The sequence below is a fragment of the Xenopus tropicalis genome, chromosome 3 (genome assembly GCF_000004195.4).
Source record: "Xenopus tropicalis strain Nigerian chromosome 3, UCB_Xtro_10.0, whole genome shotgun sequence".
Classification (NCBI taxonomy): Eukaryota; Metazoa; Chordata; class Amphibia; order Anura; family Pipidae; genus Xenopus; species Xenopus tropicalis.
This window is the reverse complement of record NC_030679.2, coordinates 121,016,998-121,138,893: the sequence shown is the minus strand read 5'-3', so window position 1 is coordinate 121,138,893 and position 121,896 is coordinate 121,016,998. Positions and strand designations below refer to the sequence as shown.

Genomic DNA, 121,896 nt, shown 5'->3' with positions numbered 1-121,896 from the left:
ATTACTGGCCAGTAAATATCAGGGGACGGACTTACAAATACTTCCTAATTCAAACTTGACTCTGAAAAAACCATATCATATGGTTAGCGACACATACCTAATGGGATGTCATACCCCACCAAGCAGATCTTGGTCATTGTTTATGGCTGTGCCCTCAAATTCAAGATTTCTGTAAAGATGTCAGTAACTATGGTAGAAACATAATAGGGAACCAATACAACCTACACGTAGCTGGGCCACATTGGGCATACCATCACAACATGACAAACTAACATACTCAGAAAGAAATTTGGCGGATAAATTAGCAGCAGCAGCTAGGTGAACAACCTTACATCACTGGCTTTCCATAACACCACCACCAACCACACTGTTAAAGAAAAAATTCCAATATCTCTTTCATATGAACTGGCTGGAATCAACCATAAACAAGGAACAAGGTGTAGATACATTTTTCAACTTTTGGCATCAGTATGTCATCACTTCTACAAGATACACCTTCAGACATACTACTTGGTATGATACAGAATCATTATTGAACAAGCCTTTAGTCCTTGCAACAAATTCAATACAGCAATGAACCCAAGGAGATTGGCGACTGCAGAGATCACCCCCCAGGAGCCATCAAACCAACCTTTTGTTGCACTCGATCCAAGCGACTTACCTTGAATGTAAGGTACTGAGTAACTCATTCACAATACTAACTGTATCTCAGAGTATTTAAATAATGCTGCACAACATACCCAAAGTGTAATATTGTCACCCACAAGTTTACTTTCTTTGTTATAATTTGTTTAGACTGTTAAACAACAAGTATTACAGCTTCCATGCATATCTATTTTGTTATTAGAAAATAAAAACACCCTTTTTTTTTAAAGTACATAAAAAAATTGTAAAAATAATAAAGAATAGAAAGAAATATAAAATTGTGTTTTTGTGGTGTATGATGACAATAACAGGCCGATTTATCAGTTGGATGCAGCTATGAAACGACAAAAATCGTGCAAAGCCACAAATCACGATTGTGATTCTGCTGTTTTGTGTGATTTAAAAACACATCATCATTAACCTCCCAAGATGCATTACAAGTCAGTGTATCTTCAGAATGCTGGCTTTACACAATCATGAATAACCCATTTATGATTTTTTAGTAAGTTTGCTGAAAATTGTGATTCCGTTTGGGTTACAAACCTCCCTGATCAGGAAAAAAAAGCAATTGAGAGAACTCATTTGTGTTTTTTTTCCTTTCCCCCCAACCACAATCCTCGAGGGATCATAATTATGCCCCTAATTCTCTTCCCATAAAGTTAAACTGAAAATGGGAGATTGTAGAATGAACTGTAAATCTAAAGTTTAATAAACAACAAGGGTGCAGACAAATTCTTTTGAGATGTTGCTACTATAACATTTCTAACAAGGTCTTGAAACAAAATATAAATATATTAGGGCTGCTGGAAGGAGACCTGAATGGGCAGCTGTTAATTCATCGGTAGGCTGGTTAGCCATTATTTCAGCCATGCTTACCAGACAGCATATTAATAGATGGATTGAAAACACTCAATAAGCAAAGTCTGATAAAGAATAATTATGAAAACAGGCAGCCTTGGGCATCTTGCTGCACTGGTATCTACAAAACAAAAGAGAGAATATTAGTACAAAGTGTGTTGGGGTGTGTATAGCATAACAAAAGAAGAAGGAAACATTTCGAAACACTCCACCCTAACTCCATCACCCAAACTCCTTAAAGGTGAAGGAAAGGCATTTTATTGCTAATAGATTTACCACATTAGTGTAAGCTAGAACGCTATATTTATTCTGCAGAAAGCTTTACCATACCTGAGTAAACAGCCCTAGAAGCTCCCTGTGTTTGTTAAAGATAGCAGCTGCCATTTTAGCTCGGTCTCAGTACTTTCTGTGCTGTAGCTCTAGCTGCTGGTAGCTTAGATTACACAGCACAGTAGGAAAGGGGAGGAGGAGAATGAAGGGAAAAGAGAGGAGCAAACTGAGCAGACTCATGCCATGCCCTGGATTTTTCTGAGAGCAGGAAGTCTGACACAGAAGATCATGTATGTGAAATAGAGGAAAAGACGTGGTGCTTCTTTTCGCTGAGGGCTCAGAGCAGCAGTTCTGTATGTGACTCTATTTACCTAGACCTTTTTGATCAAGCTTAGCTTTTACCTTTCCTTCTCCTTTAAAGGAAACAGGAGCCTCCCCTGCAACTCAGGGCCCAATGCAGAGGTGGTTAGTAGGTGGGTGGCTGCTGTACCACATTTATAGTTACCATACAAGCGCAGCATTCCTCCTTCTGGCATGAATACAAGAGATGAATCTTTGGTTACAGGCCCACTATCCACACTTCCCCCATATCCACTCTCGGTGCAATTAGGGGGGGCCCACTGTGAATAACAATGGCAGTTCTTTCTATTGTTGCAAACCTTGGAAAGAAGTATCATGTTGTTAATTTAGAACAAAACAAACAGAACATATCAGCCTGTATCTGTAGCAGGCTAGCCTAATCCAATACTCACTGTACTTATTTGTACCATAAATCATTACTAAAGAATCCATAAGGGCTCTGGTACACGGGGAGATTAGTCGCCCGCGGCAAAACTCCCTGCTCGCGGGCGACTAATCTCCCCGAGTTGCCTTCCCCCTGCCATCCCACCGGCGAACATGTAAGTCGCCGGCGGGATGGCAGACGCGGCGGCGCGATTTCGCGCAAATCGCCGAAAAAGACTCGCGAGGCTTTTTCGGCGATTTCCCAAAATCGCCCTGCCGCGTCTGCCATCCCGCCGGCGACTTACATGTTCGCCGGTGGGATGGCAGGGGGAAGGCAACTCGGGGAGATTAGTCGCCCGCGAGCAGGGAGTTTTGCCGCGGGCGACTAATCTCCCCGTGTACCAGAGCCCTTAAGAGAAGTGAATATATGTGTGTGTGTATACAGATAATTACATTTCAGGCAGGGAAGGAAATGGGAATAAGAGTTCTGTTTCTCCCAGCGTATAGCCAAGTGAGGTCATGGAAAAAAGAAGAGAGAGCAAGGTAACATGATATGAGAGTGCACAATACTGTACGCAAAGCTCAAAGAATAAGCTGACAATGTAGTCCCAAAGCCAGACCATAGAAGCCCAGGAGACCTAGGGGGGCATGGAGCGTGAGTAAGCTTTATGGCCACGCGCTGCATAAGAACTCACAAATGACATTTAACCCTTACCAGAGATGTTTTGGTGCCATGCTGCCAAGAACTGCAAAGAGTTATTGTGTGGGACCCCACACTCCTATCCCCACCCCAGCTTTCTCCCTCACAACTGTGTTTGGAATCATATTATGCCAAAGCGGCTCTACCAGAGGAAAAACCCCTCACATACCCCGTCCAAAGACAGAATATTACAATATCCCTGATACATAGGTTATGCCTTCATTTCCAACAGAAATCAGTCTACATCTGCTTTTAAAAATGCTCCATTTTTTTGGTGTACAGACTTGGATTATGGGAAATGTAAAATCAAAAAATATGCTGAAACTGTTATGCCTATGCCATCTTCCAGTACCCCTCACTCACCCCAAGAGCCCCAGCACAGGTTTTGGTCATGAGCAGCAAACTCATGGAGGATGGGTTAGTGGCAAGGAAAAAACCTTTAAAAAAATTCTAACTTTACATCATAAAATGCATCACTTTATAGCACATCCCAGGGTAGCAGGTGGCCAGATCCACAAAATTGACAAGCATTTATTATCAATTTGTTGCATTCTCTCCAGGTCATAACATACCGTATGTGCCATTCAAAATTCCAGTCTCTACTTATTAACGCAGAGTCAGAGTTTTAAAATATAACATAAATGGAAAGAGCTCCCTCTAGTGGAACCAATAAAAATATGTATAAAAATCCACACAATGTAATAACAGGCAAATAGTTCTCTCCCTTCTGACATTACAGATCAATATATATATGTATAAAAATTAGGTCTATATCACATGGACATTACTAAATATACTGTGGAAAAAGCAGGAGCTCCCTTAGTGTCCAATAACATCTATACCACCAAACCAGAACAAACCATAATACAGAAATAGCCAATAAACTTCCTAAAAACAGTCGGAATCAATCAATCAATATGAATAAAAAATGAGTGCTAAGATCCATGGCAATGCAACAATTGAATGATACATTGATGGATGAAAGTGAAGTTGATAAATAATGGATGAAGCACTGAAGGAATTGATAATGCAGAGCTGATTATGTGACTTACCCCATTTCCGCCACACTTGCGCTTCACGTCACAATCATATGACAGCACTGAGGAGCTTAAGCATCTTTTGTTCAAACATATCTACACCAAGAAATGTCAAATAAAGTGAAAATGTAGGTTTGATATAATAACAGAATAGTTTTTCAGAAAAAGTAATGGGGGGGAAAACAACATGAAAGATTATAATATATGTCCAACAACTCACCAGAAGAAGAAAGAGGCTCCAGAGCCAGGGGAGCGGGTATCACCCGTTTATATGAAGAGCTGGCACTCACTGAGCAAATCCTGAGGCAGAATTCTAACTTTATTGGAGTACCGCCTATAAAGTACTCAAATAAATTTACTTTTTAATCAAGAATTCTACCTGAAGATTTGCTCAGGGAATGCCTGCTCTTCAAACAAACAATGGGGGAAAGCCCCTCCAATCTCTCACCATGCCCCCTTAAGCTCCTACTTACAGTATCCCCAGGTGCTATAGCAGCAGCAGTCCAATCTTACTTTACTCTTCATTTCTTCTAACAAAATGCCCCATTTCTGCCTATACCTTAAGGTTGGCTGATTTGTCTGTAGGCAGTACAGCTCGGGGGCAGAATCTAACACATTCATGCTAAGAAGACTGGGTGGTGCCCTTTAACGGGGCTCCTTTATCAACACTGGGTAAGTTTGCAACTGGGCAGTAAAACATAGCAGAGGGTGGAATGGGATTACATCCCACTGAAGAGCTTTATTTGAATACAATTGAACTATATATATTATTTAGAAATAAACAAACCTTTCACGGTCTCTTCAGTTACTTCTCTGAAAATATATGCTGGTGTAAATTTATTTTCACCAATATTTACTGATCGCCCCCCCCCATTCGATTAAAGTGACAAGTTATGTATATGTTGTTATATAAATAACACTTATAGGAGTTATGTAACAAAAGGCACTAAGTTTGCCCAGGAGCAGTAACCCATGTACCCCCTGCTGTAAAACAGGAGGATATTAGAAGTCACCTCAGAGTTCTATATATAAGACGTAGGATGGAGTGCCTCCACTAGTATAAAAATACCCGTAAGTGTCAGGTACTTTCTAGTATAGGGGACCCAAACAACCAGAGGCCCAGAAAAATCAATCATTTGAGAAACAAAAACACTGTAGGCACAACTGATGCTGTGATGCTGTGAAAGGCGTTTTATTCGCTCACAAAAGTAGCAACATTTCAGGCCTATACCGGGCCCTTTATCAAGCCTTGGTAATGGGCCGCAGAGTTCTATGACCTGTAAAAAAAAAGCACTCAGCCTTTGTCCCAGTACTTTTATATGGTCATAAGACGCCTCTGAGACTTATACTATCCTTATATTTTACAAGAGTTGGTACATAGTTCACTATATTAGAAGTCACCAAGGAGTTCCATGACAATGTGAAGGCCAAATGCTTTTATACAGATCATGAAACTCTTTTACTCAGAGGATTCATTACTTTTATAATATACAAGTTTCAGTCATGTGACAGAAGTGACATCACTAACACTGATTAAAAATGATGACATCACTAAGCACCATTTATAAAGATACAATTTACAGGGTATATGTGACCCCTGTATATTATATAGATACATGCTTCATTTCAGATTTCCTATGATTCCTAAACATTTCATTATAATGGCAGCCCCTGCCAGAGAAAATATTTGTCCTCTGTCTGGACTCCTATTCTTCCCATTTTACTGCAGGGGAATTTTCTATACATATCAGGGCTAAGATACATGGGGAGATTAGTTGCCTTGACTTTCAGAAAAGTTGCTTGCAGCGACCTTGCCGCCATAAGTTATTACAAAAGCCGGTGCGAGTAATCGTGTGCCATTCTCGCTGCATGGATTAGTTGGGGCTACTAATCGCCACGTGTCTTCACCCTTAACCTTTTCCACTGATAGGCTTGCTGCTTTCCCAGGTTTGAGTGTTTGGATAAGGGGCTAGGGAAAGCACCACTGGCAGCTAGTAATTGGGGTTAGTGCCATTGAATCTCATGTCTCGCTTCCAGGCTGCCAAGCAAAAGGCACTGTCAATCTGTTATAAAATGGATGTGTGTGCAGATACATTAGTTATTTCAATAAATATTCTGGGGACGTCTGCAGATGTTACAGTAATAATCACCCACAAATAGCTCTTCTTCAGGGTAGAATTTGTGTGGGATTCAGGTAGGATTTGGCCTTGACCTGGGCCTGTCTAGGGTTGTAATATTGGTGTGTAGGCGCCATCTCAGTGCATTGTGCCTGAGTCTGAGCTTTCAGAGGAGCCAGCGCTACACATTAGAACTGCTTTCAGGTAACCTATTGTTTCTCCTACTCCCATGTAACTGGAGGAGTCCCAAGCCGGACTTTGATTTCTTACTACTGAGTGCTATTCTGATACCTACTGGGAGCTGCTATCTTGCTCCCTTCCCATTGTTCTACTGATCAGCTGCTGGGAGGGGGGTGATATCCCTCCAACTTGCAGTGCAGCAATTAAGTGTGACAGAAGTTTGTCAGCACAGGTCACATGGCTGTGGCACCCTGGGAAATGAAGAATATGGCTAGCCCCATGTGAAATTTTAAAATTAAATATAAAAAAATCTGTTTGTGTTTTGGAAAAATGGATTTCAATGCAGGATTCTGCTGGAGAAGCTCAATTAACTGATGGGTTTTGAAAAAAAACATGTTTTCCCATGACAGTATTCCTTTAAATCATAATGTATTTTTGTAGGACTATAAGATGTTTATGAATAACTGAGCAGAAACAACAGTATGAGGTAGGAAAGCTTGATGATGTTTATTTAGCTTGTGTTTGGGGATGGGGGGAAGATGTTCTTGCTCCCAGTAAGCAAAAGCAAGTGCAAGCGGCTATGGAAAAATGCATAAAGAATAAATTAATAGTAATTAGGACAAAAGAAGTTACCTTTCCTGTATCACAAGGTGCCCCATCTGGAACAGTTCCAAGGTCAAAAGAATGTTGGTTGGAATGAAAGTCTATTCCCCAGCACCAGGAGTTTCCATTTGGCGTCAGAATTATGGCAGTTTTGTTATCAATGGGCTTCATTTGAGAACTCACATTTTGGCACTGAAGTCGGCCACACATTACATTCCTAGACATATAAATACATACTGGGATGTCTTAATCATTTATAGAGAGTGTTATGAAAGGAAAATTAAGTGAACAGGAAGGAATTACTGCCTAGATATACAGATGCACCCATAGTACTTTGTACAAAACATACCAATCACCTATCAAGTTTACCCTCCTTTCAATTAGTGTTCCAAAGTAAGGCAAAGAAGAGATCAGAACCTACTATCTGTCCCAGAAAAGGAAAAAATAATCTTTAACATGGAAGGTCACATTAGTATTTTAATATTTTATTGAAGTTATCTACTGTATCTACTAACACAACCACTTCAGGCAGAGAATTCCACAACTTTATCGTTCCAGATGTAAAACAAAATATTATCTAATAATCCTCCTTTCTTATTATCTGATAAGATGGGCATATGACCTTTTCCTCACAACTCTAATTTAATGTCTGGCTGCTTGGGTGCTTGCCCCTAGCTCTCTGACGGCTAAGTGATGAGCAGATGAAGCCTACCACGTATATATTAGAACATCCACTGACAATTACATTGGCCCACATGCACCATTTGCTGTGTCAGGCCTGAGTTATCGGAAAATCTTTACTTTGGATCAGTTGTCCTATTTCTGTGGTTATACCATCTTGTATCTGCTATCAACTGTACTTTAACTGGCTTTGTAGACCAATATTCATGTCCCAAAAACCCATAAGGAAGCAATGATTTTAAAAAGCTAGGCGAGAAGTTGAGGGCGAGGACTTCCAAGGTAATTTTCTCAGAGATATTACCTGTGCCACGAGCAACATTAAGAAGGCAGCGGGAGCTCAGGGAGATTAATGCGTGGCTGAGAGATTGGTGCAGGGAGGAGGGCTTTGGGTTTCTCCAGAACTGGGCTGATTTCTCAATCGGCTACAAGCTCTTTGCCAGGGATGGGCTGCACCTCAATGATGATGGGGCAGCTGCTTTGGGGGAAAAGATGGCTAGAGGGTTGGAGGAGATTTTAAACTAGGAGTGGGGGGGAGGGTGCAGCAGGTAACTCTGTGGGAGACAGGATAGATGAGGTAGTGGGCATAGTAAGGGAAAATGGGGGAGGAGACTTGCTTCGGGATACTGATAATGGCAGGGAGGCCCATAAGTTGTTTACACGTCATTCTCACGCTGGTACCAGTATTAAATTTATGTTTACCAATGCAAGGAGTCTGACTGGTAAAATGGGAGAGCTGGAGGTACTGGCGTTGGAGCGGAAATGTGATTGGTGTTGCTGATACTTGGTTAAATGAGTCTCATGACTGGGCTGTTAATATTGGGGGTTATACATTGTTTCGGAGGGACAGGGGCAATAGAAAAGGAGAAGGAGTGTGTCTGTTCCTTAAGCAGGAATTAAAAGCAAATATTAAGGAGGAAGTGATGGGGTTAACAGAGGGAGCTGAATCCTTATGGGTTCAGCTTCTCACAGATAGTAAAGAATCTACCAAACTAATTGTAGGGGTATGCTATAGACCCCCTAATGTAAGTGAGGAGGAGGAGGAGGCCCAGCTCCTGTTGCAAATAGAAAAGGCTGCTAGTTTGGGGCAAGTGATAATAATGGGGGATTTTAATTACCCTGATATTGACTGGGGCAATAGTACTGCCAGGACAGTAAATGGGAACAAGTTTATAAACTTGCTGCATGACAACTTTATGTCACAGGTTGTTGAGGAGCCAACCAGGAGCCATGCTATACTGGATCTAGTGACCTCTAATGGCCCAGAACGTATAGCAAATGTGCAAGTGGTTGAACCCGTGGGTAATAGTGACCATAATGTTATTTCATTTAATGTTTGGTGCAGGAAACAAATTTACACGGGGGCAACAAAGACAATGAATTTTAGGAAGGCAAATTTTAGTTCCTTAAGGGCAGGGCTTCAGGGCATAGATTGGGGCATTATGTTTTCTGATAAAAACACAGAGCAGAAATGGTTGTCATTTAAAATGATATTAACCCTTTTAGTGCCATGGGACGTAGATTCTACGTCCTGGGTAGCAAAGGACCAAAGTGCCACAGGACGTAGAATCTACGTCCTACAGCACTATCAGGTTTACAAGCGCTGCGCTCGCTTTTAAAGCAGCGCAGCGCTTGTAAACCCTTCACAACCCCCTAGGCAACGAGCAGAGCGGATCATACTCACCGATCCGGTCCCACGATCGCGTCGCCAGCCAATGACAGCAGTGGACACGCGATGATGACGTGTCCACTGCTGTCCCTTTAAATAGCGCCGCCTACTGTCGGCTCCTCATTCCTGCTGCGCACTTCGGACCTGATGGAGCTCCCCTGCTGCCTTCCTGCCAGATTGGTCGCCCCTGATCGCCTGCCTGCCTTGGGTAAGCTGAACTACAACTCTCTACCACTGTTTATTTTGCTTATTTCTATCTCAACTGTCTAAAATTTTTTTTTTTTTTTCAATTTTTTCTTCTATCTTTGTCATTATTACACTTTTGCACACATACACACTTATTTACAACTTTCCCAAGCACACACAGACACTCACACACACACTTACACTTTTTTTTTTTTTTTTCTATCTTTCTTTTCTTTTCTTTCTTTCTTTGCTTTCTTTGGCAGTCTTTTTTTTACTAAAACTTTATTTCTGATCTTGCTCTATAATTATCTGATTTATTTGGTTGCATTTTAGTGTTTTTTTGGCATTTTCATAATTGATTTCTGTTTTTTATTATTGTATTGTATTGTAACTTTTTTTATTGCTATTGGGTGCTGAATTTGCAGTGACGTTGGTGGATCCAGGGCTCTGACCACCAATTTCATTGCAATTATTGTTCTTCTGTTGGTTTAGGTGGTTTTATTGGATTTTACTGATTTTATGGTGTTTTATCTTTGCATTGTTCTTTATTGTGTGTTTAGTGCCCCCAAAAAGGTTGCTTTTGCAGTGACATTGGTGGATCCAGGGCTCTGACCACCGATTTCATTGCAATTATTGTTCTTTGATTGCTTTTAGTGGTTTTATTCCATTTTAACTTCATTTGATTTCAGTTGTTCTAGAAAGGCTAAGATTGTTCTGGTAGTTTCTATTGCCAAGGGTTAGGCTGATGCCACACATGGCGTAGGGCTGATTTTTTTCAGCAAGTGGAAAAACGCTTGCCGAAAATTCAGCCCTACGCCTGCTACTTGTGCCTGCACCCGAATGAATGGAATACGCTCGGGTGCAGGCACATGTAGCCGATATACGCATGAAAACGCGAGACTTTGCATTCTCACGCGTTTTCATGCGTATATCGGCTACATGTGCCTGCACCCGAGCGTATTCCATTCATTCGGGTGCAGGCAAAAAAAAAGGGGTGCATAGAGTGCAGCCCCAATATTATGCATTTTCAGGTTTGGCGGCCATGTACTTATGTGCAACCAGACATAGGTATCGTTTTATTCAGGGGAACTTGCAGATTGATGTTTAGTAAGTTTTTGGTAGTTGCCATGGAAATTTTGGAGAGAAATCTAGGTTTGTATCTGGTTTTTCCTTGATTTCTGACCAAAGCGCTGACTTCTGCAAGGGACTGCGGCCACAATTTTCCATGTAGAAAGAGAAGAGTGGTGTCTCTGAATAGCTGAAGGTGTGCACTTTTCGTAAATATATTGATTGTGGGGGTTATTTCACAGGTATGGGGGTGTTTAGACTAAATAACTGCAGGTAGAGCACATAGAGCACAGACCCCCCTTATGCATTGCCCCTGTTTGGGGGCATTTGGTGGCCACGTCTTTATGTGCACCCATACATATGGGGTATCGTTTTATTCAGGGGAACTTGCAAATTGAGGTTTAGTAAGTTTTTGGTAGTTGCCATGGAGATTTTGGGGAGAAATCTAGGTTTTTATCTGGTTCTTCCTTGATTTCTGACCAAAATCTAGGTTTGTATCTGGTTTTTCCTTGATTTCTGACCAAAGCGCTGACTTCTGCAATGGACTGCAGCCACAATTTTCCATGTAGAAAGAGAAGAGTGGCGTCTCTGAATAGCTGAAGGTGTGCACTTTTCGTAAATATGTTGATTGTGGGGGTTATCTCACAGGTAGGGGGGGTTAACACTGAAAAGCTGCAGGTAGTGCACATAGAGCGCAGCCCCCAAAATTTCAACTGAAATTGCCCTTATACATTGCCCCTGTTTTGGGGCATTTGGTGGCCACGTCTTTATGTGCACCCATACATATGGGGTATCGTTTTATTCAGGGGAACTTGCAGATTGATGGTTAGTAAGTTTTTGTTAGTTGCCATGGAGATTTTGGGGAGAAATCTAGGTTTGTATCTGGTTTTTCCTTGATTTCTGACCAAAGCGCTGACTTCTGCAAGGGACTGCGGCCACAATTTTCCATGTAGAAAGAGAAGAGTGGTGTCTCTGAATAGCTGAAGGTGTGCACTTTTTGTAAATATATAGATTGTGGGGGTTATCTCACAGGTAGGGGGGGTTAACACTGAAAAACTGCAGGTAGTGCACATAGAGCGCAGCCCCCAAAATTTCAACTGAAATTGCCCTTATGCATTGCCCCTGTTTTGGGGCATTTGGTGGCCATGTCTTTATGTGCACCCATACATATGGGGTATCGTTTTATTCAGGGGAACTTGCAAATTGAGGTTTAGTAAGTTTTTGGTAGTTGCCATGGAGATTTTGGGGAGAAATCTAGGTTTTTTATCTGGTTTTTCCTTGATTTCTGACCAAAATCTAGGTTTGTATCTGGTTTTTCCTTGATTTCTGACCAAAGCGCTGACTTCTGCAAGGGACTGCAGCCACAATTTTCCATGTAGAAAGAGAAGAGTGGTGTCTCTGAATAGCTGAAGGTGTGCACTTTTTGTAAATATATAGATTTTGGGGGTTATCTCACAGGTAGGGGGGGTTAACACTGAAAAACTGCAGGTAGTGCACATAGAGCGCAACCCCCAAAATTTCAACTGAAATTGCCCTTATGCATTGCCCCTGTTTTGGGGCATTTGGTGGCCACGTCTTTATGTGCACCCATACATATGGGGTATCGTTTTATTCAGGGGAACTTGCAGATTGATGGTTAGTAAGATTTCGGTAGTTGCCATGGGGATTTTGGGGAGAAATCTAGGTTTGTATCTGGTTTTTCCTTGATTTCTGACCAAAGCGCTGACTTCTGCAAGGGACTGCGGCCACAATTTTCCATGTAGAAAGAGAAGAGTGGTGTCTCTGAATAGCTGAAGGTGTGCACTTTTCGTAAATATATTGATTGTGGGGGTTATCTCACAGGTAGGGGGGGTTAACACTGAAAAGCTGCAGGTAGTGCACATAGAGCGCAGCCCCCAAAATTTCAACTGAAATTGCCCTTATACATTGCCCCTGTTTTGGGGCATTTGGTGGCCACGTCTTTATGTGCACCCATACATATGGGGTATCGTTTTATTCAGGGGAACTTGCAGATTGATGGTTAGTAAGATTTTGGTAGTTGCCATGGAGATTTTGGGGAGAAATCTAGGTTTGTATCTGGTTTTTCCTTGATTTCTGACCAAAGCGCTGACTTCTGCAAGGGACTGCGGCCACAATTTTCCATGTAGAAAGAGAAGAGTGGCGTCTCTGAATAGCTGAAGGTGTGCACTTTTCGTAAATATATTGATTGTGGGGGTTATCTCACAGGTAGGGGGGGTTAACACTGAAAAGCTGCAGGTAGTGCACATAGAGCGCAGCCCCCAAAATTTCAACTGAAATTGCCCTTATACATTGCCCCTGTTTTGGGGCATTTGGTGGCCACGTCTTTATGTGCACCCATACATATGGGGTATCGTTTTATTCAGGGGAACTTGCAGATTGATGGTTAGTAAGATTTTGGTAGTTGCCATGGAGATTTTGGGGAGAAATCTAGGTTTGTATCTGGTTTTTCCTTGATTTCTGACCAAAGCGCTGACTTCTGCAAGGGACTGCGGCCACAATTTTCCATGTAGAAAGAGAAGAGTGGCGTCTCTGAATAGCTGAAGGTGTGCACTTTTCGTAAATATATTGATTGTGGGGGTTATCTCACAGGTAGGGGGGGTTAACACTGAAAAGCTGCAGGTAGTGCACATAGAGCGCAGCCCCCAAAATTTCAACTGAAATTGCCCTTATACATTGCCCCTGTTTTGGGGCATTTGGTGGCCACGTCTTTATGTGCACCCATACATATGGGGTATCGTTTTATTCAGGGGAACTTGCAGATTGATGGTTAGTAAGATTTTGGTAGTTGCCATGGAGATTTTGGGGAGAAATCTAGGTTTGTATCTGGTTTTTCCTTGATTTCTGACCAAAGCGCTGACTTCTGCAAGGGACTGCGGCCACAATTTTCCATGTAGAAAGAGAAGAGTGGTGTCTCTGAATAGCTGAAGGTGTGCACTTTTTGTAAATATATAGATTGTGGGGGTTATCTCACAGGTAGGGGGGGTTAACACTGAAAAACTGCAGGTAGTGCACATAGAGCGCAGCCCCCAAAATTTCAACTGAAATTGCCCTTATGCATTGCCCCTGTTTTGGGGCATTTGGTGGCCATGTCTTTATGTGCACCCATACATATGGGGTATCGTTTTATTCAGGGGAACTTGCAAATTGAGGTTTAGTAAGTTTTTGGTAGTTGCCATGGAGATTTTGGGGAGAAATCTAGGTTTTTTATCTGGTTTTTCCTTGATTTCTGACCAAAATCTAGGTTTGTATCTGGTTTTTCCTTGATTTCTGACCAAAGCGCTGACTTCTGCAAGGGACTGCGGCCACAATTTTCCATGTAGAAAGAGAAGAGTGGCGTCTCTGAATAGCTGAAGGTGTGCACTTTTCGTAAATATATTGATTGTGGGGGTTATCTCACAGGTAGGGGGGGTTAACACTGAAAAGCTGCAGGTAGTGCACATAGAGCGCAGCCCCCAAAATTTCAACTGAAATTGCCCTTATACATTGCCCCTGTTTTGGGGCATTTGGTGGCCACGTCTTTATGTGCACCCATACATATGGGGCATCATTTTATTCAGGAGAAGTTTGTCTTTCAAATTTGCCTTTGTTAGAAAATTTTTATGAGATTTTTTTTTGTCAAATCCACATTTGATCATGCGTCCAAGTTTACGTTTTAGAAAAAAAAAAAGTCAAAAAAAGCTCCAAATTGCACAATGCACTGACAAAAAGTATTTGGCTTTTGAGAGAAAACTACATTGCATCTAGAAACCTGAAGGTCTGTAGTTTCTAAAGATACCGAACATGAGGGGATATTTTAGATTTACATATAAGTTATGCTGCATCAACTGTTACAAGCGCTTTTCCGCTTTGTTCTGGTGTGATATTGTACTAAGTATTGCTTTAGTTTGGGGGTTACTTCTGGACAGGAACTGTGGGGTACCACCACATATTTGGTATCGTTGGACTTGGGAGTATCAGGGCTTTTACAAACGACAAAAAAAAGTGTGTAAAATTAACTTTTCTATGGAAAAAACCTCAAAATATACAGAAATTTTTCATAATTTTTTTTTTTTTTTTACATATTTCACCCAAAATACACATCATATCTCCAGAAAAGTTATAAAATTTGATATGTATGTCGAAGCCCAATTAGTGACGAAAAAAACGATATATAATTTCCCTAGTTTCATGGAGGTTTTCCTACCAAAAAACATTGTTAAAGTGAATGAGTACAAAATGCTTAAAAAAACGTCTGGCACTGGGGGGAACCGAAATGACGAATTCGGCTGGCACTTAAAGGGTTAAATCATTACTGTTCTCAATTTATTCCATTAATAAGAAAAAGTAGAAGTGTTAAGAATCACCCTATGTGGCTTAACTCTGAGGTAAAGAAGTTAATAGGGAGAAAAAGGAAAGCTTTTAAGGAATATAAGTCAGAGGGGACAGTAGCTGCGTTTAATGATTATAAACACTATAACAAGTGTTGTAAAACAGCAATCCGGAAGGCAAAGATAGAAAATGAGGAGCGCATCGCGGCCGAGGCCAAGACTAACCCCAAAAAGTTTTTTAAGTATATTAATAGTAAAAAGATGCAGGTTGAGGGTGTGGCCCCATTGAGTTATAGTAACAATATGGTTACAGCGGATACAGAAAAGGCAGATGTGCTTAACCAGTTCTTTTCTTCTGTGTATACAGTAGAGGAGCCAGTGGGCCAAGTCCCACCCAATAGCTGCACTGTTGCCTCAGCTCCAACTACACAGTTGTTGGCACAGGATATGGTGCTTGAAGGGTTACACACGACAAATGTAAACAAGGCACCTGGGCCAGATGGAATACACCCTCGGGTACTGAGAGAGCTAGGGGCAGAATTGCAGCGGCCCTTGTTTCTGATATTCTCAGACTCTCTTTCATCAGGTATGGTACCTAGGGATTGGAAGAAGGCGAATGTCATTCCTATATTTAAAAAGGGAGTAAGATCTCAGCCTGGCAATTATAGGCCTGTAAGTTTGACATCCGTGGTGGGCAAGTTTTTTGAAGGCTTGTTAAGGGATCACATTCAAAATTATGTAGTGGAGAATGCCATTATGAGCAGTAATCAGCATGGCTTTATGAAGGACAGGCCATGTCAGACCAATTGAATTGCTTTTTATGATGAGGTAAGTAAGAAGCTGGACAGTGGGGATGCAGTAGATATAATCTATTTGGATTTTGCCAAAGCATTTGATACCGTTCCCCACAAACCACTGCTTTCTAAACTAAGGTCTATTGGTCTTAGTGAAGTCGTTTGCACATGGATAGAAAACTGGCTACAGGATTGGGTACAGAGGGTGGTTGTTAATGGTACATTCTCTACTTGGAATAAGGTTCTCAGTGGGGTCCCTCAGGGTTCTGTACTGGGTCCACTTTTGTTTAACTTGTTCATAAATTACTTGGGGGAGGGTATTATAAGTAATGTATCAGTGTTTGCAGAGGACACAAAACTCTGCAGACCAGTCAATTCTATCCAGGATGTGACATCCCTGCAGCAGGATCTTGACCAACTGGCAATCTGGGCAGCTAAGTGGCAGATGAGATTTAATGTGGATAAATGTAAGGTCATGCACCTGGGATGTAAAAATATGCAAGCCCCGTATACCCTTAATGGGACTGCACTAGGCAAATCCATAATGGAGAAGGACCTTGGAGTCCTTGTAGATAATAAACTTGGCTGTAGCAAGCAATGCCAGGCAGCAGCTGCAAGGGCAAACAAGGTTTTGAGCTGCATTAAAAGGGGTATAGATTCACGGGAGGAGGGGGTTATTCTTCCCCTTTACAGAGTGCTGGTAAGGCCCCATCTAGAATATGTGTCCAGTTCTGGTCTCCAGGGCTCAAACGGGACATTATTGAGTTAGAGAGGGTCCAGAGAAGGGCAACTAAGCTGGTAAAGGGTATGGAAAGTCTCAGTTATGAAGAAAGACTGGCCAAGTTGGGTCTGTTTACACTGGAGAAGTGTCAGGCCTGGCCTCTGGCGAGAGACCAGCAGGTAGGAGCCTATATGTAATAACCCCCAGAACTCCCTTTAAGGGCCAGACAGCCAAGTATGATAACCAAAGAAGTTTAATGAAGACCAAACAGAATAAAAATAATGTACAAGCCTGTGATGAAGAAAACACAGAGTCCGGCAATAGGCAAATCCGTAAGCGGGCAGAGGTCAGTCCAGGCAGAGTTCAAGCAGATCCGTTTATCAGGCAGGGTTCGGTCCAGGCAGGGTTCAAGCAGATCCGTAAATCAGGCAGAGGTCAGTCCAGGCAGGGTTCAAGCAAATCGGAAGTCAGGCAGAAGTCAAATCAGGGAAACCAAACAGGGACCAGGCAGGGAACACAGAAACAGAAGTGGCAAGACCAGGCTCAGCGGGAACGATGATCGAGCAACTGGGTGTTGCCCGGAGAGGGTTTATATAGGCAGGTAATTAGAAAAGTAGCCACACATGTGATTAACAATATATGTTGCGACAGAAGGAAAACTGGTGGAAATGCAGAAGGGCAACTGATCCCAAAGAGCTCAAGGAGCCTCCTGTGGCTCACTAAGCAAGTGCACTTGCAGTCTAGCACCAAGTCCAATGTTCGAATCCCCATAGTTCCTGACATTACCTCCCCTTAAAGATCACCCTCTGGGTGATCTCCCAGTCAGATGCTGCAAGGACTAGATATGCAAGTAAGTATACTGCAAGGCTCAAAACCTTCAGCCGAGGGTGAGCCATCAGAGACAGGACCATCAACAGGGAGTGAGTCGCCAGGGTCTGGAACCAAAGCCAGAGGGATGTCAGGATCAGAAGCCGGAACAGGGGTGTTGCCAGAGTCAGGAGCCAGGACAAAAGTACTGCCAGAGTCAGGAGCCAAAGCCAGGACAGGAGTGCCGCCAGAGTCAGGAGCCAAAGCCAGGACAGGAGTGCCGCCAGAGTCAGGAGCCAAAGCCAGGACAGGAGTGCCACCAGAGTCAGGAGCCAAAGCCAGGACAGGAGTGCCGCCAGAGTCAGGAGCCAAAGCCAGGACAGGAGTGCCGCCAGAGTCAGGAGCCAAAGCCAGGACAGGGGTGCCGCCAAAGTCAGGAGCCAAAGCCAGGACAGGAGTGCCGCCAGAGTCAGGAGCCAAAGCCAGGACAGGAGTGCCGCCAGAGTCAGGAGCCAAAGCCAGGACAGGAGTGCCGCCAGAGTCAGGAGCCAAAGCCAGGACAGGAGTGCCGCCAGAGTCAGGAGCCAAAGCCAGGACAGGAGTGCCGCCAGAGTCAGGAGCCAAAGCCAGGACAGGGGTGCCGCCAGAGTCAGGAGCCAAAGCCAGGACAGGAGTGCCGCCAGAGTCAGGAGCCAGAGTCAGGAGCCAAAGCCAGGACAGGGGTGCCGCCAAAGTCAGGAGTGCCGCCAGAGTCAGGAGCCACAGCGGATGAGAAACCAGGGTCACAAGCCACAGCAGATGAATTACCACACAAAACACCCATTACAGGTGGGGAACCATCATAGACACCCATTACAGGTGGAGGACCATTATAGCCACCCACTACAGGTGGAAGAGAAACGCCCAGGGAAGCAACAAGACCACCAAACACTGCAACAGAACTGGCAGAGTCTGGGACACCAGAACTACCAGATCCAGTAGCAGGGATGGCAGGTCCGGAAGCAGTTTTGTCCTCAGAGGTTGGTGGAAAAAGTATTGGCACCGAGGCAGGAGCAGGCACAACCGCTGGCACCAAGGCAGGAGCAGGCACAGAAGCTGAGGGATGCAGTTCAGGCACAGAAGCTGAGGGATGCAGTTCAGGCACAGAAGCTGAAGCACGGGCACAGAGGCTGGAGCAGGTGACTGAAGCACGGGCACAGAGGCTGGAGCAGGTGACTGAAGCACGGGCACAGAGGCTGGAGCAGGTGACTGAAGCACGGGCACAGAGGCTGGAGCAGGTGACTGAAGCACAGAGGCAGGAACCGATGGCTGGAGAACTGGCACAGAGGCAGGAACCGATGCAGACATGACTGCTGGCACAGGAGGAGGCAGCCGTCGGGGTGCAGGTACGGGAGCAGGCACTGGCTGGGTAGCAGACACCGGAGACTGGACTGCGGGTACAGGAACCGGAGACTGGACTGCGGGTACAGGAACCGGAGACTGGACTGCGGGTACAGGAACCGGAGACTGGACTGCGGGTACAGGAACCGGAGACTGGACTGCGGGTACAGGAACCGGAGACTGGACTGCGGGTACAGGAACCGGAGACTGGACTGCGGGTACAGGAACCGGTAGGCTAATGGCAGGTGCTAGAGCAGGCAGCAGCGGCTTTCGGGGAGCCGGCACAGGAGCAGACAAAGGCAGCTTTCGGAGAGCTGGCACAGGAGCGGAGTCTGGCACAGGAGCGGAGTCTGGCACAGGAGCGGAGTCTGGCACAGGAGCGGATGAAGGTTCAGAGCTGGACTGCTGGAGGGCTGGTATAGGCCCAATCCGTGGGAAAGCTGGCAAAGGACCAAGCCGCCTGAGGGCAGGTACCAGAAAAATAGGCAGATGAGCAGGAACTGGATCAGGTGACTGAACTGCAGGCAGAGATAAAGGTGACTGATCTGTGGGTATAGATATATATGGCGGAACTACAGGCACAGTTGGCAACTGGGAAGTTGACCAGCCATTGAACTTTGTAGTATATGCGGTGGGTATTTCATCCTCCGAATCCATATCTTCCCACTCATCATCAAATATATTTACACAGTCAGTCTCATCTTCACAACAGAATTGCTCTTCCTTATTCAGAATACTTGAAGGAACAGCAGGCTGGACGGTGCTTTGGGGCCCCACACATTGAGAATCACTTTTAACTGAAGGGGTACATTGAAAGTTAGTAACGGGTTTAACTGCAGAGGAGGAAAAAATGTCCGAAGGGATTGGCCATAAATCCCCTGTGAAGTTTGCTTTCAAAATATAAAGAAAAGTACAGGGATCCTCCAAAAAGTGAGCCATTAATGCAAAGTTCTGCCCATTCTTGAGCTTTGCCCGCCAAAAGAAACAAAATGATAAGACGGCTTTTCATATAATTAGGGGCTTGCTGGACAAAAGAAACAGTAGCAAACTCTTTGCATGTAAGCAGGAAATCTGAAAAAGTCCCTTCTTCCCCTTCATACTTCTTAACAGAAGAGAGCCACTGGGCAGAGAGTTGCAGTTCATCATGAGACACTGAGGGGTTACTAGCAGGCTCTTTGCTGTATGGCTCGATCATACTGTCAGGCCTGGCCTCTGGCGAGAGACCAGCAGGTAGGAGCCTATATGTAATAACCCCCAGAACTCCCTTTAAGGGCCAGACAGCCAAGTATGATAACCAAAGAAGTTTAACGAAGACCAAACAGAATAAAAATAATGTACAAGCCTGTGATGAAGAAAACACAGAGTCCGGCAATAGGCAAATCCGTAAGCGGGCAGAGGTCAGTCCAGGCAGAGTTCAAGCACATCCGTTTATCAGGCAGGGTTCGGTCCAGGCAGGGTTCAAGCAGATCCGTAAATCAGGCAGAGGTCAGTCCAGGCAGGGTTCAAGCAAATCGGAAGTCAGGCAGAAGTCAAATCAGGGAAACCAAACAGGGACCAGGCAGGGAACACAGAAACAGAAGTGGCAAGACCAGGCTCAGCAGGAACGATGATCGAGCAACTGGGTGTTGCCCGGAGAGGGTTTATATAGGCAGGTAATTAGAAAAGTAGCCACACATGTGATTAACAATATATGTTGCGACAGAAGGAAAACTGGTGGAAATGCAGAAGGGCAACTGATCCCAAAGAGCTCAAGGAGCCTTCTGTGGCTCACTAAGCAAGGGCACTTGCAGTCTAGCACCAAGTCCAATGTTCGAATCCCCATAGTTCCTGACAAGAAGAGGCGCTTAAGAGGTGACATGATAACTATGTATAAATATATAAGGGGATCATATAATAACCTTTCTAATGTTTTATTTACCAGTAGGTCCTTCCAACGGAAATGAGGGCACCCACTCCGTTTAGAAGAAGGGCGGTTCCACTTAAATATTCGGAAAGGATTTTTTACTGTGAGAGCTGTGAAGTTGTGGAATTCCCTCCCCGAATCAGTTGTACTGGCTGATACATTATATAGCTTTAAGAAGGGGCTGGATGGATTCTTAGCAAGTGAGGGAATACAGGGTTATGGGAGATAGCTCTCAGTACAAGTGAGGGAATACAGGGGTATGGGAGATAGCTCTCAGTACAAGTGAGGGAATACAGGGGTATGGGAGATAGCTCTCTGTACAAGTGAGGGAATACAGGGGTATGGGGGATAGCTCTTAGTACAAGTGAGGGAATACAGGGGTAGGGGAGATAGCTCTCAGTACAAGTGAGGGAATACAGGGGTAGGGGAGATAGCTCTCAGTACAAGTGAGGGAATACAGGGGTATGGGAGATAGCTCTCAGTACAAGTGAGGGAATACAGGGGTATGGGAGATAGCTCTCAGTACAAGTGAGGGAATACAGGGGTATGGGAGATAGCTCTCAGAACAAGTGAGGGAATACAGGGTTATGGGAGATAGCTCTTAGTACAAGTTGATCCAGGGACTGGTCCGATTGCCATCTTGGAGTCAGGAAGGAATTTTTTCCCCTCTGCGGCAAATTAGAGAGGCTTCAGATGGGGTTTTTTGCCTTCCTCTGGATCAACTAGTAGTTAGGCAGGTTATATATAGGCATTAAGGTTGAACGTGATGGACGTATGTCTTTTTTCAACCCAACTTACTATGTTACTATGTAATATAGCTGTAATTATTAACAAATAACTAATAAACATAAAAAAGTAAAAGAAAACTAAAAATGTCTCCACCCATGTGAGAAGAGATAGCGAGGTTAGGAATAGCTAACTTTTTTTTTTCAAATATAGCTTTGAGTGTGAATAAATTCTTACCCTGGACTTTTTCTTTGATACAGCATATATAGCAAGATTAAAATAGCAATAGATCTTTGTTTTACCCTCTTTTTGCTATCTCTTGCTGTTTTTGCTAGGTTTTACCTTCACACAGGACACAATGTTCCTTAGCTGATATCCAAAACCTTCCCTGCCTCCCACAATAGCTTCCCTATAGAGTGACAACCCCCTGGGAGAAACCAACAAAAGCTTTACACAAGACAATAGCATCATGTCCTTATGGCACTGGGCAAGTAATGCATTACTCTTCCGGTGCAACGGGAGGGATTGTGGGTACATTTTTTTCAACCCCACTGACTGCTCTGTTTCTTTGTTTGTGCTTATAGAATTAAGCATTTTAAAGTGGAAGGATGTAAACAGCCTGAAAACAGCCCACTATTACAAATAACTTACATGATATTACATTCAACCATCTCTCTTTCTGTGTTGCAGTTCCCAAATCGATCTCCTATTGTATTCACCGATTGGAAACAAGACAGAGGAGCGACAGTTGCACCTGGGAAAAAGAAATTTGCACTTCAGTAAGAATGGCAAAAGAGTATCTGAATATTCAGGCAAAATAAAGCAGCCAAAGACAGTATGTGTCTCCCCTCCCCTTATGACGTTTATGTGCTCTATAGGTCAGGGGCCCCCAACCTTTCCTACTCGTGAGTCACAGTCAAATGTAAAAAGACTTGGAGAGCAACACAAGCATCATAAAAGTTCTTATGATTAAAAGCTTGTGCGCACACTATCAGTTTACAGGGGGCTTTAGAGATCGACATCCAATGAGTTGGTGAGCAACATGTTGCCCCCGTGCCACTGGTTGGGGATCACTGCTATAGGTTCAGTATCTGCAGGGGCCAGCCATTCTATGTAATACTTATTAAAAAAAAAATGATATCTAGAGGCAAATTTAATAAAACGTTAACATTTCTGATACTTTATAAAAATTTGACAACTGAATTTTTTTATCGCACAAAAACCAGCGTAAAAATCCAAAACCTCTAAAGTTCTGAGGTAAAAGAAGGATCTTTTAAGGAGAGGGACATCTGCCCTTGACTTCTACATGATCTGAGCAACTTTTAGCTGGCATATTGTTGGATTTTTAGCTGTTAAGATGCTTAGTAAATCACAAAAAAGTGACTTTTCTTTCTGTAATGCAGAACTAGGACTTTCTCTATTTTTTCCGCATTCAGAGGCTGTCTCCATCCATGTGGGTACAAGCCTGCAGGAATGGTTGGCACCAATTATCATATGGTGCTGTTCAGTACTCACTGCAAATTAGCTCACAGTAATCACAGGTTAAAGTGCTTAGGACAATGGTTCTTAATCTTATAGAAAAAGAGAATAGGTGTAAAAATATTTACACCTCCAACATTAACCGGCTTTCTGTACTTCCTGATAGGAATGCAACAAATCTTATCAGTCTTATCAGCAGCATTCAGCTGTGTCATGTGACTTTGAAGCCCTAATTAGCTGTTAGTGATTTTTTTTAATTGATGCAATGTTTTGGGATTTTACTGAAATGTGCATATGTGCACATTAGGATATAGATTTGGTTCTTTAATTGGCCCAACTTTTTGTGGCAGGTTCAGTATTTGGCCAAATCCAAAAATGAATGTATGTATTTATATCTAGCGCTGTGTACTCTAACCATGTTACCCTTGAAAGGCTTACCTTCTCCAAATACTGTTTCACAATGTTTATTGTAGTCATAACATGTATTTTCATAACACAAAGATGTGCCATTGTTACACGGGGACCCATTCTGTTGGTACATGTCTAAAGGGCAGTGACTGGATGCTCCATCACAGTATTCAGCAAGGTCACACTCAGTTTTGGGTATTCTGCAGAGTGTTCCTTTGGGTAAAAGCTGTAAAAGAGAGATATGTGTATTGATGTGATGATGTGACTATTGTTTTACACCAACATCCAGGAAAACAACTGCTGGAGATGCTTGCGTGTAAAGTTTCCTCTTTTTTTGCACTTTATCCTCCTAATGGGTTTCACTCAGAGGTGGAACTCTATTGGGGCAGTAACCCATAGTAATTAATCAGCAGGCAGCATTTATTAGTCACCTGTTTATTAGCAAACATATTATTGGTTGCTATGAGTTACTGCTCCTAGGCAAACTAAGTGCCTTCTGTTACATATGGGGATTTGTGTTCCAAAAGTTGTACCTCACATTATATGTAGCACTGCATTTAGAGTGGGTGGGAGGTGGGCAACCCCTGCAATGCCCCCTTAAATGCTTATGAAACTTTCCCAGCAGAAACCCCTGATGGCAAAAATTGCATTGGTATTTTTTATTAATGTTTAAATTATTTTAATTATATTTTAGACAAGGTTTCTATTATTACAGAAAGATAACTTATCCAGTATACAATAGGTCCCAAAGTGTGAATACCCAATTAGCAATGACCCATCAATTGCAGAATATCTGCTACTGCCACGGGAACTTCTTGCCTAACAAAAGTCATCTATCCCTTTCCACCTGTGTGGGGCACACAGTCAGATGCTTCCCATGGGTGATGGGATGCTACAGGATAGCACTTATTTATTATCAGGATCTGGATGGCAACAGTCACACTTCCTTCTACTGCATAGAGTGCAAGTCAAGTAAAAGACGTGGATGAGAGGTATTGCTACAATCAATGTTTTTATCGAACAGTGAAAAAGACAACAAAGTTGCAAGTATATACTTCGCTAACCCTACAATCCTTGCAGCAAAGTCCAGATAAACATTCCGCATTCTCCCTTAATTTGCAAATTGTTGGGTCGCAGCATTTAATAATTGCACATTCCTGAAAAGGAAAGCATAACAGAACACAATGTCGGTTAGAAAATGATTATGTTATATGAAATCATGTCACACTTGATGAGTTACATATAATAAAAAGTCAATTGTTCATTACATTCAATCCTTTCCCCAATTCAATGACCACCATTAGGTGAGAAAAAAAATATCAATCCTGCCAAATGTGTCTCCCTTGTATGTATAATGTTTATTAATATATATATTATGACTATGTTTCCTTTACTTAATAATTAAGTAAAAATTATTATTAATAATTATTATTAATACTTAGCTTAATAATTAATAATAATTAAGCTAAGTAGCAAAAGAAAGCTACATAGCCAACTACACTGATGGTAGTAGATACTTCCAAGGACTAAAAAAATGGATGTTGGATCAGATAGCTAATTCTCTTGGCCATAAATAAACGACCATGCTGGTGCTGAATAGAGCAACACACTGATGGAGGCTGATGGCTAAGGACAGGTACATTTGTGACTTAATAGATAGGGGCTTGTAGAAGAAGAATCATCCAGGAAATATTTTTTGAACATTTTTAGCCAAATGCTTCTCCAGCCAGTAGAACATTCTTCTGCTAGTGATATCTGAGGCTTTGTCTGCCAATTGGCCACGTGTTGGGACACAAATTGAATCCCTTCGTTGACTTGAGCTGCAAATAGGTAAAACTCTTTCTAGATATTAGCATGCTACATTTCCCCCCCCCTTTGGTTTATATTCTTAAGATTGATAATTTCACTACTGCAAGTCAGAGTTGTTTTGGGTTGCTGCATGTGAGACATAGTATATGGGCCACACAAGCCATTACAAAAATAATTGGCATTTTTTCAGGGACTATGAGCAAACAATGTAAAGTTTATACGTTTCAGAGCCATAAGACGTTACCAACCTGTACAGAACCACAGTCACACTCCTCCCCTTGTTCTAGAATGTTGTTACCACATTGGGATAGTTCTTTCCACAGACAACTGGCTTCACTGCTAGCAAAAAACATCTCCATGTCCTTCTCATTACAGTTACTGAAGCCAAGAGACAATCTAGACAAATGGATTATATATAAATTGTAACTGAGGTGCAAAGATTCTTGCCAGTTAGTACACTGCATCAAAATGGCCACAACTTGTGACTTTGAAGTAATAGGAAGCAATTGCAGGCTTCCCCGTATTTAATGCCAGATGAACAAAAGGCTTCTTTATGCCAATCACCAATTCTTTACTGCGTTAAGTTCTGACTTTGAGTGGCGCAAATGCTGCCTCATGGTGTACACATTAATGCTTTGTTTCAATTTAAGCCGGCCCTAGATGGGCAGATTTATGCTGCCAATTTGGGCCCTTCAGACATAAGTTATCTGCTCATATATGGCCATCCCCAGCAGCCAACCCAATAGATATCTTGTTGAAAATTAGCCAAATATCTATTGGGCAGTTTTAAAAATGCCCTCATATAGGGTCCAGTTTGGCATATTGATACAGTGCTAACCTGAAAGGATCTGCATTGTCGCCTGTTATGATCTGATTGTTGGTCTGGGGGCCAAACAATTGGATCAGCCTGATTTGGGCAAGAGTGTAGGTGGACAAATCAGGTAAAGATCCACTTGTTTTGCGACCTTGCCGAACAATCAGATGTTTATGTGCCAGTTTAAACGCTAGTAAAGTTGTCCCGCACCCCACCCTAACTAACCCTCTCCCAACCTGACCCGGTAACACGTAGTTCCTTATACACAAGTTCTCTTACAAGCCACTGTTAGCCATTACACAAGCTGCTTTTCCAGACTTGCATGTGCATCCACTTGTGTCATGCTTCATTCCCAGAATGTGGCCCAGCTCATGAGTAAACAGATTCAAACTGAGCACTGGTTTCTCAAGGTTCATCTGATGAAACATAAAACAAATAAAAAACTTGGTGACAATACATGTATTGTCTAAATATGCAATGACATATACTTTTATCACAAACACAAGCACTGCCCTCTGTCTATTCTTACTGGTTCTTGTATAGAAATTTAACAAAATGGCATACCTTGATTATGAAGGCAGAATTATCAGGACTGCAGGCTCCTCTCAAATGTGACAGACTTGATGTGGAGACGGTCTCATCTCTCCTATTATTGTAAAAGGCCGTATCAGTGCTTCAGCATTATTGTGTTTGCCTCAAGCCTTTTAAATAAATGACTTTAAATAATTACAAAATGGAACTACTGCTAAAATTATTTTTTAAATTATCCAGGTTTATGATTTGTAATTATAATATATTAAAAATAATGACTTATTTTATAGACGACTCCTAAAAATGAATATGGCTAGAAATGCTGTTTGTTATAGACTGACCTTACTGCACCAGTACAGGGGTTTGACAGCCCTTTACCAGTTATGACCCAGATTATTCATACTTGTCCAAAGGAGCTTGCCATCACGGATCTTTCTGGGCCATCTGTGCTGGCATTTAATCTGAATTACATGTGATTTATATATATTGTATATTGTAAATTGGCCCCTAAGCAGCAGTAGAAAAGAAGATGGGGAGCTTTTAGGGGGCATAGACTGTCTGATGGCCTTGAGCTGGCACAGAAAACAAAACGTGCAACATTTCTAGCTCACATGGTAAGTGTTTTTTCTCCTTTAAAACCTTGTACAAAACAAATTAGACTAGGATTCTTACCAAGATAAAACTGCAACAGCACATTTAATGTTCTCATCCAGGTATTCTCTCTTCCAGGCAAGGAAATCTGACAGAATAGCATGCACATTCTTTCCCGCTGTGTTAATAAGATTTTCATTAGACCAGATCTCTATTCCAACCAAAACAATGTGAGAATTTAAAGCCTGGTACACCTAGACAGATAACAAATTATAACCAATCAGTACACAAATAACGGCACAAGGCCTGCTATTAGAAATGCTCCTTTTCCTACTCCCAGACTCCCGAATAAATAGATCTCACACTATTATTTTATTCTTCCTCATCATGAAGGGGGCCGAGAGCAGAAGGAGCCACACTGTTTTCAAGTTTCACACTAGCTTGGGGGCTGTGCGATCCTTCCATAGGCTAATCAGAAATGGAAACAGTACTCCACCCTATGGCAGGATCACACCACACCCAACCCAGCGTGATGATCACAAGTGCAAAAGATCCCTTTGCTGGTTGGCGTGTCGCTCTGGAACAGCTCGGCTGGGGATGCGTTTGGTGGGCTTTTCGCTTGTTAGATTTTTATGCTGCAACTGTTTAGTAATACTGACACATTCTTATATATTTTTATAGGAACATATCAGTGTCCCTTTAAAATATTTAGCTATACTTTAGAAGCCTGTCTTAAAGTATTACAATTAACCAGTTCACTCACTGGTCGGACTGCCAACAGGACGTGTGATGCATTGTCAGGGTGACCAACAGATGTCTTAGAGTACAGATACCAACATCTAACCTTTCAATGACTCCTACTCAGAGAGTGAGCAAAGCCACTGTTAAACCATTGTCCTCCTTCCCTAGCTCTGCAGAACCTCTCATACTGCTATGCTATGTTTGTTTCAATATTACAATTACCTGTACTGTGCCAGAGTACACTGTAAGAACTTACCAAGCAAGTGGATCTTTTCCAAATTTGGCTGGGCCAAATAAATCTAAATGTATTATTTGTTCCTTGGGCCAACAACCGGATCATAAATAGGGTCTATCGTGACCTGATGGAAAAGGACTGCATCAACTTGTCAGATAGATATCTGGCTAATTTCCTGTCAGGCCATCAGCAGGACCCCACAAACGTCCCAATAACCCACTAGCCCCGTCAGAAACGTTTATTGGCCCCTGTATGGCCAAGTTCTGTTCTATACAGATTGTGTGTGCGTGTGCCAGAATGTGTATTAATGAAATTAAAAAGGTACTTACTGCATTTACACCATTTATTAAATCAAGCATGCTCTCTAATAGAAGTGTTTGGTTTTCATGATGGAATTCAAACTGCAAATACAGAAGCAAAATATCTGAGTTAGTGAATTCATAGTGCACCAAACCCTAAACTGCAAGGGAAGGAAGGGGAATTAGTGCATTATAGCAAGCAAGGCAGCCATTATAGGCTCACTAAGTATGCTGGGATACCATAAACTTAAATGACCTGCCCAGGGCAAATCATTGCCCAGGGCCACAGCGAATGAAACTAAGGACCCACACCCAAAGGCTAACCAGCTCTAGGCCAACTCCTCTTCCTACAGATGAGAATCTATAAAGAAAGAAAACTGCTATATTTATTTCAAGGGGGCTTAATATTGAAGTGTGTAGGTAAAACAAAACACCATAGGGTTAATTTACTAAAGTGCGTTAAAACGTGCGCTATTTATAGCATGTGTTAAAAATGTTATGGCGTCTAATTTTTCGCGTCTTAATGCATGATTCACTAAAAGGATACTTGCGTTAATTTAGACGCGATACTGCTTGCGTTATTTAGGTCGCGAAGACTATTTTTGTGCGGTATTTGACGGAACGCACGCTAATGAACGCATCGCGCACATATAGTCACTGCGTGCGAAAAAATGCACGCCATATTAGCAATACATGCCATTACTTTCGTAAAACTACTTTTAAGAAAACGACCATTTCCCTGCAAACTGGAGGCTGCATCACTCTTGGGCCAACACAGACTTGAATAACTCCCACTGCAAAGTCCTTATTTTATTGCCAAAAGCTCATTAACTGTACTTTTCTATAATTACCGCCTGCCTCAAGTAGGTGTTATTTTTCACACAGACAAATGTGATATTTAGCGCGTCCAAGTGTTTGTGAATCATGCGTTAGTATTATTTCTGCGCACAAATTAATGCAAAGCGTTAACGCAAAATTGAACGCATTCGATATGCGAATTAACGCATGCAATAATACTTTAGCAAATCGCGCGTTTTTTTTTGTGTCAATTTTAACGCAACAAAAGCATGCAATATGCCTTATCGCACTAAATTGTTTCTAATTAAACCTAACAGTAATGCTATGAATATAAAAGAATATTTGTGTCTAGCTGATTTTAAATATACAGGTATGGGATCCATTATGCAGAAACCCATTATCTATAAAACCACAAAAGACTCCATTTTAATCAAATAATTCAGATAGTTACATAGTTACATAGGGTTGAAAAAAGACCAGTGTCCATCAAGTTCAACCCATCCAAGTAAACCCAGCACACTTAACCCACACCTACCAATCTATACACTCACATACATACACTATATATACAACCACTAGTACTAACTGTAGATATTAGTATCACAATAGCCTTGGATATTCTGATTGATCAAGAACTCATCCAGGCCCCTCTTAAAGGCATTAACAGAATCTGCCATTACCACATCACTAGGAAGGGCATTCCATAACCTCACTGCCCTCACCGTGAAAAACCACCTACGCTGCTTCAAATGGAAGCTCCTTTCCTCTAATCTAAAGGGGTGACCTCTGGTGCGCTGATTGTTTTTATGGGAAAAAAGAACATCCCCCAACTGCCTATAATCCCCTCTAATGTACTTGTACAGAGTAATCATGTCCCCTCGCAAGCACCTCTTTTCCAGAGAGAACAACCCCAACCTCGACAGTCTCACCTCATAGTTTAAATCTTCCATCCCCTTAACCAGTTTAGTTGCACGTCTCTGCACTTTCTCCAGCTCATTAATATCCTTCTTAAGGACTGGAGCCCAAAACTGCACTGCATACTCAAGGTGAGGCCTTACCAGGGACCTATAAAGGGGCAAAATTATGTTCTCATCCCTTGAGTCAATGCCCTTTTTTATACAAGACAGCACTTTATTTGCTTTAGTAGCCACAGAATGACACTGCCTGGCATTAGACAACTTGTTATCAACAAAAACCCCTAGATCCTTCTCCATTAAGGAAACCCCCAACACACTGCCATTCAGTAGATAGTTTGCGTTTATATTATTTCTACCAAAGTGCATAACTTTGCACTTATCAACATTGAACCTCATTTTCCAGTTTGCTGCCCAGTTATCTAATTTTGTCAAATCGCTCTGCAAAGTGGCAGCATCCTGCATGGAACTTATAGTTTTGCACAATTTAGTGTCATCAGCAAAAATAGAAACAGTACTGTCTATGCCCACCTCCAGGTCATTAATAAACAAGTTAAAAAGCAAAGGCCCAAGGACTGACCCCTGCGGTACTCCACTAACCACACTGGTCCAATTAGAAAATGTTCCATTTACAACCACTCTTTGTACTCTATCCTTCAGCCAGTTCTCTATCCAATTACAAATATTATGTTCTAGGCCAATATTCCTTAATTTGATCATTAACCTTCTGTGAGGTACTGTATCAAACGCTTTAGCAAAGTCCAAGTAGATGACATCAACTGCCATTCCAGCATCAAGGTTCCTGCTCACCTCCTCATAAAAGGCGACTAAATTAGTCTGGCAAGATCTGTTACGCATAAAACCAAGCTGGCACAAACTAATAGTATTGTGAACTGCAATGTATTCAAGTACCCTATCCCTTATTACCCCTTCCAAAAGTTTTCCTACTACTGATGTCAGACTAACAGGCCTATAGTTTTCAGGCTGAGAACGGGATCCCTTTTTAAATAACGGCACCACATTAGCAATCCGCCAGTCTCTTGGCACCATGCCAGACCTCAATGAATCCTGAAAAATTAAGTGAAGAGGTTTGGCAATCACAGCGCTCAGCTCATTTAATACTCTGGGATGAATCCCATCCGGCCCTGGACCTTTGTTTACCTTTACATGTTCAAGTCTCTTTTGAATTTCCTCCCGAGTGACCCATGCGCCAGTAGCTAAATTACTAGAACTGGGCATATTACAAGGGAAGCCTTCATTATCTGGCTCCTCAGATGTATAGACAGATGAAAAATAAGAGTTCAAAATTTCAGCTTTTTCCCCGTTCTCATCAACCAACTTACCCCCCCGTGATAATAAAGTTCCCACCCCTTCTTGCTTCATTTTTTTACTATTCACATAATTAAAAAATAATTTAGGATTCTTTTTACTCCTAGCTGCAATATCCCTTTCCATTTCTATTTTAGCTTGCTTGATAGCTTTTTAAAAATGATTTCCTTTTTCTTTTTAATAATAAAACAGTGCCTTGTCTTTGCTCCTAACTATGATATAATTAATCCTTATTGGTGGCAAAACAATCCTATTGGGTTTATTTAATGTTTAAATTATTTTTAGCAGACTTAAAGTGATCCAAGTAACGGAAAGACCCTCTATCTAGAAAACCCCAGGTTCCATACCATACAGTACTGCTGAATATTATTGACCCTTTATCCAAAATCACCTGTTGTTGAGTTACAACCATAAATACCTCCACATATGCTGTTTTATTGCGACCACCTAATCCCTGCAAATAAAAAATGAGTGAAAAGTGAAAAGCATTCAGGATAAATACAAACATTTTTGTAAGTATATAATCAACAGACAACACTTCTTATTAAACAGTTTATGAAGTGCTCTTCTTAAATACAATACAGGAAGCAGCAAATATTTGGGATGATGCTAAGATTGAAGAAATGAAAAAGTGAGGTCAGGTAAGTAAACTGGATACAGAAACGATAGTCAATAAATAAGGGCCAAAGTATAAAAACAGCATAACTGAAGTTTTTCTAGCATCCACATCTACCAATTAAATGTTATGGAATGGTTACTGGTACCTGCTCTATGGGTGAGCTTTTTGTAGGAGGATGGTAAATGGATGTGTTCAGTAAACAGTGTATAGTTGTTTTAAACTGTTCCATACTATAAGCAACGTGCTTAAAATTGTCTAATTGTTGACTTGGTTCAATTGCATATATAAATTCATCTGTATGCATGATGCCCCTAATTGGACAGATAGAAATAATATTAACAACAACAGAGGACAGCAGGATTTGATGAATAGCCTGCAACAAGGTTTCTCAGCATGGTTTATAAAAATCAGAAAAGATATCCGCCATGAAATGCACAAGAAAACAAACAAATACCTGTACAATTATGCAAAAAAGACAAATGTAAAGACAAACCTAAGTCCAGAGCATGTGTTCATAGCCACTACTGAGTTTGGGTATCCTTGTATATATCCTTGGTAGTAGCATTGTGTCTTAAGGGGAAAACACACAGATATTATTACAATGTTCCTAATAGAAGATATATTCTCAGATATGGTTTAATAATAACTGCTTTGTTTGAAACCCTTCATTGTAGGGGTAAAGGTATTATCATTGTGACCTGGGGTTTTGCACAATGGTCTTTCTATAATGTGGCAAAACATGTCTTAAGTCTAATGTCACACTTGCAAAACCAAACAAGGGTAAAGGATGGAGCAAACTTTTTTAAGTGGAAAACTGTGTGTGCCAGATGTGTCAGTTACACCCTACTGCATCTAGAACTCAAATTATTGTATTAGGCCATAGCTGCTTCCTGTAGGATACCCTCCCTGCCCGCCAGATGCTAGTTATAATCAAATGGGATCTTAAGAATAATACAGCTTTTGGATCTATTATCCAAATAGCTCTGGACCTAAGGTTTTATGGGATGAGGGATCGTTCCATTATTTGGATAACCATACCTTAAGTCTGCTAAAAATATTTAAATATTAAATAAACCCAATAGGATTGTTTTGCAACCAATACGGGATATTGTTACCAAAGTAATAAAAGTGACTAAGAATTATTTTATTCATGTGAAAAAAAGTGGGCAGGGTTTCAGGTAAATCAGGGATGTCTCTGGGTGTGATTTTGCACAATAGAGTGGATCTGCCGGGCTTACTCTACTTACTCCAGCCCAGCCTGGGGGGGGGGTGCATAATATTTTGGCACGCCCCCAGTGAAATGCACTTTACTTTGCTCAAACATCTGAGGTTGTATAAAATAACACTACTATCTTACATACTTATCCATCTGTCATAGATTCTCCCTGCAGACTTCAGAAATAGTGGCGGACACAGCTTTATAACTACAACTATAAGATGTAGGATTAAAATTTTTAAAAATAATTTCCTTTTTCTCTGTAATAATAAAACAGTACCTTGTACTTGATCCCAACTAAGATATAATTAATCCTTACTGGAGCCAAAACAATCCTATTAGGTTTATTTAATGTTTAAATGATGTTTTAGTAAACAAAGTATGGTGACTCCTTAACCAGAAAACAACCAGTCCCAAGCATTCTGAATAACCAGTCCCATACCCGAACCACTTTTATTTGACACCTTTTTTATGCAAATCATTGTACTTGCCCTTGCTGGAATTTGGCTTCCTTCCATGTGAATACACTAATTTATTTTATTATTAATGGCATGTATTTATAATTTACAAACATTGCCATCAAAATTTAAGCAGTCAGCTTGGCAAATAAATACACGTAATATGATAGAAAGTGAATAAAAATGTGGCTTATAATTAAGAAATGGTACAACAGTGACCTCCTGTGGAAAGAGAGAAAACTGTAGGAAAAACTTGAAAATAAAAAGGCATTTCTCCCCTCTCTCTCTCTCTCTGGCTTTAGTTGGTTTTCGAAATTCTATTTTATTATTATGTTACATTAAAACACGGTTTAGCAAAATTAACGGCTGTAAAATTGGCTGGGTGGTGACACCGCAGTCACAGTTGGTGAGATCAGAGGGGTCACAATACCCCAAACAAAAGCACATTTGGGCTGGCATTATGACCAAGTCTATCACACACATTTTTGAGACGTGGGGATGGGGGTGGAGAAGCTTAATGTGAACATCCATATAATGAAGATAGCTTCATGCTGTACAGAAAAAACAGAATGTAGAAGAGCTTGCATTCTAGTAGATAATTATTTTATAGCAACTGCAGCAATAGTGTTAGTACTTACAAGAATGTGGGGCTCGTCAAAATACAAGGAGTATGCTTTGTTGTAGGAAAAAACTTTAAAGTCTGTAGGAACAAGCATCCTAAAGAGAAAAAAGTAGCCAATGTAAATGGGGAACCACCAAGATACCCCCTTGCCTTTTCATTTTCTTAGTCTTCCCTGTCCTCAGCTTTATCTCACCCTGCTCCAATCCCCCACACTTTTACCCATCATTCTGCTGAAGCTCTCTTCTCTTCCTTTTAATGTTTCCAGATTTAAGGCACATACTGATTTTGTGTGGCTTTACTAGCTGTATGGCTTCTTTCCTGTATGATGTGGAGTTGGTTTACACAAAGTCAGATAATTGCGGAAAAACCAAGGAACTATGCTGAGGGTAGTGATAAACCTTACAGCAAAGCACATATTGGGAAGCATGATGCAAAGGGTCCAATAACCCCAGCGTCCCCCCGCTTTAGCATGTTGACACTGAGCAAGCAGCACTAATGTGGTTGATAATGCGATGCTTCCATGAGACAAGCAAATGTTCTGTAGATGGTTTGCACTTCTGCTTTGTCAGATGTGACATGCGAGCCAAAAGGAGTAAAGATGCGGGGGAATACCAAGGGCTAAAGGAAACAGGAAAAAGCCCAACTAACCCACAAATGAATCAAAGAAAGGGCTTTCATCTGTATATTAATTTTTTAGAATGCAGTCTTTTATCTTCTGCATATTTAACCTTTTCTGAATTATGCCAGGCATTTCCAGGGCTGTGTCGGCTTCTTGATTGTCCACGTTCTTTCAGCCAATCACTGCCTACAATAATGTTCACCCCATTCCTAGCATGTATAGCACTGCATGCACTGTAAATGATGTGGAAGGACCCTGCTTTGGAGCACACTAGTTGTACTGCCAAATTGAGTACCAAAGAAAGATTAAATGTGGAATCCATCCAAACACAACTTAAGCATTTTAAAAAGTAAACATAATTTCAAGCGACTTTGCAATATTCATTGATTAAAAAATATGCAGCCTTTTCATGATTTTAAATGTAATAATTTACATAATTTTCCTGCTGATCTGGCTGACTACTTTGAGACTCAAATAAAATATAACAGAAGTTGTTAAAATTTGTGACATCAGTGTTTTAGTCCCTTTTTCCCTGCTGGATTTCAAATGATGCAGAAAGGGAAAAACTGTTTTGCAGCTGGATTTCAGCATATAAAAATTGTATGTATTCCTAATTTTTGAAGCAATGGATTACAGCGATAGCTATATTAGGGGTTTCTGTTGTGTGGGACTCTTTAACAAGTTTTGGTTTGGAAGCCAAAGTTCCCCTTTAATGCACTCTCTCCTACATGTACAAATTCTTTCTAGAGCAGGGATCCCTAACCTTTCTTACTCGTGAGCCAAAGTCAAATGTAAAAAGATTTGGAGAGAGACTCTCCCCTCTATGAAGCTTACCTACCTGGCTTGACGGTGCCCAGAAAAATTTGATAAAATATGGAGCCCACGGCTTGATATTAACCTACTTGAGTTTTCGGTCCCCTGAACATTTACTTGATAAATAAACTCTATACCAGGCTGGGATAGCACTTGTATCATTGTACAAATGTAAGTTAATATGATTACGCTGTGTATTTCACTGATGCATATTTGCTTCCCCTTCTTTCTCCTTTTGCGCTGTATCATGGAGACACCACATATTCATGACTGTCAATAATTGTGAACCATGTTTACTGTATGTTCTTTCAATATCTTCATTAAAATAAAGACTTTAAAAATAAAAAAAAAGACTTGGAGAGCAACACAAGCACCATAAAAGTTCATGGAGGTGCCAAATAAGGGCTAAGATTGGCTATTAGGCAGCCTCTATGCACACTATCAGCTTACAGGGGGCTTTATTTGGTAGTAAATCTTGTTTTTATTCACCAAAACTTGCCCCCAAGTCAGCAATTCAAAAATAATTACCTGCTTTAGGGGCACTGAGAGCAACATCAAAGGGGTTGGTGATAGTGATGTGCACTACACATCAACTGTGGGTTGTGGGCGGGTTCAGGTTGAGCACTTCCTCTCCGCCCGCAACCTTACACTGCCGGCTTTCTCTTCCGGCTCTCTAATTTATAGGCGTGCGCGCTGTCCCGCTCCAACCCACCCCTTTTGTGACATCACTGCAGGGTGGGTCTATACATAGAGGGAGGAAGCCAGGTCGGGTAGGGTTCGGGTTAGGGTCGGCTGCGGGTTGAGTATTTCCCGACCCACACATCACTAGTTGTTGAGCAATATGTTGCTCATCAGCCACCGGTTGGGTATCACTGTCCTAGAGAATTTGCTGCAACTAGACTTTGGCATAATGCAGCTTTGTGCAGTTAGAATTTTTTGGCAAATAGAGACCACACTACGGTTGGCGTAAACAATGCTAATTGGGCCCTAATATGCTCTTGCTTCAGGTGCATGCATGTGATGTACGATTAGGGGAGGAATCCCCTGATGCTTAATGAATGAGCTGGGAGACTCGCTCAATATGCGATGTGTCTGACAAAACATGGCCACCTCCTGGTACCTCTCCGCACCTCCAATGGGGAAAACAATTGCCCTTTAAGTAGTAGATGACATAAAGGCTAATTAGATAGTGTGTGCCTAATTTATCTATGTAGGGAAAAGTAGAACACATGAAACACCCCAATGCAACCAACACACAATAAAAAAAGAAATTGTGGCTTTACTTACCCTTTCAGGAGCTGTAAATAAACAAATGCTAAACAGTGCAACTGCTAGACATAGCCTTGTGTTCAACAGTCTCACATGTCTAAAATCTATCATTATTACTGACAGAAGATGAGCGAAGTGTTACACGTATGTGAAAAGCTTGTGGTAGGACCTACTCATTCATACTTACGGATTACGAATTAAGTGAATAACGTAGTCTGTTCTGTCAATCATAATTACATAGGTAAGCTCCTAAACATCAGAATGAAAAAAATGTGTAGTTACAGCAGAAATTAAAAGTACAACAAATTAGTTACCCTTAAAGTCTATTTCCAGGTGCCACCCCACACTATGATACTTTAATTGCTATACAATTATTTGTGATTTGCTGCTCTGAACAATAGAGAGCAGCTAATTGAAAGCAGTTTCAGTTGCTGGTGGGCACTAAATCATTTAACCTTTCCCAGTAAAATAAATTTGACACACAAGAAACGGGGGAAGTAAAAGACTTTATACAAAGCATCTTCTCAAAGGATAAGAGAACAAGTTAGTAAGTATAAAAACATAGTAGTGATCATTAGAACTTTAAATAGCCATATTTAAGACAAAGGCAGTAGTGATGTGAAGGTCGAGAAAAACTCAACCCATGCCTAACCAGACTTCTTCCCTGTATTTACAGACCCGCGCCTTGAAATGACATCGCAAATAGGGCGGATCGTAGCAGGTGCGCGCCTATAAATTCAGAAGCGGGGAGAGACAGCCAGCAGTGTAAGGTTGTGGGTTCGTTTCCCCCACTGACGTTCAGGGCTGAATCGTCAGATGTGGAGGTAGAAACAATAGGAAATCTACCTTTAATGGCGCCTAATCAAAATCTTTTAACCTGCCCTATCGACGAGACGACCGATATCCGCAGCCTTTGCTATATATCGGTCGTCTCGTTGATCCGCTGTACACGCATAGCCCGCCCACCCCCCATATTTGAGAGCGGTTTGTCGTCCATAATAGCAGTCATCTATCACAGGCGACTCAACCACTCCAAGGGTTCTTATCCTAGGCTTGAGTCCCCTCCAGTGATGACAGAGATAGGTGGATTGAGTTGCAAGTATATACATGATGGGGGCATTACAAAAGAAATGCATAAGGGACTCTGCTTAAACATATATTTTTTAAGGCAAACTCACTCTTGTTTTATTCACAATCCTCTCCTCTACCAGCAATGGTGTTACAATTTCATATGAGCCCAGCCAGTCGGTCAAATTCAGATCTAGAAGTAAATATATTAGAATGTCGGTGTGTAGTTACATGCAAATACGACATCTCTTCCTTATACAGTTTCAGAGTGATATCCATCCCATACAATACACGACAGTAGAAAACATAATCTCTGCCCCAGACAAGCTTAAAACCCTCTCCAAAACATACACAGCAATCACAACTCACAAATATGACCCCAGAGTCAAACTCAAATGGGAATCAAGCGATCTCCACCTAGAACCAGATGACTGGGAAGAGGCGGAAGACAATCTCTACTCCCCATTACAAGTACAAGAGACAAACTAATTCAATTCAAAATTATACACCAAACCTACCTAAAACCTAGGAAACGACACCAGATGGGTCGCTTGGAACACTCCCGATGCCTTCGCTGCAATGAACCTGATGCTGATTTCTTTCACTTACTTTGGAACTGCCCAGACATCCAGAGATTTTGGCAACAAGTCATGCGCTTCCTAGCAGACAAACTCTCCCTACCTCAAGTTCTAAACCCAATCACATGCCTGTTGGGCCTGGTGGACTTCCTACTACCAAAGACAGCCTCCAGATCACTTATGAGGGCTCTGCTATTTTATGCAAAAAAACTGTGGCCCTACACTGGATAAATAAATAAATGGATAAAACTGATCAACTCACAACTGGAACTCTACAGGTTAACATATCTAGCCAGACGATGCCCACTAAAGTTCAAGAAGATTTGGAACCCATGGCTGGAGTCTCCAGCAACAACTGTCTAAAGCACCATAATATGCTCTCCATTCCCTACTCCCCCCCTTTTTCCTCCCTCCATCTCACTTTCTTCCTTCTATCATTCCCTTGTTTATAAGAAAATTAATAAAAGTTGACTATTAAAAAATATATATATATATTAGAATGGCTCAGTGTCTAGCTTTAATAAAATCCTTAAAAGGAGAAGGAAAAGCTAATTAAGAGTTAATCTCAAGCTGCAGGCATACCTTCAGTTCTCTCAATAGTGCCCTTAAGTCTCCCCATATTTTTCCTGTTCAGATGCTTAGAAGCCTCATAGGAAAAAAAACCGCTGAGCTGTGTAAAGAAAATTCCCATAATGCCTCGCTCCTGCACCGAGACCAGTGTACATGCTCAATTTGTTAGACTATGACTGATTGCTGATTGGCTCAGATCCACATTCCTAAGAGGGGGGAGTGAGTTCTTAGCATTCTTGAGGGAGGGGGGGAGCAGGAGAGAGCTGCCTGTCTCTGGCACAAGAAAACAAACACAATAAATCTTTTGACAGAGAAGTCAGTACAGCATTTCTCTGAGTGCTTATGGCTGCATTTACATAGACCTTTCTGATAAAGCTTACTTAGGGGTATATTTATCATGCTGTGTAAAAAGTGGGGTGAAGCATTACTGGTGATGTTGCCCAGGGCAACCAATCAGCAATTAGATGTCAACAGTTATAAAATCAAAGCAAATCATCTGATTGGCGGTTATGAGCAACATCGCCAGTAATGTTTTACTCCACTTTTTACACAGCATTATAAATATACCCCTTAGTTGTTACCTTTCCTTCTGTCACAACATGTAAGCGATATTTGGGGCTAACTTTAAGCAAGTCATGCTGTGCGGCTGTACCCCCTGATGTCAAATTCCAATAACACATTGTGCATCTGTCGCTGCTGAAGGTGATTTTACACTTTGATGCGGTATGGGGGCCCGCCAATTTTATGATCATAACCTTGTAACTAAACACCCCTGTTTTTGAGCGTCTACATGCGCACAGATTCACAGAAATATGGCTGGATCCCCTCTAATCTGTTAGCTGACTGCTGGGGTATGTCAGGAATAGAGTTTAGGGGCCCCAGAATGATTTTACTGTAGGGCCCAGTGCCTTCTAGTTGTTCCACTGGATGCAGGCGCTCCTACACACCAAGAGAAGTGGAAATACCACAACAAAGTGCGCCTGTTTTGTATGTGGTGCTCACAGACAAAATGACACAAGGCGCAGGCGTCTATAGGTTTAGAATAAGATAAAGATACTTTTTTTTACAGAGCAACCTTCCTCAGATTAACGCACTCACCAATGGTCAGCGCCACAATAACCTGGCATATAATGAAGGGAAGGGAGAAGGCCATTATTGCGCAGCACAAGCGACACTGACGCCTTCCCTCTCTCCGGGCCAGCTGAGGCGGAAACACTAGCCAATGGCTGCACAGCGCGGTCACATGACCAGGTGGCGGAGCGGCCATAGGGGTGACTAGAGGCGCCTCAGTATTAACGTGGCTGCTTCGCTAATGCTACTTCCCTCCTGTGCCAGTATATCAAGAATTTGTATTGAACTTGTATTGTGATAGCGATGCAATTCTAGTTACCCGTTCTTTATTTACAGGAATGGTTCCTCCATTATCATTTCCTATCCTTGGAAATTTTCCAGGTTTATAAAACTGACCAATCGCACAGCTGCATTTCAGTCATCCAATTAGAAGAAAGGATAGTCAGAGACAGCTGACAGGAGTTTGTAGTTGGAATGGTATTACCCAACTCACAATACGTGGGGCCAAAATTCTGACTTTTGAACATATAACTATGACTATTAATCTCATAATTATGACTTTTAAAAGTCATAATTCAACAGAATTTATTTTTTATGGTGGCCATAGTGCTCTTCCGTAGGGCCAGACCCTGTATTGTAAAGCAAGGCTCCTGGAATGTGTTGATGTCTCCCATGTATGTATGTTTGCAAACTTACATGGAGTGTAGAACACAGATTAATACATATATAGTCAGGAGCTGATTTACTCATAACCCTGCTAAATTGCCCCAGTGCAGTTGTACCATAATAACCAATCAAGTCTTTGCTTTGTGCTGTACTCCGGGTTAGCAGGTTGGAGGGTTTCTGGGTGACACCCATGCACATAGTGAGGGAGTCTCCCAGGTCGCTCATTATACACATGCTTGTCCAGCGTAATTGTGCCAAAGAGATGCCTTCTGATACAATTGTTGCGTCGAGTTAAAATGTGCAGAATTCCTGTGCATTTAAAGGGGAACAATAATGGAAAATATTTTATAATACTGAAAATATAAAGTCCAAAGACAAACATTTTGACAATTTATTGCTTTTAAAAATTTTGCACCAACACAAAGTTATAGCTATCAGCCAGACACAGGTGTATAAAAGAGACTTCCTCCATACCAGTCACAGTGACACACCAGTTGCAGTAATATAACAGACCTCTGCACAGGCAACTATGTGTGTGTACAGGCACATAGATCCCTGTATGAAATAAAGTTCTAGGTGTTTGTTAGTGACTCAGGTGAGTGAGAGGGAAAGTGTCAGTTGAACTTTAGATATTACTCAAGAATGGTTGGGCCACTTGGGCTCCCACTGAGCCAAATTAAGCAGATTCATGATAGTTCCCATTTAAGCAAATCAAATGCAATTGTGCTGAAAATCTGTGATATTTAATTTCTAGAGCTTGGTGGCAAGAATGACTTATGTGCCCAGTTCTTTAGGCCCAAGTTCACTTTTTCAATTGGCATAGGCTGCTGTAGCTGGTGTTATTGCAGCCTTTCGAGGTGGTGGTTGATCCAGGGTTACCCACATCAAAAGGCACATTTGCATAGGATTTTCATAACGAATGACACAAGTACTTTAAATGAATGGCATTGGCATATATTTGTTCAACAGCTGAGGCAATATTTATTCAACTGTAACTGGGGTATCACATATATGACCCCTACTGTGTTGCACGGGCCCAGTAATGGGAATAAAGCACTGGCCTGGGCAAGCATGATGATGCCAGCTTACTGCTGCCTGTTTAGTATGCCTGTGGCATAGTGCCATCGTGCCTGGTATTGACTGTCATCCTGTACCTGACACTGCCAGTTGTGTGCTGTCTTCTGCCTTGACTTAGGGGTATATTTATCATGCTGTGAAAAAATGGAGTGAACCATTACTGGTGATGTTGCCCAGGGCAACCAATCAGCAATTAGATTTAAATAGTTAGAAAACCAAAGCAAAGCATCTAATTGGCTACTATGAGTAACATCACCGGTAAGCATGATAAATATACCCCTTAGTCTTTCAGCCTGTCTCTCAGTAGTTACCTTACAACCTTGTCTAACCCACCCAGAAGCAATGGCATATGAATAGGTTATTTCACTTATCGTAAGGTGGCAAATACATTTTCCTGACAGTAGTTGCCTCTCATTATGCTGAATGTGAAGAGTTTAAACGCATCTGCAGCTACAATTATTATTAACAATTGTATCAGTAATGTTTCACGAAATGGAGATGAGCATAGGAGGGTTGGGGTGCGTCAGCAGACCCAGATGTGCCCCTAAATATGAGTATACTGATCATTTGCCAACCAGGATGCAGATTTGCATATATTTAGTCAGTGTATTAAAACCAAGCGATATATACATATACAGCCAACATTGTTGTATCAAAGAGAAGCTTCACAAAGAAATAAAAATAAATAAATATTAATGTGCCAACAAATATCCTTTAAATATTCTATTTGCACTTTATTTCCCAACAGACAGAACATGAAACCAGTCTGGCACATATAAGAAAGATGCTATTTATCACAGAGTGCTGCTATATAAATATCAGCTGTAGAACACATGTTAATGTACACAGCATGTACACGGTGTGGGTCTTCAGCTTCTGAGTTGTACAGGCAGCTCCTGGTGAACTTGGAACCTGTAAACACTTGTGTATTTCTCATTGCCCCAGTTGCTTAGAATCCTCAGTTGGATGAACTGGAATCGACTCGTGTCATCATTCTGAAGGCAAGGCAAAGAGATTTTAATTAAACTTTTGTCATTTTGATAAGTAAACAATGTAATTTAGAAATAAAAAGTACACCAAAAACTCATGACAGAATCCCTCTGGGTGAAGACACACAGAGCTACTTAGTCACAGCTACTAAATGCCAGAAAATACCCTGCCACAGACAGGGTATACTCTGCCTCTGCTAAAACACACTTTGAGGCAATTATCAGTAAATGATCAGCATTGTCTATTTCTGTAGCCACAACAAGTAGCTGCTACTAGTAGCTCCGTGTGTCTTTAGGGCTGTGACAGACGGGTAGATTAGTCGGCGCGCGACAAATCTCCCTTGTCACGGGCAACTAATCTCCCCGATATGCCATCCCATCAGCTAGAATGTAAATCGCCGGAGGGATGGCTTACGCGGCGGCAAAATCGCCGAAGTTTCATCTCAAGGCAACTTCGGCAATTTTGGCAAATCACCGCACCGTGTATGCCATCCCATCGGCGATTTACATTCTAGCCAGTGGGATGGCATTTCGGGGAGATTAGTTGCCCACGACAAGGGAGATTTTGTCGCTTGGCGGCTAATCTCCCCGTTTGTCACGGCCCTTAAAGCACCTCCCAGTTATTCTAGTGACTTACTATAGAACCTGGCCAGCACTACCTTTCTTCCAAACATGCACCATCCTTTTTTTGTCAGGACTGTGCCGCATTACTTTTCTTGCACACGATGTACAGAAACGATGTACAGAAACCACACCCATGTTATCACATGACCATACCCATATTAATGGTTGTAGTACAGCAAAAACCTGCCATACTCTGCCTGCCCTACCCGGCCTGTATGTGCCATACTCTGCCTTCCCTACCCTGCCTGTGTGTGCGATACTCTGCCTTCCCTACCCTGCCTGTGTGTGCCATACTCTGCCTTCCCTACCCTGCCTGTGTGTGCCATACTCTGCCTTCCCTACCCTGCCTGTGTGCCATACTTGGCTGGTTTGTGCCATACTTGGCCTGTGTGTGCTATACTCTGCCTGCCCTACCCTGCCTGTGTGTGCCATACTCTGCCTTCCCTACCCTGCCTGCGTGTGCCATACTTTCACTGTGTTTGCCATCCTTGGTTGGTTTGTGCCATACTCTGCCTGTGTGTGCCATACTCTGCCTTCCCTACCCTGCCTGTGTGTGCCATACTCTACTTGCCCTATGATGCCTGTGTGTATGGCACACACAGGCAGCCTACAGTGACACAATGCTGGCACTGCTCCTACAGTCTGCACAATAACTGTATATTAAAAAACTTTTTAATTGCAGTACCACCTCAGTATATGTTCTTTTTGTAGTGTGCAGGGATTATTTGTGGGTTTCTACTGCTCCTGAGGTGTGAACAGGGGAACAATGGGGGTGATTACAGCCTGAGCCTGAGGTGTGAACACTGCAGGGGGTGAACAATGCAGAGATTAAAAGGTGTGAACAACACAGGGAATTACATATTTAAACAATACAGCCTGATTACAGCCTGAATCTGAGGTGAGAACCATGCAGGGGGGGGGGGGGGGGGGGCAGTTAATCACAGTACTGATACCATTTAAAGCTTACACAAGAGTAAGCCATTAAAGCAGCCAGACAGGTGGGGGGCCACACAAAGGGGGGTCGCGGGCCGCCAGTTGGACAGCACTGGTTTAGGGGATGCTGGGGAACTGAAAGAGTATTAGGGCTGTGACACAAGGGGAGATTAGTCGCCGCATGACAAATCTCCCCGAAATGCCATCCCACTGGCTAGAATGTAAATCGCTGGTGGGATGGCATACGCGGCGCCGTGATTTGCCAAAGTTGCAGAAGTTTCTTCTCAAGGCAACTTCTGCGACTTCGGCAAATCGCAGTGGCGATTTACATTCTAGCCGGTGGGATGACATTTTGGGGAGATTTGTCTGCGGCGACTAATCTCACCATGTGTCACAGCCCTTATAGCACAGTGCTGAGAACAAAAGTGCCCCAGGCCTCAGGTGATCACTCCCAAGTGATTCCTTATTTTACCTTGCCCTTTAAAACTGTTTTTAGGATCATCTCTCATAAATGAAATGCTGGCAGATGGATGGTGCCATGGGAATACAGAAAATATAACTGAGCATTGCTCTGATAGAAAGTGAGACATGCAAAGGTAACATCCATGTGACAGTGCCAGCGTTTGCCATAGCCAAAATGGGACAAAAGTCTACACAATGATATTGATATGAATGATGCAATACATATTTTATTTATTCTCCTACCATAAGCTTAAAACTCTGAATTAGGGCTTCCCATGGGTTATATGTAAATTGTCCCAGTATCTTGCCAGTCTCCTGGAATTCATGTTCGTAACCCTGCAACAGAAAAGCAAAAAATATAAAAATACAATTTACTCTGGCAGACAGATTTCCTGGGATGTGTGGGTTCTGGCCAACAATCTTCCAGTATATTGGAAGTCTCGGAAAAGGGCCATATATAAAAAAAAACAAAACATTCAGCCATAGAATATTTAGGACAAAAGTGGGATTTCAATTGATGGATAAGTGATTGACATTACTTAAATGGGTGTTTCACCTTTAAGTTAACTTTTAGTATGTTATAGAATGGCCAATTCTTAGAAACTTTAGTCTTCATTATTTTTTTTTAATAATTTGCATTCTAACTCTTTGCAGCTTTTTAACTGGCTGGCCCCAGCAGCCAAAAAAACTATTGCTCTTTGAAGGCAGTTTTATTATTATTGTTAATTTCTATAAAATATTTATGTATCAGGTTCTCTCCTATAAATATATCAGTCTTTCATTCAAATCACACCCTGGTCGCTAAGGTAATTTGGACCCTAGCAACCAGGTTGCTGCTGAAACGCCAAACTGAAAAGCTGCTAAACAAAAATGGAAGCAATTAAAAAACTACAAACAAAAAATTAAGGCCAATTGCAAATTGCCCCAGAATATTACCCTCTACATTATACAAAAAGTTAACTAAAGGTGAAAAACCCCTTTAATAGCAAGGACAGTTAAGCTCACAGCCAGAGTAAGTAATTAATATTGAGAAATAATGAATGCAGTACCTGGCAAAAATGTAGTTATGCATAAATAAAAAAAAATAACATTTCGCCCACAGATGCTAGTAAATGCCATTTACTCACAAACACTGAGAAGTCCCGAGGAGCGCTGCTGTAGTTTTTGGATGGAGATATTGTCTTACTAATGTGTTGAAGGGTAACAGCCACTGGGATTATTTTAGCAGACAGCTTTATTAAAACTTGTCCTTGGCTGCCAGGGAAAGTCCAACATTTGCCTGGGTAAACGTCAGGCTGTAATGGGTAAAAATAAGACTAATGCAGCACATGAATTAAAGTTTAGAGCATTTTATAGTTATTATATTATTATTGGATCTTTTTTTTCAATAAATACATGAACAAATATAATTATTTTTGTTTATTCATCTACCTTTAGGACTTGTTTGAAAATTAGATGATGTTTTAGGTCACATTCATATACTTAAAGTTTGGAGAACTGCTCTATGTGCCTTAAAGAGGCACGTACATAGTTTATTAGTCAAAAGCCACATTCCAAAAGTCACAGTCATGACTCTACATTAAATGAGTAAACTAAAATGGCAGTAACATGAATGTACTTGCATTCTTGGCTAATACTGGCCATACACACACAGTTAATATGGTTCAAAACATAGTGGAACAATTTAATTCCAAAAGCCCAACTACAACTCCAAAAACATGGCTGTAGTTGTGCAACAGCTGAGGAGATCTAAACGGAGTACTTATATATATATATACCTCACCTTGAGTATTTCTTCTGGACATGAAGTATAGGGCCATGACAAGATGCCAAGAAATGACCAGTGCAGGTTATCTGACTTCAGACTTTGACTGGTCTTATCCTTTATGATAGTGGCACCTGATAGTAAGACGAAGGGGCAGAAGATGAGAACTTGACCGCAAGAATTAAGAATTTTCATGTGACGACAGCAACAAGTAATTTGGTCAAAGTGTACATACTATAAGAAATGTGTATACTGTAAGAAATGATCGCCATGTATATGATTGCACACCTAAAGAATAGAGAGCATAATCTTTCACTTGAACATTGTCTTCTTCCCATTTCTTGAGTTCATTTTTTATTTCCTGCACCATCATCTTAGTCATTTGCGTTCTTTTCTGTTCACTCACATCATTTAGAATCTCCTGGAATCGGTCCTTCATTCTCCTAATTTGAGATTTGAAACAGTCATCATAAAAGTTCTCTGTATATTTACACCTATGTATACAGTGCTTACTGAAGCAGAATATTCAGATTAGAGCTAACCATTTGTGTTGCTGTACCATTATAGTCACTGGCATATGTCTAATTAACAGCTAGTAATACACCAAGTGGTTCTCAAACTGTGGGACCTGGATCAGTGAAAGCTGATTTGGGGAAAATCTGGAAAGGTTTGGTCTCCTATATACACATGAAAGCCCATCTTAAAGCTCAGTTATGGTAAGATTTGGGATATCCTAGATATTCTTGTAACTATGGTTTAGCTTGAACTGGAAGCAAAAATGTCTGAAAATCAACTCAAATGTGCATTAAAAGTTTCCATTTTATATCTAAAACTTTCAGATGTGCAGAGAAAGGATGGTATGTACTGACATAGGTTCCAGAAACAGAAGGTAGGTGCCATCTGTAGGTGGAACAATTTTGTAATGTGGAAACCAGAAAACCCCAATGTAGGGGAAATTAGGAGAGAGCATAACAATATGTATGACTACAGCAGTTTTAAGGCAAGCTAAATGAGTGTTAATTACAAAGCTTTGAAAGTTTTTTACTTTTACTTTCTGTAAATCATTACATTTTTACTTATTTACTAAGTACAAATATGCTCCTACACTGGATGCATTCATGATTGGTTGAGAATGTTTTATGACTTTAGTGTGTTTATGCTGGACCATCGTTTTAACACTAGACACCAAGGGGCAAAATTCAGATATAAAGGGCCCTCTGATGCCTAAGACAATGGCTCCTTAGTAGATTATCCTGCCTGTGTGCCTAATGATTACAACAAAACTTTGCAATTTGTTCGCCATTTTCAGACAAAGTCATCAAACCTTATTTCCTTTAGTGTCATGTCAGTGTTCTGCTGGCGCATCTGTAAGACACAAAACAATTTCAAATTAAATGGTGCTTATGTTCATATGAAATAATAATGTTCAGTGTTGCAGGGCCTGTGCCTTGCTGTTCCTGCACATCCTACAGTACTCCCCTGAAAGTAGGCTCATTGGGACCATACAGCGCCTGGTGTTTGAGTCCCACACCAAATATCATAGCAACTCAAATGCAACTATGTACGAAGTGTTGTACAGCCATGTATATGGACACCAGATTTGTGACTGCTATGTAGGCAAGTTGAGAAACTTGCCTTAGGCAAAAAGCCGCTCCTGATAACTTTAATAGCCGAATTTCCATTTTTTTAAAAAAAAAAAGGAAATTCTGCTCTGCTAGTGCAGAAAGTACATTTGTGCGCTCTCTACACCTGATATGCAGCCCCCCCTGACCACCTCTGGCACTGTAAAGGTAAGCACAGGGGGCGGCATCGCAGGAGCCACCTCAGTTGGCTCAGAGGGCAGAAATACATTTTGGTGAATTGGACACAATTGCTGTAATTGTAAAACATGCTGCCTTGTGGGGAAAAAACAAGCGGATTGGTCTTGAAATTTCATTTTGCTTGCTGCACTTGTGGATGTATATGTGCCCTATGGTGTGGTCTTCTTTTAAAAAGGTAGATCTGCCATAATAAAAGCTGTAAAGCTAAAAAAGTATCCTTTACCTATCCATGTGCAAAGTGTACATTTTGTTATGATTACCTTTTGCTCCAGTAAAATGCAGGATATCAGCTGGCTCCGTATATATATAAGTAATAATACTGCAAAGGAAAGCAAAATAAAAAGATTATATGCTGCTAGGAGTTTTAAATACAGAAAAGATTAGTAAAAAAATGGACAATATCATTTAAAAGCTTTTTTGTTTGTCTCAATAACGATTCCTAAGTAAAGGGTAAGTAAATATGGGTTTAATACTTTACTATATATTAGTGCACACTGCTAGGAAATTTCATAAATTTAAATAATACAAGATTCAGTGCACAAATAGTGTAAGAGTCATGCATAATAATGGGGCCTTGCCTAAAAATTAGCACACAACAATTCATTTTTTATAAAGACGAAATAAGGTAAACTCACCGAAGGCAAAAACGGCAAAAAGGAAAACAAACTCATATAGACAGTCGAAACTAAAAGAAAAAAAACCCATCATAACTTAAATGTTGATTCTTGTGCTGTAATACAGTGCCATAGGGCCATTGCTACCCTAGGCGCTGGATCTGAACGCAGCCCCCAGGTCATGGAAGTGACCTCATGCACATAGCTGCGCATGACATAATTTCCATTGGAGGTGACGTCACTTTCGCCCAACATCGCCCTCTGCTTGCTCACTCCCAGCCCAGCAGACAGATTTGTGCAGGTATGGTCTGGCGGCTAGGGAGTTTTTTAAATAATGAATTCATTTATTTAAATGTTATCGATTATATAGGGACCCATGGGCCACCCCTAAAGCTGCCGCCCTAGACACAGGCCCTCGGGTGCTAATATATAACTACAGCCCTGTCTCTGCTAGTCCTATAGATTAATCAGTCGAGAGCATGTACAAAACGTAATTTAACCTTTCAGATAAAATGTGATTGATCCTGCCCTGTGTTCTGTGCGACACTTGCTTTTATTCAAAATCCCAGCCGTAAAGCAAGGCAGGGCTGAAGCAGAGGCAGTAATGAGTACCAGGAAGTGTACTGCCCTATGCAAATCAAAAATGATAGATTTACCTCAAATTCCAAACTTTACACACACTTTTTCTAAGCTGTATTTCTACAGCTCGTCAGTTTCTATGGCAGATACAACAACCCTCTAAGCTGAACTGAGCATGTGCAGTGTCACTGACATTCAAAATAAGGCCTGTCGGGGCAATAAAAAGACTAAACCTCATTTGCAATAAAAGGCACAAAGTTTGCCCAGGAACAGTAACTCATAGCGACCAATAAGATGCTTGCTTTTAAGCAGATGACCAGTACATGCTACCTGCTAGTTGGTTGCTGGGTGACCAAGAAGTTGAGCAAATTTGGCTCCTGATATTACATAACCCCATAAATGTAATCTGTGCATACAGGTTACATTTACATGAAACAATAATATATCTATTACATTCTCCAGGGTGAAAAAGAGGTTCTGTTGCCCATACCAACCAATCAGCAATTTGAATTGAACGGTCACCTACAAGTTACAAAACAAAAGCAAAGACCTGATTGGTTGCAATGGGCAGTATCACCGGTGATGTTGGATTACATACTATAATATATATGCCCCAATAGTGTGGCCCTACCTGATAGCAATGTTTAGAACACTGTTATACTGAGGGTATATGTTCCCTTTCATCACACATTTCATCATCACTCATTAACACAACTGGGAAACAATTTTGGAAAATTCATATATGTAACTGCACTGTTCATTTCTTATTTTTTCACAATGAAATAAAAAAAAATATAACATATAAACATATGAATCTGACTTATTATTCCTAGATGTGGATGCCACTTCGATTTCCATCGACTCTCCCTTTCTGATGTCTTTGGTAACATATGGATTTGAATGTTTGATTCTTCGGGTCCCCTGTAGCGTGATGGGTGGTTGTGCTGTTTCAAGCCTATGAAGCCAAATAAAGTGAACATTTTAACAAAGTGAAAATCATATTAGCACTTTCGGGGGTATTAGTTACAGCAACTTTTGTTTAAATATATTATTTGTTTATTAAGATATGATGTTCTAAACAGGTAACCAGTGGATGCTACAAGCTCTTAGCTACTATAGCTAAGTAGACCTGTAGCAAACATTGCACCTCTCATTACATAACCCTACATAAATATTAAATGGCATTCAGCCTTTCAACTACTAATCACAGCTGTCAAGCAGTGCCCATGGGTGGGGCAGTAACACCCATCTAAAAGGTTCCATTGGTGGTCAGGTAGGTAGGTTACATAACTATATAGGTTTCTTTTTCTTAATGAAAAGAGTATATAAATTATAGTTTACTTTTATAGAGGAGGGTAATAAGTAGAGTACACTAAACTTGCACACAATAGCACTTTAATTCCAGTACCACAAAAAGTAAAGTCTGGCTTACTTTTCCTTTCCAGATGTGGGTTTAGGTGACATTGTAGCTTTGCTCCTCTCTTTGCTTTCACTGCTGGGACTTTTAAGATTTATCCTATTTCGTTCGCTCCTCCGAAGCATAATACCAGGGTAAACTTCCTTTAGCGTCATGCTGGAAAGGCCAAGAGGTCAGTACAGGTATTGGGATCGATTATCTGGAAATCAGTTATCCAGAAAGCTCTGAATTACAAAAAGGGCGTCTTCCATAGACTCCCTTTTAATCAAATAATTCAGATTTTTAAAAATAATTTCCTTTTTTCTTTGTGATAATAAAACAGTATCTTGTTCCCAACTAAGATATAATTAATCCTTATTGGAGGCACAACAAGCCTATTGGGTTTATTAAATGTTTTTTCAGGAGACTTAAGGTATGGAGATCCAAATTACAGAAAGACCCCTGATCTGGAAAACCCTAGGTCGTGAGTATTCCAGATAACAGGTCCCCTACTTGTATTTACTTTTTAATGATTAGCTATAGGTATGTTTTTAATCAGAAGAAGACATCCATACCCTAGTAAAAGGAGTGTAAGGGGTGGGGGACACCCTGAAACAGGGTCTCTACCAGTAGTGGGTTGGGTGATTTCAAAAGCATAGGTGGAGGAGTGCCTACCGATGTCAACCACCACATCCCTGTCTTCCCTGCCCTGGAACACCAATGCCAAAGCCCATAAGACTATGCAAGTCAGAAAAAACTAAATTATGCCTGTGACTTAAGTGGTTTGAACACAGAGTGCTCATTCCCTAGTAAATGATGTCAAATACCTTAGAAGATATTCATCTTCATAACTCCTGTAACCCCTGAATACACTGCAACTGGCAAAAGTTTGCAGCCAATCACAGGAATGCTTTCATAGACCTCTAGCAGTTCAGCCTTCTCTTTACACAAGCTGGCACTTTCCTGTGCCCTAAGAGGATAAGAAAAAATATTCAAAGGAGTGACAGGTGAAGACTGACTCCCTGCCACCCTGTTCTGGATGTCCCACATTCCCCTTCACAGGGTAAGAGCAAGGGTATCCATTTTTTATTGTGAAGTTAGAAGAAGGTACAGTGTACCTGAAAATCCAACAACATTTACTCCATTTGTTTTTGATTTGGTGGGCCGTGCCATCTAGCCCAGGGGTGACCTTTTAGTTAAACAATCATGTTACAAATTTCCATTAAAAATACATTGAATTCATAGAGAAAATGTTATTATTATTTATTTCTCTAAGTTGATCTTTTTAAATAAAAGTACATGGAAGTAAATTTCCCCTCTTTTGAAGCCAACTGGAGAGGGTTCAGATGGGTTTTTTGCTTTTCTCTGGATCATGATCTACCTTTAAGTTACCAAAAATCTAGCCCTTAACTTACACTGGTGTTGCTTAGCATTACAGAATGCTTGGAGATAACATGGGTTTTATGGGTTTAGTATTTAATGCTATGTTTATAAATTAACCACTTTTTTATAAAACAAAATCAGTAAAAACCTTATTGCCATAGAATGTTCTTAATAAAGGTATTTATTCTGACTTTAAGTCTGTTAGTTGTTAATACCTCAAACACTACAAACACTAGTACTATTCTAAAGATACATAAGAAGCCTGATCACCACCCTGTCCAACTTATAATTACAGTAACTGCAGACCTCTACCCAGAGTGACAGACTTGGCTATGGTATCATTTAAACAGATGCTTATAGCCGACAATCTGTAGCAATATAAAACTAAAAAACAAGTTTAACCAAAATATGGGATAAACCCACAAAAAAATGTGTGGGGCCAGGTGCTCATGCCCCAGACCTTGAGCTTAAGGGAGGTTACAGACATGTTTCTTTCAAAATAACAGGCTGGCACACAACCTTATTTTTGAGATGTTTTTAACACTAAATAAACTATTTTTAAACTGCATCACTTATGCACGACAGTCCAGTTTTGTGCCAGCCTGTTACGGAAGAAAGGATCTGTTGCCAGCACGGGTTCTACTCCCTCACACAAGTAGAAATAGGCCCTAAAGTTATGATCAATACATGCTACATGTACAAGGCATATCACAAACTTTGCAGCTCAGTAAAAAGAATATATATATAGGCAAATCAGTCAACTCTGACCTAAGCAAAAAGTACTTGTGAGTTTCATTAGGTTGACTAGATAACTACAAACATGCATTTATACAATAGCAATAAAAAAACAAGACTTGATGCATAATAAGTTTTATTTACAGGTGATTTAACAACTTTTGTGCTAAAAATGCACCATTTACAGAAAGATCATAACAAGGATATTAAACAGTCTTCAGCTGAGCAGTAAGACTCATCAACACATAGCCGTCTTACCACCAAATAGCACTATTTGGATAAAAGCCAGAAAAAACACCAGTGAAAGAAGTATATAGCTGGGCTGTGAACAGAAGTAAAATTCAGTTAAAGAATGTATAGCCAAAATGAAGCAGAAGTAAGTGCAAACACAAGTTAATATACCAAATATACAATTATGAATGGTGGGTCAGTGGGTAACACTTTGGCCTTGCAGCAACGGGGTCCTGAGTTCAGTCCCAGCCTGGGTACTATCTGGAAGGTATGTTCTCCCCATGTCTGTGTGAGTTTTCTCCAGGTATTTAGGCTTCCTCCCACACTCCAAAAACATAAAATTGATGATAGCGTGTCAAATATGATAAGGACCTAAGATTGTAAGCTCCTTTTGGGCATGGACTGATGTGAATAATGTATAATACCTGTAAAGCAGGGGTCTCAAACTCGCGGCCCGCGGGCCATTTGCGGCCCTCGGTACAATATTTTGTGGCCCGCACCAACGCCGAATGAATGGATCGCGATTTTTATTGCGATTCAAGGGATAATGCAAGGCACGGCGGGCGGGAGCTGCTGATTGCGGAAATGACGTTATGCCATCACAACAGTTATTATGGGAAGACGTAAGGAGCTAATTGTGCACACAGAACGTCTTCCCATAATAACTGTTGTGATGGCATAACGTCATTTCCGCAATCAGCAGCTCCCGACTTTTTTTTGTGAAATCCCTTATGCGGCCCAGCCTCATCCTGACTTTGCCTCCTGCGGCCCCCAGGTAAATTGAGTTTGAGCCCCCTGCTGTAAAGTGATTGTGGCTGTGGGATAGCAGGTATAGTAGGGAGAGATGGTGTCTATAGTAGCAGTGGGATAATAGCCTCTGGGAAGGGACTGTGGCTGTGGGATAGCAGGTATAGTAGGGAGAGATGGTGCCTATAGTAGCAGTGGGGATAATAGCCTCTGGGAAGGGACTGTGGCTGTGGTATAGCAGGTATAGTAGGGAGAGATGGTGCCTATAGTAGCATAGCCTCTGGGAAGGGACTGTGGCTGTGGGATAGCAGGTATAGTAGGTAGAGATGGTGCCTATAGTAGCAGTGGGGGGATAATAGCCTCTGGGAAGGGACTGTGGCTGTGGGATAGCAGGTATAGTAGGGAGAGATGGTGTCTATAGTAGCAGTGGGGGGATAATAGCCTCTGGGAAGGGACTGTGGCTGTGGGATAGCAGGTATAATAGGGTGAGAAGGTGTCTATAGTAGCATTGGGGATAATAGCCTCTGGGAAGGGACTGTGGCTGTGGGATAGCAGGTATAGTAGGGAGAGATGGTGCCTATAGTAGCAGTGGGGGGATAATAGCCTCTGGGAAGGGGCTGGGGCTGTGGGATAGCAGGTATGGTAGGGAGAGATGGTGCCTATAGTAGCAGTGGGAGTATAATAGCCTCTGGGAAGGGACTATCGCTGTGGGATAGCAGGTATAGTAGGGAGAGACGGTGCCTATAGTAGCAGTGGGGATAATAGCCTCTGGGAAGGGACTGTGGCTGTGGGATAGCAGGTATAGTAGGGAGAGATGGTGCCTATAGTAGCAGTGGGGATAATAGCCCCTGGGAAGGGACTGTGGCTGTGGGATAGCAGGTATAGTAGGGAGAGATGGTGCCTATAGTAGCAGTGGGATAATAGCCTCTGGGAAGGGACTGTGGCTGTGGGATAGCAGGTATAGTAGGGAGAGATGGTGCCTATAGTAGCAGTGGGATAATAGCATCTGGGAAGGGACTGTGGCTGTGGGGTAGCAGCTATATTAGGGTGAGACGGTGCCCGTAGTAACATTGGTAAGGGACATGCTATCAAAATGTTTTAAAAAAATGCAAACCCTTGTTACTGAACCCATGTCAAGTTCATGAATGCAAAGACTTGTAAAAACTCTTCTTGCATTTACCCACAATAACAGTACTTTACAGATGATGAGACTTGGTTTGAACAGGATTTGTATGAATGCTTCTCATAGCAGTCATTTTGCCTAATACTGAACTGAAAATACTAACCTTTTCAGAGCCACGGTCACAATATTTTCCATGCATCCAATTCCCTGAATTAAATAATGATTCTGTAGATGGTTCATTCTTTAAGCACAGCAGCTTACCACCTATATCCTCAGCTATTAATGCAGAATGGGATTGTTCACTAAAACTTAAATTATACCTGTAAAATAAAAAGAACTAGATTATGGTAAAAAAAGTGATATTTCACTGGTCCCTCTTACAAAGCAGAGGTAAAGTATCTGATCTGTCTCTACTACTATCAGTGCTTTGTCAAATTACAGTCTCTATACTTAACTAGACTATAGAAAGCAGAGTGGTGCTTGTCTTGTCTGAGAAGCAAGAAAAGCATCTTGGTTCCTTAAAAATCCATGCATCTTCAACTTCTGTAAAAAAAATAAATTCTACTTACATGGCACAGCAATGCATAATGCAGTTTTCACAGCTTTCATCAGTGTCATGTTCCATTCCAAGTGAATGTCCCAAGTTGTGTGCAAATATCAGAGCCCTTTCTACAACATCAAAATGCTTAAACTATAAGAAAAAAGGTGCAACTGCTTACTTATTGATACTGCAAATAATAATTTCACTACAGGTATAAGTAGTAATAGCCACTGCATCTGTTCAGTGGAGCTTGCAGGTGCCATTTTCTGTTTCTTCGTCTTTTCTTCGGATCAGTTCGGTGACACAGAGTTTGTTGGCGCAATCGCAGTTGAAGGTAATCCTGGTCACCAAACTGAGCCAAAGAAAACCTTAAGATACAGAAGATGGTGCCTGATAGCTTTTCTATGCTATTCAGCATCTATAGGTCAGCTTTACAAACAGAGACACTTTTCATAGAAATAAACTCTTCAGGGAGGGAGCAGGGGGGTTTAGGTCTCCTTTAAAGGTAAATACACATCAACCAAATGCTGAGTCCATTGTCTCTTCAGCGTATTCACAGAATACACTGGTGGCCTTATTTAGAGAGAATGAAATATTGAAATAGGCTAGTGCATAGGGCAGAACACAACAGTATTAATGATAAGCAGGGAAACAAGTTAATGTATATACAGTTTATTTACAGATGCAAATGCAAGAAAACTAAGGTTTGCAAAACTGCATCCCTTAGTGGTCATTTACACAGCATTTGCATCCACAGCATTGCTGGTGCAAAGACCAGTGCTGTTGGGAGCAAGACATCCCTGTATGGTAAGTGCAAAGCTCTGCCGAACATTGCACCAGCAGGCATCCGAATGACACACAAGTTTATAGGATAACACCTACATTCCTGCCACAAGCCTTGTGAATACAGTATTTTGACAAACACCAAGGGTGCGAAGTGCAGGGCTGGTGCAAACGTCGAAAAAACATGAGGCTTTGCTTCCTGCCCTGCACGTACATAAGTTTCAGTGTCTGTTAATAAAAACCACAGTAAAAATTAGCAAAATCATGGAGAAAAAAAAGGTGGTAATGTTTTTATATTCCAAAGATGTGTACAGTGGCAAATCACACAGTGGACAGTCCCCATTGACAGCCCCAAAGCTAAAGTAGATACACACGGATCAACCTTGTAAGTTCTGCAATGAAAATGAGTGATAAAGAGAGGCAGAAATTCCATCCTGCTCTTTAAATGTGTCATTTATCAACCAAAGGAAAAGTATTTGCAAGGGTTCACAGTAAAGATTTTTCTATCTGTGCTGAAAAATGAACAATGATATTATGAACTATTTCCTGATTCTGCAGCAACAGCTTAAATAGTAATTGAATTCTGGTCTATTATACTGGCAACAATGGCATTTGTATGCAGTCTTTATGTAGCTGAGAAAAGTGTTGTGGTCCTTAAAATATTATAAATCAGTAAAAGTATTTTGCCGACAGCAGAACTCTTTCCAGCCCGTGGAGTCTTACAGTACAATATAAGGGCACAGGGAACTGCTAACTTTGCCGACTGCATTTTTTCTATAGGATCACAGGCTATTATCCCTATGACAGTGGACCACCCCCATATGTTACTAGGCCATGCCCCCCTGTTGTCTTTATGTTATGGCAATATACCACAATTGTAACATTAAGAGATAAGGATGGTTTTGGTCTGAGAAAATGGCAGCGTAGGCAGGATTTAAATGAAAAAAAATATTTCTTAAAAATATAAAAATGGGAATATGAAAATAAAGGTATGGCTGTCATCAATGCAGACAGCTTCCCTTCAAAGCAATGTTTTAATACAAAGTAAATATCGCTTTTCTTGTCTTGTTCTCCCATGTTTTTATAAAAAATCAATTCAAAATTTCTATCAAGCACACATTCTACAATTATTGTGTGACTGGAAACTGCGAGATAAAGTGATTAGTTAGAATCTCCTTAGCTACTGGATGAACAGTGTGCCCAGGGCCCTTTCATCTATTCATTCAACTGACTGATAAACAAATTGATCAAGCCAACTGGCCACAGTTCAGTTGACTGTCCAGATCTTACATTGTGTAGCCAGGCTATATTAGGAACAGGGGCATGTATGATGTCAATCAAACATCGGGTAGGAGAAGGGGGGGTGATGGGTTCCTACACAGCCCCCGCATGACTGTGGAGTTGGCTGCTGCTACTACAAGATGATGGAAGAGAAATGCAATAGATGCTACACAGTTGTACAGTTTATGGGGATGCACCAAATCCACTATTTTGGATTTGGCCGAACCCTGATTCCCTTGTGAAATATTTGGCTGAATACCAAACCAAATCTGAATTTGTATATGCAAACAAGACCACAGAAAGGTTAAAAAGATTCTGTTTCGGCCAGGCACATGGACTCGGCTGAATCTGAATCCTGCTGAAAAAGGCAGAAAAGCCAAATCCTGAACCGAATCCTGGATTCGGTACATCCCTACAATTCAGTGTTAACCAATAGGAACCAATCAAATTTCTACTTTAAAATTTTCTAGCTATATACATGAATAAAGATTAACTACTGCTTTAGTTGCTATTGGTTATATCCTATGCTAACTTTATGTCTATGTTATCATAGGAGTTATACCACAGTGACCCAATGAGATGTTTGATTTTACTCTTCCAGCATCACTAGATAAGTAAAAATAAGCTGCGGATTATTCGTAAGACCTATAGTGCAAATACAGCTTTGTCTGCTGCTGCCCTCAAATGGAGAACAGCGCAGAACAAAACAAAAACTTTTTCTTCTGCCAGCACCCCGAATACTAATAATTGCAAGGATCTTGCCGCCAAAATATTCCCATGAGAATTGTGTGGCCAATGTTCATCTGTCACTACTCTGCGACAGCTTTGCAGCATTCAAAGCAATGACAAGTGAAAGAGGTGTTTTGTCCACCACTGTTCTAAACCTAAAGGCAGCAGTAGATAAAAGGCATGTGCATCACAGACTTGATGGTTTTTGGACTCCTGGAAAATGTCTATGAGTTCTCTGAATATGATTTTATTTTAACTTACAACAGCAAAAGAATGACTAAATGATTTTTTGCATGCATTTCCTGTATATCCCATTCCAGCAGATGGGGCTCTGTCGATGCTGAAAAAACAATAACAGTATTAAAAAAGAGAAACAAAAACATGTCTTTTTAAAAAAACAAAAAACCATCTTATATACATTTTAAATAAACTTACACAAATCCCTCTATATCACTAAAAACACGATGGACAAATTCCCTTTGTTTCCATTTATTGAATTCAGTCAAGATATGTTCTCCACTACTGCTGGATGCTACTGAGAAGTTTTCATTTGTCCACACTTCAATAGCGATCAGAATTATACGAATGTTGATGGACTGAAACATCTAAAATATTAATAAAATATGATGTGTTTATATTAGGGTTGCCACATTTTTTCCCAAGTAATACTGGCCTTTGGGGGGGGGGCTGGGGCAGTGATGTCATGAGGCAGAAGCAGTGACATCATAGGGGTGGGTCAGGACAGGTATATTGCAAGTAAATTTGTATTTCCGGCTCTGGTCCTAGTTAATGACATACCAGCTAGGCTGGTGAAATACAGGCCAGGTGGCAACTCTAATTGATTTATGAAGGACTGTAAATACATGGAAGAATCCAAATAAAAGTATAAAAAAATGTACTTACATCATCCATCAGATTTACCATTTCAGTTATTTCTGATACTATTTGTGATATGTTCTGGACCTGACGATACTAAAAAAAGAAAAAAAAACTAAAAACAAATGAATCTACTCAATGAAACAAAATCAATTTTAAACATTAATGGTTAATAAATTGTACATGTGACATTATAAATGAAAATATAAAAAATGCTGATATCAAGAAATGTAAATGGAGAAATAAATATAACATGCAAAATTTCACAGTGTGACAGAATGCAGTGCAGAGTAGAGTGCGAGTTTAGGCCCCTTTCTTGCATCCGGGCTGTAATAAATAAACTTTTATGAGTTCTAAGAAGTTGTTTCTCAGTCTAACAAGTCTAGTAAAATATTTACATAATAACTGTACAGTGTACATAAAGTTTATATATTACATTAAGGGAAATAAAGTAAAAAAGAAACCATACTTATAAACAAGGAAAATGTTCCCTATTTGAAATTCAGTTATACTGGAAAAAGGGGATGATTGCACATACCCAATTGTTTGACACCACAACAGCAAATTCAATATACATTGGTTCGCCACCCTAAAATGATACAGAATAAATGTGTATTTTAAAAAGTTCAGTCAAGGGTTATCATATACCCACAAAAAGTATTTCCAAAATACATAGGCTATTGTATATAAATGCTGCAAGCGCTGATTTTGGCTAAATAATTTGCACACTTGATGAATACTTTTACAAAAAAAGTTTGTCAGTTGGATTAATTCAAAACCTGTAGTTTACATCTGGTAAAGACCAATTGCCTGTGTGGTGCTATGTCCAACAGTGGCCTGAGCCAGCAGAGCCTATACAAAAATGAGTGTTGTTGGTCTGTCTCCAGATGTATATATTGACAGACAGGCTGAATAAACTATTCCTCAAGTTCTTGTTGACTTGGTTGCAGGCTTTGTGACCTACTGTTTATATGCCCTAGACTAGAGCAAACCAATAGAGGCAAAGGGAAGTATAATTCATAAACCCATATCCTTATCCAGAGAATTCCAGTACAGTAGGCTATACAAACACCTGCACCTGAAAGTTTATTTCTACATTTATTTGCTTACTCTATAGGAAACTGGAGATGACAACTGCAGAGAAGGTGTTTTAGTTTTAAAATTCAGCCCACATGCTAGATTTCCAACTCTATTTTCTGACCGATACATTATATGTTTTGATGTGCGGAGTGGGTCCAGTGGCTCAATTCTGTAACTAAAATTCTCATATTGTATAAAGCCCCTGCAAATTAAAAGAAGTTGTAGAACAGACAAAATTAGTCAGGCAAAACAGACAAAATATAGTACACATATTTGAAATATAACTTGCATAAGTGGATAATAAGGTATGAAACAGTGAGAACCCAGAACAAGTTTGTTCTTTGCTGAACCTATGCCTTTATATCACTTAGTTCAAACACAAGGAAGTTTATATATGGTTTCCCCATGGTTTCCCCTGCATCACCCATCATAGCAAAACTTTACATGAAAGAAGTGGAATAAAAAGCACTGAACACATTCAAGGGAACAGTACCAAGTAATTGGTTCAGATATGTAGACAATACCTGGGTTAAAATTAAAACACATGAAGTTCCAGCCTTTACTAAACACAAAAACTGGATGGTCAAAAACATCATGTTCACAAGGGAAGATGTGAAAGACAGCAAACTGTTTTTTTTGGACTGATCAATAGGAGGGACCTATACAGGGGGCCTGGATACTGACATATACAGGAAACCCACTCTTATTGATCAGTATTTGCTGTTTGATTCCCACCACTCCCTGGTGGTTATAAGAACTCTACATCATCTGGTTGAAACTGTATCAAAAAATGCATGGCTAAAGGCAAGAATATAAGCATTTTAAAGGAGCTTTAAAACTTGTAGATACCCAGAGTAGGCCTTTTTAAAAAAAGAAATTCCCTACAACTCGAACTGATGGTGAAATGTTTTTAAGAAAATTCAGAAGGTGCAGTTGCTTTAGACTTATTTCCAGTAGGTACTGGATATTCTGGTTTATTAGATGACTATATCTATTCTATCTGTTAAATAGGGAGTAAATTCACACTATGATGGCAATGTTTATAAAGGTCTTAAAATAAAAATGCTATTCCACTGTTAGTTTATGGCATGATCTGAATTATAATACTGTGTTACAGCACTGGGAATGTATAGACCTTTACTAACAATATTAGGGATCAGCCAAGATCTTTTAACTGAAAGGCTAGTCCGATGCCACTCACTGAAAACCACAGGCAGAAAATGCCTCCAGGGCTAAAAACAGTCTAGTTTGCTTTAGTTAGGCTGACATCTGCCCAAGGGGATAGTGACAGGCAGATGTTTGATATCACTGTATACTCTGGTTTTGGCCACTATCAGAGAAAATGACCATTAGCCTAAAACATAAAAAAACAATAAGTAACAAACTGAATCTCTCCTACTGTGCCCTTTAAATTACAAAGGTAAGCACTGTAAACTTATGCATGATTACCTTAGCCCTGTACAGCTGCTAAGTGACACTGAAGATTCAGGGTATCCTTCCACAAAACCATGATAGTAGCAACTGTCCTAAAACAAGAAAAGGAAAGTAATAGTTAAGTACAGAGTAGATAGTATATAGTAAATATTTTTGCAAGTATTATTAATATGTGTTAAACAAAAATTGTAACACTCAAACCTGTATAAAAATTAGAAAAACTATCACTGTCGAACACTAATTTAATGGGTACACACTCCTCTTTTTTATATGTTCTAGAGACTTTGGAACGTTTGTATTTTTTTATGTACTATCTGTAATGTTTTAAATATACCCTGACCCATCATCCATTGGTATTTTTCCAGTTAAGCGCTACAATTTACTGGAGGTAGGTTCATTTTTCAAACCTATCCAGTAGACAAACTATCTGATATACCAGAGTACATATACTGTGAGCAGGAGCACCAGGTCACTATACGTGCATGAAAATCGTATGACACAATGGTTATGAGTATATCTTAGAAAGTAATGAGTGAATTAAGGTAACAAGAATACAGCGTTAGGATTAGGTGTACTTAATATTAGACTTATTAAACTGACATCAGCAGCTGGCATCTTAGCCCTAAGAGCTTATTCCAGGAAACCTGCCAGATATCTGTTGGTCAGTATAAGGCAGGTGGTAATATGTTACTCTTCATTAATAGCTATTATTTTCTGCATTAATTCACATTTTGCTCATCACAAAGATAGAGAGATATGGGTGTGAACAACAGCCACCATGTAAAGCACTACAGTGTGCTGTAGCTCTACAGGGAAGTAGATTAAAAGCTCTTTTGCTCTTTTGGGTAGGGCCCTCTTCACCTCCAGTATCGGGTATTGGCTGCTTTAAATGTTACTCTGTATGTCCAATGTATGAAACTCACGTTTTGTAGAGCACTCCGGAATATGTTGGTGCTTTATAAATAAATTAATAATAATAAAAGTGAGCCTTTAATGGTATGAAAAGTGAGCCTTTAATGGTATGAAAAGTGAACCTTTAATGGTATGAAAAGTGGCCACTGGTACATAGCCGAAGTTAGATGTAAGCGGAACATTCTGACATCACAAAACACCTCTCACACATAAGTTTCTTGTGACCAAGTAACAAGCAACTAAGTAACAAATACATATTCTAACCTGCATGTATGGTTCATCAGCAATCAGTTTGTTGTCTTTTCCATATGTAAATACTTTCATATTGGATAATACCGATTCTCTGAAAGCAGTAAAGTGTTACATGAAGGCAGTTATGAAACTTTTTTCATTTAAACTTATGTTGTTGACATTTTTTCAATATATTTTATATATAGTTCTAGAATTGTATGTGATGAAGTAGCAACAACTTCTAGGACTTGAGAAGAAAATGGCACCTGTCTGGGATGCTACTAGGGATGCACTGATTCCACTATTTTGGGATCCAACCTAACCCTGAATTCTTCGTAAAAGATTTGGCTGAATACCAAACCGAATCCAAATTTGCATATGCAAACTAAGGGCGGGAGGCGTAAAAAGAATCAAGCACGGCAAAACATTTCAACTTCTGCATTTATGTGGTGAAAAGTTACATGATTTCAAGGATTCAGAATCGGTTCGGCCAGGACCATGGATTCGGATGAATCCTGCTAAAAAAGGCCAAATCTTGGTTGAATCCCAAACCGAATCCTGGATTCAGTGAATCCCTAGTTGCTACTGTAGAACTGGCATGCTGCCATCTTTTTTTTTCCTCAATCTTCCCTGCATTCTAGTCCAGGTAAGCATGCACATTACAATGACAACTTAGAAACAAAAAGTGGGCTTTGCACTCTAAAGCTGGCCATACATGTGTAGATTTTTAAAAGATCTTTTAATTGACGTACAACCAAGCTTATCTTGAAATCACTGTTTAAAACTACGATTTGTCCATCAATAAAAATTACGATTTCAAGTGATATTGTCAAGTTGAAGCTAGGAAAAACTGTGGGTAGCTGCTTGATTGGTTCTGCAAACAATTTGACAATGGACAAATTTTAGTGGGTGAATTATCAACATTGGAGTTCGATTCTTTTTCAAAATTCGAGATTTTTTTTGAGCCAGAAAACTCAAATTCGAATTATGGTTCGAAAAAACTTTGTAAACTCGAAAAATTCAAAGTATTCGAGTTGTTTATTCAAACGAGTTTTCCTTTGTAATAAATGAGTGAGCATTTCATATGTGAGTTTATTTGATTTAGAAAAACTGACTCAAATTCACAAACTCAAAAATTGATAAATCAGCCATAATTGTAAACAAAATTTTTTAAACCTGTCCAATCAATTTTCTGACCGATGCCGAATGAAAGATCTCTGAATATACAATCGTTCGGTGCACACTAACCTTATAAATTGATGGTTTTGTTGGATCACACTGAAATTGGTCATTAAGGAAAGAAATTTGTCACGTGTATGACCAGCTTAATGCATATGCACCCTGGGCTATGGTGAAGAACGAGCCCCACACCCCATGCAGTGTACTTGTGTGGAGCTCCAATGTGTCCTTCTAGTTTGCTCTGATGAATTATGTGTAAGTACAAATGCTCCTACTGATGCTAGTGCAAGGTCAGGTTGGCTGTAATTCCAGGGTTCCCACAGCAGGCTGCATCAATTGTTAATAGACTTGTGGCAAGCACATACCACCCTAATTCTATGCACAGTGATGCACCAGAAGGGGCGCCATGCCCACTTTGATAATTCATGCCATGGCAGCAGACCAAACTTGATGCATGGTTGCAATGACAGTGGAATTCTGGAAAAAAACAGAGCTTTGTGGGAAAATACAAGAGTTGTTGCATTCATAAATTGCACTTTGCACACTGCTCTGCATTCATAAATTAGCTTTGAGCACTATTTGATTAGTGCTTTAATGCTGAATACAAACAAAAACTGCAGTAACAGCATAATATTATTAATATAAATACTTAGGATTTAACTAATACAATCTACTCACCTCTTTTGTTTTAAGCGAAGCAAAAGGGGCTTTTCTTCAGTTCTTATGAGGAATGTAACTTTCTGGAACATAAAGAAAGGAACAGTAACACCAAAAAAAATAAGTGTATAAAAGTAATTAAAGTATAATGTACTACTGCCCTGCACTGGTAAAAGTTGTGCGTTTGCTTTAAAAACACTACTACAATTTGTATAAACAAACTGCTGTGTAGCCACATTGCAGTCATTCGAGCTAGAAAAAAAGGAGAAAAGGCACAGGTTACATAGCAGATAATGGTATTTTACAGAGCTTATCTGTTACCTGTTGTGTAACCTGTGCCATTTAGCCCTATTTCAATTTGAATAGCTCCCCCCTTGGCTACACAGCAGCTTTGTTTATATAAACTATAGTAGCCTGTCTGAAACAAACACACAACTTTTTTTCTTTACCAACCAATATCTTTATTGAACAACAAGATAATCAAAAACAACATTGGCATAAGTTGTGTGTCGGTACTAATAAAGGTCCAAAACCTGAGCAGTCCTGTAGGGGTTGGGAGCTTTACAGAGGAGCGGTTGTTATCAATGGGGGATCTCCTGGGGGGAAGGGGACTGGGGTACCGAGGCAGTCTGTCCAGTGACGCCAAATTTGCATAAAGGTGAGCATTTTCCCTCTTTTATAGAGTATAGTCTGTTCTAGTGCTGCAGTTTCGTCCATGGCCTTTTTCCATTCTTGCGATTTTGGGGGTATCCGGTCCTTCCAGTGTAAGGTGAGTATTCTCCTGGCATGGAACATGGCTTTCAAAATAAATATTTTTGTATGGCTGTCAAGGTTTTCATTTAAGTCCACTGTCAGTAAAACACACAACTTTTACTAGTCCAGGGCAACAGTACCGTATATTTTATTTACTTTGATACACTTTGATTTTATTTGGTGTTACTGTTCCTTTAATAATGGCAGATATATAAATAGTAATGCAAGAATAATCTTCAGGCTGTAAAGAGTACAAAACACAGCAAAAGTCCTCACTGCTTTAGATGCTAACTACAATCAGGCCAGCCAATACATGTTTAAAGCACAAAAAGACAAATAAGGGGCAGTTACCAAAAAACAGCTAAGGCCAGAATGTTCCCACAGGTAAAGCAAGACTTTGTAATAAGTACCTCAGCTACATTTTACAAGTTTTTAAAGAAGGAAAGGCATTTTGGCAATTTATTTCCAAAAAGATTAATAACAATAGTGTAACACTATAGAACACTATATTTATTCTGCAGAATGCTTTACCATAATTGAGTAAACACCCATAGACTCACCCTCTGTTTGTTTAAGATAGGAGCTGCCATTTTAGCCTGGTATGCGGGCATAGAGCAGCTTTCAGCTCAGATTACACAGCAGAAATGGGAGGGGAATAGCAGAAGGGAGGGGAAGAGAGCAGAAAGGAGGGGGAGAGAGGAGAAAACTAAACTCGTGCCCTGAAGATTTTTTCTGAGAGCAGGAAGTCTGACACAGAAGAACATGTATACAGAATATAAGGAAATAAATGTGGTGTTTCTTTTCACTGAGCAGCCGCTGTAAGTGTTTATGGGTGTATTTACATAGACCTTTCTAAAAACACTTTTACCTTTTTTTCTCCTTTATAGATGCTGGCACACAAAGAGTTTAGATACCTGCAATATATCTCCTCTACTGCAGGCGACTATTCTCCTTTAAATGTTTTCCCACCGGTAATACAGTAAATTGCCAGTGGGAAATACGTACACTTCATTTTTCCAAAGTTGCCCAGTTTTCTTGTGAGGAGAAAAAAAGAAACTGTAAGTTTGGTAGCCCCAAAACAAAAGGTTCACCTTTCCCCCGAATGTGCTCTAGTAGTCAACTTCCCTGGTTTTCTAACAAGTGCACTTACTTTCTCTTCTACACTCAATAGGTGTCAGTTCACTGAAACATCTCTACATCCATTTGGTTTTTCCAACCCCTGAATGAAAGCGCTTGCAGTTTTCTTGCAGTATGTAATTACCTCATTCTCAGTCTGCCCTCTAGACTGTATTTTCAGAGGATCTATTATTTCATATGCTTGTAGTTCTGAACTCCAGTCTTGTTTATACCAGTCTAGGAAACACAAATTAAGGTAAGAATCTTTATTGTGCTTATTTTTATGTTAGAAGTATCTACGTCTTGGGGTCCATAGCATCTACTTATACAGCATTGCATTTGCCCATACAGGCATGGGGCCCGTTATCCAGAATGCTCTGAACCTGGGGCTTTCTGCATAAGGGATCTTCGAATCTCCGTAAGTCTACTAAAAAATATTTTAACATTAATTACACCCAACAGGATTGTTATGCCTCCAATAATGAAGAATTATCTTAGTTGGCATAAAGTACAAGGTACTGTTTTATTACTACAGAGAAAAGGGAAATATGTTTTCAAATTTGTAATTATTTGATTAAAATAAATTGTATGGTGACATGGCCTTCCCTTTATTTGGAGCTTTTTCTATAACAGGTTTCTGGATAACGGATCCCATACCTGTATTACTTTCCTAGCATGACTGGCATATCCTATCTGCCGCCTCAGTCTCTCATGGCTTTATACAATCTGTCATGAATGTTGCCAACTCCAATCTTAAATAAGCTTCACCAATTATCCTGTGCATATTTCTGTAGGCAGTCCTTTCTTTGGTATGTTTAATATGGGGCACATTTACTTACTCACGAACGGGCCGAATGCGTCCGATTGCGTTTTTTTCGTAATGATCGGTATTTGGCGATTTTTTGGAAAATTGTCGCGACTCTTTCGTTGCCATTCCGAATGTTGCGCAAAATCTGGCGATTTTTTCGTAGCGTTACTACTTGCGCGAAAAGTCGCGACTTTTTCGTAGCCTTCGCGCCGAGTACGAAAGATTCGGATTCATTCAAGCTTCAGTATGGTGACTTTTCTTGGGCCAGGTTGGAGCTGCAGGGTGCCATTGAGTCCTATGGGAGACTTTCCTTGGGCCAGGTTGGAGCTGCAGAGTGCCATTGAGCCCTATGGGAGACTTTCCTTGGGCCAGGTTGGAGCTGCAGAGTGCCATTGAGCCCTATGGGAGACTTTCCTTGGGCCGGGTTGGAGCTGCAGAGTGCCATTGAGCCCTATGGGAGACTTTCCTTGGGCCGGGTTGGAGCTGCAGAGTGCCATTGAGCCCTATGGGAGACTTTCCTTGGGCCGGGTTGGAGCTGCAGAGTGCCATTGAGCCCTATGGGAGACTTTCCTTGGGCCAGGTTGGAGCTGCAGAGTGCCATTGAGCCCTATGGGAGACTTTCCTTGGGCCGGGTTGGAGCTGCAGAGTGCCATTGAGCCCTATGGGAGACTTTCCTTGGGCCGGGTTGGAGCTGCAGAGTGCCATTGAGCCCTATGGGAGACTTTCCTTGGGTCGGGTTGGAGCTGCAGAGTGCCATTGAGCCCTATGGGAGACTTTCCTTGGGCCGGGTTGGAGCTGCAGAGTGCCATTGATCCCTATGGGAGACTTTCCTTGGGCCGGGTTGGAGCTGCAGAGTGCCATTGAGCCCTATGGGAGACTTTCCTTGGGCCGGGTTGGAGCTGCAGAGTGCCATTGAGCCCTATGGGAGACTTTCCTTGGGCCGGGTTGGAGCTGCAGAGTGCCATTGAGCCCTATGGGAGACTTTCCTTGGGCCGGGTTGGAGCTGCAGAGTGCCATTGAGCCCTATGGGAGACTTTCCTTGGGCCGGGTTGGAGCTGCAGAGTGCCATTGAGCCCTATGGGAGACTTTCCTTGGGCCGGGTTGGAGCTGCAGAGTGCCATTGAGCCCTATGGGAGACTTTCCTTGGGCCGGGTTGGAGCTGCAGAGTGCCATTGAGCCCTATGGGAGACTTTCCTTGGGCCGGGTTGGAGCTGCAGAGTGCCATTGAGCCCTATGGGAGACTTTCCTTGGGCCGGGTTGGAGCTGCAGAGTGCCATTGAGCCCTATGGGAGACTTTCCTTGGGCCGGGTTGGAGCTGCAGAGTGCCATTGAGCCCTATGGGAGACTTTCCTTGGGCCGGGTTGGAGCTGCAGAGTGCCATTGAGCCCTAGGGGAGACTTTCCTTGGGCCAGGTTGGAGCTGCAGAGTGCCATTGAGCCCTATGGGAGACTTTCCTTGGGCCGGGTTGGAGCTGCAGAGTGCCATTGAGCCCTATGGGAGACTTTCCTTGGGCCGGGTTGGAGCTGCAGAGAGCCATTGAGCCCTATGGGAGACTTTCCTTGGGCCAGGTTGGAGCTGCAGAGTGCCATTGAGCCCTATGGGAGACTTTCCTTGGGCCGGGTTGGAGCTGCAGAGTGCCATTGAGCCCTATGGGAGACTTTCCTTGGGCCGGGTTGGAGCTGCAGAGTGCCATTGAGCCCTATGGGAGACTTTCCTTGGGCCGGGTTGGAGCTGCAGAGTGCCATTGAGTCCTATGGGAGACTTTCCTTGGGCCGGGTTGGAGCTGCAGAGTGCCATTGAGTCCTATGGGAGGCTTCCAAAATCATGCTAAGTCTGAAAGTTTCGCCCGCCGCTTACGAGCGCTCAATATGAAAAAGTCACGACAAGATACGAGCGCATCATAATGGCTACGAAAAAGTCGCGACAATTTCCGAAAAGTCGTAAAGGCGCCGAAAAAAATCGCAAAAAAATACGAAAAAGTCGCAAAATGTTTGTTTTCCAATCGGAATTTTTCCAATTTGGATTTGGATTCGTGGGTTAGTAAATGTGCCCCTTAGTGTGCCTTATTTTAATAAATGTTGTTGGAAACCCTATACACAGTATCAGGTGAATGACGCCTTGCTGATCATACAGACAGGCAGGTTTCCTCCTAGCAAGTATTGCTGTGCATCACGCCATTGGGCCATGTAGATCTGACACTCAGCCCCATAAGGTGCTTCAGAAAAAAACAATACGCTTTACTTATACAAACTGTATAAAGGACCTTTAATCCATGCCCTTATATTGGCCAGAGCCTCCCCACAGCATCTATCCTCACCTTGCTCTGTCGCTATAAGCCCTGTTGCCAACAAGGCAATCCCCGCCATGACAAGCTGCGTTTTACCCAATGACATCCCGTCTGTACGGGTAAAGCGAGCACAATAATGCATTCTGTTCGTCGGTTCAGTCCGAGCAGCAGGGTAATAGCGGCACCCAAGCAGCAGGGGAATAGCGGCACCCAAGCAGCAGGGGAATAGCGGCACCCAAGCAGGGTAACAAGGGCACCACAGCGAGCGCTTCCGGGTGCAGCTAAAGGCGGGAAGTACCCACAATTTTTTTTCCTGCGCAGCTTTCGCTTACCTTTAGCTAAATCGTTTGTACCAATAAAAAATTAAAAAAAAAATGTAACCAGTCTACTGAAAAGCGTAGTAATTAGTTTCTGCTATTTTTTACTACATTCGTTTAGTCACAAATAAGATATTTGTGCAGTTTAATCCATACCCCTATAGATTATTGTATCTATGCTTCATTTACTTGTTCATGTAGTCAAAATAGTCATGAAATCCAAATTGGTGTGATGAACCACAGAATGTGTACCATGCCAAGCATTCTTACTATGCATGTATGCTTCCAAGTATTTAACCCCCTTTGAAATAGCAGTAACTCATTTATATAGGCATATTTGCAATGATGCCCATTTCCATGCCCACAACTATTTTTAGGCATACTGGAACTTGGAATGAATACTATGCAGGGCATTTCTGCCTGTGCTTATATACTGTAAATCCAGTGTCCCAAAGTCATTTAATCCCCTGAATGCTCTGGTTACCTATTCCAAAAAAATAACCTGAATGAATGAATGAAAAAAAACTTTGCATGGAAAAATATACTGCAAAACAATGTGGCTTAGATATGTCAACAAAAGGGAAAAACTATATTTGGTACTTATTTCAGTACAGTTATATGTGAGATAGTGCTCGATGTGGGTTAGTATTTACTTTGCTTTTTAACATTATTTATTCAAGTGGTAAAAACAATATTTGGTGAATACTGAGACAGTATTTGAGAGCTGAGCTGTCTATACTTGTGTCTTTTATACAGTGTATCCCCAGCAAATTTGCCATTGTTTCTCATTTTAGTTAAAATGTGGGGCTTAATGGAAAGTTGGAAGAAATAGAATATATATATATATATATATATATAGCAAAGAAAGAATGGATGCCGCACTCACAGGTCTTAGAAAAAATAAAGAAAATTTATTGTGTCAGACTAACGTTTCGGCTGAGTCCACAGCCTTTCTCAAAATGAATGTAACATTACAACAAACCTACTTTAAACCTAAAATGGCGCCAAAATTCTGTAAATGACGTCATGTGCAGTGTAATTGGTGATTCCCCACCCACTAAGTGCAAAAAACTAAACTTAAGTAAACTACTAACAACGAAATCGTATTAACAACACAAAAGGACAAAGATGTATAATGTGACATAGAAATCTAAGCCACGAGTCAATAGAAAGAAGAGGAAAGAGAAAAGCACCAGGTGAGTGCGGCATCCATTCTTTCTTTGCTCTATTTTGTATTTTGCATACTGCACCCAGGCACCTATAACCCTGTTGAAACGTGAGTGCCTGCTTTTTCTTTTTACTTTTTATATATATATATATATATATATATATATATATATATATATATATATATATATATATGTAGGGATCCATAGGGTTAACTAGTCCCTATGGCTTTAAACCCTGCAGCTTCCTGGTTTTGTGCTGTTACTGGGCAAAGACCCCTGTATCAATTTTGAGTTCAGATGTGTGATTATTGGTTCACAGGGAGACCACTCCCTTGGCACTCTGATATAGTGTTTAGCAGGGGGGTGGGTCTGTCTCTTTGGCTGCCTGTGTTCACAGGGGAAGGAGCACTGTGCTGGAGGCAAGGAACTAGGCCCCAGTAAAAGCCATGTGCCCCAGAGTGTGTCAGCCTCTCTGGTGAAGTCGGGGACAGGGACCCCGTGAATGAGGACCAGTTAAATAGCAAGTTTTGTGGAGCACTTTCTAGTAAAGTGAGATAGTGAGGGAAGAGAGCACGAGCAGTTTGGCTCAGAGGAAAGTAGCTGTGGGAGTACCCTTTCAGACAGGCACTGTTGCCTTAGTGTAGGGCCACGGTTTAGACCTAGGAGGCAGGTAGATTGAACCCTGATCCAAAGTTGCCGTGGGGCCTGAGGAGTGTGGTATCCAGCTAGCTGTTCCACAGAGTGAGCAACTGAACCGGTGGCACTGATCCTGCCTGGCTCAAGGGGAGTTGGGAGGAGCGGGTGTGCCCCCTCTCTGTGCTGTCCTTGAGAGAAAGCTATGCTAACTGATGTGTGAGTATATTGCAAAACCCTGCAAGTTGCTTGTTGCTGAAAATAAACCAGTTCTACTGTTAAACTGCAAGAACCTTCTGGCGCCCATTTGTTATTCTGCACTGCACACAGCTACAGTGGGTTGTAGTTGCACTACACCATAGCTCCGTTTGGTTACTTCCACATAGCGAAGGCCCATCCTGAAGGATTGAGTCACGTGTACCCCATGCTCAAGGCCTATCTAGCCGTGCTGTTGGCTTGTTACAGCCAAGAAAGGGTTACATATATATAGCAAAAAAAGGGAAAGTTGTGCTCAACCACTAAATTTTAAACCATTAGGTGGGGGTGCAATGAGGTTGTGACCACAAAATACATATAGACAACAACAAGAGATCCTCTGCACTCACCCTTTATCAATATATATAGGACATTAAGGCATTCTGTGCATTAAGCTACTAAGAAATGCCCTCCCCTTTAAACAAAACAGGGATTGTTTGTCCAAACATTGCAATAAAAGGGCAACCATATGGGGGTTATAACCTTGAAAGCAAGCAAGTTGCAGGTAAAACTTAGTCCCTTGGCTAAACATATATTGAAGCAGTAGAATTCTTGGTGAATCGCATAGGTCAGTGTAGGACTGGCCAGAAGGGATGACTTTGACATAGTTGGCCAGCTTGAAGTATATTGCAATGTATGGACAAACAATCCCTGTTTTGTTTAAAGGGGAGGGCATTTCTTATTAGCTTAATGCACAGAATGTCTTAATGTCCTATATATATATTGATAAAGGGTGAGTGCAGAGGATCTCTTGTTGTTGTCTATAAATATATATATATATGTACCAGTGGCCCAGGTGAATATGTCCAAATATCTGAAATAAGAATATGTTATTATGCCCCAGTGTCATATGAACACACAATATAAACAGTTACAGGCAAATATAAACAATACACACATTTTTAAAAATATTTATTAGAAAACTCCTTGAAATGTTACAGAATACACCAAAATCTGTCACTATAGCTTCTCCAAGACAAGTTTGTCAGTTAGAGAGGATATTGTTTGAACTTCGTACATATAAAAACTAGAGCAGGGTAATACAGACATTATTGGAAGGCATGAAATCAAGTTAATTTGCAGCCATTAACCCTTTAAGTGCCAAGGGACGTAGATTCTACGTCCCAGGTACCAAGGGACCAAAGTGCCATGGGACGTAGAATCTACGTCCAATGGCACTGTCGGGTTTACAAGCGCTGCGCTCGCTTTTAAAGCAGCGCAGCGCTTGTAAACCCCTCAGATCCCCCTAGGCAACGAGCAATGAAGACATACTTACCGATCCGGGTCCCCCAGCCGCACCGATCGCGTCGCCAGCCAATGACAGCAGTGGACACGCGTTGATGACGTGTCCACTGCTGTCCCTTTAAATAGCGCCGCCTACTGTCGGCTCCCTCACTCCTGCTGCGCACTTGGGACAAGATGGAGCTCCCCTGCTGCCTTCCTGCTGGATTGATCGCCCCTGATCGCCCCTGATCGTCTGCCTGCCTTGGGTAAGCTGAACTACAACTCTCTACCACTGTTTATTTTGCTTATTTCTATCTCAACTGTCTAAAAAAATTTTTTTTTTTTTTTTTTGCATTTTTTCTTCTATCTTTGTCATTATTACACTTTTGTACACATACACACTTATTTACAACTTTCCCAAGCACACACAGACACTTACACACACACTTACACTTACACTTTTTTTTTTTTTTTTTTTTTTTTTTTCTTTCTTTCTTTTCTTTTCTTTCTGTCTTTGCTTTCTTTGGCAGTCTTTTTTTTACTAAAACTTTATTTCTGATCTTGCTCTATAATTATCTGATTTATTTGGTTGCATTTTAGTGTTTTTTTGGCATTTTCATAATTGATTTCTGTTTTTGAATTATTCTATTGCACTGTAACTTTTTTTATTGCTATTTGGTGCTGAATTTGCAGTGACGTTGGTGGATCCAGGGCTCTGACCACCGATTTCATTGCAATTATTGTTCTTCTGTTGGTTTAGGTGGTTTTATTGGATTTTACGGTGTTTTATCTTTGCATTGTTCTTTATTGTGTGTTTAGTGCCCCCAAAAAGGTTGCTTTTGCAGTGACATTGGTGGATCCAGGGCTCTTACCGATTTCATTGCAACTATTGTTCTTTGATTGCTTTTAGTGGTTTTATTCCATTTGATTTCAGTTGTTCTAGAAAGGTCCAGAGGTGCTAAGATTGTTCTGGTAGTTTCTATTGCCAAGGGTTAGGCTGATGCCACACGAGGCGTAGGGCTGATTTTTTCAGCAAGTGGAAAAACGCTTGCCGAAAATTCAGCCCTACGCCTGCTACTTGTTCCTGCACCCGAATGAATGGGATACGCTCGGGTGCAGGCACGTGTAGCCGATATACGCATGAAAACGCGAGACTTTGCATTCTCACGCGTTTTCATGCGTATATCGGCTACATGTGCCTGCACCCGAGCGTATCCCATTCATTCGGGTGCAGGCAAAAAAAAAGGGGTGCATAGAGTGCAGCCCCAATATTATGCATTTTCAGGTTTGGCGGCCATGTACTTATGTGCAACCAGACATAGGTATCGTTTTATTCAGGGGAACTTGCAGATTGATGGTTAGTAAGTTTTTGGTAGTTGCCATGGAGATTTTGGGGAGAAATCTAGGTTTTTTTATCTGGTTTTTCCTTGATTTCTGACCAAAGCGCTGACTTCTGCAAGGGACTGCGGCCACAATTTTCCATGTAGAAAGAGAAGAGTGGCGTCTCTGAATAGCTGAAGGTGTGCACTTTTCGTAAATATATAGATTGTGGGGGTTATCTCACAGGTAGGGGGGGTTAACACTGAAAAACTGCAGGTAGTGCACATAGAGCGCAGCCCCCAAAATTTCAACTGAAATTGCCCTTATGCATTGCCCCTGTTTGGGGGCATTTGGTGGCCACGTCTTTATGTGCACCCATACATATGGGGTATCGTTTTATTCAGGGGAACTTGCAAATTGAGGTTTAGTAAGTTTTTGGTAGTTGCCATGGAGATTTTGGGGAGAAATCTAGGTTTTTTATCTGGTTTTTCCTTGATTTCTGACCAAAATCTAGGTTTGTATCTGGTTTTTCCTTGATTTCTGACCAAAGCGCTGACTTCTGCAAGGGACTACGGCCACAATTTTCCATGTAGAAAGAGAAGAGTGGCGTCTCTGAATAGCTGAAGGTGTGCACTTTTCGTAAATATATAGATTGTGGGGGTTATCTCACAGGTAGGGGGGGTTAACACTGAAAAACTGCAGGTAGTGCACATAGAGCGCAGCCCCCAAAATTTCAACTGAAATTGCCCTTATGCATTGCCCCTGTTTGGGGGCATTTGGTGGCCACGTCTTTATGTGCACCCATACATATGGGGTATCGTTTTATTCAGGGGAACTTGCAGATTGATGGTTAGTAAGTTTTTGGTAGTTGCCATGGAGATTTTGGGGAGAAATCTAGGTTTGTATCTGGTTTTTCCTTGATTTCTGACCAAAGCGCTGACTTCTGCAAGGGACTGCGGCCACAATTTTCCATGTAGAAAGAGAAGAGTGGCGTCTCTGAATAGCTGAAGGTGTGCACTTTTCGTAAATATATAGATTGTGGGGGTTATCTCACAGGTAGGGGGGGTTAACACTGAAAAACTGCAGGTAGTGCACATAGAGCGCAGCCCCCAAAATTTCAACTGAAATTGCCCTTATGCATTGCCCCTGTTTGGGGGCATTTGGTGGCCACGTCTTTATGTGCACCCATACATATGGGGTATCGTTTTATTCAGGGGAACTTGCAAATTGAGGTTTAGTAAGTTTTTGGTAGTTGCCATGGAGATTTTGGGGAGAAATCTAGGGTTTTTATCTGGTTTTTCCTTGATTTCTGACCAAAATCTAGGGTTGTATCTGGTTTTTCCTTGATTTCTGACCAAAGCGCTGACTTCTGCAAGGGACTACGGCCACAATTTTCCATGTAGAAAGAGAAGAGTGGCGTCTCTGAATAGCTGAAGGTGTGCACTTTTCGTAAATATATAGATTGTGGGGGTTATCTCACAGGTAGGGGGGGTTAACACTGAAAAACTGCAGGTAGTGCACATAGAGCGCAGCCCCCAAAATTTCAACTGAAATTGCCCTTATGCATTGCCCCTGTTTGGGGGCATTTGGTGGCCACGTCTTTATGTGCACCCATACATATGGGGTATCGTTTTATTCAGGGGAACTTGCAGATTGATGGTTAGTAAGTTTTTGGTAGTTGCCATGGAGATTTTGGGGAGAAATCTAGGTTTGTATCTGGTTTTTCCTTGATTTCTGACCAAAGCGCTAACTTCTGCAAGGGACTGCGGCCACAATTTTCCATGTAGAAAGAGGAGAGTGGCGTCTCTGAATAGCTGAAGGTGTGCACTTTTCAGAAATATATAGTTTGCGGGGGTTATTTCACAGGTATGGGGGTGTTTAGACTAAATAACTGCAGATAGAGCACAGCCCCCCCTTATGCATTGCCCCTGTTTGGGGGCATTTGGTGGCCACGTCTTTATGTGCACCCATACATATGGGGTATCGTTTTATTCAGGGGAACTTGCAAATTGAGGTTTAGTAAGTTTTTGGTAGTTGCCATGGAGATTTTGGGGAGAAATCTAGGTTTTTATCTGGTTTTTCCTTGATTTCTGACCAAAATCTAGGGTTGTATCTGGTTTTTCCTTGATTTCTGACCAAAGCGCTGACTTCTGCAAGGGACTGCGGCCACAATTTTCCATGTAGAAAGAGAAGAGTGGTGTCTCTGAATAGCTGAAGGTGTGCACTTTTCGTAAATATATAGATTGTGGGGGTATCTCACAGGTAGGGGGGGTTATCACTGAAAAACTGCAGGTAGTGCACATAGAGCGCAGCCCCCAAAATTTCAACTGAAATTCCCCTTATGCATTGCCCCTGTTTTGGGGCATTTGGTGGCCACGTCTTTATGTGCACCCATACATATGAGGTATCGTTTTATTCAGGGGAACTTGCAGATTGATGGTTAGTAAGTTTTTGGTAGTTGCCATGGAGATTTTGGGGAGAAATCTAGGTTTGTATCTAGTTTTTCCTTGATTTCTGACCAAAGCGCTAACTTCTGCAAGGGACTGCGGCCACAATTTTCCATGTAGAAAGAGAAGAGTGGTGTCTCTGAATAGCTGAAGGTGTGCACTTTTCGTAAATATATAGATTGTGGGGGTTATCTCACAGGTAGGGGGGGTTAACACTGAAAAACTGCAGGTAGTGCACATAGAGCGCAGCCCCCAAAATTTCAACTGAAATTGCTTTTATGCATTGCCCCTGTTTTGGGGCATTTGGTGGCCACGTCTTTATGTGCACCCATACATATGGGGTATCGTTTTATTCAGGGGAACTTGCAAATTGAGGTTTAGTAAGTTTTTGGTAGTTGCCATGGAGATTTTGGGGAGAAATCTAGGTTTTTATCTGGTTTTTCCTTGATTTCTGACCAAAATCTAGGGTTGTATCTGGTTTTTCCTTGATTTCTGACCAAAGCGCTGACTTCTGCAAGGGACTGCGGCCACAATTTTCCATGTAGAAAGAGAAGAGTGGTGTCTCTGAATAGCTGAAGGTGTGCACTTTTCGTAAATATATAGATTGTGGGGGTATCTCACAGGTAGGGGGGGTTATCACTGAAAAACTGCAGGTAGTGCACATAGAGCGCAGCCCCCAAAATTTCAACTGAAATTCCCCTTATGCATTGCCCCTGTTTTGGGGCATTTGGTGGCCACGTCTTTATGTGCACCCATACATATGGGGTATCGTTTTATTCAGGGGAACTTGCAGATTGATGGTTAGTAAGTTTTTGGTAGTTGCCATGGAGATTTTGGGGAGAAATCTAGGTTTGTATCTAGTTTTTCCTTGATTTCTGACCAAAGCGCTAACTTCTGCAAGGGACTGCGGCCACAATTTTCCATGTAGAAAGAGAAGAGTGGTGTCTCTGAATAGCTGAAGGTGTGCACATTTCGTAAATATATAGATTGTGGGGGTTATCTCACAGGTAGGGGGGGTTAACACTGAAAAACTGCAGGTAGTGCACATAGAGCGCAGCCCCCAAAATTTCAACTGAAATTGCCCTTATGCATTGCCCCTGTTTTGGGGCATTTGGTGGCCACGTCTTTATGTGCACCCATACATATGGGGTATCGTTTTATTCAGGGGAACTTGCAGATTGATGGTTAGTAAGTTTTTGGTAGTTGCCATGGAGATTTTGGGGAGAAATCTAGGTTTTTTATCTGGTTTTTCCTTGATTTCTGACCAAAGCGCTGACTTCTGCAAGGGACTGCGGCCACAATTTTCCATGTAGAAAGAGAAGAGTGGTGTCTCTGAATAGCTGAAGGTGTGCACTTTTCAGAAATATATAGTTTGTGGGGGTTATTTCACAGGTAGGGGGGGTTAACACTGAAAAACTGCAGGTAGTGCACATAGAGCGCAGCCCCCAAAATTTCAACTGAAATTGCCCTTATGCATTGCCCCTGTTTGGGGGCATTTGGTGGCCACGTCTTTATGTGCACCCATACATATGGGGTATCGTTTTATTCAGGGGAACTTGCAGATTGATGGTTAGTAAGTTTTTGGTAGTTGCCATGGAGATTTTGGGGAGAAATCTAGGTTTGTATCTGGTTTTTCCTTGATTTCTGACCAAAGCGCTAACTTCTGCAAGGGACTGCGGCCACAATTTTCCATGTAGAAAGAGGAGAGTGGCGTCTCTGAATAGCTGAAGGTGTGCACTTTTCAGAAATATATAGTTTGTGGGGGTTATTTCACAGGTAGGGGGGGTTAACACTGAAAAACTGCAGGAAGTGCACATAGAGCGCAGCCCCCACATTTTTAGCTGTAATTGCCCTTGTGCATTGCCCCTGCTTTGGAGTGTTTGGTGCCCATGTCTTTATGTGCACCCATACATATGGGGCATCATTTTATTCAGGAGAAGTTTGTCTTTCAAATATGCCTTTGCTAGAAAATTTTTATGAGATTTTTTTTTGTCAAATCCACATTTGATCATGCGTCCAAGTTTACGTTTTAGAAAAAAAAAAAAAATGTCATAAAAAGTTCCAAATTTCACAATGCACTGACAAAAGGTATTTGGCTTTTGAGTGAAAACTACATTGCACCTAGAAACCTGAAGGTCTGTAGTTTCTAAAGATACCAAACATGAGGGGATATTTTAGATTTACATATAAGTTATGCTGCATTAACTGTTACAAGCGCTTTTCTGCTTTGTTCTGGTGTGATATTGTACTAAGTATTGCCTTAGTTTGGGGGTTACTTCTGGACAGGAACTGTGGGGTACCACCACATATTTGGTATCGTTGGAATTGGGAGTATCAGGGCTTTTACAAACAATAAAAAAAAGTGAGTAAAATTAACTTTTCTATGGAAAAAAACCTCAAAATATACAGAAATTTTTCATAATTTTATTTTTTTTTTACATATTTCACCCAAAATACACATCATATCTCCAGAAAAGTTATAAAATTTGGTATGTATGTCGAAGCCCAATTAGTGACGAAAAAAACGATATATAATTTCCCTAGTTTCGTGGAGGTTTTCCTACCAAAAAACATTGTTAAAGTGAATGAGTACAAAATGCTTAAAAAACGTCTGGCACTGGGGGGAACCGAAATGACGAATTCGGCTGGCACTTAAAGGGTTAATGTGATGTATGTGAGTATATTCAGTTTTTACACAAGTTCAGTGGGAAGCCAGGTAAGAGATGACCTTAAACATTACCCTAACTGATGACTGATCGATATGAAACTAGAACTGTATAAGAACTGTAACAAGAACTGTATAAATGATAACCAATTTCAAAAGGGATTTAATACACGTTGTGCAAGGATTTATCCAGATTCAATAACTGACGCAGAAAACCTCTGTTTGGGATTATTCCTCTACGCTCTTTTACTGTTGTGATAGCCTCAACCAAAGTCATATTATGATGTATCATGAGGTAGGCAAGCACCAGTGTTGCAGATCTGCTAACTCCCACGGCACAGTGTACCAGGATCTTACCTACAGAACATTACAAAAAACAACCTTAAATTGATTATTGTTAATTTTTATATAAACATTATTCTTTCCCAATATCTCTTAAAGGTCTTTGTGCATTTTCTTAGTATACCTAAAAAGATCTATGCTGGAATTTTTATACAGGTAGCAAATAATAACTTAATAAATATTGATAAATAGATAAGTAACATTGATTTAGTATGAAGAACCTCAACTCTTTTATTCTTGTTGGGTACATATAATAATCATATTTATGCATGACAAGCACACATCTATGATTTAGCTATATGCAGTGCATTGTTCATTGTTATGCCATTATTACTGTCTTGCTCACCTCTCCCTCTTAGAGCTTTGTGGATAAAATCTGCTGCAGGATAGAAATGGATACTCATGTCAAATATTTCTGAATCATGAGCCTCAATACCCATATAGGAAATATTCATTCCTTTATAGTAGTCTTCTCCTCCTCGGAATCGACTATGGCAGGCATTAAGGATATGGGTTATGTTCAGCCGCAACAGTTCACCTTTGTCAGCTGCTATATCCCTGGACTCAGAAAAAGCAGATTAAAAAAATTACAAATGCGATTGGTAGATCTTATGCCAAAACAATGTTTGGATAAAGATAGCTTTTTTGGCAAAATGAAGTGTCATTTGCAAGTGCAGTGGATTCAGTCATTGCAAGTGTGTGTATTGCAAGTGCACCTAAAGAACTGGGCACAGGCATCGTTTTGACACAGGGTAGCAGAAAGAGCACCATCAGGACTTAGAAAATGTCAATACAATGGGGCTGATTTACTTACCCACGAACGGGTCGAATGGAGTCCGATTGCGTTTTTTTCGTAATGATCGGTATTTTGCGATTTTTTCGTATGTTTTGCGATTTTTTTCGGATTCTTTACGAATTTTTCGTTACCAATATGATTTTTGCGTAAAAACGCGAGTTTTCCTATCCATTACGAAAGTTGCGTAAAAAGTTGCGCATTTTTCGTAGCGTTAAAACTTACGCGAAAAGTTGCGCATTTTTCGCGTAAGTTTTAACGCTACGAAAAATGCGCAACTTTTCGCGTAAGTTTTAACGCTACGAAAAATGCGCAACTTTTTACGCAACTTTCGTAATGGATACGAAAAACTCGCGTTTTTACGCAAAAATCGTATTGGTAACGAAAAATTCGTACAGAATCCGAAAAAATCGCAAAACATACGAAAAAGTCGCAAAATGTTAGTTTTCAAGTCGGAACTTTTCCAATTCGGGTCGGATTCGTGGGTTAGTAAATCAGCCCCAATGTGTATAAAACATTACCATATTAGTGAAATGCAGAGTACAGTACTTGCTCATACTTACCTTGCTGCACATTAGGTAAGTATGCTCAAAAGATCATTTTGCTCACACAGGCTAAAAACATTAAAGGCACTGTGTGAAAACCACAATGATTAGCAAATAATATTCAGTGAGGACCATATACGTTCTAGTATATGGCAAACACAGTGTTTGGAAGAAATTCCAGATTATTTAAGGGGCCAATAAACTACCTTATATTAGTTAAAGACCTTGTTTTATTATAAACAAATTTAATTTTGGATCTAGAACAGCAGCACATCAAAGACTGGACTTGAATTCTTAAAGGACAAGTCAACCCCAAAAAAATTTGTCTAATAAAAAAACCTACAAATTGGTCCCATTCTGGACACAGGTATTTGACTTACTAAACAAAGTGGTAGATATACCAATTCCTAAAACACCCTCCACCGCACTCTTGAACCTAGAGCTGGATTTTGTAAAATTTTCTCAAAAATTACTGGTGGTGCATTTTCTAGAAGTGGCAAGGCTTTTAATTGCACAGAGATGGAAATCAGACACTATTCCTGATATCTCGGATATGGTCAACTTCCTAGACTTAACTGAAAAGTTCGAATTCTTTGATGCTAGAAACAAGAATGCTATGAACATGTACAGCAAAAAATGGTCCTTATGGAAAAACTATAAAGAAAAATTATGAGGGAATATAAGATTAAGTAAAAGGTTTATGAAAGTTTTTACTGAAATTATATGGGTTACTATATATATACTCTGTTCCCTTTTTTTTTTTTCTCTCTTCTTATCTTTCTTCTACATTCTTGCTTTGCTCTCTTTCTCTCCCCTTCTCCTCCTGTCTCCCAAGCGTGCTCTGCAAAGAGCATAAGTTATGGTTCATATATACCGTATATACTCGAGTATAAGCCGATCCGAATATAAGCCGAGGTACCTAATTTTACCTAAGAAAACTGGAAAAACTTATTGACTCGAGTATAAGCCTAGGGTGGGAAAGGTATGTCCTTTTTCATTATGTCATTTACAAATAAATGTCTTACTAAACTGCACTGCTGGGAGAGAACATAAATATTCTTTACATTATATTTGCAGTTCAAACTTTTCAAATGGCTACACAGCAGCTTATCCATGCAAACTATAGGCATTTCTGAAGCAAACACATTATACCAGTGCGGCCCAACATGACATTACTGGTCCTTTAAAACACTGTAGAAGCTGCTAGTATTGTAGAAAAGAGAGCTATAGCAACAGAACCAGGGTGGAGAAAGAATAGTGTGTCAAACCACAAGGTGATTTATGAGACAATGCACACCAGCTATTTTAACCCCTTTCCCTCTCATCTGTTACAGGCATTCACACTACCATTCTCTATTCTGGGGCTGCAGTAGGATGGGATGTGGGGGCTGAAGTTCAGCTAGAAAGATAACAGTTCACTGGTTTAAGGAAAAATTAAACATCATTATATACACAGCATTTACCTTATGCCTGCCTAATTGTACTAGCACACCATACTCCCATTGTAGCACTAAAGGCTGACTGTGCATGCTGGGAAATTGTTGTTGCTAGTCCTGCTGCTCTACAAGTCATGTTCATATCATATAAAAACACAGCAATGAAAGACAATAAAACTAAAAGCAATGAAGTGCACACACGAGACATGCATGTGACTAAAGGAGATTTAAGGACAAGTTGCAGAATAATCAGACTGTGCCTTGCAGCTCCATTCCCACCAAACAGCAGCACATGCACATACACATACACAGAGGATCTTACAGGTCATGGAAACACAGAAGATATGGGAGTGCACGAACTCTGACACTGCTGACATCCGCGGGGGTTCACACTCCAGTAAAGCTTGTTGTAGTGTGGCCGTCGGCGTGTGATCTCCAGCAGGCCGGACCTCTCTTCCCATCAGGCAGATAAATCACTGCGCAGTGTCAGAATGTCAGCAGTCAGCAGCGCCGAATATTATTAGCTGAACTTCACCCCCCACATCCCGTCCTACTGCAGCCCCAGTATAGAGCCGGCATGACCTCGCTTCCCATCAAGCAGCTCTGACACTGCGCGCAAATGTCAGCAGTGTCAGAGCTGCTTGATGGGAAGCGAGTTCATGCCGGAGTGTCAGAGTGCGCCGAATATTATTGATTTATTTGCTTCATGGGAAGCGAGGTCATGCCGGCTGGAGATCCCACCTATCATCACACGCGGACGGCCACACTACAACTTTACCGGCGCTTGCGCGAATGTCACCAGTGTCAGAGCGCACCGAATGTGCGTTCCCCTGTCCGTGAATTGACCCGGTCCCCCGCTCACACCTGCCAGCAGACAGAGAAGACGCAGCAGGAAGCAGTACTGGGAGCAGTATGGGGAGCGGTACGGTCAGCCGTATATACTCGAGTATAAGCCGAGGCTGAGTTTTTGAGCACATTTTTCGTGCTGAAAATCTCGGCTTATACTCGAGTATATACGGTAGATGTTTAGCCTTAAGATACTTATTATAACGATAACCTTGTCATAGGCTTCTTTTATATCATGTTGTTGGTTGTTTGTGATGATAAAACAATAAAAATTGTCAAATTAAAAAACAAACAAACCATAATTCTAAGCAACTTTGCAATATACATTCCTTACAAATTTGAATGGTTTTTGACTCATTTGTGTATATATGATTGCTATTAGAAGTAGTGTTTGCCTGTCCCTTTCTATTCTCTGCCTGGGGGACTGTGCCAATTGAAACAATGTAACACTAGCAGACTGACAGACCTGTATTACTGGAGGAGACTGACCTTTGAAACACTGTTTAAAAAGTAACAACCAGGAGTTAAGCAAATGCTGCTTTCAATAGCAATAACATTTACAAATAACTTTTAAAGCACTAACATTTTTCAATAAATTCACAATGGAAAGTTGCTTGGAATTATTTTCTTTTATTAGGCAAAACATTAATTTTGGTGTTGCCATGTCCTTTAAAAAGATACTGACATCTGAAGTCTTTTTTGTACATCTATCATAATATTGCCTTTGCATGCTATTAATAATTTTGCCATGAAAGTATTTGCCTGATGCTTTTCCATTACCTATCTGATCCATATGTTCCCAATGAGGGGGCTACCATATCTGTGCAGCAGTAGCCTGTTTGCAATTAAAGCTATAACTGACAGGTTGAGAAGAGACAGCCAGATTGACAAAACAGTCAGGTTTAGGAATGTCAAGTAATAATTACTTACAAAAGCATATCTATCAGTGAAAAATGATCACCATGACCTATAGGTAACACATTTACTAATCCACAAATCTGAATCCCGAATGGGAAAAAATCGGATTGGAAATGAAAATTTTGCGATTTTTTCGTAGCCGTGACAACTTTTTTGGAATTGTCGCAACTTTTTCTTCGCCATTGCGAATATTTGGCGAATTGTCGCGACTTTTTCGTCACCGTCACAATTTTTTCGTATTGAGCAATTATAAACAGCTGAAAAACCAATCCGATTTTTCCGCGCCGGCAACTAAAAAGTTGCGACAATTCGCTAAAAAGTCGTGACGCAGACGAAAAACTCGCAACAATTCATGAAAAAGTCGCGACGGCGACGGAAAAATCGCAAAAATACCGATGATTACAGAAATACGCATTTGAATGCTTTTCGGACGTTCGTGGATTAGTAAATGTGCCCCTTAATGTACATTATTATTTTGAAGAGTAGTTTTTTAGTGTCAGTATCACATTAAGGTCACAGGTCACTTTTAATCATATTGAACAATTTGAGGAGGCACGAGTTAAAAGTCAACGAGGAAGAGTGGGTCACAGTGTAGGACAGAGGAGACCCAAAAGTCAGTTTGACATTTTTGATCTAATTTATCTTTCTAATATAGTGTTATAAGTGCCAGTGTGTGTGCAATTAAATTACTTACTGATCTCCCAAATACAGGTTCGGCCACACTTCATCTGCATGCTGTTTTATCATCTTCCCTGTGTACAGAAGTTTCTCCAGCTCAAACACACTAAGTGCATTGTGGCGGCTTATTTTGTATTTTCCGCTTAGCAGGGATTCTTGACTGGAGAATCGGGAAGCTGCCATGGGGTCCAATCTTCCAACGATTCCTTCTTCAGGGATGGAGAGAGTTTTGTTAGAGTTGTGTAACTACGGGTGGGTAAGCATGGACAACTTCTCTGGGACTCACATGGTGTGTTGGTGATATTAAACATTCAAAGGAAACATAGATTTTTAATTTGCAGATTATTGAATTTTACATTATTCTTAACTGCTGTACCATTGCAGTCCTAGATTGTAATCAATACTTAATCTTTAAAGTTTTACCTTCATTTAATCATCTGCTTATTAAATGTTAAGAATGTGTTATGTTTACGTATTTTTCATAATTGTACTTTCAATTTTCTACCCAACAAATTATAATTATAACTCTCTTTCTGCCCTGGACTGCTGTTATGGACATTGTTTAAGATATTACATTTTACTAAAAAACAACCCCAGGATTTAGGTGAAAAATGAAAAAGTGTACTACAATGCCAAAAATAATAGCTAACTAGCAAAAAAATATAGGAATTCTGTAGTAGGAAGAGAAAAGTAGACAGAGCCCAATGGTGGACTGAATTAAAGGGACATATGGTAGTATTTTTGTCTGACATGATAAATGCCAGAATTTACCAACTGTTCCAAGAATATTCCACCACTGTGCAACAGGCACTGTAGCTGTCGCTATGTTTCACTAATTGTGGGCAAAATAGTACACAAAATAGTACACGTAAAGATATGTTTCCAAACAAAATAATTTTGAATTTGGTTGAATTGGTGACCTTAGATCTTTGATTTTGTTGCACAAATTTTGTCGCAAAGTGCGAAAAAGTTGTGCAAATGTATGAAAAAGTTGAGCAAGGTATGACCAAAAATGAATTTTTTGTATTTTGTACCTGTCGTACTTTGATAAATGTGCCTCGTACTTTGATAAATGTGCACAGTCTTGTTTGTACTAAAAAATATTTTTTCTTTGGCTGCTGATAATAGCCCCAGGATGTACTAACATTTATACATGGTGTATCACCCCTGCTCATCTTATCTTCCTGTATTATTATTATCAATGTTATTAATATTAACATGTATTACAGAGCGCTGGTAAGGCCCCATCTAGAATATGCTGTTCAGTTTTGGTCTCCAGTGCTCAAACGGGACATTATTGAGTTAGAGAGGGTCCAGAGAAGGGCAACTAAGCTGGTAAAGGGTATGGGAAGTCTCAGTTATGAAGAAAGACTGGCCAAGTTGGGTCTGTTTACACTGGAGAAGAGGCGCTTAAGAGGTGACATGATAACTATGTATAAATATATAAGGGGATCATATAATAACCTTTCTAATGCTTTATTTACCAGTAGGTCCTTCCAACGGACACGAGGGCACCCACTCCGTTTAGAAGAAGGGAGGTTCCATTTAAATATTCGGAAAGGATTTTTTACAGTGAGAGCTGTGAAGTTCTGGAATTCCCTCCCCGAATCAGTCGTGCTGGCTGATACATTATATAGCTTTAAGAAGGGACTGGATGGATTCTTAGAAAGTGAGGGAATACAGGGTTAGTACTAGTTGATCCAGGGACTGGTCCAATTGCCATCTTGGAGTCAGGAAGGAATTTTTTCCCCTCTGCGGCAAATTAGAAAGGCTTCATATGGGGTTTTTTGCCTTCCTCTGGATCAACTAGTAGTTAGGCAGGTTATATATAGGCATTATGGTTGAACTTGATGGACGTATGTCTTTTTTCAACCCAACTTACTATGTTACTATGTATTTATAAAGCACCAGCATATGGGGTAGGTTTATACATTTGACATACAAAATGGCATACAAAGCAACCAATAAGCAATACAAGAGGTGAAGAGGGACCTGCCCAAAAGAGCTTAGAATATAGTAAGGAGAAGGGGTTGATTTAATTTAAAGAGATGCTGACACCAGAAATTAAACCTTTTTTACATCTTTCATAACAATGTCTTTACATGTAATTTATAATTTTGCCATAAAAGTATTGGCCTGATGCTTTTACATTACCCATCTTATTCCCCATGTTCCTTTATGAAGGGGCTGCCATATCTGTGCAGCAGTGGGCCGTTAGCATTAGAAGCTGACAGGCTGAGAAGGGACAGTCAGGTTGGCAAAACAGTCAGGTTTAGGAACTTCAAGTAACAATTACTTACAAAAGCAGCCAGCAAAATATGATCAACATGACCTATAGGCAACTTTTTAAAGGAGAAGGAAAGGCTAATTAAGAGTTAATCTCAAGCTGCAGGCATACCTTCAGTTCTCTCAATAGTGCCCTTAAGTCTCCCCATATTTCACCTGTTCATATGAACAGAAGCCAAACAGGAAGAAAAAACGCTGAGCTGTGTAAAGAAAGTTCCCATAATGCCTCGCTCCTGCACCGAGGCCCAGACCAAGTGTACATGCTCAGTTAGTTAGACTATGAATCCTGCTGATTGGCTCAGATCCACATTCCTAAGGGGGGGAGGGAGTGAGTTTTTAGCATTCTTGCGGGAGAGGGGAGAGAGAGGAGAGAGCTGCATGTCTCTGGCACAGGAATTACAGACACAACAAATCTTTTGACAGAGAACTCTGTGAGTGCTTATGGCTGTATTTACATAGACCTTTCTGATAAAGCTTACTTAGTTTTTACCTTTCCTTCTCCTTTAAAGGAACAGTAACACCAAAAAATTAAATCGTTTTAAAGTAATGGAAATATAACGTACTGTGGCCCTGCACTGGTAAAACTGGGGTGTTTGCTTCAGGAACACTACTATAGTTTATATAAATAAGCTGCTGTGTAGTCCCGGGGGCAGCCATTCAAGCTGGAAAAAAAGGAGAAAAGGCACAGGTTACATAGCAGATAACAGATAAGACACCATTGTATTCTACAGGGTTTATCTGTTAGCTGCTGAATAACCTGTGCCTTTTCTTCTTTTGAATGGCTGCCCCCATGGCTACACACCAGGGTTTATATAAACTTTAGTAATGTTTCTGAAGCAAACACAAAACTTTTACCAGAGCAGGGCAGCAGTACATTATAGTTTAATTTCTTTAAAATATATACATTTTTTGGTGTTACTGTTCCTTTAAGTAGATTCATATTTTAAAAATTTGTCTTTGCGTGTCAGTATCACTTTAAGCAAGGTGATTGATGTAGCATTGGGTATTGTTTTTTTTTTCCAGCCTTCTTGCTGTGCAATCCAAGGAAGTCATTACGGAAAACACCATTCCTTTTATGGATCACTTATTTGTATTTGTATTATGGTACCCTAATCACATAATGGGGCTATCCTAAGCTCACCCACCAATATATTTGACCTCAGGAAACACCATACAGGTAGGTTCCACACGCTAGTGGTACACTCCTTAGTGTGAGCAAAGAATATTACTTTCTGCATTCATATCTAAATATTTAGACTGGACGCTCGAATATTACTTACTTAGTTTATATAAAAGATAATTTATACAAACAAACCAAGGCTAACAGCACCACTTGCCGTGCTACTGTAGTTGCTGTCTTTGTAAGAGTTCAAAGTCTTTTTCGACAGTGGCAATCAATGCTCCAACTCATTTAATTTATATGAATGTAAATATGCAGACAAGCAATGACCTGTGCCCACAATAAGCTACAACATGCCCTCATATTTTACTGTCTGTGTTAGATGAAAAGTAATGGGTAATAAACCATATATATAAACAGGATATATTTTTCTTCCTCCTGAATAGCTAGGGAATATATGGTCCGGGAGCTGTGGTATCAAATTACAAATCTATTTAGATAAATAATAAATCACTACAAATATGATTTCCTCTCACGTAGCTGAAAGTCTACCATTGCTCAGGAACAAAATGTCCTTTGCTTATACAGATATGATGTTCCAAAATGTTAAATAAAAAAAAGACATTAGTCATGGGAAAAACTGGGAATAGTACTGTTAGTAGTTAGTTTAATTTGTAAACCTCCACAAACACTACACTCCAGAATGAAAGCACATAGACATTAATTTCTTAAACAGATATAACCTATTAGGAAGTTCAAGAACAAACAGCATTTTGGTTGGATTCTACTTTCTTAACTACAGCTCTTAACTTGGGTCTCTTCCTGCCTGTTTGCTATCTCTACTTGGAAGTCCCAACGTTACCTTAAATTAAACCTCTCCAAGACGGAATGGGTTCTCTTTCCCACATCCGACACCCACATTGTTCCAGAAGTATCTATCACAGTTAACAATTCTACTATCACCTCATCTTCCCAGGCCAGGTGCCATGGGGTTATCCTTGATTCTGCCCTGTCCTTCACTCCTCATATCCAATCACTTATCAAACCATAACCATGTCACTTTCACCTAAGAAATATTTCCAAAATACGATCGTTTATCACCCAAGATGCATCCAAAATTCTTATTCACTCTCTTATCATATCTCGCCTGGACTACTGTAGTTCTCTGCTAATTGGCCTTCCCTTTTAGAGACTGCCCTTCTTCAGTCCATAGTGAATACTGCTGCCAGGCTCATACACCTCTCCAACTGCTCCTCCTCTGCCATGCCACTCTGCCACTTCCTACACTGGCTTCCCCTACCATCCAGGATAAAATTCAAACTAATAACTCTCACATTCAAAGCAGTCCATAACTCTGTCCCACCCTACATCTCTGAACTTATCTCTAGATACCAACCAACCTGCTTGTTACGCTCCGCTACTGACCTGCTTCTCAACTCTTCCCTCATTTCCCCCTCAAACACTCGTATTCAACACTTAGCAAGGGCTGCCCACCTTCTCTGGAATTCACTCCCACAATCTGTCCGACTTTCTCCCAATCTCTCTGCCTTCAAAAGATCTCTAAAGACACATTTATTTAGAGAAGCTTACCCTCGTTTAGTTTGTTAGTAACATAACCTCGTTGTGTCTCAACCCTTTTTTTCTTGTAGATTGTAAGCTCTTTTGGCTCTTCACCTCTTGTATTTGGTTGCTTTATATGTTACTCTGTATGTCCAATGTATGAAACCAACTTATTGTACAGCGCTGCGGAATATGTTGGCGCTTTATAAATAAATGATAATAATACATTATTAATTCATAACAAACAGGGGTCTTACAATAATTTAATATACAATGGTTCAGAGTGGGCTACTCACAAGAGCTTACAATCTAAAGAGTTGTGTATCTACTGTATAATAGTTATCGAGAATGCTCGTAACCTGGGGTTTTCCGGATAAGGGATCACCATATCTTAAGTCCAAAAAAATTATTTAAAGATTAAATAAACCCAATAAGATTGTTTTGCTTCCAATAAGAATTATTTTTTATTTTATCAATTTTTTAAAAAACATATTTCCTTTTATTATTAGAGAAAAAGTAAATAACTTTTAAAAGTTTTAATTATTTGGTTACTATGGAGTCTATGGGAGATGGCCTTCCTGTTATTTCCTTCCTGGAGCTTTCTGGATAACAGGTTTCCGGATAATGGGTCCCATATCTGTACTCCTTAAATTCCTCTTTTTATAGACAGGTGTTCAGAAAGAATTATAAGATTCTGAGGACAATAAAAGGTTGCACAACTAGTGGAGAAATCAGTAGGGTGTAAAGCACCACACTAAAATATATTTGAATAAAATTCCCTTGCTGAATGCTCGGGACCAAGGGATAAGGGACCTTTCCGTAATTTGGATCTCCATACCTTTAGTCTACTTAAAAATCAATAAAACATTAATTAAATCCCATAGGATTGTTTTGCATCCAATAAGGATTATTTATATCTTAGTTGGGATCAAGTACAAGGTACTGTTTTATTACTACAGAGTAAAAGGAAATCTATAAAATTAAAATTCTATATTATTTGATTAAAATGGAGTCTATGGGAGACAGGCTTTCCATAATTTGGAGCTTTTTGGATAATGGGTTTCCGGATAAGGGATCCCATACCTGTATTTCAACAAAAAATGAATGCATTTTAAAAATCTTTTTTCAAAAGATAACCTTTGTTTTCAAAATGGATATATTGACCCAGTAATTTAACATCACTGATAAACTACCTCAGTTTGCAAACAGACCAAACGGCACAGATCGTTGAGGCCCCTGGCTTTGTTGTTGCCTGATCTCTGCACAGACATATGTGTCCATCAGCCATTTAACATCTTGGTTCAACCAACTATGTGGAACCTATGTGCATGGGCCAAACCAGCTGAATAAATTGGCAAATCTACCACTATCACTTAAATCAGCCCATACATTAGATATGTCAGTAAGAAGGGTCGAAGCTGGCCATAGAGATAGTTATTTGGGCAGCTAAAGGCTGTCTGAGGGAATCAACAGTTCAGCGGCAGACTAAGTGCTCTCTCGAAATATCTCCAGTAGCTACTTCTTAAATAAGTCAAGCACTGCAGGGAGCTGAAATACTGAAACCAAAAACTAAGGCAAACTGAAAACTTGTATGTATTTCTTTTTGAATCTGAATCGTCCATCTTGGCGGCACTATAATACTGAGCTCATTGGCATTAGGTGAGACTTTAGGAGATGATGCGTACTCTTTGGGATTTTAAATTCTGTAGCAATAAGTCTGTCATCTCAATAGCAAAATACTATGTGTGCTGTTTCACACTGATTAGTATATGCTAAAAGTACCTAGAAAATAATCACTTACCTTTGTGGAATGAAGATTCAGAGTGTATCTGTGTTCAGTTAACAAATTTATTTGTATGTCACTGATTATAATCTGTCACCTGCCACATGGCTTTGCTGCACTTAGAAACTGCTCTGTAAACATCTATTTTAGGCTGTGACGAGTATGGAATTTAGCGAGCAATGAAGAGCATGAGAAGGGGAGAGAGGGAGAGAGAAAGAAAGGGAAGGGAACACTTGAATGGTGCAGTCTAATGAAACAGACTTTGACTCTCTACTTCTGTTTGACAATGTGATATTCTTCTGACTTTCTGCCATTAAACAAAAGTCTTGCTGGCATCAGGTATTCTTTTGTTTTGCCACAGTTCAATTGGCATGAAGCGAATGTGCCGTTATGGAATGCCCTATTCAATTCATATACAGCCCTAGTGTGTGTACATAGACCAACTGAAAATAATATAAACTAATTGAAAAGAATACAAATCTGATAAGTTGTCATCTTTCTGCTGTCTCTTTGTAGACAGATTATTATAGGAGTTTGACATTGGCTTGTCTGACAAGACCTGAGACGAGGTCTGTGCTACTCAGTCAGAGTGTTAGAATGGCTCACTGTTGTTTTCTGAAAGTGGTTTTTAAGCCCATTTAAAAGTTTAAATGATTGTCATAATTTTTATGGTGTACTTTTTATTTCTAAATTACATTGTTTACATAGCGAATAATGCACTCTACCATTTAACATTTTATTCTTGAACCAACAAATATATATTTTTTTTAGTTGTAATATTGGTGTGTAGGCACCATCTCAGTGCATTGTGCCTGAGTCTGAGCTTTCAGAAGGAGTCAGCGCTAAACATTAGAACTGCTTTCAGGTAACCTATTGTTTCTCCTACTCCCATGTAACTGGAGGAGTCCCAAGCTGGACTTTGATTTCTTACTATTGAGTGCTATTCTGATACCTACTGGGAGTTGCTATCTTGCTCCCTTCCCATTGTTCTGCTGATCGGCTGCTGGGAGGGGGGGATATCACTCCAACTTGCAGCACAGCAGTTAAGTCTGATTGAAGTTTATCAGAGCACAAGTCACATGACTGTAGCACCCTAGGAAATGAAGAATATGGCTAGCCCCATGTGAAAGTTCAAAAATAATTATAAAAAAAATTGTTTGCACTTTTAAAAAACTGATTTCAGTGCAGGATTCTGCTGGAGGATCTCTATTAACTGATGGGTCTTGAAAAAAACATGTTTTCCCATGGCAGTATTCCTTAGAGCAGGTTAATTGTGAGCAGAGCTGTGACTGGCGGCTGTGGGATATAAATCCATTCACATAATTCATACTGTGATATTCTGCAATAAACCATTGGTCTTTAAGTAGATTTTAACTGGAAACCTGCATCACTTTGAATAGTATTTATGTTTTATGGGATTCCTTAAACTAGTCATGCTCAAAGTCCCACTGGAGGTTAAGAAGCTTAAAGAAACACAAATGCCTTACCAAAACCCTCAAACATGCTCCTGATCCTGCTATTTAACCATGTGACCTGTCCCAGGCTAGGTTTTGGCATAGCCTCCCCCATAGTGTCATAGAGGGATTATGGACCACTCTGGCCACTAAGCAAGAAATAGAGAGGAGTGAAAGGAACAGTAATGAAGAACAGCTTGCCTGGAGGTTAGCTGTATTATTAATATTATTATTATTAACACATATTTATAAAGTGGCAACATTCTCTTCTGTTCTATACAATAGAAAGGTGTATGCATTTAAAATACATATTTACATACATACAAAAAACTAACTGATACAAAAGGTAAAGAGCAACCTGTCTAATGGTTGTCCTTGTTGATATCAATGATTTTATGAAACAAGCTCCTTAACAAACCATTGAAGGATGAATTAAACATACTTTATATAAGAGGAAAAAAACAGTAAGGAGAGTAGGCTTGCCACCTTTTGAGTGGCTAAATTCCTGGTGGGGGTGTGGGGCAAATTACACCAGGGACAGGGTGTGTGATGTCACGGGGCGGATGTAAGAAGAAGTGATGCAGTTTAGTGGGCATGTCTGTGGCATCAAGGGTGTGTGTCTATACCATCAACTGCCAGGACTATGATGAAGCAATCTCTGATTGGCTGCTCACCACAACATCCTCTTCAAAGTCCTGTCTGAACTTCCTAATTTGGAAATCCAGACAGGCAGTTTTCACCCATACAGCCCTTCGAAAATCAGGCTGTTCGGGCTAAAGTCAGACAGGTAGCAACCCTAAAGGAGAGATATGCTGCCCTAAGATCAATATTTTATTTTAACCCTAAGTATCCTAAATGTGTTCTAATCTCATGAAGGGAACTATAAAGCAGCAATCAAAATGGAAAATATACATGGGGGGGGGGGGGGGGAATAATTGTAGGTAATTTTCCACATTTCAGAATTGTGCTTAAAAGGCAGTATACCCCCTTTTTAACATTAGTAGGGCTTGTGGTGTGCATACTTTTTGTGTATGTTTTTTGTAATTTCTTGCACTAAACTGGGCAAAATCTGCAATTAAAAGTAATGTCATGTCATGTTTTACTTTTCCTTCTTATGAGCAATGTAGACAAACTGATGAGAGGGGAATATGGAAAATTGAATTTTTAATTCATTATATTTGGTTCAATGAGATAAAGCTTATATTAAAATTAAATTTTTGTATTAATTCCTCTTTAGGAAACATTTACAAAGAGGTACACACTGTCAGAGAAGTGTCCACACCAATAGGCCATTTGGCTCACTCATTATGCTTGCGTTTAGGAGGGCAGAAGCTTTAAGTTACTGTTAAGACCCAATTGCCACACTATAAGCCTCATCCCCTGCCCCTTGTCTTCCTACATATGATCGTTTTCTCCTCCATTAATAATATTGGTATTGGGTAGCAACCCCAGCTTGGTGGCACCTGTAGTGGTGTCCCTGGAGCCCTGCCTTGCAGATCTTGCCTTTACCATATTGCTAACATGGGGACCAATAATTACACAGCCCCCTGCCTGCCATACTAACATGGCAATTAGCACATCAGTTATTGCAGGGGTGCCCAAAACGTAGATCACGGTCTACCAGTAGATCACTTAAAAGTTTCTGGTAGACCTTGAGGTGGAATGCAGTGGGATGACATCCCACCACTCCATTTTCCCCCCCAACATACTGGAGCTTTTCAGTGTGGCTGCTCAATCCATCTGTCTTTGTAGTTTCATCCCAGTATAGAAGATTGTCCCCACCAGGCCACCTTATATATTTGATACCACTTTATATATGTTTGTGTGTGCAGAATACAGTGGGCCATAAAGAAGGGAAGTAAAAGCTACTACAATCCTTTCACATTAAACTTGAAGTTGGCACTTGAATAATGTTATGTGGGCATTAAATGTGAATTTGGTACTGCATTTATATATTGCTATGTGTATTTGTTAAACATCAATTGATACTTTTTCTTGCTTATTGTGCCAAATGATAGACGGCACACTATTAACTGTAGTAGATCTCATGACGGAGGCCAGGTGGCAAGAGTAGATCACAGGGTGACAAAGTCTGGGCACCGCTGAATTACTGACTGTGTACCGATGTCAGGTACAGGGCACAGGTTATGTAAGAGGCAAAGGGTGTGCATCTGTGTGGCAGCCCTGCACCTTTTTGTAAATGATACCCTTTATCGCTTTCAGTCAGTTCAAATATATCCGTCTTAAGGGAATCATTCATCTTAACTGAGGATTTTAAAAAAAAAAACCAGAGAGTCTTTCTGTTTCTTGTCCTCATTTGGCTGCTGCAAGCGAGAAATGAATCATTTTGGGCTTACCAAGCAGCAGGCTTATACATACTTATAAGCTAGACTTTTTTTATAGAAGAGAGAAAAAAAAACCAAGTGGATGACCCATGTGATGCTGTTACAACCTTTGATCCAGGCTGAGAAAATGACTTTGCATAATTTTCTTGGATGGTATGTCCTGGCTTTCCCTCTCTCCCCTCCTGGATAGGGATAAAAGCTGTCAGTTTATGCAAATGGATAAACTGTGACTTTCATTAGTGTAACGGATTAAAGGAACGCCAGTCACTATTGGATTTTCTCAGCGATCAAAATGTGACAAGGAGCATGGATTTTTCTGTCACAAGCAGAAAAGTGCACATTTATCACCAGGTGGCGCTCTGGTACTTCTACTTGCCTTGTGAAACCATAAACTTCTTGATTCCCCTGGAGATAACGGCAGTTTGCAGCCAAAGAAAAAAAATATATTTGCCGCAACAGTCACCCTAATTTTAGTGCATTACATGCTTAACCTCTCTGTTGCCTGCCAGGATCCAGGGGATATTAATCAGAATAATCTTAGCTATATATACCTTAGGCAGAATGTCAACAATCATTATTTTCATTGGAACAATTTGTACTTTGGCTTATATCTTTCTGAGTTAGTCATCATTTACCATTAACATGTAGCAAAAGCAATAAAACGATATCTGCATTATTCTATTGGACTTTTTTTCATGTATATATTCCCACACCTTGTGTCTCAACCCTTTCTCCTTGTAGATTGTAAGCTCTTTTGGGCAGGGCTCTCTTCACCTCTTGTATTGATTGCTTTATATGTTACTCTGTATGTCCAATGTATGAAACCCACTTATTGTACAGCGCCGCGGAATATGTTGGCGCTTTATAAATAAATGTTAATAAAAATAATAATCTGTAGTAGTGGTAGGGCTGGGGGAATGCAAACTTTGGCTGTCCCTCTCTAATACCCCCGAATTTGCTTGTCATACAGATGGAGACCACAAAGAATCAGGGAGCCATATAATTTCCAGTATGAGGTGCAGGGCACAGCATATACCACCAATCCCACAGCTACAAATGCCCTGTGGATGGACCCAAAGTGGTGCAGTTTTGGGCCCCTAGAGTTATAGCACTTGTGCCCATGGAGTTGGTAAATGGGCCCATAAGTATGGCTCAATTAATTATACCATTTACTCTTTTTCTTTCTGGTGCTGAGATTTATAACTGAAAAACAGCTGCTTGGGTAGCACTGATATAAAGTATAGATACATAAAATGATAAAATGATGGTATTCTGTGGTGTTAGGCCTATGCGGGACAGTGATGTCATGTGGGTGGGACTCAGGGACATGGGCTTTAATGGGCGATTATCGATTGGCTAATCGCCACGTCAATCTCAGAGAGATCTTTCTGGTTTTCCAAATTGGGGACAGCTGTTTGGAAAACAGGGCTGTCCAGGTAAAAACCAGACAGGTGGCAACTCTATGCTACACAAGGCTGATAATCAGCCACTGCACTGGCATCAGCCTTTCCCTGTGCACCTGTAGCCTTTGCTTCAGGGGTACCAGGAAAGTAAGGAGGGTTCTAAATAATTAACATACTTCGGAACTTCTGCATGTATTTTCATGTATTCCATTCTGCACATAGCAATGTGGTGGAAGTACTTGTATTAAGTGGCAGCAAAAAAAGAGTGTCTGGCAGCAAGAGAGCATTAGAGGGGCAATGTTGGGGGGTGGAGGTTGGCTTTGGGCATCCTTGGATACCCGTATCTCTTGGCCCAACTCTGGGTTTAATTGCATCATATTTTCATTATTTAAACCACAACTGTGCAACATTTTCCTTAGTGGAAAGATATACTTTATATTGCCGGGACTAATACATTTTAAATTAAGGTATTAGATTAATATCTAGTGTACTGAACCTTTGAATAGACGATGCATGTCAGCCAGTTCAGCTAAACATTGCCCAATCGACAGCATGGACAGCTTTACACTCTGTATATTTATCTGTGACTGCTGTTAGAATTGTTTTTTATTTTCAATAAATTCAGTGAGTTATGGGAATGTGTTATGGGGGGGGATTCACCTTCAAGTTAACTTTTAGTATGTTACATAGAATGGCCAATCCCTAACCAGTCACTCAGGAGCAATATGTTGCTCACCAACCCCTTGGATGTTGCTCCCCGTGGCCTCAAAGCAGGTGCTCAATTTTGAATTCCTGGTAAGGAGGCAAGTTTTGGTTGCATAAAAAACAAGTATAAACAGAGCCTCCTGTAGGCTGCCAGTCCACATAGGGGCTATACAGTAGCCAATTAAAGCTCTTATTTCTACCCCCAGAAAGCTTTTCATGCTTGTGTTGCACCCCAGCACTTTTTTCCTTTAAATGTGGCTCATGGGTATAAAAGGTTGTGGATCCCTGATGTAGATGATAAATGAAGTGCTTAACTTTGATGGTATGGTCTTTAATATCAAGCAGCAGCTGCTAAAGCTAACACCGACTTCTTAACCCACATTCGTTTGATTGATCTTAGCTTCCAGTAGAGGATTGTTCATCTTGGATCTGCTGACCTGTCTGCTGCTGCATAAACATTTTCTCTTCCCCTGCTTCCTCGTGGCAACCCTGGCTATTTGATTCATTTCTCATTCCTTATTCGCTGCTGCTGTATTGACCATTTGGTTTTCTACTGCTTTGGCTCTTTTGTCTGGGTTTTCTACCTTCCCAGATTACAGGGCTCTTTCTCATCCCATATTATAGGTCTGCCTCAGTCCATTAGCAGGTACATTTGTGATCCATTCTGTGAGTGCAGAGGGTTGTGGGCAACTTGTGACTATAGGTGGCCTACACAAAAAGCCCAGGGTGGCAAGGTACAAACTGCAAAAAATATGCTGCTTTGGACAGTTATAAATTAGGGTAACAGTAAATAGCTAGCAGACAGCCTATTTCACCAGGATACAATTTTGTTTTGTCACTGTAGATAACTTGTTTAACTTGTATTATACAGGATTGTTAGCAAATACACAAAGAGCTATTTCTCAGATCTAGAGCAGTTTTAAGGTAGTGATTGCTTCTTATACTGCTGTAGAAAATTTAGAGAGATCAATGAAACTACATCACCAGAAAATCACAGAAATCAATGGAACATTTTCTAATGGAAATGGCGATTATATTATTATTCTTCTATGGAGCTGCGTTTGCACTAATCTATATAAATGCTGGCTCAGATCAATGGCATCTGACATGATTTCTTTTATCCCTACAATGGTATATTGTATATATAGTAGTTGAGCCTATTTTGATACGTAAGTGGTAGTGCAACTGTTATCTGTAAGCAAGGTAATGTCTTTATGCTCTACAGCCTTGATATCAGCAAATTAGAGATTACTTTAGATGTATTTTTATTGTCTAAATAAAAAAACGAAATAGTAGTAATGCTGTAAATATTTGGAAAAATATGCGTAATATAACTTCATACCTCTATCTGTCCTTGTGAATGATAAAAATACATTCTTACATTAACTGACTGGGCCACCAACACAAAAGACTAAATTGGGATTTAGATTGTAAGCTATATGGGACAGGGACCTCCTTTCTACTGTGTCTCATACCATTTAGCACTTAATCTCTGTGTATTTGCTTACTGATTGCATTTAATATAATATATGTCTTCCCTGTGTTTACTTTTGAACATTGTAAGATTGTACAGTGCTGCGTATCCTTGTAGCTCTTTATAACTAATGTTGTACATACATACATATGATTGTTTGGTCCCTGGGTCAATCATCACATTATAATGGTGTCCTAGGAAGAACTGCCTGCATGAATGCCCTAGTCCCATTCTCACCTGAAATCAGAAAGATCCAATAATTTTGCCCAGATCAGCAATGGGATCGTAATGGGGTCCTAGGGTGAAATGTCAGTACAGAACCACATGAATGTGTGGGAGGATCGTTACCTGTTTTGGGCATCGTCACACTGAGTTAAATTGGGATGATCCAATCAATTGGCCCCTGAGGCCATGATCAGATCATAATGGGTTTACAGGGAGAGACCTGTTGGGAGTAGACCACATCATTGAGGTTTCCTAACCTGACTAGAAGATATTTACATGATTTTTGGCCAAATATTAAGCAGGCAATTAGGAATGCCAATAAGCTACTGACTCAGTCTGAAGGGTTTGCAGCTTTTACTGGCATTAGTATTAGGGTAAGAACTCATGGAGTAAGTCCCCTGCAATAGATCTCTGCTATCGCTGGCGACTAGCCTCTCTGAAAAGTCGGGCAAAGTTTCCTTCTGAAGTCTATGAAGATTTTCATTCATCCAGGTCATGGTATATCTAGTATAAATAAATTTGAAGCAACTGGACTTGTTTAGTAATCATTGAAGACGTTTCACTACTCATCCGAGCAGCTTCTTCAGTTCAACTGACTGGTATGGGAAGTCCTCAGCATATATACTCTTCCACTAATCCAATCACAATGGCACTGTGTAACTCTTCAGAAAGGTGACATCTGAAACTCACAGAGGTGTGAATGCTGTGGAGTTACTTTGAAAGGATTACCCAAGTATCATGCAACTCTTCAAACAGGTGTTACTTGTTAGAGTTGCATGAATGGATGTGTGAAGAGTTCTGAAACTGCCGGGGTACAGATGTTAGAACAGCATTGTATGTAGCAGACAGATGGTGTCGAAGTCCCCCGCCTCTGTTAAGGGATGGTTTCTCCACCTTGACATGAATGGCCTCTTTTACACCTCTTTCAAACCAGCGGTCTTCTTTGTCCAAAATTTGGACGTTGCTGTTTTCAAAGGAGTGTCCCTTGTCTTTTAGGTGTAGAAAGACAGCAGAGTCCTGGCCTGTAGTGTTCGCCCTCCTATGCTGAGCCATTCGCTTAGAGAGCAGTTGCTTTGTCTCACCAATGTAAAGGTCTGTGCACTCCTCGCTACACTGGACTGCGTATACAACATTGGTTTGTTTTTCCTTTGGTGTTGGATCCTTTGGGTGTACAAGTTTTTGTCTCAGTGTGTTGCTAGGTTTGAAAAACACAGGGATGTGGTGTTTGTTGAAAATTCTCCTGAGTTTCTCCGACACTCCTGCTACATAGGGGATGACTATATTGCGCCTTCTCTCTGCCTCAGGACGGTTATTCCTTTTGGTGTTCCTGTTGGGCTTAGTTGCTCTTGTTTTGACAAAGGCCCAGTCTGGGTAGCCACAAGCTTTCAGTGCTCCTCTGAGATGTTTACATTCCTTGTCCTTGGACTCTGTATCAGTTGTTACACTTTCCGCCCTGTGGTGTAGAGTTCTAATGACACCCAGTTTGTGTTCCAGCGGATGGTGGGAATCGAACAACAGATATTGATCCGTGTGAGTGGGTTTCCTGTATACTTCTGTTTTCAAGATACCCCCCTCTTGAATGGATATCAAACAGTCCAAAAAAGCAAGTTTGTTCTCATGGACATCCTCCCTTGTGAACTTGATGTTGTTGTCCACTGAGTTAATGTGTTCTGAAAAGGCCGCCACTTCGTTGGATCTGATTTTAACCCACGTGTCATCTACATACCTGAACCAGTGACTTGGTGTAGTTCCATTGAATGTGAGTAGGGCCTTCCTTTCCACTTCTTCCATATACAAGTTTGCTACAATGGGAGAAACTGGTGAACCCATTGCACAGCCATGTTTTTGCCTGTAAAATTGGTCCTTGTATTTGAAGTATGTGGTGTTCAGGCACAAATCTAACAATAAATATGCTGAGGACTTCCCATACCAGTCAGTTGAACTGAAGAAGCTGCTCGGATGAGTAGTGAAACGTCTTCAATGATTACTAAACAAGTCCAGTTGCTTCAAATTTATTTATACTAGATTTCCTTCTGAAGGTGAGTTTGTGCAACTTTGGAAAAGTCAATTTTTCGCCCATTGTGAATGAAACGTGTTAGTTAGATTTTGATGTTTTGATGAAGAATAAAGGTTTTTAAATATCTCTTCGGTGTGCGAGCCTCTTACAATAAAAAGTGGTGACTTCTGCACCCAGACCCCTACAAGAATTGGGTGAGTTACTGCCTATATAAAACTGTTTTGCTAATTGGAATTTCTGTGTGCTCCCTTGTTTGTGCAGGGCTCGGGGCATTTTTGCTCCCTGGTCATGGAATATACTAGGTTAGCTTTATTTAAGTCTAATTTAGCACTTGGATTACAAGGTTTCTGGAGTATACCTTTTGGCTGAGCTGTGTGTTTGTTCGCTTAAGAAATTGTGTTATAGCCCCTATCTCACCCTACATTACTGTCAGACTGGTCTTCCAGGAATAACCGAGGCAGCAACTTTACATTCACCTGATATTTCACCCACTTGGTGGTAAGTTTAAACCCCGATCCAACGCTTTCGAAAACTGTCATTGAAATCGAGTGAGGAAAATAAAGCTTATTGGCTGCTGTGCAGGCCAGCGTTTATTCTAGTATTCTGGAATACATCTATTGCTTGTATAGTACAATGCAATAAATGATAACCCTGGCATTTGTATGTCTGTCATACAAACACAAACAATTAATATTATTCATGCACACAATACTATAAAAGGCACAATAAAAAAGGTTAACATCTAAGATAGATAGATAAATACAGCTAATGCAGCCATGTATAGCAAAAACCATTGTGTGATTAAAAAAGATCTAAATGCAGACAATACAGAAGATTTGTGCACAAAAAAGAAAGAGAAAGGGTTACTTTGTCTCAGCAACATAACATCTTTCTCTGAAAATGCTTTTTTGCCGTGGAAAGGGAAATGCCATCTTTTGTTACAGAAAGGTAGTATGAGCCTACACAGGGTACGGAAGGGACAAATGGCATCAAGATTTGAAAGCACTGACCTTTCTGCCAATTCCTTGCACTTCAATTCAATACCTGGACTGTGTTTCTCCCTCTGCCTATCTTTTGTCAACAGCGATGCGGAATGAGGGCAGGGAGGTTTAAGCAAAAAAAAGGCTTCTTTTAAAGGGCAAAAGTGCAGAAATGAGGGCTGCCTTGCTCATTTAAACTGTAAATGGATACAATGCCTCACAGAAAAGATGTTAAAGGAAAGGTTTTAGAGATGGCATTTTGCTCTTGTAGATCCTTTTCCCCAGCGTCATGTAGGGGTGGAAAATTGTAGCCCCTGGGCTGCTGACCCAGTACAGATCTCTTAACTTACCCACTCTGAGATAGCTAGGCCTTATGTTCAGAGCTGTTGCTTAACCTATCAAAAAACCACACATTGTCCTTAACTCTATTGACACACTGGGAAAAACAGACATCAAGGAGCACAGTTATTAAAAGGATTACTAATCCAACTGAAATATGAAGGCTGGAAAACACAAATTTAAAGGTAAATGCAAAGGTGGCCATATGTGTAAAGAACCACTTGTTCCCAGAATCTGTTACATAAAGTGCTACTATAGGCACCATCTTACCCTACTATACCTGCTATCCCACAGCCACAGTCCCTTCCCAGAGGCTATTATCCCACTGCTACTATAGGCACCATCTCTCCCTACTATACCTGCTATCCCACAGCCACAGTCCCTTCCCAGAGGCTATTATCCCCCCCACTGCTACTATAGGTACCATCTCTCCCTACTATACCTGCTATCCCACAGCCCCAGTCCCTTCCCAGAGGCTATTATCCCCCCACTGCTACTATAGGCACCATCTCTCCTTACTATACCTGCTATCCCACAGCCCCAGTCCCCTCCCAGAAGCTATTATCCCCCCACTGCTACTATAGGCACCATCTCTCCCTACTATACCTGCTATCCCACAGCCACAGTCCCTTACCAGAGGCTATTATCCCACTGCTACTATAGGCACCATCTCTCCCTACTATACCTGCTATCCCACAGCCACAGTCCCTTCCCAGAGGCTATTATCCCCCCCCCCCCACTGCTACTATAGGTACCATCTCTCCCTACTATACCTGCTATCCCACAGCCGTAGTCCCTTCCTAGAGGCTATTATCCCACTGCTACTATAGACACCATCTCTCCCTACTATACCTGCTATCCCACAGCCACAGTCCCTTCCCAGAGGCTATTATCCCCCCACTGCTACTATAGGCACCATCTCTCCCTACTATACCTGCTATCCCACAGCCACAGTCCCTTCCCAGAGGCTATTATCCCACTGCTACTATAGGCACCATCTCTCCCTACTATACCTGCTATCCCACAGCCACAGTCCCTTCCCAGAGGCTATTATCCCCCCACTGCTACTATAGGCACCATCTCTCCCTACTATACCTGCTATCCCACAGCCACAGTCCCTTCCCAGAGGCTTTTATCCCACTGCTACTATAGGCACCATCTCTCCCTACTATACCTGCTATCCCACCGCCACAGTCCCTTCCCAGAGGCTATTATCCCCCCACTGCTACTATAGGCACCATCTCTCCCTACTATACCTGCTACCCCACAGCCACAGTCCCTTCCCAGAGGCTATTATCCCCCCACTGCTACTATAGGCACCATCTCTCCCTACTATACCTGCTATCCCACAGCCACAGTCCCTTCCCAGAGGCTATTATCCCCCACTGCTACTATAGGCACCATCTCTCCCTACTATACCTGCTATCCCACAGCCACAGTCCCTTCCTAAAGAGTATTTTTGTTTCCTATAAAGCTTCATTAAAATATGTTAATGTGGATTTCCAAGATCAAAGGAATTTATGTTTGCATATTTGTATTTATATATATGTGAAAACAGCTGTACTGCTTACTTTGCTGAAAAATAAAATATTAAATATTAGGACCAACCAACAGTAAAGGATAAGCTTCTGCTTCACAGCCACACCATCATCAACAAGCAAAAACCCTTGCTTGGAGACTGATTACCCCCCTTGCAATCTGCTCTGCAGGAAAGAGGCACCATAAAAAATAAGCACTGGTTTATGCTGTACAGAGATGATCAGAAATCAGCAATCAACATGAATCATCTCTTCCATGGTACTTACAGCACTACCTGTTGTGTTGATAATAGTGTATCGACTCATCCATACATTGTAAAAAAACAGTCACAAATCATGTAATATTTCTCAAGTTGGTCTCCCTGGTCTGGTTTTATGTCTTAAGATGTCATCTTGCTGGCTTCCTTTTTTGACTGCAACCTTTTCCGCAAAGTCATACTGAAAATACATCTGTTTATCTCCCTTCTCTCGTATTGTCCATTACACAGACAGGGGAATACAAAGGCATAGTTTATAATGCATACAAATAATATTTGTGCCATGTGAATGTATTCTGGGTATAAATAAAATGTATAGATTGGGCTATTGAGAGAAACAGTGTTTACCTTCTTAAACTATACACTTCTCTCTCATGAAAGACATCCAGTCTAGCCCATTGCATAACAAACTAATCACTAAAATGTAAAGAAACATTTTGGAATTGAATTCCTTATCACTACTTTGTACTAATTTGGATCTCTATACCATAAAATAAACTTAACAGGATTGTTTTGCCTTAAATAAGGATTCATTGAATCTTAGTTGGGATCAAGTACAAGGTACTGTTTTATTATTACAGAAAAAAAGGAAATAACTTTTAAAAATTAGAATTAGTCTATGGGAGATGATCTTCCTGTCATTTGGAACTTCCCGGATAACAGGTTTCAAGATAATGGATCCCATACCTGTATGGCATAAAAAAAAAGGAAATTGAAAAAAATGGATGATCATGTAGAGCAGGGCTGTCCCTGGCCCACGGCTGGATGTGGCCCTACAAAGGATTTTCATGGTCCTCAATCTGTTCGAAAGTTCTATAGACTTGACTATATGATTCATTTTCATTTCATTAATCGTTTTAATTTAATCTGGCCCTCGAACATGCAGTACAAGATATAATTGGCCCACTACATGTAATACGTTAGACAGCACTGATGCTGTTAATATGCATTTAAATTAGAAGCACACTATTCTCTGCTAACTCTCCCCTGGTTTGATACTAGTATTCACTGAAAATTACCTGAATTCATGGTCTAGAACTAATGAATTTAAAAGGCAAAGCAAAATCACTATAAACATGCAGAGTAGCGTTACTAATCACTGAAGGTATACAGCAGTACTGGAACAATTCCCTTGAAAAGATTTTTTTCACCCTAAACTGTGATGAAATGTGATCTGTGTGCTAAGTAATGGACTGCTTTATTCAGCACTGTAAAATCATATAATATGCAACTGTCAATTATCTCTTAAGTAATCAATCAATACTGTAAGCTTATTAATTTCTGCTCTAACTCCCCTGTGACTGCTTGGTCCGTGGGTGAATAAAGATCTGTATAGGATCCTTGGTGGCCAGCTCATTTACTTAAGATTAAGGAAACTGCTCACACTATTTATTAAACTACCTCATATTCTCCTCTGTTTTAGGGCTCTGGCACACGGGGAGATTAGTCACCCGCGGCAAAACTCCCTGTTCGCGGGCGACTAATCTCCCCGAGTTGCCTACCCCTGCCATCCCACCGGCGAACATGTAAGAGACTCGCGAGTCTTTTTCGGCGATTTGCGCGAAATCGCGACGCCGCGTCTGCCATCCCGCCGGCGACTTACATGTTCGCCGGTGGGATGGCAGGGGCAGGCAACTCTGGGAGATTAGTCGCCCGCGAACAGGGAGTTTTGCCGCGGGCGACTAATCTCCCCGTGTGCCAGAGCCCTTAAGGACAATATCTTCACAGCAGTGAGAGCAGGAGGGCAACAGTTCAAGCTTTATTTGATGTCTTAGTAAATAGAATATTGTATCATTCATTCAATATTTACTCAGCATTCCTCATTCCTACACAATAAAATGCATGGGAAGAGCATATGGCTGATTATTATACTGCTCTTTGCCATGGCTGAAGGCACACAACCTGTCTGCATCTTGCACTCATTTTTACATGGATATAGCCTATATACCCTATAGCATGTTCCTTGGCTGGTACCAAAAGTGTTATTCAAGCAGGACTTCACGTCAAAAATGTAGCTAAAGTTAGAAAATGAAAGGCTCAAGTGGAATAGTACAATGTAAGTACTTTACCAAAGGTTCATGATATTACTTACTAGAGTAATACTTGAGTTACTCTAGAGAAGAATTCCTAATAAGTAATAAGTACAGGTATAGGACCCATTATCCAGAATGCTTGGGACCAAGGGTATTCCGGATAAGGGGTCTTTCCGTAATTTGGATCTCAATATCTTAAGTCTACTAAAAAATCAATAAAACAGTATTAAAACCCAATAGGATTGTTTTGCCTCCTATAAGGATTAATTATATCTTAGTTGGGATCAATTACAAGGTACTGTTTTATTATTACAGAGAAAAAGGAAATCAGTTTTAATATTCTGAATTATTTGATTAAAATGGAGTCTATAGGAGACAGGTTTTCCGTAATTCTGAGCTTTCTGGATAACGGGTTTCCGGATAAGGGATCCCAAACCTGTACTGTATATGCTTCAAAGAGATGAAGCAGTGAGAGAGGTTACAAACAGGTAGTGGTAGTAGTTAGTGGTTGACATTAACAAAATATTAATTTTCTAAAAAACTTGAATTAAGTCATGGAAACTTGGAAAGAGAACACAAAGGGTAAATAGATCCCCAGTAGTAAAAAGTGCCCATGGTATTACAAAGGCCAGAGCCTTTGTAGTAAAAAGTGCCCATGGTATTACAAAGGCCAGAGCCAGTCAGAGTAGGAGGACAAGAGAATTTGTTTGTTAGTACTTAGGGTTACCCTAGCAAGAAGCCACATTACGAAACTACACAATAGCTTTGTAAAATGCAGTTGTGTGCAGGCAAGGGTAATAACATATGGAACAATGCAGGTGGCTTTTTAGCAGGCACCAAATTAGAAATATCCACCTGCTGATAAAAGAAACTATGTACTGGAAGCCTAGCAGCAGAATATGACCTCCATGAGTTCCTAAGAAAAATAACTGGCACACTCTGGCCTCATACAAACTAGTCTGGTGCACAGTATTACGGACCTGCACCCATTATGTCTACATGAGACAATAATACTGCCACACAAGACTGAATGCAGGCAGGGATAACTCCTACATGGTTAATCAAACAGTGTTAGCATTTATAGTTAGGTGTACTCCATTCAAGTAATGCAAAAAGTCACATAATGTATCAATTAATCCTGTCCTGGTACAGGCAAGTTGTCCACATATCACATGCAATATAAACTTGAATATAGGGACTAAATTCAACATCAGAAATATATGTGTTCTGTGTCTGATCCATAAATATATTGCTGTGTGCTGATGCCATGTTTGTACCAATCACACGGCCTTGTAACTGTAAAAAGTACTCGTTATTTTTCAAAATCATTTCTACATAAAATGCAAATAAAATTAATTTTGAAATTAGGATGGTTGGTAATGGGTCAGGTATGTTTGTGCATACTCTATTGTAACTAAATCGTTAACATGCAGAGAACACAACTAACAGTAGGAGGGGTGATCATGTGGTCACTATGGAATTTGGACTAACTGAAGCTTTGTATGTAAATTATTTTTAATGTCATGTCATGTAATCTCATGCACTTTCACAGCGCTGTGCATGCCTGACAAAGGGAGAGCAGTGACTTCTAGGAAGTGCTGAATGGAAACGGAAAGTAGTTGACTGCCCTACCTGTATGCTTTAGGCCAGGGATCCCCAACCATTTTGACCTGTGAGCCACATTCAAATGAAAAAAGAGAGTTGGGGAGCAACATAAACATGAAAAATGTTCCTGGGGTGCCAAATAAGGGCTATGATTGGCTATTTGGTAGCCCCTATATGAACTGGCAGCCTAAAAGAGGTTCAGTTTGTCAGTACACCTGTTTTTTTATGCAGCCAAAATGTGCCTCCAAGCCAGCAATCTAAAAATAAGCACCTGGTTTGAAGCTACTGGGAGCAACATCCAAGGGGTTGGGGAGCAACATGTTGCTCACAAGGCACTGGTTGGGGATCACTGCTTCAGGCATAGAGGCAGGGAAGACATATATGATTGACAACTTTTAACATCTAAGTATGGATGTTTTAATAAAATTGGTTTTATGTTTAATTGCAAAGGACTTATACAAGCAACTTGCTTGCTTTCAAGGTTAAAACACCCGAATGGTTGCTTTTTTATGGGCTCCACTAGGATCACCTGAAGGTAGCGGGGAATGATGGGATTATCTCTGTATGCATTTTGTGGTTACATCCTGATTTCTGCACTGCCTTATTGTTTAAAATGTAGTGATGAGCACTACTTTTCCTTTTTTGCACCAGCCAGACTAATAGCAAGGTATACAGCAGCTGCTCACAGCCAATATATTACTGCTATGTGTGACCACTTCATTTGCACTACTTAAGGTAGTAGGAAAGAGGCCTAACACAGTTAAATTACAATCTGTAGCATAAATAACTATAAATCTATTATTACTTATTCAGTAATATTTGTGATTAACATTGTAGCTTTGGTGCTCCCACTGCTTTTCTTACAGTATTGTTATGCAACTGGTATTAGTTAATGTAATTGGTACAACATACTCATACAGGAATAAAGTGCATATATCACTGACATGACTGCATGTAGCTCTGTGCTATAATCACAATGTAATTCTGATCCTGCAATTATTCATTATGTAACTGATTAACCTCTCTTTTTTAACATATCAAAGGTGAATTCATCCTGCGAGCATAACTGATTCTCTATTAGCCTGAGCACTTTCTCTTTGCTTTCTTTGCCTATATCTGCATTTCATGTTGCTTCAGCCTGACATTCCAGTCTATTGTTCTGTGAGTACCCTCCAGGAATTTAGTAAATGGAGAACAGACTTTATGCTCCCCCTGCTCCTTAATATGCTTCATAAAAATGTGACAGGGGCAATTTGTAAAGTCAGACCTTGGGATTCTGTTATGGATATTTTATTCTGCCACGCTGGCCTTTCTAATAGCTCTGCGTTTGCTAACTTATTAGTGCATTTGCTATCATTTCCAGCAAATCTGCAGTTGGTCTAAACACATTTGTTTATACCTCAACAAGCAGCATGTTTAGCCAAGTCAGCTTAACGCTGGCATGCACAACTTTTTATCATAGCCAATAAATATGTCATTGGGGGTTTTCAGTCACTTCACAGTTCAGCTGTGCCCTTTATGTCTCTTGACTAAGGTTATCTGTGAAAAACTTCCCTTTCATCTGGCCATTTCAAAAGCTAGTGATCTTACGGATAAGAGGCAGAGTGCATGCCTCTTAAGGTGGCCATTCCAGGTAAGATTTGCTCGTTTGCTAAGGTTGCCAATGCGGTCCTCTATCTGACAGAAAAATCAATGCTGTCCTTTTTTTGCCCAGATATCAGTCAGGGAAGCCAGTCGGGGGCCCCATACACAGGCAGATAAGCCTGTATTGGTCTGAAGGACCCAAACCAGCAGCTTTAATCTGCCCACCCTGATGGGGTGTCCATCAGGCTACTGAACTGAAAGCTGCTACCAAGCTGGCCTGCTACTGACTTTTGCCTTCTAAGCCTTTTATGACCGGTTCTACTAAAGTTACTCTTGCACTAGCTGACCTAATTACACCTGGGCACCACCACTGAGGTTTGTTTCCTTTTACCTTATTACCTTATAGTGGCCAAACGCTTAAACTGAAATTCAGCATTAGAAAATAGGCCATTCCCTTGTCTTACATATGCAAGGTGTTACACAAACAACCTGTGGATGGAACAGGAGCTGAATGCAAGAGGATGCAACACAAACATGCTATCTATGTAACCTGTGTACGTGAAAAGATTGCTAGACCTACAAACAACTTATGTCTCTAATGACTTTTTAAAAAATAGGACATCTATATAATTATTGGCTGCTAAAAAATTGGGTACTTTTCCTATATGTGCCATATTTACATAAAGAGACTTGTATTGGAGTAAGGGCAGGAGATAAATTTACACATGGAGATAAAGAAAACAGTTCTGTAAGAGCCGTGGCACATTCTGCAACTTCTTAACACGTTCAGACTCTGCTCCGAGTCAAAAGATAATTACGCAAATTTATCACAATTGCCAATCAAGGTGCAATGAGCGGGTTCTTATTTCTCGTATAAAATTAGCTCCTACAACATGCAAACATGCTGTTTTCTCTCCGAAAATCACTGGCAGGGAAATTACACCTTTCAGCAGATGCACAAACAGCCGTGACATGGCATGACCTGCAGACAAGATGTTAACCCCATTCTCTGCCTTTTGTTCCATGGAAATGTTCCAAGCCCTTCTTGGCGGTTTTACGGTATCCTCAAAAAAATATTGGGGTTTTTTTTCAACAAATTTATGAAAGCAACATCTATATATTTTTATATTGGCCTCCTTAAACAATTTTGACACATTCCATAAAGTATTTGAATGAATCAGTTTGTCATTATCCCATGCTATTGCAAGGTTGTGCCCGGTTGCATTCCTAGATACAGTTAGTTGACCCCAGTGGTGGCCAATAAAAAGAGCAACCATTTGGGAGGTTTAACCTTGAAAGCAAGTAATCTGCAGGTAAAATAAGTCCCTGTGAAAAATGTATTGTAAAGCAGTAGAATTCTTAAAGAATAAAAAGAAAGGGAGTGTAGGACTGACCAGACTAGGGATGACTTTGATGTAGTTGGCCAGCTTGAATATATTGCAATATATTGACAAACAATCTCTGTTTTGTTTAAAGGGGAGGTTTTTTTTAGTAGTTTAATGCACAGAATGTCTTAATGTCCTATATATATTGATAGTAGGTGAGTGCAGGGGATCCCTTGTCTTTGCCTGGTTAAAGGGGACCTATCACCCTAATAACTAAAATTAAACTTTACTTACTCTATATTAATATAAATCTTGTTTCCTTCCGTCTTGGAATTACTCAATCAAAGCAAGCAGGCAGGCACCATTTTGTGGACACTGTTATGAAGGCAAGCTTTGCATCATGCCAAAATCTTGTTTATGTGCCAGAATGGGGGACCAGATGCCCATGCCCATGCACTGGCTATACAATTTGATGATGAGGAGGGAGGGGAAAAGTGAGATGTGCAGTGACATCTAGGTAGTGCTGAACAGAAAGCTAAAGTTACTGTCTGCCCCGCCTCTATGCCTAAGGCAAATATAAAAATTAGTTTGGGTTTCATGTTTAATTGAAAAGGACTTTTATTAAAGAACTTTTTATGTCTGGGTGACAGGTCCACTTTAAAAGGCCTATGGTCAGCAATGTTTGGTTGCCAGTTCGTTTGGTCATCCTGCTATGATTATTGGTTCATGACTATTGACCAGTTCCTGTCCATTGTATGCTGCCTGCCCTGACAGTTTGCCTAGACCTTGAGCTTGTTTGCCCCATTTGTACCTTGCTGTGGTCTTCTTCCTGCCATTCCCTATCTCTTTTTTTTATTTACAAATTTGCTGGAATTGTTCCCCTGGGTTTTATAGCATAAATGTTATTGTGCGCTTGGTACTTCATGGAATGCATTCTACCTCATCTGCTGTTTTTGCTGGTTCTATAAACTCTACATAATTAATAAGGAAAAATAATAAAACTAATTAATGGAAAACTGTGAAGTATTAATCATTTTTCCTTTCCACAGATTTTTATGTTACATTTTTGAATATGACTGCCCCATCGACCAGTGAAAAAAAATTGTGCTTTCTTTAGTTTGCACCAGTGAATAATGTAGGTAATAATACTACTTACTAAAAATTACATAATATGCTACTTCAAAGCAGGTCTTAAAGTACAGTGTGGCAATTATAGGGGTTTAACTTTTAGTACTGATATAGAGTAAACTTTGCAATTGGTCTTCATTTTTTTATTATTTTCTGGTCTACGTGGTGGAGGGCCAGTTTTGACCATTCCCCTTTTTTAAAACCACACTCTTGTTATGACAGCAGACTAGGGCAGGGCAGTAGACTCAGGCAGCTTAGAGCAGGTAGACTATGGTACACACAGGCAGGGTAAAGCAGGGCAGACAGACTATGGCACACACAGGCAGGATAGAGCAGGGCAGGCAGGAGAAGGGAAGGAGACAGGAAAACCAGTCATGATTACGCAAGTAACTGATCATGACATCTCCAAACTGAACAGTTTGAACTGCAGTGACACAATGCCAGTGCTGCTCCTAAAATCTGTCTGAGGTGTGACCAGCTGAACAATGTGGCCGCTTACAGTCTGTCTGAGTTGTGAACAATGCAGGTCCTTACAGGTGTGAACAACACAGGGTCTTACAGCCTGAATCTGAGATGTCAATAATGCGGGGGGCCAGGTAATCTCAGTAGTGATGCCATTTAATGCTTACAAGGTAAGTAGTCACAGCAGCCAGACAGATGGGGGACCCCCAGGCCGCCAGTTGGACAGCACTGTTCTAGAGCATCTCCTGTATCATTTGAGAAGGATCCAGTACTGATTTTTATATTGCCCTAGCATTGGCTCATTTGTGGAATAAAAGAACTTAATGATGTTTAGGACGTTTATGACAGCAAGTGCGGTGAACAAAGTGCAATTTGCAAGGACAATTGGCATGTTTTTTTTTACCCACAATGTCATTTTTTTTCAGAATTCAACCGTTATGGTTGCAAGGGGAATTGCTCCTGCTGCAATTGCTTCAAATTTGCCAAAATCAACACAACTGAGCACAACATGGCACAGTGGATGCAAGTCCGCTTGCTGTTATGTGAGTTGCACGTTGAACCCCTTTTATTTAAGGTACTTGTGTCAAATTGCATTCCTTGAATTATAGTTGCACTCAGTTCCACTAAATCCTTTCTGTCTCCCATTCTGAATTGAGCACTGTTGCACCCATTGATCCACAGGAACCCTGGAGCTATTGCCCCATCCAAGGTTCTCTTTGCACCCAATGGCAATAGGTACAGTGCACTTGTACCTTAAATATCGTAACTGTCACTCCCACAGCCAACACTGGGCAATTGCAAAGAGGGCAATTGTGTCCTATTTGCGTTGAAATGAGCACAGTTGCATTAATTTTGCAGAATCAGAAGCAATTGTATCAAGCATAGTGTCAAATGCATCACCTCCTTTGTGACTGCAATAATGCCGGAATCCTGGGAAAAAAATATGCCAGTTGCACTCATAATTGCCTTTGTTTAATACACTTGTGTAGAAACACTATCAAAGGTTTTAGTAAAACATAAATATGTCATCATTCATTGACTTCTGAAAATATGACATAAAAGAAGTAGAGTTTCAGGTATTGCCTATAGACTATATCAGGATCTGACCCTTGGTAATACAGTTTTTTTAGATACAATACATTCCTGGCCTCTCTTTTTCCACTTATCACAGTGGCCTGTCACTGCTAGGTTGGTTATTATAATTGCCTTAATTTTTCCAGTATGTCACCTGCTAACGCTAATCCTGAACCAGCCTTGAACCCACTAATTTCCATTTTGTTCACAATGTACTTATATTAAAAAAAATGTGTAAAAAAGTGCTGAACAAACTAGTCCTTCTAATCTTCTTTTTAATGGTAAAAATAAGTAGCAAAAATAAGAACAGTGAGTGCTTCAGATAAACTGTAATCATCCAAAATGATACACCGTGCTACCAGATAAAAGGTCAAGTATTCTTCTAACACCTCCCTGAAAATTAGACTTACTTGCAAATAATACATAATTATAATATGTACAGACAGACCTGTGGGATCAGAAAACTCTTTGACCTGGACAATTTAATTGGTTATGATGACAATGAAGTCTTGGTATTACGATGATTTTTACATTGTTCACAGACACAAAGAGAGAAAGACTAATGGCTTATGTTCTCCGTCTGTGCTGCTACAGAACTCTCACTGTTTTTTTCAGTTTTTTTAACTGGGATGTAAATGCACCATGCATAGAGAGCTGGTATCATTAATAATTAATCTGGTCATTAATCAGAATGTTTGGCCGCGCAGACTCTCTGTGGCCTTTCACTAAAAAACATTATATTGAAATGCAGACTAACGTGCTGTTAAATTGATTGGAAGGAAGGAGGCAATAAAGGTTGTTTGTAAAGCTTCAATAGTGTTGATCTAGATGGAGACATATGACATTTTTAATTGACTTCAATGAAGTCTTGTTAAATACATCCCCATGGGGCACCTCCTAGAGAAATACAGTAAAAAGAAGAGGCAGTTTTATAGAGAGAGTATTTATATTGGCAGAAAAATGCAGTACAAATAAATGCTTAATTGGAGTGCTTATTGTTACTAATATCCTTCCCATTAATGGTGTTATTATTATTTTACATAGAAACATAGTCATTTCAGTTGGAACAAGACACAAAAAATCCTTTCTAACCCCAAGATGGCAATCAGACCAGCCCTTAGATCAGGGGTCCCTAACTTTTTTAATCCACGAGCCACATTCAAATGTAAAAAAAATTTGGAGAGCAACACAAACATGCAAAAATTTCCTGGTGGCACCGATTGTAGGCTGTGATAGTATAGGTATAGGGGCTATTGGTAGCCTCTACAGTATATGGACTGGCAGCCTACATGAGGCTAAAGCTTGACTTTATGCTAGAATTAAAAAATAAGAACCCTTTGTGGTCCTTGGGAGCAACATCCAATAGGTTGGTGAGCAACACGTTGCTCATGAGCCATTGGTTGGGGATCACTGCCCTAGATCAACAATGTACTGAAATGCAATTTCAGTAACTTCGTGTTTCTCACTTGCTAAAAAAACACCCAGCCCATTCTTGAAGCTATCTATGTATTTGTCAGCATGACTCCCATAAGAGAATCCCATAATTTTACAGCTCTCACTGTAACAAACCCTTTCCAAATTTTAAAATGGAAGCTTTTTCTTCTAATTGTCTGCTGGAAAATAAACAAAATACAACAGAGATTATTATATGATCCTCTTACAGTACTTATACATAGTAATCTTATCCCCCCCTTAAGTGCCCATTCTCCAGTGTAAACAAACCCAACTTGGGTAGCTATTCTTCGTAACTGAGGCCTTCCATACTCTTTATGCCCTTCTTTGGACTCTCTCTAATGTTGTAATATCCCATTTGAGCACTGTAAACCAGCATATTCTAGGTGGGGCCTTACTAGTGCTTTGTAAGGGGGGAGAATGACCCCCTTCTTGTGAATCTAGTCCCCTTTTTTTAACCTTATGTTTTACAGAGCAATAAAAATAAAAGGTGAAGAAAAAATGGTAACAATATAAATCCAAATGAAATAACATATAATGGAATGAATCCTAAAGGTAGTACAAAGTATAGTTAAGTACAGTTCAATCCTCTCATTAGAAATAATAAGGCCAAAATTCAGAGTGCAAAGTCACATGCCAGGTCCCATAAAGTTATAGTTTTGCTGTAGACATACCCACTGCATCATCCAAAAAGAAGGGGATGATTAGCTCTTGTAAAAATCTGCTCTTAGGTGGGGTTGGTAGGGAAGCTATAATTCCAATTTGCCCATACATACAAAGATTTTATTATGAATAACTGACATATACTCCATTCTCCAAGCTTCCTCCTCTTTATCATGCACCTTACATATTGTATGTATGACCCTTTGCTTCCACTTCAGGTTTACAAGTCTCCAGGCTGCCATATATATATATAAGCAGTTAATCTTTGTGCTATCTTGGTAAAATGTGTAAAGGACTTTCCCAATACATAGATAAAGGGGTATCTTATAGAAAAGTACTGTATGTAAAAGATCATTTATGTATCCCCCTTTTAATACAGCTCAAAACCTTTTTGCTTTTACAGCTGCTGACTGGTACTGCATGCTACAGCCGAGTTTATTATCTACAATTACACCCATGTCCCTCTCCATATTCCTAACATAGTACCATTAAGGGTATAAGTGACTTTCATATTTATACATCTCAGGTGCATAACCTTCATCTCATTTCATCTGCCACTTAGCCGCCCAAAGTGCCTGTTTGTCCAGATCCTGTTGCAAGGATGCTGCGTTTCAAGAGCTGTATGGATAGATGTGAGAACATGCTTTCCTTGCTCTTTGAAGGCAAAACCTTTTTTTTATTATTTTTCAACCAAAAATTGGAGCAGCTTAATTATGTAGGTAAGGCTTGTATGAATCTTGGCATTGTTGGATTGAATATGAGAAATGGAAGATCATTGGGTGTGATCACAATTGGTCTCTCTTTCTAATCAGGAGTGGCGGAAAATGCACTTTTACATTTTTTCAGATGTATGGAGATAAGATTTAAGTATCCAGCTTAGAAAGCACAGAAATATGTGACCAAAAGAGTCATACAAGGTCTCTGGGAAAAAGAGTGGTATAAAGTGGTATAAAACATAAGTACTTTGAAAGTAGCTACAGGTATTAATGTCTGACACCCGCACAAGGTTCTGGATACCACTGTTAACATGTTCTTGACCATAAAATTAGTTTTAGACTTTCAACATATGAAGCATGTTTTTAACCAACAGTGGGAAAGAGTCTGGTCACAAGCCATCATTCACTGCCATCAGTCTGTTAGTACACCAGGTAAATAACAAACACATTTAAAAAAAAGACAAAAACAACAAAAAAAAGACAACAAACAAAACCAAGACCAGTATGTTATTCAGAATATGTAAAGCACATTGTTAAAAAATGTTCCTGCTATTTTATTATTAGTAATAAATTATAGTCTTAGCATTTTGTTTTTAAGACATCTGTAACATAGGCCTATCATTATTCCTGAGCTGCAGCTGAAGGAGACGAGGAACCCAGCGGTATATTCTCCTCTCCTCAGCAGGATGCCAGGTCTCAGGTCAGTTTCTACATAAATATATGCTCTGGCTGTAATCTTCCCTACAAGCTGAGAGTTGATGCCCTGCCTGGTATCGATGAGCCATAAAAGTAAACAACACATACATACATTCTATTAGTTACTGTCTATTCCTGGACATATTGTAAATTATAGCATGCAACATAAAGAAAATGTGTAACCTTTAGGGATAAAATCCACAAGAGATTTTCATCAGATTTTGTGGGTCAGATTTTATTTGATCTTGTCATGCCACACAATTCTGATCTTCATAATTTAATGATAAAAAGGTTCATCACGTCAAAACTTATGGATGAAATTCAATTTAAGATGCAATTCAATTCAGAAACTTATCTCACTGTTTATTAAATGAAAACTCTATGGGAAAAAGCTGGAATTAAATTATGAGAAAAGTTTTTTCTCCTTGAATTGAGTCTCATTTATGAGTTTTCACATGATAAATCATGAGATAAATTTTTCTCACTGAATTGAGTCTGGTCCTAAGTCAGGGCCTAATGTGTATTGTTCCTGCATCTAGATCTGACAGTTTTTGTATCAGTTCCATTATATTTTGACCCATCCAACTATATCCAACTTTTTATTGATAAACACCATCCTACAAAATCTCCCATGGAGATCATTTACTACTGCTCCTGTTGCAAAGGCAGGAGCACTAAGGGGTGGAAAAGCTTATTCACTTTGGACTTGCAGCATGGGCAGTCTTGCCCTTTGTGCTGGGTTATAGTCTGGTGTGAAGGGCACTGGTGGACACAAGGCAGCCTTGTACAGCTCCTAGGTAGGTGTGTACAGGGCTCTGTTGCATCCTTTACATGCTGGCAAATCCTAACTTGTGCTTCTCATTAAGGTACAACATAAAGAAAGGGATGGAGGGATGCATGCACCCACAAGTCCCCATGAATACAAAGCTGCCAAAAGCAGATAGTGTTGTAGATAGAGCTGGGAGGAAATTATTTTTGAATTCCTGACTTGGTGTCAAGTTTTGGTTGAATAAAAACAAGATTTACTACCAAATAAAGCCCCTGTAAGCTGATAGTGTGCATAGAGGCTGCCTAATAGCTAATCTTAGCCCTTATTTGGCACCTCCATGAACTTTTATGATGCTTGTGTTGCTCCCCAAGTTTTTTACATTTGACTGTGGCTAACGAGTAAGAAAGCTTGGGGATCCCTGTCATAGAGAGAACACCGGTAGCTGCCTGTGCAAAAAAACAGTGCTGTTTGTTCTTCAACAGTAGGAGTAGGGTTAGGCTAAACCTGATATATAGCTAGCATTGTCTGGGATGCCTAGAGTTGTTATTTATATTTACTTAAACCTGATATCAGTTGCAAATCTTCCAAAAGGGTTTGAAAAGAAAATTAAATATATTGATGATGTATGATGTAAGAAACAGATGCTTGTTTCAAGCTTGTGGGGGGCTTCAGAGACCTACCTGGAGGTCCACCTGCATATAGAGTAAACAATGAAGGTATGAAGGCAGTACATGAATGTCACAGATTCAGTGTTTTATTGTTCGATTTACTGATAATGAGACCTCTAAAATACTTTGTGTATCTACTTATGGAAATAGACAGTATTAATAAGGTTCCTTTGCCTTGCTTGCCCATAACATCATGCATTGTTTATTTATGTTGGAATAATGGCAGATTAAACTATCTGATCGGGCCAAGGACTTGAGCAAAGATGTGCAGGGGAGGAGATTTTGCAATACTGGAATTTGTGTCATTAGGGATAATTATGTAAGAGGTAGTTTTAGTGTTTTTCAGATTGAACTGCTAGGAAACAAAATGAATACGCATTTGTTGAATCATAAAATGGCTTACTGCAGCATCGAAACACAAATGAACTAATAAAAATTAAATTGTGTGTTTTAACAGCTTCCCAAACTATTAATGTAAGCATTTTCACTTCTCTGGGCTTCTGTGCACAAATCCACAGTTATTATACAGTCTGGCTAGTTATAGAGAAGGATTGTTTGGAATTGTTGTCGAATCCACCAGCCGCCCCCCCCCCCCCCCAGCATTTAATTATCTCTTGTTACCTGTGAATCTACATCCGATAGCTTGAGTTGCTGCATGGCAGAAAGGTCAACATATTCTGAGCTAATGGGATACAGTGTGTCTTACATAAGTTATCCTGCTCCTAATTGTGTTAGCTGTTAACACATCCGTGTCTACTCTGTACTAAATGCAGTAAATGGAAGAGGCAGGCTGTCCCAAATGAACCTCAAAACAGAAGTCTCTTATTAAAGGGAATGGCCAAATGAGACACTGTTTGACTGGTAGCATAATCAGTCAGATAATCCAAATGTTTGCCCAAGTGTGTGTTTCCTTTAGAATACAGAACAAGCTAGATGCATACAGGTTTTTCGTCTACTCCTATATACTCCTATGGTTATAGATTTGTAGCCTATACAATGTTCAGTTATCTAATCTGGCAAAAGGGTATGGGGCAGGCCTGTATGGGAAAGATACAAAGTATAGAACCACTGTGCCATTGATAATAAAACAGTTTAGAAGCAGGGCCACCATTCAAAAAACCTGCACCCACAAAATACTGGATTCTGGGCAGGCAGGAGATTTTGGCAGCCATTGTAATTTCCCACCCAACCACCAGTGCAGTTGTGGCCTTGGGCAGCATGCCTCCACTAAAATCTTGCAGCTATAGGCTTGGGCCTTTGTGGGCTTGGCACAGTGGCTCACTGATTTCTTCTCTGAAGATTTTTCTTCAGGTAATACTGTATAACATCCCTGTTCTATAAATAAAAGGTCTATAGTAGTTCTAAAACTTCTTTACATGACATACACTTTCCTTACTCATGGAGGAAGACACATTTAAACTGCTGTCCTTTTCCCCAAATCCAACATGTTCTCTGCACCCCTTTCACTCTTTGTTCTCTTACTTTTTTCTCCATTGTACTTTAAAGCCTGACATCTAGGGGCACATTTTCTAATCCACGAACGTCCAAAAAGCGTCCGAGTGCGTTTTTTTTGTAATGATCGGTATTTTGTCATAACTTGTCGTGACTTTTTCGTAGCCGTTATGACTTTTTCTTAAATTGTCGCGACTTTTTCGACAATTTGCACAAGTCGTAACGGCTACGAAAAAGTCGCGACAATTTACGAAAAAGTCGTAACGGCGGCGAAAAAAACGCAAAAAATACGAAAAAGTCGCAAAATGTTTGTTTCCAATCCGAATTTTTCCCATTCGGATTCGTGGATTAGTAAATGTGCCCCCTAGTATCTTCCTCTTGTCATTTAAACCTTAAAGAGAAAAAATCCTGGAATCATCAATTGCTCATCAACTGCAACTCTACCTTACTATTTTTTAAATTATTGCGTTCTTGATATATTTATTAAGCTCGAGGTTCTATATTAGTATCAGTTCATGTTGTGCTCATAACCATTCTAGCTTGGGAAGTTACCCCTTGTCCATGTTGACCAATGTTCTACTTTTGCTAGCCGCACAAGGCTTTTTTAGTCAGGATAGGGTTACAGGTGCAACAGAGATCCACTAGGCAGGAGGTGGGGCGGCAGTCTCATTAAAACACTAGTGTGCATATTTAGTTGTATATGTATTTATAGATATTTTAATAATTATGCATTTCTAAATTACTCAGATGCCTATATGAAGTCCACATACATCCATACTTAAATAAGCTAAGCAACAGTAATAGTGTGAATAGTGTGAATACCTTTTATAGGTTGTTGGGTTTTGGTTTTTGACACAGAACCTGGCTGCCATAAGAAATTATGGAGTGCTATGTACCTAAATGTTGGGCTGTCCCTCCTGTGGGCCCTTCAATGAAATCATTTGTGTTCCAACTGGAGTATAATTTTAATAGTTTCCATTTCTTAGATCCTTTGGGATGTTATTTCACAAATACCTGAAAATGCATTTCACAAAGTCTTTCATTTTGATACACCTTTTTAATATCACCTCTACCTTTCTCCATTATCACTTTTAATTGATGTATATTTTTAGACATTTCAAGCCCCTGTTGCGTTCACAC

At 40.5% G+C, this 121,896-nt stretch overlaps 4 protein-coding genes across 7 annotated transcripts; all 4 read right to left on the bottom strand.

Annotated features, from left to right (window-relative positions):
- Positions 1 to 1,326: 1,326 nt before the first annotated feature.
- On the bottom strand, positions 1,327 to 40,377 carry LOC100493925 (disintegrin and metalloproteinase domain-containing protein 9). 4 transcript variants are annotated; one of them, XM_012959455.3, is made up of 19 exons: positions 40,272 to 40,368; positions 38,136 to 38,218; positions 37,145 to 37,206; positions 34,273 to 34,351; positions 32,454 to 32,530; positions 32,106 to 32,271; positions 31,733 to 31,795; positions 28,331 to 28,402; positions 27,107 to 27,279; positions 26,468 to 26,549; positions 26,183 to 26,319; positions 25,338 to 25,485; positions 24,345 to 24,437; positions 23,311 to 23,506; positions 22,045 to 22,147; positions 7,164 to 7,350; positions 4,249 to 4,329; positions 2,279 to 2,432; positions 1,327 to 1,624 (listed from the first exon to the last, which is right to left on the bottom strand). In XM_012959455.3, exons 1-19 carry the CDS (start codon positions 40,324 to 40,326, stop codon positions 1,533 to 1,535), a joined length of 2,103 nt encoding a protein of 700 aa, XP_012814909.3. In that variant the 5' UTR covers positions 40,327 to 40,368; the 3' UTR covers positions 1,327 to 1,532. The 4 variants fall into 4 exon arrangements, with proteins under 4 accessions (XP_012814909.3, XP_031755125.1, XP_031755124.1 ...); XM_031899265.1 differs by lacking the exon at positions 37,145 to 37,206 and having other exon boundaries at positions 40,272 to 40,377; XM_031899264.1 differs by lacking the exon at positions 31,733 to 31,795.
- A 2,320-nt stretch (positions 40,378 to 42,697) lies between these two features.
- On the bottom strand, positions 42,698 to 52,435 carry LOC100127596 (SUN domain-containing protein 3). Its single transcript, XM_012960208.3, has 11 exons — positions 51,997 to 52,435; positions 51,206 to 51,346; positions 50,594 to 50,728; positions 49,216 to 49,265; positions 48,841 to 48,899; positions 48,085 to 48,125; positions 47,049 to 47,203; positions 46,779 to 46,894; positions 46,123 to 46,290; positions 45,239 to 45,331; positions 42,698 to 42,982 (listed from the first exon to the last, which is right to left on the bottom strand). Exons 2-11 carry the CDS (start codon positions 51,343 to 51,345, stop codon positions 42,857 to 42,859), a joined length of 1,083 nt encoding a protein of 360 aa, XP_012815662.3. The 5' UTR covers position 51,346; positions 51,997 to 52,435; the 3' UTR covers positions 42,698 to 42,856.
- A 971-nt stretch (positions 52,436 to 53,406) lies between these two features.
- Positions 53,407 to 70,328, bottom strand: LOC100145070 (disintegrin and metalloproteinase domain-containing protein 9-like). Its single transcript, XM_002932970.4, has 13 exons — positions 70,086 to 70,328; positions 67,106 to 67,197; positions 65,113 to 65,174; positions 63,289 to 63,367; positions 62,128 to 62,204; positions 60,709 to 60,880; positions 60,137 to 60,187; positions 59,626 to 59,694; positions 59,158 to 59,327; positions 58,984 to 59,062; positions 55,958 to 56,079; positions 55,552 to 55,708; positions 53,407 to 53,609 (listed from the first exon to the last, which is right to left on the bottom strand). The coding sequence occupies exons 1-13, from the start codon at positions 70,195 to 70,197 to the stop codon at positions 53,526 to 53,528; spliced, it is 1,326 nt and encodes a 441-aa protein (XP_002933016.3). The 5' UTR covers positions 70,198 to 70,328; the 3' UTR covers positions 53,407 to 53,525.
- A 9,758-nt stretch (positions 70,329 to 80,086) lies between these two features.
- dusp26 (dual specificity phosphatase 26) lies at positions 80,087 to 92,542 on the bottom strand. Its single transcript, XM_002932969.4, has 4 exons — positions 92,411 to 92,542; positions 85,660 to 85,852; positions 80,774 to 80,985; positions 80,087 to 80,442 (listed from the first exon to the last, which is right to left on the bottom strand). Exons 2-4 carry the CDS (start codon positions 85,824 to 85,826, stop codon positions 80,249 to 80,251), a joined length of 573 nt encoding a protein of 190 aa, XP_002933015.2. The 5' UTR covers positions 85,827 to 85,852; positions 92,411 to 92,542; the 3' UTR covers positions 80,087 to 80,248.
- Between the last annotated feature and the right edge of the window lie 29,354 nt (positions 92,543 to 121,896).

Bases quoted from the DNA above. Each gene is read 5' to 3' on its own strand.
- LOC100493925 (XM_012959455.3), bottom strand. From the start codon at position 40,326: ATGGCCTTCTCCCTTCCCTTCATTATATGCCAGGTTATTGTGGCGCTG. The intron at 32,272-32,453 runs GTTTGTCTTTAC...CTGTCCAATTAG, and splicing joins AACACATGCTCTGGACTTAG to GGGCATCATGCATACAGATG. The intron at 25,486-26,182 runs GTAAGAGAACTT...CCATTTGTCTAG, and splicing joins GTAATGGCTAACAGTGGCTT to ATTGTCTCTTGGCTTCAGTA.
- LOC100127596 (XM_012960208.3), bottom strand. From the start codon at position 51,345: ATGACGCTAAAGGAAGTTTACCCTGGTATTATGCTTCGGAGGAGCGAA. The intron at 47,204-48,084 runs GTTTGATGACTT...ATCTCAAATTAG, and splicing joins ATGACACTAAAGGAAATAAG to GAGAATGAAGGACCGATTCC. The intron at 42,983-45,238 runs GTAGGAGAATAA...CCTTGCCTTCAG, and splicing joins TTCAGAGTTTTAAGCTTATG to AATGATGACACGAGTCGATT.
- LOC100145070 (XM_002932970.4), bottom strand. From the start codon at position 70,197: ATGCATTATTGTGCTCGCTTTACCCGTACAGACGGGATGTCATTGGGT. The intron at 65,175-67,105 runs GTAATTACATAC...TTTATGTTCCAG, and splicing joins GAGGGCAGACTGAGAATGAG to AAAGTTACATTCCTCATAAG. The intron at 56,080-58,983 runs GTAAGTTAAAAT...TTTTTCTTATAG, and splicing joins TTAGTCATTCTTTTGCTGTT to TTTAAGCATTTTGATGTTGT.
- dusp26 (XM_002932969.4), bottom strand. From the start codon at position 85,826: ATGGCAGCTTCCCGATTCTCCAGTCAAGAATCCCTGCTAAGCGGAAAA. The intron at 80,986-85,659 runs GTAAGTAATTTA...TTCTGAGTCCAG, and splicing joins AACCTGTATTTGGGAGATCA to GGATATAGCAGCTGACAAAG. The intron at 80,443-80,773 runs GTGAGCAAGACA...AATGTTCTGTAG, and splicing joins CAAAGCTCTAAGAGGGAGAG to GTAAGATCCTGGTACACTGT.